Source organism: Chanodichthys erythropterus, chromosome 22, assembly GCF_024489055.1.
Source record: "Chanodichthys erythropterus isolate Z2021 chromosome 22, ASM2448905v1, whole genome shotgun sequence".
Taxonomy (NCBI): Eukaryota; Metazoa; Chordata; class Actinopteri; order Cypriniformes; family Xenocyprididae; genus Chanodichthys; species Chanodichthys erythropterus.
In genome coordinates this window covers 29,192,627-29,316,162 of record NC_090242.1, presented here as the reverse complement: position 1 = coordinate 29,316,162, position 123,536 = coordinate 29,192,627, and the positions used below count along the sequence as shown (strand labels likewise).

The 123,536-nt window shown below is 37.0% G+C and overlaps 9 protein-coding genes and 1 non-coding gene across 14 annotated transcripts in view; 4 read left to right on the top strand and 6 right to left on the bottom strand.

Annotated features, from left to right (window-relative positions):
* Positions 1-14,911: 14,911 nt before the first annotated feature.
* Positions 14,912-18,442, bottom strand: arxb (aristaless related homeobox b). Its single transcript, XM_067375415.1, has 5 exons — positions 18,310-18,442; positions 17,453-17,930; positions 16,954-16,999; positions 15,231-15,520; positions 14,912-15,152 (listed from the first exon to the last, which is right to left on the bottom strand). The coding sequence occupies exons 1-5, from the start codon at positions 18,440-18,442 to the stop codon at positions 14,912-14,914; spliced, it is 1,188 nt and encodes a 395-aa protein (XP_067231516.1).
* Positions 18,443-19,484: 1,042 nt separating this feature from the next.
* LOC137013301 (sperm-associated antigen 16 protein) lies at positions 19,485-21,335 on the top strand. Its single transcript, XM_067376988.1, has one exon. It carries the CDS (start codon positions 19,488-19,490, stop codon positions 21,333-21,335), a length of 1,848 nt encoding a protein of 615 aa, XP_067233089.1. The 5' UTR covers positions 19,485-19,487.
* Positions 21,336-24,585: 3,250 nt separating this feature from the next.
* Positions 24,586-32,585, top strand: ccdc82 (coiled-coil domain containing 82). The gene is made up of 7 exons (XM_067376352.1): positions 24,586-25,551; positions 26,804-27,059; positions 27,166-27,258; positions 28,977-29,101; positions 29,264-29,434; positions 29,518-29,727; positions 32,081-32,585. Exons 1-7 carry the CDS (start codon positions 24,991-24,993, stop codon positions 32,144-32,146), a joined length of 1,482 nt encoding a protein of 493 aa, XP_067232453.1. The 5' UTR covers positions 24,586-24,990; the 3' UTR covers positions 32,147-32,585.
* Positions 32,586-32,628: 43 nt separating this feature from the next.
* Positions 32,629-35,748, bottom strand: pomp (proteasome maturation protein). The gene is made up of 6 exons (XM_067376353.1): positions 35,688-35,748; positions 35,083-35,183; positions 34,933-34,993; positions 33,183-33,284; positions 32,986-33,079; positions 32,629-32,777 (listed from the first exon to the last, which is right to left on the bottom strand). The coding sequence occupies exons 1-6, from the start codon at positions 35,688-35,690 to the stop codon at positions 32,710-32,712; spliced, it is 429 nt and encodes a 142-aa protein (XP_067232454.1). The 5' UTR covers positions 35,691-35,748; the 3' UTR covers positions 32,629-32,709.
* Positions 35,749-35,952: 204 nt separating this feature from the next.
* On the top strand, positions 35,953-36,024 carry trnac-gca (transfer RNA cysteine (anticodon GCA)). The gene has a single exon. It is a non-coding gene; the product is annotated as a tRNA-Cys (tRNA).
* Positions 36,025-44,456: 8,432 nt separating this feature from the next.
* apbb3 (amyloid beta (A4) precursor protein-binding, family B, member 3) lies at positions 44,457-79,761 on the bottom strand. Its single transcript, XM_067375840.1, has 13 exons — positions 79,352-79,761; positions 66,428-66,615; positions 66,275-66,345; positions 59,964-60,015; positions 56,121-56,267; positions 55,634-55,761; positions 54,443-54,448; positions 50,911-51,025; positions 50,700-50,787; positions 50,506-50,589; positions 49,266-49,381; positions 46,421-46,600; positions 44,457-46,272 (listed from the first exon to the last, which is right to left on the bottom strand). The coding sequence occupies exons 1-13, from the start codon at positions 79,398-79,400 to the stop codon at positions 46,048-46,050; spliced, it is 1,449 nt and encodes a 482-aa protein (XP_067231941.1). The 5' UTR covers positions 79,401-79,761; the 3' UTR covers positions 44,457-46,047.
* Positions 79,762-83,710: 3,949 nt separating this feature from the next.
* LOC137012694 (uncharacterized protein LOC101885612 homolog) lies at positions 83,711-87,898 on the top strand. 2 transcript variants are annotated; one of them, XM_067376089.1, is made up of 3 exons: positions 83,711-83,766; positions 84,152-84,250; positions 86,816-87,898. In XM_067376089.1, the coding sequence occupies exons 1-3, from the start codon at positions 83,755-83,757 to the stop codon at positions 87,005-87,007; spliced, it is 303 nt and encodes a 100-aa protein (XP_067232190.1). In that variant the 5' UTR covers positions 83,711-83,754; the 3' UTR covers positions 87,008-87,898. The 2 variants fall into 2 exon arrangements, with proteins under 2 accessions (XP_067232190.1, XP_067232189.1); XM_067376088.1 differs by lacking the exon at positions 83,711-83,766 and having other exon boundaries at positions 84,122-84,250.
* Positions 87,899-95,295: 7,397 nt separating this feature from the next.
* Positions 95,296-99,243, bottom strand: cd74b (CD74 molecule, major histocompatibility complex, class II invariant chain b). The gene is made up of 6 exons (XM_067375668.1): positions 99,044-99,243; positions 97,607-97,767; positions 97,380-97,465; positions 96,293-96,320; positions 95,985-96,197; positions 95,296-95,742 (listed from the first exon to the last, which is right to left on the bottom strand). The coding sequence occupies exons 1-6, from the start codon at positions 99,121-99,123 to the stop codon at positions 95,696-95,698; spliced, it is 615 nt and encodes a 204-aa protein (XP_067231769.1). The 5' UTR covers positions 99,124-99,243; the 3' UTR covers positions 95,296-95,695.
* A 4,895-nt stretch (positions 99,244-104,138) lies between these two features.
* On the bottom strand, positions 104,139-108,985 carry rps14 (ribosomal protein S14). The gene is made up of 5 exons (XM_067375740.1): positions 108,922-108,985; positions 108,138-108,288; positions 104,566-104,727; positions 104,350-104,426; positions 104,139-104,244 (listed from the first exon to the last, which is right to left on the bottom strand). The coding sequence occupies exons 2-5, from the start codon at positions 108,284-108,286 to the stop codon at positions 104,177-104,179; spliced, it is 456 nt and encodes a 151-aa protein (XP_067231841.1). The 5' UTR covers positions 108,287-108,288; positions 108,922-108,985; the 3' UTR covers positions 104,139-104,176.
* A 6,285-nt stretch (positions 108,986-115,270) lies between these two features.
* ndst1b (N-deacetylase/N-sulfotransferase (heparan glucosaminyl) 1b) overlaps positions 115,271-123,536 on the bottom strand; it is a 101,596-nt gene continuing 93,330 nt past the window's right edge. For all 4 annotated transcript variants that reach the window (XM_067375095.1, XM_067375094.1, XM_067375096.1 and 1 more), the window contains 4 exons: positions 122,838-123,008; positions 122,639-122,748; positions 122,076-122,178; positions 115,271-117,987 (listed from right to left, as the gene is read on the bottom strand). In XM_067375095.1, the coding sequence (XP_067231196.1) occupies positions 117,868-117,987; positions 122,076-122,178; positions 122,639-122,748; positions 122,838-123,008 (504 nt within the window). In that variant the 3' untranslated portion in view covers positions 115,271-117,867. The remainder of the gene's footprint in view (positions 117,988-122,075; positions 122,179-122,638; positions 122,749-122,837; positions 123,009-123,536) is intronic.

Sequence of the window (123,536 nt, the reverse complement as noted above, 5' to 3'; positions counted from 1 at the left end):
AGTTCTCTGTTAGTAGGACTAAAGCAAATTTACATTAGAATGTGTACGTTCATGAGCCTTATGTATTGAACATCCATAAAGGTCTTGCACAATTGGAGACATATATTTACCTCTGGCCATAAGGAGGTTGCCATAGTGCTTAACAAATTACTGCAATTATGCTTACTGGGCAAATTGCCTGTGGGCACCAGCTGGGCAGCATTGGTTAGGAAAGGAGATATAATTCCATTTGAATGACTGAGAGCGAGGATGTTACAATGGACATATAGTCTGTCTCTAAAGGAAAAGTGTTTCAGTCACAGTGGTTAGACCAGTCTAGCTTGTCTATTGTCAACCATCAAAAGTCAGTGATACATAAATGTTACCTGCTAAGCTGATGGAGGAAGGGGGCATAATTGCATAAATGTGGATAATAGGCCTATATGTTGAAATAAAAGGATGTAGAAAGATGCTCAAACTGAAGATATAGGCTAGTAAAAAATAAGCAAACTATAAAATATGTATTATTAATTCAATACAGTTTGGTTTAGTGATTCAGAATGTAGTGCTGGACTAAGCAGGTGGTCTTGTTTTTGAGACCTTAATACGGTTACATTCACACAAAGTTAGGCTATATACAGGATTGACAACCTCATTCTATAACTGAACTCATGTCTGTAAATTTTCAGGATTCACAACACAACAACATTTTTGGCAAAGACCTGCTCTGTGAACGGACCGGACAACTAGTTACAATTGCCAAAAAATTGAACTTTTTTTGTTGTTATGCCAAAATGAGAAAAAGTAACACAAAAGTAGTGTAACACATTACTTTCCATAAAAAGTAACTAATACAACTAGTTACTTTGTTAGGGAGTCACGCAATATTGTAATGCATTACTTTTGAAAGTAACTTTCCCCAACACTGTTTGCTATGATAGGATACGCAAATGGGCTCGACTCCTGTTGCACATTAATGTTTCTACTTATTTCCTGTAACACACTGGCTGATGCATCATGATCTTGCACATGCTAAACTTATATAGAAATTGTTACAATTTAAAAGTAAATGCACATTGTTCTTAAGGGGGGCATCATCCCCCATCCTACTGTAGATATTTTGAAAAATGTGTGTTTTGTTTGCATATCAGTTGCATTCAGAGTTGTTTTGCACCCCATGGCAATGTATGGACAAAAACAGTCTTCAAAATATCTTCTTTTGTTTTTTTACATGTTTGTAAGACAGTAAATGTGATTTCACCAAGTACAACGTGTTCCTGGATCAAGTTTACAGTTTGTGTCAAGTTTAGGCTTACAACCAGGGTTAGGTGCTTGTACATCAGTGTTATTCACCTATCATTTTTCTTCTGATTTTAGGGATAAGTTATGGGAAGGGTTAGGTTTTGGGGTAGGGATAGAGTTAGAACTAAATTTTCAGACAATAATGTTGTTTCTGGATCAAAAAATGTTGTCTTACTTGGCAAAATCACGGTGACCTTGGAAGGTCATAAGTTGTTCCTGTCAGAAATAACATTACTAGATGAATTTAGTACTGTACTAATTACTGTACTAATTTCCAACGTAATAGATTTTTTTCTTAAATCAGTTCCCTCAGTTAGGTGCCAGTACCACAAAAGCCAGAATTTCTTCACGCAATCTAAAGAGAAATTTTATGCACCGCATGTAATCCAAATTTTACACACCAAAGATGATTGTCAACAACTGACCTATGAGGGAGTGTTTTAAAATCCTAAATGAGCAAGCCACGTTTTTTGTCAATTCTGCTGCTTTCACACTGACAGACAGAAAAGGCCTCAAAAGAGACATTAACTAACCCTGGCAGAGCAAAGCCTAACCATGTACACTTCACACTCTCAGTCAGGTAATCACACTAGAGTCGTTTTGAGTGCTGCAGCTGATTGACTTCCTATCACTGATTTTCAAAGGCTAGCAATCACTTTTACAATGACTTCATATAATGGAAACTGACACAGAACAGAGCACGATTGCAGAAGGAGAAGGTAAGAGAGCAAGGGAGGGAGAGGGCAAGAAAGAGGAGCAATTGCATAAAGGTGATGAGGTTCTGACCTGAGATATGGCCATCTGAAGCAAAACACAGAGTTAACGCTAAAACACTTTGTCTTTCAGCTTTAAGAACCTTAGAAATAGAGCAACAAAATTATTTTAGAGACCCCCGGGCATCAGCCCCATTGGCCTGATCCATAATCTGAATCTTGATTTGCGTTGGCTGATTACTGGTTGGTCCATCTGGACTGTTTACAAGTCAAATTATTTATTTCAGATGTAGCCATCTATACATAATAGCCTTACCATTACGGTGATGAAATACGATGAATTTGTTTCGCTCTGTTTGCTATGAACTGCCCAAAAGTTTTAACCCAGCAGGAGTCACATCAGAATTCAAATGACTAGAAATGCCGCTGAGAGAATGAGTAAATGACCGAATTGCAGAATGATGGAACTGAGAAAGCAGCTTCAAAGCAATCAGAATTTAAAACACAGCAATACAGAAAACCAATCATGTTTCTAACCAATCAAAAAGAGATGAATACTCATAAAAGACACAAACGGCAAAAGAAAAAGAAAAAGAAAAACTGAGAGATCATATAAGATATTTAAGAATCCAGAATGAAATAGTTTATAAAAACAAAATATAATTAGTGCTGTCAAATCGATTAATCGTGATTAATCACATCTAACATAAAATGTGTGTATATATATATATATATATATATATATATATATATATATATATATATATATATATTAGGCAATATCACATGAGTAGCCATGCGATATGGCTGTGGCAATGTAGGCAATCACAACCTGCTGATATACAGCCATATCGCATGGCTACTTATGTAATATTGCATTTATACAACAGTTCAATCAGTGTGTAAATAAATAAGAACAACAACGGAGTGTGAGGAAATTCTTCCTTTCGCCACAGACTCAAATCTCAAGTTGACTGTTTAACAGTTGAGCCCAAGCCTCCGTTACTAATTCTAAAATGTTACTTTAGATCTAGTAATGAAGGAATGTTGAGTCACTTCATTGAAACTCACTGTAATATGTAGAGTATTATGAGACAGAGATTGCCTGAGCCAGTGTATTACCTGCATCTAGCTAATATTCTTCAGGTCAATCTTATATTCATAATCACATAATCAGTTTGAATGTCCGCTGAGGAAAGCAATGTCTTTTAGTCTTTTAGCAATGTCTTTTAGTCTCTAGTCAATGCATTTGTCTGTTGCGTCTTGTAAGATTTTTAAAGTAAAAACGACAAGTCCTTGTTTCCTTGTTTCAGTCCATTTCAATATAAAAGTCTTTGCGACTGACTGACTCACTCATTAAAGACAGTCTTAGCCTCCATCTCATGGCGTATTAATCAGTGATTCGGAGCGCTAAAGTCATATGATTTCAGCAGTTTAGCCGTTTGATAGGAGATCCAAGTCACTGATTCGATTCGTAAAGCTCTGTGTTTTGAGTGTTTTGAATTCGGCCCATCACTATATTGTTGAAAAGTTGTTGTTTGTTTTGTTTTTTTGGCACACAAAAAGTATTCTCATCACTTTATAATATTAAGGTTGAACCACTGAACTCAGATGAACTGTTAAAATATGTTTTTAGTACCTTTATGGATCTTGAGATTTTCAGTGGCATTGCTGTCTATAGAGGCCTCACTGAGCTATCGGATTTAATAAAAAATATCTTAATTTGTGTTCCAAAGATGAGTAAAGGTCTTACAGGTGTAGAAGGACAGGAGGGTGAGTAATAAATTACATTATTTTCATTTTTGGGTGAACTAACCCTTTAAAGTTCCATCAGTTTATTTAACCGTGGGCATGGGGTACTTTTTATCCATGTGTGCACCAAACCCATCTGGTGGGTTTGCTGTCAAAAAGCAATTTTTTTAGTTTCATCTGACCATAGAAGCCGGTCCCGTTTGAAGTTTGTGTCTGACAACTGAATATGCTGGATATTGTTTCTGGATGAGAACAGAGGATTTTTCTTGAAACCCTCCCGAACAACTTGTGGGGATGTTGGTGCTGTTTGATATTTTTTTTAAGGCTCAACTAATCTCTGCAATTCTCCAGCTATGATCCTTGGCGTGTCTATGGCCACTCAAATTTTCCTCCTCACTGCACATTAAGACGATTTAGACACACATCCTCTTCCAGGAAGATTTGTAACATCTTTAGTTGATTGGAACTTCTTAATTTTTGCCCTGATAGTGAAAATGGGGATTTTCAATGATTTAGCTATTTTCTTACAGCCACTTTCTATTTTGTGAAGCTCAACAATCTTTTGCTGCACATCAGAACTATATTCTTTGGTTTTACTCATTGTGATGAATGATTAAGGGAATTTGGCCTTTGTGTTTCTAGATTTTTTGCTAATTTTATGAATTAAAGATCAAAGGGATAAACATTGCAGATTTATTTTTTACAGTCATCTTTGATCATATTTATCAAGTGTACCAACAATTTTGTCCACATCTGTATATACACACATATATATTATATATTTACAAACTTTTATGTTAGATGCAACAGTACTAAATATAATGTCAAATAAAAAAAAGAAAAATGTGTATATTATTATTTTTGGTACACTTAAAAAAGAATTTATTATCAACCCATAGCACTTTGATTCAGTTCACTCATTTAGATCTTCACACAGCAAATCATGTTATGTGTAATTTACTCAAATGCAGTCCAATCATGAATTCTACCATTTGTGACAGCCACAACCACAGCTGCACAGAGCAGGACATTCATAAAGAAAAAGCATGTTCTACAGAAATAGCTGTAATCTGAAGTGCTTAAAGAACAAATAATAAGAAAGGGTCCATCCTCTAATACTTAAGTAAAACTTACGCTATGAGTCAATTTATGTTAATCTTTACAAAGCAAACAGTGTGGGAAACAAAGACATTTAACTGAAGCACACATTGACATCACCACACTGCGTGGTAGATAATTTCACCCCTTTCAAAGCATAATAGCCTTCTATTTAGCGATATTCAGGCTCAATTTTCAACAATTAATTACACTGGATTGGCAGCGCAAAAAATGTCAGTAGCCATGAAAAGGATTTGATTTCAATTATCTTGGCTCAAAGGGGGTATGATTTCCGAATACACTTAAGCAAAATTATAACAGGACTTTGCTCCCCAGAAAATTGGGTGTGTTTAAAGAGTTATTATGTGGTGAATGGACGGGTGTTGAATGGGAGTGAATGCTCCAGGCTCCCTCTGAAAGGCACTCAATTATCCCTGATTGCTCCCCTTCACAGCGTAGCCAGTGGAGATACCTGCTATTGCTGTGATTGGGGAAAAATTTACATGCAGCACTTTCTGCTGAGGGAAACAGAAAAGGCTGTGGGGTTAAAGATTTTCAAAGGATTGCGGAGGGGTCAGTTCAGCAGATGTGGTAAAGCGGTAATCGAGGAGAAGTAGGCCTAACGGGTCATTAAGAGGTGGTGGCGAACCAGATGACTGTGAAATCAAAAGAGAAAGGAAATAAAAGAAACAGCAAAAGTGGTTAAGGAGGCATATATACATCTAAAGACTTGTTCCATGAGGCACTACTTCATGTACAATTTCAGAACATTTGAATGAAAAGTCTGTCCAGTCATGTTTTCAAACCTTCACGCTTTTTTCCATTTAAACATACAGTATCTTTGCTTTAAGACATATACAGTGGGGATCGAAAGTTTGGGAATCCCTTTCAGAATCTGTGAAAATGTGAACATTTTTAACAAAACAAGAGAGATCATACAAAATGCATGTTGTTTTTTATTTAGTACTGTCCCGAGTAAGATATTTTACATAAAAGATGTTTAAATTAGTTCACAAGACAAAAAATAGCTGAATTTATTAAAATAACCCCGTTCAAAAGTTTGGGAACCCTTGTGTGGTTACCTGATGATCCATGACTGTTTTTTTTTTTGTTTTGTGATGGTTGTTCATGAGTCTCTTGTTTGTCCTGAGCAGTTAAACTGAGCTCTGTTCTTCAGAAAAATCCTCCAGGTCCTGCAGATTCATCAGTTTTCAAGCATTTTTGCATATTTGAACCCTTTCTGGCAGTGACTGTATGATTTTGAGATCCATCTTTTCACACTGAGGACAACTGAGGGACTCAAACACAACTAATGAAAGAAGGTTCAAACATTCACTGATGCTCCAGAAGGAAATGCGATGCATTAAGTTTTTTAAGAATTTGAAGATCAAGGTAAATTGTACTTAATTTTTCTTCTGGGAAACATGCAAGTATCTTCTGTTGCTTCCGATGGGCAGTACTACATGAAAAAAAAAATTATATTTCAACAAAATGAGAAAAATGTGGACATCTTCATCCTGTTCAAAAGTTTTCACCCCCCAGATCTTATTGCATCGTGTTTCCTTCTGGAGCATCATTGAACGTTTAAACCTTTTTTAACAGCTGTGCTTGAGTCCATCAGTTGTCCTCAGCGTGAAAAGATGGATCTCAAAATCATACAGTAAATGCTGGCTATGGTTCAAATATGCAAAAGATGCTGGAAACTGGATTTTTCTGAAGAACAGAGTTCAGTTTAACTGCCCAGAACAAACAAGAGACTCATGAACAACCATCACAAAACAAAAAAAACAGTCATGGATCATCAGGTAACCACACAAGGGTTCCCAAACTTTTAAACGGGGTTATTTCAATAAATTCAGCTATTTTTTTTGTCTTGTGGACTATATGTAAACACTTTTATGTAAAATATCTTACTCAGGACAGTACTAAACAAAAAATAACATGCATTTTGTATGATCTCTTCACAGATTCTGAAAGGGGTTCCCAAACTTTCGATCCCCACTGTATGGTCTTATCTACCAAATTAGAAAGAGTTTGCTATAGCAGGGTAGGCACCCAGGTGAAAAAGTAGTATACTTTAGTGTATTTGAAATATGAATGAAGTACATGAATTATAAAACAAGTATACTTCTACTTGTTGTACTTTATTTAAAGAGTATTTGATTTGTACTTTTTAAAAGTATACTTCAAAAAAGATGTAATTAAGTTCAACTTAATAGTCCAAACAGTAAGTATACTAATTTATCAGTAATCAAATTATTTTCTAAATGTACTTTTTGAAAGTGTACTTTGTTGTTAATGTATTTTAAATTGTATTGAAGTTTATTTTTTTTAAGTGTATTAAATTTGACATACTTAGAGTGGCAATTCAGTGTACTTATGGGAAGTATATATTTTTTGGAAATTAATTGTTAGTATACTTTTTTTAAAGTGTACTATGTTCTCACTTCATTAGAAGTGTGACTTATACAGTACACTCTAAAATAAGTGTATTTTTAGTGGCATATCAGAGTACTCATAAAATATGTTAAAATACAAAAATGTATAGTGGTAATTTAGTGTACTTTTAGTAAGTACGCTTATTTGTAATACAAAGTATAATTTATTAAAGTGTACACTGATTTCACTTCATCTGCTCGGCTCGGTGTTCATCTTCAGTTCTCTCTTCACAGCAGTTCAGTCAGTGTACTGTTTGAGTACATGACTTACTCGGGGATATTGGTTTGTTTGAACTCAGAGGGAGTGTCAGCCACATTAAAAAAGTTAACAGCTTAAGTCATTTGTGGATTAATGTGTATTGGAGACGCGAACCGTTTAAAACGATTCAGTTCGATTTGGTGAACTGGTTCAAAAAGATCCGGTTACATCGAATGATTCGTTCGCGAACCGGATATCATCACAAACTGCTTTGTTTTGAACTCTCTCTCACAACAGATACGGAAAAGAAGACAATGCTGAATAAAGTCGTAGTTTTTGCTATTTTTGGACCAAAATGTATTTTCGATGCTTCAAAAAATCTAACTGACCCTCTGATGTCACATGGACTACTTTGATGATGTTTTTCTTACCTTTAGAGCTCTCGGACTAAATCTAAAATATCTTAAACTTTGTTCCAAAGATAAACAGAGGTCTTACGGGTTTGGAACAACATGAGGGTAAGTTATTAATGACATAATTTTGCTATTTGGGTGAACTAACCCTTTAATTTGAAGAACATGCATGTTCACGTTATGTCTTGGAATACAGACTTGACTTCCCAGATTACAAATTTGAAAATCCACTTAACTCTGCCATTTTTGCCGGGAACTTCTTGTTTGAATTTCACTGATTAAGCAATATGGTAAAAGTGACAGTGGGCTGGTACGGATTAAGGCTGGGATAAACGATAATTTTTTTTACGATTATTTTGGCGATTATTTTTCGATGCATCAATTAATCTAACGACTCTTTTTTTTCAGTCCGATTCTATTTCGGTTTGATTCGATTATCGATAATCTCCCCATTAATTGACTAATACCAATTTATGAAAAAGTCCAAAATAAAAGACTATCCAAGTGCAAAGTAATGCATTAGTCAGAGGTAGCGTTCGATAAACTAGCTTACTAAAAAAAAGTGCATCTTGTAATTCTTCTTTCAGATGAAAATAACAACAAATTGATGTCTAGCATTCAATAAATAAAAAAAAAGGTCGCCCAAAATACTTGTTTAGAGCAATTGAAAGAATACAGTAACCAATGTAAACTTGAGGGCTTTAAGCTAACACAGAGAGTGCTTTTCCAACAAAAAATTAACATTGACAGTGGGAGCCAGCAGCCTGTCATGGTGTCCCTTCCTGAACCAACAGAATTTAACATTTGTTGAAAACGCATATCTTACTGAAAAAAGTGCATCTTTTAATTCTTCATTCACATAAAAATAACATCAACGTATAGTAGTAATACACTCTGCCACTCACCTTTTTCTTAAAAAAAAAATACTAATGTAGGTAACTAGAATTTAATAAATGGAACATTATCGTAAAGTGTATCGATTTGTTATACACGGATTCAGATGTCTCATGAGTTCAGTGTTGGACAGATCAGTTGTTTTAACCATTCATTTAAGTGAATCAGTTCAACTGAGTCATTAGTTCGTGAATCAGACATGTCATTATTGGATGTGTAAGCGCTGTATGATTATCCCGGCAGTTTATTTTTTAGCACAACTTTTCAGCAAAAAAATTATCTCAGAATGCTCCATGTGAAACTTTGTTCATCCCAGCCCTGGTACGGAAATAACTACAAGGCCTCTGGCAAATTGGCGCAGGTACCAATACTGTGACCACAAGTGACATATTGCATTTATAGGCAACCCTCACAGGGAAAGGAAAAAAAGGCGAGCTGAAGGAGCAGCTTGAGCCAGAAAAAAACAACGCAATTTTAGGTACAGTAATGTCGTAGTTATGAATCCAAATCCATTGTCATGATTGATTGACAAATCCATTATAATCAATGATTGTATTTCAATGTTATACATTGTCTATCCTGTTTTCATTCATCCCCATGTCTCTTTCCTGTTTTCACAGATGCAGTGAGGAGCGATTCCCCAACACCGAGGTGGCAGAGATCCAGGCCCTTCTACGGAGGAAGTGCAACAATGAGAGCTACAAGGCCTCTAGTAACTCAAGTCAGAGCTACAGGTGCTGGTCATATAATTAGAATATCGTGAGAAAGTTACTTTTTTTTATTGTAAATTATTTTTAAAAATGAAACTTTCATATATTCTAGATTCCCTACATGTAAAGTAAAACATTTCAAAAGTTTTTTTTTTAATTTTTTAATTTTTTTTATTTTGATGATTAGAGTGTACAGCTCATGAAAGTCCAAAATCCAGTATCTCAAAATATTAGAATATTTTCTAAGATCAATCAAAAAATGGATTTTCAAAACGTTCAAGTTCTTGCTTTAGCATGTTCATTTGTGCACTCAATACTTGGTCGGCAGCACATATTACAGCAAATGACTTGCTCCTAGCACAAATTACAGCATCAGTGAAGTGTGGCATGGAAATGATCAGCCTGTGGCACTGCTGAGGCACTATTGAGCCTTCAGATCATCTGTATATTGTTGGATCGACTGTTTCTCATCTTTCTCTTGAAAATATCCCATAGATTCAGGTCAGGCATGTTGGCTGGCCAATAAAACACAGTAATATCATGGTCAGCAAACCACTTGGAAGTGTTTTTTGCACTGTGGGCAGGTGCTAAAGTCCTGCTGGAAAAGGAAATCAGCATCTCCATAAAGCTTGTCAGCAGATGGAAGCATAAAGTGCTCCAAAATCTCCTGGAAGATGGCTGCATTGACGTTGCACTTGATAAAACACAATGGACCAACACTAGCAGATGTCACGGCCCCCCAAATCATTACTGACTTCAGAAACTTCCCTCTAGACTTCAAGCAGCTTGGATTCTGTGCCTCTCCAGTCTTCCTTCAGACTCTGGGACCATGATGTCAACATGAAATGCAAAATTTACTTTTATCTGAAAAGAGGACTTTCGACCACTGTTCACTGTCCAGTTCTTTTTCTCCTTAGCCCAGGTAAGATGCTTCTGACGTTGTTTCTGTTTCAGAAGTGGCTTGGTAGTCCTTTTCCTGAAGATGTCTAAGTGTGGTGACTCTTGATGCTCTGACTCCGGCTTCATTTGACTCATTTTGAAGCTCTCCCAAGTGTTTGAATCGGCTTTACTTGACAGTATTCTCAAGCTTGTGGTCATGCCTGTTGCTTGTGCTCCTTTGCCTACCCAATTTCTTCCTTCTAGTCAACTTTGCATTTAATATGCTTTGATACATCACTCTGTAAACAGCCACCCCATTCAGTAATGACCTTCTGTGACTTACTCTCTTTGAGGAGGGTGTCAGTGATTGTCTCCTGGACCATTGCCAAGTCAGCAGTCTTCCCCATTAGTGTGGTTTCAAAGAACAAGAGATACCCGGAATTTATACTGTAGGGATGGTCGTTTAATGAAACTCAAATGTAAATATTCTAATATTTTGAGATACTGGATTTTGGACTTTCATTAGCTGTATGCTCTAATCAACAAATTAAAAAAAAAAAAAAAAAACAAAAAAAAAAACTTTTGAAATGTTTTACTTTACATGTAGGGAATCTAGTATAAATGAAAGTTTCATTTTTTTAAATAATTTACAATGAAAAAATGAACTTTTTCACGATATTCTAATTATATGACCAGCACCTGTAGATATGCATGTGTAGTAAGTTGTTTGCCATTGTTCTGTTCCCGGCATTTCAGAGAAAGTCGACTGTTCAAGGTTCCTCCTTTTGCCAATATCTGCTTTTGTGTGTTACTTTAGTGTTAATAATAAAGATCCTTTTCTGAAATGCAATTTGTAATCTGTTGATTTAATGTATTTGAACTGAATTGTAATGTAATACACTTGTAGTGTAATACCAACATTCATGCTTAAGTATAACAAAATGGGGATAAAATTACCAATGAAATGTACTTTCAATTTGTTTCTACCTTACACTATAACAACATTGCACTGAAAGTACGTGTCTATGATGTTTAGGTTGTAATTGAACTTCACTTCAAAAACATTATTATTGTCATAGTGGGACACTTTAAAAGCACTAAATATAGTTAGGAAGTGCATTTGTAGATCACTTGAAATGTTACAGAGGCATACTAAATTAACTGTTTATAGTAATTATAAGTATGATAGCAGTATGCACAAAATGTACTTAAACACAACTATAATTTGCACTGCAATGCCTTTTTAAGTGTATTTACATTAGAATAGCAATACAATGCAATTGTACTGTAAGTGTGCTTAATTGCTCATGAATCTTGATTTTCATTAGTGTATTTTAGTGCACTTGAAGTTTAAAAAAAGTTGTTCCATTTTAGTATACTATTTACACTAGAAGTGTAGTTAAATAGATGTTAAGTTGAAGTTAATACATAATTGAATACACTTAACTATACTTGGATTTGACGAAAATAGTACAAAATGTAGAAAATATACTTAGTACACTTTATTAAAGTATATTTTTAATATAATTCTTTTTCACCTGGGCACATTCACATTCTTTGCATTTGCAATTCTCTTAGACGTGCAGTTTTTTAGGTGTGGGGTTAACTTCACTCATTTCTCAGGGAATGTGGAAGGAGTTTTCATTTGATAAACAAGAGACAAAAGTAAACATTTTAGGATTGAGACATGTTGACTGTTGAAATCACATTGTAAAAAGTGGTTGTGCGCCTATTTCTACACTGATCTAACCCTTAAAAGTGATTTTTGTTGAATTGTGAATATATTATATTATTATAATTATAAATATAATTTAACGAGTTTGTTTGCCCATATAATCTTTAGGGTGTTAGGTTAGCTAATTTTGCTTGCTGTCCACTAAGGAGGGGCTTGATGAAGCATCTTCAACTCGAGCTCTGATACACCCCCCCCATTGAATTAATATAGGATATGATTACATAGGGCAAGGTACCTGAGATGAAGGTGGAGTTTGGGGAGGTGGAGGGATGCTGGAACAGCTGAGACTGAAGAGAGGTAAGCAGCTGCTTATATACACTGGCTGTTGATTGGAAGATTAGATGGGCTCGCTCCTCCCTAAATTACATTTAGGAACTTCACATAACGATTAATTGCGATCAAAATGATAATCGCGATTAATCACATCTAGCATAAAAGTTTGTAAATATTTACATGCGTGTGTATGTATGTTTGTGTGTGTGTGTGTGTGTACGTACACGTATATTTACAAACTTTCATACTAGATGACACTGATCTAACCCTTAAAAGTGATTTTTGTTGAATTGTGAATATAATATAATATAATATAATATAATTAATATAATATAATGATTATTTGTGATCAAAATGATAATCGTGATTAATCGCATCTAGCATAAAAGTTTGTAAATGTTTACATGCGTGTGTATGTATGTGTGTTTGTGTATATATGTACACGTTTATTTACAAACTTTCATGCTAGATGCGATTAATCGATTTGACAGCACTAAATATAATATAATATAATATACAGTAGTCAACATTTGAAGTGGATCAAAACTTTTCATCAAAGTTGTCCTAAAACCTTTTTCTTAGGACAACTTTGAACTTTTTTGATCCAATTCAAATGTTGACTACTATAATATAATATAATATAATATAATATAATATAATATAATATAATATAATATAATATAATATAATATAATATAATATAATATAATATAATATAATATAATATAATAATATATGTGTTTCCAAACTCTTTTGGTCTCTCACACAACTTTATCAGCTGGTGATTCAGTTTGTGATTGTAAAAAAGAGAGGAAAAAAGGCTTATAAAGACACCTGCACTTCCATAGTAATACTTGCTAATCCTCCTACTCCTCAAGTCACCATAACCATAGGTCTCACAATAGCAAACCCCGAAAAAATGTTCAGTTCCTTTCTTTATAGAACGTCTCTTAATCCGTGATTGGTAATCAGTGGTTTAAATTGACCATTCAAACATTTTAACATGTTAAGCCCTACGTCATTACGGACAGACTCCTGAATGGTGGTTTCTGAATAGCGTTTCAGATCTTAAGTAGGACATTATAGGCTATTCTATATTATTCATTGCTTTCAATGTTAGGTCAAAGATGCTACACCAGTCCCACGCTGGTACAACGACATGCTGTTTTTAACTGATCAGATGACAAATCACCGTATACACTAAACTAATTGGATGAAGCTTAGTTCGAAGGAGTAGCCTACTAGTTTTAAAAAGTGGTTTACGAATGGCATCGACTTAACAACTGCCTTTGACAAGAAAAAAAAAAAAGGAAAGCAGGAAGCTGAGACAAGCGTAAGCCTCTTAATTTGCGAGAATAGTGAAAACAAGTATTGGGCATTAATGCCCAGATTACATGGACACCTATGGAGGTGTTAAAGCTGTAAATTTCGCCTTTCTTCACAGCAATTCCCATGACTGCTGCAAACGAAACGACCACTTGTTTTTATAATGAGCTGGAAGGTAAAAGAAGATAGAATAAATTATAAAATGAATGTCTATTTTCTCGTATTATATAGCCTATATAAAGATCTTAACAAAAAGCTCTCAATCAGGGGTGCGTTTCCCAAAACATCGTTAGCCAATTATGGTCACAAGTTCCATGGAATTCTATTGGTAACGACAGAACTTGGTTGATGGTTGACTTTGGGAAACGCACCTCAGATCAGCAAACTGTTGCTATAGTTAAAGGCGATATAACAATAGTTAATCGCTATAATCTATATAGTTAATCGCTGTTTTTTAAAATGTCTATTGTCATGAAAAAAAAAAAAAAAAATTAAAATGCACATTACACTAATGGTTAGAAATTGAAGTCTTTATACATTTTGTAACCTGTTCCTCGTCCATTTATTGAAAGCATTAAATACAGAAGGAATTATAAGACAACACAAAGTATTTTTACTTCAGTTTATTTTACTTTCACATTATCTTAATATTTTCCCTGGCTAATTCATCAAGATAAGCATCCAGTATATGTTTTTTTTTTTTTTTTTTCCTTCCCTGAATGGTGGCTCATAAGTTTAATAAATATAAATAAAACTCATGGTAATACATGGCAACCATTTTAGTATTCTGTAAACAGTAACAGTATCCTAATACTGTATGTCTGGTGTAGAATAAATACTTGTAGAATAAAACATTAATTTTACTGTTACAAAACAAACCTTGAAAAAGTGTTGGATGTGTAACAGTAACACGTAAAAGCAGCTTGCCCTGTTAATTTGCTCAAATATGGCTGTTTTATGTTTGTTGAATCATTTACAATTATGAAAAAACAGGATGAATTTATCTAGAAGGATCATTCAACAACTCTCGAAAACAAAAACATACAGCACTCATCAACAAGCAGCAATAAACAAAGAAAGAATTATTAGAATGCTACAGTTCAACTTCCAGACGCTACGTGTGTCTATCTATTAACTCTCCAGATATTAGTGCTTCTGCTTGACTTTGGTCTTTTTCCATCTCTCAAGTGAGATTGAGTCTCAGCACTCCTCTTTTCCAGCCATTCCAGCCGCTGTGATGTGAGTCAGCTGAGCAGAATGTTCCTTTGCTTTGAGACGCAGCGCTGCTATGCTGGAAGCACGGAGGTCCACCGTTGGGGAGGACGGTAAGGGTGGTGAAGGGGGGAGAAGGTTGTTAGTGAGGTGGGAGTGTTGAATTGGACCCTCGATGGCAGGATGAGGTATCCTTTGCAGTGCCATTGGACCTAAGCTTGTAAACAGTCTGTTGAGAAATGTAGAAACAGAATATTATAGTGTCAAACGTAAAGAGTTTGTGCTTGAACATGCAGATGAGGCTCACCTTCCAAAAGTGGGACTGATGAAAGCAGGATGTCTAAACATGGCCGCCCCTAACAGAGCGCTGAAGCCGTGAGGGGAAGCAGAGTTTGGGGGTGGCTGAGCCAGTCTTTGGAGGGGGGCGGGCCAAGCTGAATCAATAGCTGGATGCGGGTTTGGGACAAAAGGATTCCCGCTCAGGTAATGGCATAAGGACTGTGGAGCAGTTCCAGGATAGTGTAGGCTCAGAGTGTGTGACTGGACCCCCGCCTTTTCCCTTTTCCTCCATTTTGCACGTCGGTTCTGGAACCAGACCTTGTGAGGAAAACAATGCTTTTGTCAGTTACAAGTAAGAAGTAAAAAGAACATTTTAAAGAAATCTTGTCACACCACCATGAAAGATCATCAAGCCTAGTAAAAAATAATCTTCCAATGTTGAACTTGTAGTATTTTTGCATCTCATAGTCTCAGTCATGACTGAGAATAACTGTACCCAAAAATGAAAATCCTGTCAAGTCTTTCTAACCCTACAGACTTTCAGCCTAATTCATACGAATTAGTAGTACGTTTTTTGCTAAATCGAATGTACTTACGAGTTGCCAAATTCGTATGAATTCGTACGAATGACCTACCCCGGTGATTGTGATTTCACCAAGTACCACGTGTTCCTGGATCAACATCTTTGTTGATCCTGGAACAACATTCCAATCAACCAATCAGATCTGAGGGACAAGTTTAGGCTTGCAACCAGGGTTAGGTGCTTCTACATCAGTGTTATTTACATTTCTTTCCCCTCTGATTTTAGGGATAAGTTATGGGTAAGATTAGGTTTAGGGGTAGGAATAGGGTTAATACTAAATTTTCCGACAGGAATGTTGTTCCAGGATCAACAAAATGTTGATCCAGGAACGGAACATGTCTTACTTGGCAAAATCACGGTGAAACCCTTACCCCGGCCCCCGCTCCTAAACCTACCCGTCACTGGGGTTTAGACAAATCGCATGAATTCGTACGAATTAGCCACCTCGTAAAATATGTACGAATTGGTCGCGAGATAGCGTAGCTAATTTTGGTCCTGTGCTGCTTTGGACTTTCCCTATATGGGCAAAAACAGCTGAAATATTCTAATTTCTTCTTTTGTATTATGGAGAAGAAATAAAGTTGTGAAACAACTATGAGTGTGAGTAAATGACAACAGAACTTTTTTATTTTGGGTTACGGAGGGTTGTTTACTGATGAAGGTAGCATATGCTAGCTGTCTAAAAGGCGGTCCATAGGCTAGGCCTAATAAGTACAAATATTAAGAGAAACTGGCAATAACGATTTAGCCATTTTTATGGATGTGTAAAGTTGGCTTTAGTTTAAATATATAAAAATGTAACTCTCCAAAAGAGTCAAATAAAAGAACGTCGAATGTTTCTATATTCTTGCGACATTTTTTTTCTTTGACGTAGGTTGGCTGTACTATGGTGCTTTTCATTCATTGTATCGATAAAAGTTTCGAATCATATCGATCAGTGAAGAATATGTATCTGTCCGTTTAATTAATGTGAATCTATTTCAGATAGTTTGTCGCGTGAATTGTTACCAATATTGTGTAGAATTTTAATTAAAAATTTCAGCAATATGTATATAGGCTATTAGACTGAACGGTGACCCGAATTAATAATTCATTGTATTGAATGTTGAAATAATATGTGTCTAATACTGAATGTGCATTAGGTGGGATGAATAAGATAGTGACTTACTTGCACCCGTGCTTCTGTAAGATCAAGTCTCATTGCTAATTCCTCCCTTAAATTAGAGAGAGAGAGAGAAACAAGTTGTAGGTCGAGTCTTTATCTCATTTTTTTTTTACTAACATTGATAATGAATTTTACTAAATTTTAAATATATATATATATATATATATATATATATATATTCGTTTAAATTCTTGTGAGCAAATATTCAATCCATTTATTTTAAACATTCCTGAAAACGAAAAATATAGGAATATAAATTATATTATAGGATTTTTTATTTAAGCCTAGCTCATACAATTTCCATATTTTAATACAGGCATGGCATATACATTATTATTTTAAAAGTGTTTTATATATATATATATAGCCTATACTGAAAATGACTTATATTTTATACGGATAATTCCATTTAAATCACTTTTTATTCTTATTTATTATTGCATAACGTTAAAGCACTAAGGTCTACCTGTTAGGCTGATTATTTGCCAGGTGTTGCCGTTACCTTGTGAAAACATCTGGGTAGTGAGTCTTTTGAAAAGCTCTTTCCAGCTCCTCGAGCTGATAGCTGGTAAATGTGGTCCGGTATCTCCTCTGTTTTCGTTTTAACATCCCATCTTCAGTGTCTGATAAAGTAGTTTCCTCACAATTCTTCAAATATGCGTCTCGTTCTTGCAGCCCCATTAGATTGGGAGACACATTCGTCTCTCTGTCGGCTTCGTCCTCCTCCGGTCTTGGCGTGGGACTGGACGAGTTTTTGCAGGACTGTAGAGTCGTATGTTCCTGATACGATCTAGCACGACTGATGCTTCCTAGCGAGGCCTCGGTCATTTTTATTCTTTCACAATCTGTTTGTGGCAGTCTTGCATCATTTTCGTTTGTGTGAATGTCTATGGAGGAGTCTGTCAGCGGGGTGAAGGGGCGCCGGAGCTTCGGCGGCAGGTGCATGTCTGCTTGAAGGGGCCACACACTGTTTGGTGTTGCTGTCAGTAAAAAATAATTTATTTAAATGATTTTCAAAAATTAAGTTACATATAAATAATTTTCTCCTGCTTTTAATGTCCATGCAGTGTAATTTCATTGCCTGCATGCTTTGTAAGTAATAATGAGCATTATTTAATATGTAATTACTCTGTACTTTTATCTGCAACTGTTATTGTAATTAATTAACCTATAATATCATGCAATAGGCCTAATTGTTACATGGACACTGTAATGAATTATTTAAAATCCACAGAAATAAATTCTAATTTAAACTCTTGAATACTTTATTGTTGAGTTTACAAATAATAATAGCTACAATTCAGTGCACATGCAAAAACAGCTAAAGGAGAAATGCGTCATTAAAGAAAAACGACTTACCTTTAACTTTTAAGGAACTTTTCCTTCCTAGAATACTGTCGATGCAGTACGAGGACAACAGAGGTGATTTACATTTGCAGTTTGTTTGGTCAGGATTATTTCCCCCTGCTTCGTTCATATCTCTGGCTTTCATGAAGGCTTCAGAAATCAAAGGTCCATTGAGCGCGCGCGTCCCGGTGCTCTCGCTGACTGATCGTTTCGAAAGCTCGCGCACGCCGACCTTTGTACTGATGCTTCAGCTTCCAAAACTAATCTACAGCATCTGATTGGTTCTCCGGTAAAAGGCTCTGCCACAGGCTGTGTGCTTCAGTTTAAAGACATTATCGCTTTATCTGGCAATTTATACATTTATCCGACACATTTCTGATTAAAATGGACTAGGTCAGAATGTCATTAATAATAACAATTTTAATAGCCTAATAATAATACTTATTAGTCTATTTTTATTATTGTTGTTGTTATTGTTGCTTTTCATTTAGGCTGCTGTTAGCTTACTAGGCCTATTAATATAGGCTAGCCTATATTAAAATATAATGAATTGTCTATTGCTTATATTGACTAATCAAATTCATTCAACATAATTAAAAAAACCTATTGTGATTTTGTTTTTTACCCCTGAAAGAAAGAAAGAAATACACAAACAAATAAACGAGAATACTATTCACATTTTTAATTAACATTAGCCTATTGTATACCTGTCATAGATTTATGTAATATGTTTTAAAAACAGGTTTAGTGTGGAATTGAAGCGAGGCACGCGCTCAGTGCTCGCCTTGAGCGCCATCTACTGGATGAAGCCAACACACCTTCTTAATTGAAGAAAAAATGGGGAAAAGGAGAAAATTAGTTTAAAAAATCACGAATTTGGAGTTAAAAATCACGAATAATTGCCAACTTATATGCAAGTCCAAAGTCTGAAGGTTTAGTTAAAAGTTGTAGCTTTATTATCTAAACACGAACTGATTGTGTCAGTTTTATGTAATTTAATCAATAAGTTTCTCATATCTTGAATATAACTAAAAATGTAAAAATTACATGCCATTATATTTACATAGGAGTTAGTGTTTACACGAGGACAGATCTGCACGAGGACCGTTCTCATGGTCACGCGCTCATAGTAAGTAACCATGGAAACAGTACACAAGTTGGTAAAGCACAACAGAGCGACTGATGTGAAAATGGCAGCCAGGTATGAGATAGCTGAAGAATCCGTCGACGGTCCATTTTACCTCGAGAAAGTTTTAATTCCAGAGGACTCCGAGGATGACTATATATACGACGAAGTTACTGTCGACGACGAACTCAGCATAACTGAGGGGGAAGAGGACTTGGAAACTGCCGTTAAAGCAGTTCGGGATCAAACAGAAGCCACCGAATGCACAACACAGTGGGTCAGTTCACCCAAACATCCAGTTCCTAAAATACCTGAAGTGGTGGACGACTTTATTCGCAATTATCTGGTAAAAATGGGCATGAAAAGAACATTAGACTGCTTCCAGACAGAGTGGTTTGAAATGATACACAAAGGCTTAATGAAAGCAGACCGAATGGAATTTGTACCTGATGCCTATACACACAACCAGATCCTGGACAATGAGCTAAAAAACATACAAAGAGAGCGGGAAAGCTATAAACAGGCTGCATTTGAAGCTGGAGAAACCATAGTAAAGCTACAAAGAGAGAGAGACTTCCATAGGATGCAACACAAGCGTGTTGTTCAAGAGAAGAATAGACTTATTGAGGACATAAAAAAGCTGAAGAAACACTATGCATCGTATGAGCCTGCTCTTAGACAGCTAAATGAAAAGTATCAGACAGCTGTGAGGCAGAAGATGCTGGTTAGTCTGGAGAGAGACAGAGCATTCAGCCAGGTTCAGAACCTAGACAGCTCTCTACGTACCGCACATTCTTCCCCAGCAACTCGACCGGCTCTAAAAGCTGCAAACCCTCCACAGGAAAGAGAAAAAATCCAGAAAAGTCCACAAAAAGGCGCACACCCGCCATGTGACAACATTGCATCATACGATGCTTTAAAAGACCCTAACAAGAACACGAAACATCCTAAAGATTCTGAATTCCCAGCCAGCACTCGCGTCAATCCCTACTTGCCTCAAATCAAAGCTTTCTCTTCCGTCAACACCAAATCAGCCAACTTCTCTCTCTCAAAGTCTTTTAAAGCACACACAATGGCTGTAAGCTTCCTCGCTCTCCATCCCCGTAAAATGATAGTAGCCTCCTCAAGTGATGACCAGCTTTGGAGATTATGGGGGATACCAGAGGGAGAGATGATCATGACTGGCGAGGGTCACACTGATTGGCTATCATCCTGTAGTTTCCATCCCAGTGGTGGATTCCTGGGTACCACAAGTGGGGACGCCACAGTTAAAATTTGGGACTTTGCTCAAGGTCGATGCGTACTCAGTTTGGAGGGACACATCCACGCCACCTGGGCGTGTTCCTTCCATTCCTGTGGTGATTTTGTGGCTTCTTGTTCTATGGATAACACTGCTAAAGTGTGGGACTTGAATAGCGAGCGTTGCCGCTGCACTCTCCGTGGACACGTTGACTCGGTGAACAGCATTTCCTTCCTGCCCTTCTCAAACATTCTACTAACCTGCTCGGCAGATAAGACCCTCTCTCTTTGGGATGCCCGTGCTGGATTGTGCGCTCAAACTTTCTACGGGCACAAGCATTCATGCAACTACGCAGTCTTCAATGCCACAGGTGACACAATTGCTTCATGTGACTCTTTTGGGGTGGTCAAATTATGGGATGTGAGGAGTGTGTCAGCTATGGTGTCCATAGACACTGGGCCTCATCCCAGCAATCAAGTGGCCTTCAGTCCAAATGGAAGAATGCTAGCAGTGGCGAGTAACGACGGCTCTGTGAAAATGGTAGAAGTGGCATCTTTACACTTGTCTAGTCTAATAGCTCATGATGAAACGGTTCAGAGTGTCATTTTTGACCATAAAGGGGAATACCTTCTCTCTGCAGGCTCTGATGGTGCAATTCACATCTGGTCATAACAATACATTTATTGGCTATTTACAATGGTTAAGAAATAGTTTTGAAATTTAAATACATTATGCCATCCTTTGTTATTAATAAGTAAACACATATTTGTTTAAAAATAAAACATGGTTTCCTGCACACAAGCTTCTAAATTCTGAAAGAACTTTATAATAAGCTTTAAATAACCAAATTAAACATTGAATATTTTCCAAAAATTTTTTTTTTTTTTTGTGCATTGGCATTTTACATTGACAAGCATAAGGGAATCTTTACTCGTGTAATAATCAAATGCAGACTTAATTTCATGTTCTTATTATTTAATATTTATGTCTACACATATTTTAACTTGCTTTCAGTCTGAAACGACACATATTTTCTTGAATATTTGCTCTTTTGTTATATTATTTCCAATGTTTGAACTCAATCAATTAATAAAATGTAAAACCTCTTATAGCAAATAAAAATCTGATACAACTATTCAACTTGGTAGCTTGGACTTTTTTCTTGTTCTGGAATAAGTTTAACATCATGACTGTAAATAAGTGTAAACGGGTCATTGACGAATAAGGTTTTTAAAAGTCTATAAAAAAAACATAAAGATAGTTTTATTAAGTGTTAACAATGAGATTATGTGGTTTTTATAATAAATTAACACTGCTTTTGTCATTTTTTATAAGATGGACATAATTTGTCACCAAAAAAGTCATTCGGTTTAACCAATATTTCGGTTTTAACGAATTACACTTTCGGTTATACCGAATGACGATATTTTCAAACAATGCCAACAGGCTGATATCTAGCTAGACAGATTACTAGCTAGTTAGCAAAAGGACAAACATTTTATATTTAGTACAAGTTTTTAAAATATTACAAAATATTATATTTTCCATGTTTTATAGCGGTTGTACCGAATGACCTGATGTTTCAGGACATGCGTATGAACAAGTGAAAACATGAATTTTTCAAATAGTTAAAAGAGAGTTACTTTGCGTCATGACCATGTGGTCCTTTGCAGGTGTCTGAATGATGTCACATCCTGTCACATGATATTGATCGCATGACTTGATCCAAAATAGTCTCTTTATATTGGTTACTCCGAATGACATCAATAAAATTCATTTTTCCGGACATTCTTTCTCATAACTAAGCAACGACTTCTACGCATAATTTTAATACCATTTTGCACTATGTTGATATAAGATGTTATAAAATCATGCCAGAATAAAAATATATATATATATACATTTATTACATTTTAAGATATTTCATCACAAATTAAGTGGCTGTATTGGCCTTTGGACAGTTAAACCGAATGACCTTTTGACACTTCAAAATCTTTAAAATGCCTTTATATGTAGCAAAATATAATTAAAACTTTTTGGATTCAATAAAAGAGATGTAGTTGTACTTCCTTACATACTTTGGATGTCATATCTTTGTTTTTTTAATATTATTAAGGCCTTTGGACAAAGAAATTACCCATCACGTCACTGACTAACTTTATTGGAACTTGAGTTGACACAACTTGAAATAAAGTTTTTTTTTTTAATGTTTTTTCATTTTCCATCTTTATTCCTAAATTATTGTAAAATATTATTTCATTTTTATATGCTGTCGAATGCGCTTTGTAAATATTGTGTGTGACGTGTTAAAATTCAAATGAGAAAACATAACCAAGTAAAAGCTTACAGCTTACGTATTGTGAACATGATGCTTATTGTAGTTCTAGACTAAATGTGAGCATTTACTCAACTCACACAAAAGCAGATTTTCAGTATTTCTCAAAATGAATAAAAATAGTGAAACACAATCTCAGGTTATTGCACAAATCTGCAACAATTAAATATATTAAATTAAACAAATATACTTTATGTATTTAATGTCACTTTATTAACCAATGTCTTTGCTGCTGACTTTCAATGATCCAATTCAACCATAATAATAAGCAAAAATGACTTTAGATAAACATCACATTTGTGATCAGCCTGAAGCTTATTCATTTCACTTTTGGTGTGAAAGGGCCTTAACATTTGCCAAAAATAGAACTTTTCATTGTTAAAAAAAAAAAACAACAACAAGCAAGCTCAGCCCAGGTGAGAAAAAGTAGCGCAAAAGTAACGCATTACTTTCCATAAACAGTAAATAAGTAACACAATTAGTTAACCAAGTTAGCCTACTTTACAATATTGTAATGCATTACTTTTAAAAGTAACTTTCCCCAACACTGCCTGTGTCAGCCTGCCAGATGCAAGACTGACCCTCTTCTCCATGACTTACAGAGGGACCTGAAACAATTAGAAATTGGACAAAAATATTTCATAAAGTATAAAAATCTGTGCAGTGTATGAGGATTTACTATATGACAGTTGCTGCAGGTATTTAATGGTAACATAAGGAAGTCAATTTATACCAATATTTGCCATTTGATGGTTAATTTTGGACCTGTCTGCAGCCAAATCACATCCTGACACTTTGGGCTTCAAATAGTAAATAGAGGGCCACATAATATTTTGAGATGTATTTTATTGTTCCCATTCATAATGGTAAATACAAACTAGTTAAACAAGAGGCTTAAACTCTCTATAAGATTTTATAGTGATATTTTATTTTTTGAGTACGGAATTCTTAAAAATCATCCTTATTTAGTTTTTTGAAGTTGAATTATTGCCCTTGTGACAACTTCACAACTAGACTCATAATTCAAATGTAATGTTTCTAACAATCTTCAGAAGCATGTGATCATATTTCATGTTTGAATTTCCCTATTCCTTATTCTTTCATTGAAAATCACTGTCCAGTGGCCATTAGGTCATTCATTCACCTGCAGAAGTGGCTGGAGTGAAGTGGTTGTGTTTCCTCTAACAGCCACATGAGGGCAGCAGACATTAAATGAAAATTAATATGCATCCCTCCTCCAGCCTACCTGTCGGAAATGTATAGGTTGGTTCTTTGGTTCAAAACATACTGGAAAATGTATATGAAATTTATTTTCTTCTAATATTAAAATAATATTACTAAATATGACAATATGAAATCTGGACACTGGGGGTCGTTAACTGCTCTTCCTTCTGACCATATGTGTTTATCACAGAAAAATCCTATTTAAATAAGAAAGGCATGCTATAGGCCTACTAATACTATTCTAAAACTAATTTTCTAAAAAAAAGTCATATTGTTATCAATGTTTAAATTCAATTTATTAAAAATATAAAACCACCTTTTGCGAATAAAAATCTGATGCAACTATTCTCCTAGTCTTTGGGTGGCGCGTTTGTCCGAGCTGATGCGAAGCTAACTGCGGAAGTGCGTATCTACAAAAACACAGACACGCCCCCTAATGTTATTGGCGCGTGTGGCGGACTGGAGAAGAATGATACATGCTGATAAGCATATTTATTTAAATCACTCGTAAAATATTGATTACAATAGTAGTCTGGGCTTTATCTTCATCTGCAAGCTCGGATCAATGATTTAATATGAGAAAAATAACTGAATGATCATTTACGAGACGGGAATGTAATTTGACAGCACGCGCACGCAGCATCCTGTTGCTCATCATGCGTCTGTAGATACATAACAACTGGCTAAAATAGATTAAGTTTTTAAAAAAATAAAAATAACAACAATTCTCTTGGTAGTTAAATCAAGTGTCACTTTTTCTCCGCAAAAATGATGAAAAGCGTAGGAAAGCTGTTTGGGTTAAGGCGAAAATGCGCGCCCCCAAAGTCTCGCATTGACAAGAAAAAGACGCGCGTGAATCCCATTGATAGTATGCTGGATGACAGCGACGAGGGCTCGTACGCCAGCACAACCAGCGTCAGTTCAGAGAGCGAGTACCAGAACTCCGAAGAGGAGCCCGGTTCCTCCGACAGCTCTTACAGAGCACGCGAGAGTGACGGGGACGACAGCAGCGAGACGGACGAGAAATGCACCGTGTTCCGTCAGAAGAGGAAAAGACCAGCCCCCGCTCCTGCTGCTCTAGATGACAGCTCCACTTCCAGCGATTCTAGCGATTCCTCCAGCGACGTCGGCGGAGAGCCGCTCAGGAGAGTACTGCAGAGAAAACGGCTCAGGCTGCCGGAGGACTCTGAGGACGAGGCTCTGCGGGAGAAGAAGAGAGAGGCAGAGGTAAAAGAAGCTGCTGCCAAGAGAAGAGAGAGAAAGAATAAACTCATGGAGCTGTCGAAGAGAAGAAAGTCGGGAACCCCGCGACGCAGGCGCAGGACGTTGGTAAGTTGACCAGGACAGAGCAAGAAACAGTATATAGTCATTTAATCGCTGGGTCAACCACCACAACCTCTTTAGTCCTTAGAAGAAGAAGAAGAAAAAACACTGCGTATTTCAAGTTAATTATTTACATTGCTATACTACTGCAGGCTATGCTTGCCTGCTCAGTTTGATAACCTTTGGGGGATAAACCTACAAGTAGTTTACCACAAAAACAATATTTAACTTTCCTTGTAGAAATAATTGGGGAGATTTCTAGAGCTGAGAAACTTGTGGATATGAAAAACTTGCTTCTTTGAAACATAGTTCAGGAAAAACTAATATGTACTATTTTTCTTATAGAGCATCACCAACTATCCGATTCATGTACATTTTAGTATCTATACAAATTAAAGGATTAGTTCACTTTCAAATAAAATTTTCCTGATAATTTACTCACCCCCATGTCATCCACGATGTCCATGTCTTTCTTTCTTCGGCTGAAAAGTAATTAAGGTTTTTGATGAAAACATTACAGGATTATTATCCTTATAGTGGACTTAAATGGACTCCAAATGGTTGAAGGTCAAAATTACAGTTTCAGTGCAGCTTCAAAGGGCTTTAAACGATACCAGACGAGGAATAAGTGTCTTATCTAGCGAAACGATCGGTCATTTTAAAAAAAAAATACAAATGCATATGCTTTATAAACACAAATGACCGCATTGCGTGTGCTTCCGCTTTTCGTATTCTTCAAAAAGCTTATGCTGTATGTCCTACGTCTTCCCTATTCTACATATGGAAAAACTGGCGGCGCGTTCATTATAAAGCATATACAGTTGTATTTTTTTCGAAAATGACAGATCTTTTCTCTAGATAAGACCCTTATCCCTCGTCTGGTTTCGTTTAAAGCCCTTTGAAGCTGCGCTGAAACTATAATTTTGACCTTCAACCGTTTGGAGTCCATTGAAGTCCATTATAAGGAGAAAAATCCTGGAATGTTTTCATCAAAAACCTTAATTTCTTTCCGACTGACGAAAGAAAGACATGAACATCTTGGATGACATGGGAGTGAGTAAATTATCAGGAAAATTTTAATTGAAAGTAAACTAATCCTTTAAAAATGTTTAAACCATTTACAATTTCCACTGTCGACACTTTACTAATGATATATAACATCGTGTTGTTACAAAAATAATAGTAATGGTGACAAAACACCAGCATTCCCTTGAAAAGTATTGGTTAACTGGATACCTTGTTGATTTGTTTTCTGCAGGGTTCAGAAGAAGAGGAAGAGGAGATCAAGGAGGACAAAGTTGAAGAGCAAAGTAAAGCAGACGATACTGGTGATGAATCTAGTGTGGAAGACAACGACAATCCTCTGAACAGCAGCGAGGAAGAAAAACTTGCTGATAGTAGTGACAGTCTGAAGGATTTTATTGTGGAGGAAGATGAACAGAAAAATGCTAAAGAGCAGGAGGAAGAGGGGGAGAACAAAGACAAGGCCTTTCTCTCTCACCTTCCACGCCAGTGTAAGACTATGTAGTTGTGGCCTTTTGTTTGCAGTTTGGAAAAGTGTAGATGTGTCTTTAACGTTTAAATTAATTAGAAGATCTCATGTTTCAATTCTCTTTACAGTTATCACAGGATCTCAGCTCACCCACTTCCAGGTGGTGGTCAAAGCCTTGCTGATCAATGTACTGGACTCAACTTTCCTCAGTTCACTTTACAGTACGTTCATCAAGTTATTTCTTCTCTTTTTAGCACTGAATATACAAGTGTGTGTGTGTATACAAAATATATACAGTACAGTCCAAAAGTTTGGAACCACTAAGATTTTTAATGTTTTTAAAAGAAGTTTCGTCTGCTCACCAAGGCTACATTTATTTAATTAAAAATACAGTAAAAAACAGTAATATTGTGAAATATTATTACAATTTAAAATAACTGTGTACTATTTAAATATATTTGACAAAGTAATTTATTCCTGTGACGCAAAGCTGAATTTTCAGCATCGTTACTCCAGTCTTCAGTGTCACATGATCCTTCAGAAATCATTCTAATATGCTGATCTGCTGCTCAATAAACATTTATGATTATTTTCAATGTTGAAAACAGTTGTGTAATTTTTTTTTTTCAGGATTCCTTGATGAATAGAAAGTTCAAAAGAACAGCATTTATCTGAAATACAAAGCTTCTGTAGCATTATACACTACCGTTCAAAAGTTTGGGGTCAGTGAGAATTTTTATTTTTATTTTTTTGAAAAGAAATTCAAGAAATTAATACTTTTATTCAGCAAGGATGCATTAAATCAATCAAAAGTGGCAGTAAAGACATTTATAATGTTACAAAAGATTAGATTTCAGATAAACACTGTTCTTTTTAACTTTCTATTCATCAAATAATCCTGAAAAAAAATATTGTACACAAATATTTTGTACAATTGTACACATTAAATGTTTCTTGAGCAGGAGATCAGCATATTAGAATGATTTCTGAAGGATCATGTGACACTGAAGACTGGAGTAATGATGCTGAAAATTCAGCTTTGCGTAACAGGAATAAATTACTTTGTCAAATATATTTAAATAGTACACAGTTATTTTAAATTGTAATAATATTTCACAATATTACTGTTTTTACTGTATTTTTAATTAAATAAATGTAGCCTTGGTGAGCAGACGAAACTTCTTTTAAAAACATAAAAAAATCGTAGTGGTTCCAAACCTTTGGACTGTACTGTATATATTAGGGCTGTTAATGCATGCAGTTTATTCAAAATCAGTGTTTTTGTTGACTAGGAAAATAAGATGACCTTACATGTCAGAAAAAGTTGTGCTGTGTCTTAGTTTTGGTAATGAAAGGAAATGACTGAAATTGTCCAATCTGATTGTTTAAAAAGCAAATGTTGACAAAATACTTTTAAGTACTTCTTACGATAAGTGTGCGCTTAATCGCGATTTATCTCTCAAAAAGGGAGTGATTAATTGCGATTAAAAATTGTATAATCTATTGACAGCCCTAATATGTTTGTGTATGTATACACACATTAAGATATACTTATATTCAGCAAGGACATTAAATTGATGATATTATGTTTAATTATTTCTTTTTGAAATAATTGATATATATTTTTTTTTATCTTTCCCTTCATCAAAGAATCCTGGGAAAAAATGTATCACAGTTTTTCAAAAAAAATATTAAGCAGCACAGCTGTTTTCAACATTGATAATAATAAGAAATGTTTCTTGAGGACCAAATCAACATATAATGTTTTCTGAAGGATCATGTGACACTGAAGACTGGAGTAATGACTGGCGTTTGGCATTATAAAATATATATATAAAAATGTATTTTAGATTAATGCTGTCTTGATTAAAAAATTGTACATCCCCCAAACTTTTGAATGGTAGTGTATATATTTTTCCATTTGTATCAATGACTAAAGGTGGCGAACGAACAAAGCGATACGCCCAGGAGATGAAATCGTCATTGCTTCATTTTGATGAGCGATTGGTTCTTCCCCGCCTGGAGAACCTGAAGCAAAGGAGCCGCTGGAAAGAGCGTTACAAAGTAAGATAAGATAAAAACCCTTTGTGTTTCTCTTTGTCTTTTTAATGAAAAGCTGTCACATTTCTAAGTATAATTGCTTACTTTACTATTTTGAAACAGTCATGGTGTGGTGTAGATTAATACATACTTTCATGTCAATTCATCATTTTTATTTGTGTAAAGGAAAGGGTAGAATGTTATCCCAAGTTGCGTGTTTTGATGGCAAGGACCCAGACGAAGGGATGCGAAGCCTGTGAGCTTCACAGAACGGGCCGCTTCACCGTGCGGCTCTCTGGCCAGTTGTACCACAACAACACCCTGCAGGAGGACCAGTTCATGCCTGATGATTACCAGGTTGTTTTCCGTGCAAATCACCATAATTTGTTTAAAGATATATTTCGAACGCTTCTTGATCGAATGTTTGTTAACAATTGCAGAGTTTCTATGTTGGCTCTGTCTGTGCCAGTCGTACTGAGGTCTACCATGCCCTGAAGCACTTTAAATACCATCTGTTTGAGAGGTGTCGTACAGCTTTAGAAGCTCAGAAGGAAATACAGGAAGAGGAAACAGGAGAAGACAACGAACCAGTTAAGGACACAGTCAACAAGGTGTTTACCAAACTGCAGGATGGAGGCTGGATCAGTGAGGTGGGAATATGGAACCTGCTCTTTCTGTGTCTTTGAAAGCTACTTGAAGGGATAGTACACCCAAGGGCCACTTTCTTGCAGAGTTCAGCTCCAATCCCAATTAAACACACCTGAACCAGCTGATCAGGGTCTTGTTAGGCATACTAGAAACTTCCAAGCAGATGTGTTTAGGCAACTCTGCAGGACAGTGGCCCTCCAGGACTGAGTTTGGACACCCTTGACATAGGAAATTTTTAGGAAAATAGTCCATCTCTGTGAGTCCATATAATGGCACTGAATCGTTGTCGATCTGTTGACACTTGAAAAACCACACACAGCAATCTTGACAGTAATCCGTACGACCCCAGTGGATGAATCTATGGGTCACAGGCCCTGTTTACACTAGTGCGTTTTCGTTTTAAAACGGCTTTTTAAAATGGAAAGATCCTCGTCTACAATGGCATTCCCACAGCATTAGAAACGATCTCCGTCAACACTACACGACCAAAAACGCATGTCACATGACCGTTCATGCACACTGGGCATGCGTGTACAAGTGTAAACAGTAGCTTCTTGCACATGTAGAAAATATTGCAGAGTTTAACTGCACAATAGCTGCTAAAAATGACAACAAAGCCAGCAAAGATTGCTTTTTAGTCTCCATGTTATTGTATCCATCAAGGATACGCAGAGCGAACGTGGGCAGCCACGCTATCGTTTTCAAAAGTCTCCATTTTTGAGGGTCAAAAACGCTGGAGTAGTGCAAACAACAGGCATAACCGGAGCAAAAGTTATGAGTTTTAAAAACGAAAACGCTCTAGTGTAAATAGAGCCTCATTCACTAATATTTGTGTGGATTATTTTGCATTTGTACCCACAGGCGAGCTTCCCGTGTCTCCATCTAATTCACAAGAAGTGCATACGCACATGAATTTGTTCATAATCTCATTCAGATGTTCGTGAATTTGTACTATTCTAAATGAGCGGTCACGTGCACAGGTTTAGTCGCATAAAACACGCCTAAACCATCTCCATATAAGGGCTTTCCACACAACCTTTCCTTTACAGCATTTCGTCACTCTTGTCAAACATATTATGCCAATCTCTGTAGACGCGTACTCGCCAGATCCTCGAGCGATGCCAACTGTGTCATTCTCGAAACCAGTTCAAACACAATAAACACCTTTTATACAGACAGATTACAGACCTCTGATTAGCCAGCTGTACATGCACGTAAATCTGCGTTATTCAGAGAAACCGCGCAGCTGAAGCCATTATGCAGCTTTTCTTACTCTTTCACTGTATATGAAATATTTAAAGGGTTAGTTCACCCAAAAATGACATTTCTGTCATTAATTACTCAGCCTCAAGTCGTTCTACACCCGTAAGACCTTCCGTTCATATTCAGAACAAAAATTAAGATGAAATGCAAGGTTATCTGATCCACACATAGGCATCAACGTCATTGCAACTTTTGACGTCCAGAAAGGTAGTTAAAAACATGGTTAAATTAGTCAACGTGACTGCAGTGGTTCAACCTTAATGTTATGAAGTGATGAGAAAACTTTTTGTGCACAAAAACAAATCCACTGTAGGCACGTTGACTATTTTAACCATGTTTTCAACTACCTTTCTGGATGTCAAAAGGTGCAATGATGTTGCTGCCTGTGTTGTGGATCAGATACCCATGGATTTCATCAAAAATATTTTAATTTGTGTTCTGAAGATGAACGAAGGTCTTACGGGTGTGGAACAACATGAGGGTGAGTAATTAATGACAGAATTTCCAGTTTTGGTAAGCTAACCCTTTAAGATGAAATTTAATGGCATTGTTTATTAATTTTATTATATAATTATAGAAGGCCACACAGAAAATACATTTTAATACTAAAGTTTTTGGTGAATCATGATTTTCATACACCGATTTCACTCACAAATTTGTGCGTACGCTTGCTTAGTGAATGAGACCCAATGTCGTCTTAAGTGAAATGACAGGTGTAAGAAAAATACTGATATTTTTTACTTTTTAACTATAAATCATGGCTTCCAGTCTACTGTCATGTGAGCGATCACGAAGGGGACATCTATCATTTCGCTTCAGAAGACATTGATTCATCCATGGGATTACTGTCATGATCACTGTGTGGTTAAGCAAGCGTCAACCGTGCGACACCCATTCAGTGCCATTATATGGACTCACAGAGATGGATTATTTTTGCTAAAAATCTTCTTTGTGCTTATCTGAAGAAAGAAAGTCATATACATCAGGGATGGCATGAGGGTGAGTAAATGATGAGAGAATTTATTTTTGGGTGAACTATCCCTTTAAATGTGTATGAGCACACTGATTCTTTTTTTCTTTCTATCCATTTAGCAATATGAGAAGTTTCAGGAACATCTCAATTCTGCCGATTACTTCCAGGAAGAAAAGCTGGACTGAAAAGAATAAACTTATCCTAATGGCATCGATCTACCCTCTTATTTTTGTAAATATTTCTATTTTTTTTTTGTTAAAGCATGGCTAACTTTCGGGTTTTTGAAAAGTATGTGCCCTGAAGTTTTAGCGTTTTCATTTTATAATCACACTGCTGTGTAAATTGCTTCTGCATGATTGTTACAAATTCAGTGCTGAGTATACAATACTCGATATATACAAACAATATTACAAGCTGCACCCCAAAATGTAACATTTGCCCAAATCCTGAGGATTTAAAAATCAGGAAAATACAGTATTTTACCCTGATTCATTGTGCTTTCAAAGATATGTATGATGTTTTTAAGCCTTCATTTGTAAGTAATCTCATATTAACACTTCTGCATAAATGCATCCAAGCGATTTTAGTGTTTCATTGTTCTTGTAATAAACAAGATTCATAACCAGGTTCTGCTAAACGTCATGTTTTGCACCACAAACGATTTCTGAATTCAAATTGTACATTTTATTAGAAACAGCAGTCAACCAATGCATATAACAATCTACAGACTCGTGCTGAAACGGCATCCTCACAGGACACCAAGCTTGTATTCGGTCATGATGTGAGGATCGCCCATCATTTCACTCTGGACAGGATCTGAGGGGGGAAAAAAAGTTATATATGAACCCTAGTATGCTGCACAAAAATCACTTGTCAAATTGTCCAAATAACATTTAATACAACCAGCAATCACTACTACCATATTCTTCTAAAGCAAACTCAAGCAAGAAACTAAACAGCTCATAACTTTGAGAACATGAAAGGTAACGTCTGTGTGTGTGTTATGACGGATGTATCTTCGTACCATTGAGGATGTCCTCAAAGCCAATGTAGTCATCACTACCTCTGAGGGTATCCAGGGCCAGATTTGAGCTTGGCAGGAAGGGCAAACGCTGAATCTGAAAGAAAGCAAGTGCAATGTTTAAATACAATGGTCATAATGAGCTTAGGGTGTACAGTTTATGGTATAATTTACATGTGAGCAAGAGTCATAAACAATACCTGTCTAGCCGCTCTGTACTCCATCTGTAGTTTGAGGGGTGCGTGGAGACCCTGGATGTTCCTTAGTGTGTTGAAATTCATCTTGTCCTGGTTAAGCTGGAACTGGTGTCACATAATAAAAGCTGGGGGTTACACTTTGTTTAAAGATGTCCTTGTTACAGTGTAATTACACACAAGTACAGAGTAAAAGTGAATAACATTTTTACTATAGGGTTAAGTGCTTGTAATTATTCATAATTTACTGTTACTATAGAAAGTATGTGTAACAGACACTAAAATTAAGCTGGTTATAAATCACAATCATGAATTTTGTGCTGATGAATATAATTCGGTTTTGCTCGTCACAGTGTAAACCTAATACGTTAAAACTTGGTATCATAAATAGAATTAAAAAAAAATAATAAAATAAGACATTATGATTTAATACTGTGACAGTATGTGATTGTATGGTTTTTTTTTTGTTTTTTTTTTGTTTTTTTGGCAGAATATGATTGAAATTATTGCGGTTATCCCAAATAATTGCAATCAGATTGAATAACCATGATTAGATGATAAATTAATTGTGACAGGCCAACATTTGACACCAAATTCCACTTAAAAGCTCAACACTAATAGGCATTGGTGGATTCAATACACACTTATTGAGCTAATGGCTATTTATTTTATATGTTTCTAAGGCTTATTATTTAAAGAATTAGTCCACTTTCAGTTACAATTTTCCTAATAATTTACTCACCCCCATGTCATTCAAGATGTCTTTCTTTCTTCAGTCAAAAAGAAATTAAAGGTTTTTGATAAAAACATTCCAGGATTATTCTCCATATAGTGGACTTCAATTGTCTCCAAACGGTTGAAGGTCAAAATTACAGTTTCAGTGCAGCTTCAAAGGGCTTTAAACAATACCAGACGAGAAATAAGTGTCTTATCTAGTGAAACGATCGGTCATTTTTGAAAAAAATGTAAATGTATATGCTTTATATAAACAAATGATCACCTTCGAAGTGGTTCCGCCAAAACCACACTTCTGTATTCTTCAAAAAGCTTACACTGTATGTCCTACACCTTCCCTATTCAACTTACAGAAAAAAATTTAACTGGCTCTGCATTCATTCAGTAAGTTAAATAGGGAAGGCGTAAGCTTTTTGAAGAATACAGAAAGAGGAAGAACGTGCAAGGCGAAGATTTGTTTACATAAAGCATATACATTTACATTTTTTTTTTTTCGAAAATGACCGATCGTTTTGCTAGATAAGACCCTTATTCCTCGTCTGGTATCATTTAAAGCCATTTGAAGCTGCACTGAAACTAATTTTGACCTTCAACCGTTTGGAGTCCATTGAAGTCCATTATAAGGAGAAAAATCCTGGAATGTTTTCATAAAAACCTTAATTTATTTTCGACTGAAGAGAGAAAGACATGAACATCTTGGATGACATGGGGGTGAGTAAATTATCAGAAAATTTTATTTGAAAGTGAACTAATCCTTTAATGGTAATGAACTGTTACCTATATGGCATATACAATAATCTGAGTTTTTTCTAATGTTTGAATATTAAATTATAAATCAGTGCTACTATGTTACTTAACAATTATGCAATATATTTTGAATGTGACTATTTAAAATGATGTATATCACTATACATTTCAGATCTTAGCAAGAGCATCATCCATCCTGCACATGTATTCATATACATTTAGATGTATTTTGTAGGACAATGCACTCAAGCAGCCATTCTACTTTTTTACTTACATTTTTCTCAGAGAGCTCCAATGGATGGCTCGGTAGAAGCTCATTTTTTACACTTGAGAACCTACGGTCACAGCAAAATGAAATTTTTAGAATATAAATAAGCATAAAGAAATGCTTATTTATAAGGTTTCTATGACCAGAAGAACTCACCCTCTTCGCAAAGAGTCTTGAACTCCATAAGGACCAGCCTGTGGACACAGACCTGTGACAGGAACACTGTCCTTCAGCTGAGAGCGCAGGCCACGAGTATTCTGCAGAAGACAGAGTATTATTGTTATAGAAATATAAAGAAAAGGAAACTAAAGTCAAAATTCACTGGTTAAAAAGGACTGAATGAGTGGTTGACAGCTTCCACGCTACATTAAGGTTTTCAGTCTTTACAGCTAAGACTAATACAAAGTGAAAGTAAGGCCATGACACATCACAATTCATTTAGAAGCTAACAACTAACTTAAGTGGCAAAATTAATTCTGAAAATTATTCATTTCTGCCGAGGCAAATAATAAAAGATCCATACTTTCATGTGGAAATTATGACTGATTAATCTGTCCTGGAATATAAATAAACACGAACTATTGTGCTATGCTAGCTAGCTAGCTAAACACCAGTATAGCACAAATAAGCACTTTATTAACCTCAAACGCACATACTTTCACACTATGAAATGGAGAGCAAGAAAATAACACACATCACGACCTTATGAAATGCAACAAAATAAATCAATAATGAAATAACAAACTGGAGCTCTACATTACCATCTTCAAGCGAATTGCGTCTTAACGATCAGCATAAATGCACTTCCTGTCAATCTCCGGAAACACTGTTATCATGTGACCGCGACGTATGAATATTTTTTGTCGCTGTTTGATACAAGATTATTGCTCTGTTATCGTTTTTAACAACGTATATTAGAGGGGTATGTATTTAAAATATATATTAAACATATATAAGCTGCGAAAATCCGTTGCACTGATCCTGCCGATGTTCAAGTACGTATCTGCGCACTACAGCATTGCGGATGGGGGTATAGCTCAGTGGTAGAGCATTTGACTGCAGATCAAGAGGTCCCCGGTTCAAATCCGGGTGCCCCCTCACGACAAACACTTTTTTGGCACAGTTAGTAAACATAATGTTTATAATACATTTGTCGACATGAAATTATGCAAACAAAGAAAGCCAGACGAGACTACACAGAATTGACCAGTGGTGTCTGCAGCTGAACGCACCGAGTGCATCACTGTGACTAATCCGAGATCAGGTTTTGAAGAAACATTTTCAGTTGCTGAATGTAAGCATGGGCGATTGAAAAGACTCGCTCAAGCTGTTTAATTTCCTAAGCATTTTCAAGACATTAGATTACAAGAATCAGAGACTGTTTCACTGCAAATTTGGCAGCTTACTTACAGGGAAAAAAAATGATTGTCCCAAATCATATAGTTCACGCAGTTAAAGTCCCCCTGAAATCATAATGCAAATTTTTTTTAATCTTTTAGTATATGTTATGAATGTTATGAATGATCTAGTGTTCCAAAATAATGACACAATTCACATTTAGGAGATATAAGCAGCATTAAAAACTGTGCACTTCAGCTTCTCATCAGATCTTCTGTCCGATCAAATGCGCTCTAGAATCGAAAGCATCCCGCCCCCTACATTTTTAATAGACGCTGAAGCTGCGGTCACTTGTTTACACATTTACTATTTTCTACATGATGAATGGCACTATATAAGGGATATAGGGAACGATTAAGAAACTATGATTATTTCCATTCAGGCAAATGAAGTCTGGTTATGTGAACCGCATGCGCACACAGTCTGCTCCGGTCCAGAGACAGGAGACCACAGATCATATCATGCATGTCGGGCGCGCCACAAAACATATAATCGGACCCATTTGAATTAAGCACAGAATGCTATCATTTTAATTCGTTGTGGAGGAGATTATGAGCAGAAATGGTTAGAGATGCAAAGGAAACTGAGGTTTTAACAAGCTTAAAGGCTCTGGCTGAGCTGTGAATAAACAAAACGTCTTCCTGTCTTCCTGTTTAAATGAAATTATGTCCACACATTGAATAATGCTGCGAGTTCAAGACACTTCGTGGGGCTTTAAAGTCCCCCTGTAGTCAATAATTTTATCCCTTAAAATCATCTTTGATCACTAAAATTACACATTTAAATGTTTTTTTCCTGTGAAAAAAAAAATTCTTCATGACTTAAAATAGCTTGAATGTAACTGTACAGCCTCATTTATTATACGCGGATATATGAATATGCAAATTCGCCCCGCCTCCACTCACTCGCACATGCTCAAGAGATCCACTCGTGAACCTTCTGAGGTAAAAGCTGCACAATTTGGTCAGACTTATGCCGCGTTCCAGGCAACCCGTAACCCGTGTTTTTCCAGCCTTCTACCCGTGAAAGTGCACTGGAACAGCAGTCAAAGCGGTGACTTCCCACCCGTGAACTCGTACTAGATCGATGTACTCCCAGTTACGAGTTCTGACGTCACATAGCCCGCGAAACTACAATGGCAGCCCCTATGGATGCAGTGTTTATGCAAGTGCATGGTAAAATAACGTAAAATAAAAGGTATAACAGCTTCTCTTGCCTTATGTGCCGTTTTCCACCTCTGTTTCCCTCATACAAGCAAGGAGTAAGCACCGTTGGCATAGAAATTATTGTTAATGAGCATAAGCCCCGTACGGTCCGCCATGTTGGTTTGTTTTGGCGTGACTTTCCTGGAACGCTATAGTCGTGAATCGTGATTTAAAGTTGTGACTAAGGGGCTCAAAAACCTACCTGGAACGCAGCATTATTTGTGTGCTCTTGCTCTTTGGCGAAGTTTTACACAGGTCCAAAATGTGAAAAGGGAATAGTTTAGTGTTTCTTAGAATCTTTTCACATATTTATTTTACCCCTCACTTGTATGCCTATGTAAATTTTACAGTCTATTAATTACAATGATCACTGCCCAATAGATACTGACTAGAGTCAAACATGAGGTAATAATTTACACTTCAAATGGTTTGCTATGAGTGAAAATGTAAGTGAACTCAGGTTTGAAATTTTAACTTCACAATTAAAAAGGATTTCATTGAAATGCTTTTGTGCAACAAGCCATCTGAAGACCTCTTGGCTATTTCCTTTCTTTGCAGATTAACGCCCCTCGCCCACACACTTTTAACAAGACACTCTGTTGTGCAAATCAAAATTCTGTCATATACATTCTTGAATGCATTTAGACCTTAATTTAATGCAAATTATAAAATAACATTTTTGATAACACCAGGAATAATGTCTCAGGATACCTCAGGTAAGACTGATTTCATTTGTACCCACAACTTGGTTCTGCATACATAAAATTGGTCTTATTCCCATCCAATATTTATATTGTATATTTAACACCTTTTTTTACACAAACAGATTAATACCAAAACAGAATAACATTGTAATATTCAGACCAACTTTAAATTTTATTTAATTTTTGCCCAATTGCCCCAGTGAATTTTTCTGTCAATGAAGAAAATGCATCTGTTGAGATGAAGTGCTCAGGAAAGGATCCTCTCATCAGTATTGCTGTAGCACTGTGGGTCGCTGTCATTGCATCTGTATTTTTTATCTATTTGTACTGGAGACACATTCATCTCAAACCAAGGTATAATTCATTGCTTCATTTGTTTTACATTATAATCAAGAATTCCACTCATATAAAGATGTTTCAGCATTTACATATCAACCCAATTTTCCAGTTTCCATGTTTCATGCCAAAATAATTCAGAGATGCAAGAAACCAATTTACATTCTGGAAAAACTATTGATCTTACAGTCGAAAAAGGCAAGTAATATTACATGAATGATGGTCATAAAAAGTCAAAGTATTAGAACTCTCAAAGTGTAATTATATGCTGCATGTTGTAAAACAGCTAGTTTGTTTTTAGTCTTTTTGTTATTTTTAATTTCATTTAAGTTATAAAATGTAATTCTTTTATGATATATTTAAAAAGATTAATGTTTTATGTGTCACAGAGCTTGAACAAAGAGAAACAGAGCAGTATGAATCTCTTAAAGGACGTACAAACCAAAATGAGGGTAAGCATACACAATCTTAGATAACTGACCTGATACAGTGACATGCAAAGACATGTGCTGTCTATCTGAGACCTTTAGAAGCAGTAAATTTGCATCTGCACTTTGGTATCAAATCTTTCTTGACATCAAAGACAAGATAAACCAGGTTCTCACACGTTTACCAGCAGTGTGTTTCCTGAGGAAGTGATGTTTTGTATAAGATTTCTGACAACTAAATGTCTTTTCTCCATTTTAAAGATGTTTATCACACTCTGGACACAAAACAACAGGAGTCAAGTTTAGAAAATGAGGAATCTATTCACGCCAAAGACTTTTAACTTGAAGGAATTCAATGAAATAATAATACACCGTACACGCTATGACATTGTTCTGGACACAACAAAAGGAAGGATTTGAAATGGTGAGGGAAACGTGGGTGTATAAGACACTGACGCACAAATAAATGAGAACAGAGCCAGAGACTGAAGCAGTTTAATGTCCTAACACACTCCACCAAATGGTGGATTCAGGTCGAAATGTCATTCTGATTAATAACAATAATAACAAACACAAAGAATAATACAAAACCATTTACATGACATCCTAGTTTTGTGCTGAAATACTGCAAATATATAGAGAGAGATTTCTTTACAGAGTATAAATAGGAAAAAAATAAGAAACACAAGGTGCTACATGACCATTAACTAAGACTATCAGTCAAACTCTTTCTCAAGGCTTCTTTTCTATGAGTTTACATGCTGAAGAGTCATTCGCTTTATACTTTCCCCCTTTGTTTTAGCATTAAGGAGACCTGAGTTAATTTGTGATATAATAAATGTTTTTTTTATGTAAGGGAAGGAGCAGTTGCATATATTAGATATAGCATCACATAACTTCCTTCAGTGGCATTCACGTGGGTGCTCAAGTGCCCATGGGCATCTCAGATCAACATGCGCTGAGATCGAGTTTGTAAGAGCTTTCAAAGAGCTTATTACATTCAAATGAATGCGAATAAAAGGGCTCAAGGGTTTGTTCCAGTGGATTCTACATCATGGGAGTAAATCGCATGTTCTGCAGGTGCGGTCGCATTAGTTGTTTGAAGCACAGTTCATAGAAGTCACTTTTAAACCAAGCAGCTTTATGGTGAAATTTGTGTGGGGAAAGCGTTTGTATGCAAAGTTTGTATGCACCTTTATTGCGTCTTTTAATTTTTTTTTCTGAATTATGAAAGTGGCTGTTTACACAACACCGAAAAACTTTTTATGAGTTTTGGCCGTTCATTTACACGACAGTGGTGTTTTGGTGACCTGAAAACGCAAACTTTTGAAAACTGGTTTCAAAGTGCAAGTTTCTGAAAACGATACCGTTGTCATCTCCGTGTAAACTGCAAAAACGCAAATCTGGAACGGTGAAAACGGTGGCGGCATGCACATGCATATTATGTGTTTAGTCTATCCACCATATTTTTCAACGCGAAGGTAAGGTTTTCTGTGAATGTGCTAAGGTGCAGTCAAACTGACTTCCATTGACTTCCATTCAAACGTTTCGCTGCGTTCCAAAGTTCAATTTTGGTGAACTCTGACCTGCAAATTCGCATCACCTGAAGATGTGCAACCAGTAGAAGATTGATTCGTCACGGCATGACCTCTTGGCTGAATAGAGTGCCCCAGGGATGACTCGTTTTTGTAGGCCAACCCGGAAGTTAGCGGCGCACGGGTTCCCTGGGTTGAAAGCCTATGCATTTTTCCCAGACTTTTGGAAAATTGCAGAAAATAAGCTGTGTTTAACAAAGGGTTATGACACTTACACGTTTTGTCTATCAAGATAATCTTTACAAGTTAACATTTATAGATTTTGAAGCCTAAATAAAGTGGTCAGATATAAAAGGCTAACAGTAGGCTATAAACGGACTACAGCACACCATGGTAGCGGATCAACGTCGTCACCACCAAGCTTCCTCAAACTATTTAAAAACATGCTCGCTGATTATGATCTGCGCTGTGTATGAATACTTATCCACTTTTTCATGAGAAATGCTGTCCAAATGTTCCGTTTTTAATGATGACGTCTAAATTCCCCGCCAAAGGAAGAAGTCCCTTTTAGCAATTTGTTAGCAACCGCCGATTTTAAGACACAGTAAAAGTTTAAAAAATCACAAGTGGGTTATAACTGGTGTGTTTTATGTCATAGATCAAAACGTGAAAGTATTTAGAAGCTTTGTTAACCACAGACCTTATTTCAGGCGATTTAGCAAAAACCCATTCAAAAAACCCTTAAGGTGCATCCCAATTCACGTACTTTTGCACTATTCTATGATGTTTTTAAGTATAAATAGTGCAAGTAGTGCGTTCACACTGAAAATTCCAAAAAGAAAAAGTGCACTTTAAATACCCGGATGATGCACTAAATTAACGTAAAAAAATTCAAAAGTGTGGAATGTTGGACACTTCGTGCACTCAACTGTCGTAGCTTTAATTACGTTGAGGAGGGGGAGGGGGTATCGGACTCCGTTGTTAAATGACAAAAAAAATTCACGCACTAAATGGAAGACTACATAGTGCATAAGTACATAGTGTATAAGTGCATAGTGCGTCGTTTGGGATGCAACTATAGACTTTACAGCGTTGGAACCGGAAGTCCTAAAATGCTAACTCGCTTCCGGGTTTTGCCTACAAAAATGTGTCATCCCTGAGGCACTCTATTAAAAGAATGATATTTTTTCAGTAAAGTCGAGTAGGTTCTGTATTTTTACATTTTGAATGTATTTAAGTTATATGTTGAATTCATGTTTATAAAAAAGATGCTGTAGTCTGTGACATCATATCATGACCGTTACAGCATCCGAAGAAATTTCGCACATTCAAAGTCTAGTGTGACCGCGGGTTTAGACTTATGATTTATTAGCCGCTATAGGGAAATAACGTGAAGAATATCCAATGCTATCTCATGGCCAATTCATACATTTTTTATGAGATGGCTAATTCGTACAAATTTGTACGACATCACTCACGACCAATTTGTACATTTTTTACAAGGTGCTTAATCCATACAAATTCATACGATTTGTCTAAACCCCATTGATGGGTAGGTTTAGGGGCAGGGTTAGGGGTAGGTCATTCGTACAAATTCGTATGAATTAGCCACCTCGTAAAATATGTACGAATTGCAGTGAGATCGGGTTGGAATATCGAAGTGCGGTAAACTAAAAATAAGGTGGATAGGCATGCGAGTTATATGGCGCTAGTGCTCTGTAAAACAATGCGTATGCACAGGCACATAGTCTTTCTAGTCTTTCAAAAAGTGACATCGCCAGCTACTTATCTGGCATGCATAATACAGCATTTTTAGTAAATTTTTCCAGATCCGTGTGAACGGGGATAGTTTTGATAACGTCATCTGTACAAAGAAATTTTTTTATGTTTTTAGTACATCGTTGTTGTGTAAACGTACCATTCGTTTTTAAAGCTCTGTGTTCGCATTTACCCAAGCAAAGCCTCAAATTTCCAAGCATGTGCAAAATCATGCAACGGTGGAACTAAACTGAGAGCTCCATAAATCAGTATTATAACAAACAACGTGTCTTTATTGGGGGTCACTGATATCTCCTCATCTGCTTTTCTGAACTCACAATAGAAACAGCGAAAGTTACAAAAGCAGGGTCTATCTAAAACACGACTCTAGCACTGATAGCACTACGTTAATTGAGGTCTTTCTGTTGTGTGTGAAGATTGCTCTGTTTGCTCAAGATGAAGTAACGACCTTGAATATTCTGAGCTTAAACTGATTTTAAAGGTGTATTAGAACAGCAAACAACATCCTTTTTGACAAACGGTTTACTGTTAATATACGGATAGTAGGTTTGAAGCTAAATTTACTTTTTGAACACAAATGAGACCTAAAGGGAACATCTCTACTGTCTACATATTAGTCATACAAGAATTAGATCACTGTACATCGATACTTGCTATCAAAATATATCACACATTGCGATTCAACTGCGATAACATTTTCTAATCTTATTACCATCTTGTTGCACAACATAAGTGTTGTGCAATAAGATGGTAATAAGATTAGAAAATGTTAAATGTTGATATGATTCATTGCTGAATCTGAGGTTGTATGGAGTCCAGGGTTATTAAATGTTACTCAGTCACACAGTTGTTAGATCCGAGTTATTGTTCCTTCCAAAATGGATCATATTTCAGCAATATCACACAAGCAATAGATCTGTTCTTTTGTGTGCGTGATACTGCTTTTATACAATAGTTCAATAAACAAGAAGATAATAGAGTAACTTACATTTCATACACAATATTGCTGGTTGCTCTGTCTTTTCTTGGTCCGCCAATGAAAAACAATGAAAGCGGAATCAACCATTGCATTTCTGAGCAACACACAGTTGAGTAAGTGATTCAATGACTTAGCCGCAAGTATAGTTCTGTTTTGCACATTCCGCTCCAGTTTGTGGACAGTCCAGATGAAGTCATTTTCGCCATTAGCTGTCTGCACACAGCCCGTTTTTTTTTTTTTTTTTTGTCTGTGTGGACTTGTGTTTGAAACGTAAAGGTTAAAGGTACAATATGTAATAATTTTGTCCGCTAGAGGTCGCTAAAAGCCTAGCGTAACTTGATGACGGCAAGTTTTAGAGCAGAATCTTGGGACGTGTAGTCTTCATCTCAACGGACAAAAGAAAAGGGATTGGAGTCGGGAGGAACTCATGTTCATGGATGAGATTATTAACATTACTGTAGTATGAAGAGGAACTAAACGAGGTCGCTGGAGCGATTGTGCAACACACGCCTCACGCAGCAGAACTTTTATTATGACACAGTCGCTGGCGCTGCTTCCACTTTTCCGGTCATAAATATGAGGTAACGCAACTCTGTTTATTATTAGATACATTTGAGAGTGTTGAAAATATTATAACGTTACTCTGTGCGTTCGCTCGGCGGCTGCTGTGAGACACTGTTGCACACTGCAGTAAGATAGATCGATTTTAGAATATCATATTAAATATTGGATGTCTTGTGTTGATAAATGGCATGCAATTAATTTTAAAACGTATTGTATGATGGAGGAAATTATGTATTACTGTTAATAAAAATAAAACTGCATCTGATTATGCTTTGTTAGCTATTTGACAAAATAGTGTTTTACTCTGAAGAATGGCAAAGCATGGTAAATCGAAAAAAAGACTAAACGTGTTGAGCTATATTACAACAATTTGTTTTCTGTCTATAAATATATCAAAACAGTTGTTCCCTTGTCTATTAAAACATGTAATATATTAAAGTGTCTTTGGTGTTTCCATGGTTTCTACAAAATAAAACCGGAAACTGAGGGTAACGCGGGTATGACGCCATTGACAGGCGACTCCTCACACGTCCCAGAGCCAATTTTCTCACGATTTACAAATAGTTGGAAACATTTGGGATATTGTAAGTACTCAAGTGAACAAAATATATAACACTGGCCTAGTGGTTTTTGGATATTTTACTGCAAAAATATAACATATTGCACATTTAAAGTAAAAATAAAAGACATTTTCTGTGTTCTGCTCCATTTTGCACAAAATTAATTGCGCAAGTCTTTAAAAAAATCATCCACACAGGTGTTGTTGATGGCACACAAGTCTGCACAGACTTGGTTGGAACACTGATGTTGTGTACAGGCATCAGAGGACGGTGCTGATAATGAAAATTACATCATACGACTGTCCTTGAAAGTGCACAGCAGAACTATAGGCCTACTTTTGGATTAAGATCCACCAGACTCAAAAAGAATGGTGTAATCTGCAGAAAAGTCACTGAAAAATCACCACCACTAACAAGCAGACTGACAGACTGTCTGGTACAAACAGACAAGCAAAGTGAAACAAAGTCCCAGAGCATTTATACGCTATAGTTTAATCTGTACTCACTATTTCTTGTGAATGTGCGAGATTTCCGATTCAATAGCCACTATAGGCAAATAACTAGAAGAATAACAAAGTGCAGTAAATGGTATTTGAGCTACAAACCATTGTGTTTATGATTATGATAATGAATTAAAATAATATGATAAACACCAGTTTGCAATATCAAGCAGCATAATGAACTCTGTTTGAACAGCTAAAATAACTGGAAGCAGTTGACACCGGAAACCTCTCACATTCAATTTACAAATGGCCCTGTCCATTCTTACATTAAAATAAGTTGAATAGACTAATCTGACAAACACCAACCAATGCCGACAATCACTAGTTTACAGTACGTCACTTCTCATACATTCCATGACCCGACAAATGCTGATTGAATATGTTTAAAACTAGCGCTGACCAACGGCAACAGACGCTGATGGGGTCACTGTAATTTTGCCAAGTAAGACATGTTCCTGGACAAACATATTTTATTGATCCTGGAACAACATTAATATCTGAAAATGTAGTCCCTAAACCTAACCCTACTCATAAGTTATCCCTAAAATCAGAGTGAAACGATAGGTGAATAACACTGATGTAGAAGCACCTAACCTTGTTTGAAAGCCTAAACTTGACAAACTGTAAACTTCCCTAAATCTGATTGGTTAATTGGAACGTTGTTCCAGGGTTAACAAAGATGCTGATCCAGGAACATGTTGTACTTGGTGAAACCATACAGGCATCTGTCAGTATGGAGTTAAGTAGTGTTATACCAATCAAATTCTAGGACAGAAACTAACTTTTGTATAACAGCATTTGAACTGCAGAGCATTTGGTGTTCTGTCAGTTTTTGGAATGTGAGAGCACAGCACCTCAATGTCATTTAAACACTGTTCTGCACACCTACATTCAGATATGTCAATCTTCAAAAACACTGTTATTAAGGGCAATTAGGTGGGTTGTTTTTTGTAAGGTCGTACTGGGGAGCTTAAGTTTAAATGTTTTTAAAAAATGCCAAAGGCAAAGGATACTTTAAAATCTTAAGCTGTCTAAGCTTCATGTTTATTCATTCCTTTTATCTTTCCATGTCCTAATATCCCCCTCCTCAAAGCCCATCAGGCCCCATCCCCCTCCCAGAGCCGCTGTTGTTAGGGTGTGGGTACCGCAGAATGTTTATTACGGAATGTCTCAAAAAATGCCAACATGCCCTTCTTCACGCTGGGAGAGGCCATTTTGGAAGGTGTGTGTCCTTGGTGTCGAGGTGGGAAGCTGGAGCCATCCATGGAGTTGGCTCGTCTAACTTTGGAGCCTGCCCGCCACATTTTGGACCTCACAGGAGGTGTCTGTGCAACCAAACACTTCTGGTATTGGACCTGAAGGGGGCACCAAACATTTAGAAATACTTAAAAAGATGTGATTTTGCATTGAATTCTGTATCCATGCTATGAAGCTATGACTAAAGTGTGGGATATTTTATCAATTATGTGGGGTGAAATTCAAATAAATTTAGTATTGCCTCACCATACATGCAGCCTGAACTGCCTCAGAGATGATCCCTGCATCGGGCTCACACCAGAACACATGACACTCAAAGCGCTGAGTTCCAGCATCCACTATGACTGCAAAAGTGTGCGTGTCATGACCTACACCTAGGAAAGTTAAGTAACGTACTTGGGATTCCCAAAATGGGTCGTCTCCATCCTGAAATAAAGCAAGAGTGGAAAGAAAGAGTGAAAAACAGAAAGGCTATGGTTCACATAGAGAAAAGCATAATACTCATACTATTACTGCAGTAAACAGTGTGTATAGTACGCAAAGTGTCCTTATGCAGAGCATACAGCACTGGCCATTGTAAGCGACCCAAAAAATGCAGTGCACTTGACTTGACTTTCCATTCCATCTACCAAATGTTTTCTCAAATTTGAATTAAAAACAAAAAATTACCTATAAAATGAAAATGAATTTATGAAACTGGACAGCACTTGGTGAATTAAACATGGGCCCTGTTTACATCTGGTATTAAGATGTAAGATGGTTTTGGTTGATTGGATCACAAGTACCTGTTTACATCTGGTGTTTTAACCCATCTCTTTTGTCCACTTTCAAACACTTTTGTCCTGTTTTTTGAGGAGAGGGTCTATGGGTGTTTAAATGTATGGGTTGTTTTCAGATCTTCCAATCCAATGGACAAAATAAGCTTGTGCAATTTACATATGAACGCGCCCGGAGACGATGGTAAACGTATGGAGATCAGCTTTTGTTTCTGCTCTGACAGCTGCAAGACCACGCCAAACACTGTGAGTGTGTTAGAAATCAGGAATGGTGAGAGAACATTGTGATGGGTACATTTTTCATCTTCAAACCAAACTAGATTCTACAGCCAACAGAGTTTAAGTCCCATCTCTAGAGCGCACTTTACTGTACATAATGTTTTATGAAGTAGGTCAGTAGGCTGAGAGTAGGAGGTTTTTTGTGGCTGTTTAAACACATTAGACAAATGCATTTTCGACTACTTCTGGAAGTGGTTGAAAGTGGACAATCTCAAAATATTTTAGACCTTGTTTTACTATTTAGCACTTGTGATCCGATCGACTAAAATGCATCTTAATACCAGGTGTAAACAGGGCCATGGTTAGGTGACAACAAAGTAGCATACTACTCTTTGAAACCCATTGTTGCATAACAAATATGCTGCATCCCAATTCGCATACTATCCATCCTAAATAGCATTCGAAATAAGAATTAGTATGTCCCAAATCGTAGTATGTTGAATACCCGGATGGTCTACTTTTTCCGATTAGAAATACAAATACGAATAAAAAGTGTTAAAAAACAACAAACATGGCGAATGTGCGAGACCGAAGGCTAAGCAGAACGGTTAAGATAAAGGGGCTTGAGTGATTAATAATCAGTATCTAACCTGACGAAAAGATATTTATAAATGTTATCCACATCATATTTCATCTGCAACAGCATTGTGGACTTTTATAACAATGCGTTTGGTCATTAACTTCTAAGTGCATCATTATGCAAAGATGAGGAGAGTTCTCTGCATGAAAGACCCATGACTGGCAGATAAATGTGCGACTACAATTCCGAAACGGTAGGAAATTAAATTTAATTGAATGTGGAGGATTTTAAAGGGATAGTTCACCCAAAAATGAAAATTTGATGTTTATCTGCTTACCCCCAGTGCATCCAAGATGTAGGTGACATTTTTTCTTCAGTCGATCACAAATGATGATTTTTAACTGCAACCGCTGCCCTCTGTCATTCAAATAATTGCAGTAGATGGGAACTTCATCAATAAGAGTGAATAAACCTTGCTTAGACAAATCCAAATTAAAACCTGTGGCTCGTGTCGGCACATAAATGTCATAAGACACGAAACGATCGGTTTGTGAGAGAAACCGAAAAGTATTTATATCATTTTTTACCTCTAATACACCACTATGTCCAACTCCGTTCAGCTTCCTGCTAGTGAGGTCAAAAAACGCGTTGTGATGACGGAAGTGATGTCTCGCCCATATACTTCAATGAGCGCGAGACATCACTTCCGTTGTCAGAGCGCGATCAGACCTCACTCACCGGAAGCTGAACGGAGTTGGACATAGTGGTGTATTAGAGGTAAAAAATGATATAAATACTGTTCGGTTTCTCACACAAACCGATCGTTTCGTGTTTTAGGACATTAATGTGTCGTCACGAGCCGCAGGGTTTCATTTGGATTTGTCTAAGCAAGGTTTATTCACTCTTATAGATGAAGTTCCCATCTACTGCAATTATTTGAATGACAGAGGGCAGCGGTTGCAGTTAAAAATCATCATTTGTGATCGACTGAAGAAAAAATGTCACCTACATCTTGGATGCACTGGGGGTAAGCAGATAAACATCAAATTTTCATTTTTGGGTGAACTATCCCTTTAACTGTGACAAGATGATTGACAGGGTAGTTTAAACAGTTACAGGTTGCATAACTAAGCGACAGAACGTCCATTAAAGACGCAATTATGACGAGGTAGTGTGTCCCAAGGCTTGCATACTCTTCTGCTACACACTCAAAAGTATGTACTGTTTTTGTAAAGAAAAAGTACATACTTTTAGGACGTAGTGTAAGTAGGCGAATTGGGACGCAGCAATACTGTTTCACATGCTATAGAAAAATACTAACAGAAGAAACCCACATATTCAAAAAATATGCAGTATATAGGGATGCAGCATCAAAAATACTAATATAAAACTTGTGTAGTGTTTTTTAAACATTAGGCAGTATACATTATAACCTGTACAGTATGAAGTACGCAAGTATTCTATCCCAAGCAGAGTACAGTAAAAATCCTCAATGTCAGTTAGTATATACTCTCACCTCTCCTCTCCATAAAGACAGAACTGTGTCAGACACATGGATGACTATCGGCTCCCACTCATCTCTGTCTCTGGAGTGCATGATACTCTCAATAGCTCTGTTCAACACTTCCATTCCTGTCAGCATATACATAAAAAAACACATTAACCACAAAACCATACAAAACGTCACTACCAGGGCCATACATGTTTAGGCTAGGGTTTCTAGGTCTCTAATCAAAGTAATAATTAAGCTGGTGTTAGATCTTAATCTTAATGGCCAAATCTTTTTAAACTTAAGCCTTTCATTGAGAAAATTTTTTTGATTCATGTCCAAATTGGATCCACAATATGTTGTACTCGAATTTGGCACTGGAAATTTTTTAAATGTGACATTTTAATTCAAGCTTGAGAGCAGGGATACTTGCATATGTCAAACATGAAGTGTTTGGTACTACATGGCCAGGTTTCACAGACAGGGCTTAGACTAAGCTAGGAGTAGGCCTTAGTTAAATTAAGACATTTAAGTAGCTTTTGTAAAAGTGCCTTGAAAACATTACTGGTGAAAACATAACGTAAGCCACGTTTCCACCGAAATTACCCGGAACAATTTGTCCCAGGAACATTTATCTGTTGCTGTCTGCATTTCCATTGCGGTCAAAAGTAACGTGAAGATTAGGCAAATTAGTCCGGTGACGTGTGACTGTGCATGACTTTCCAGTTCCCGTCCTCCACATATTAGCTTACCTCGTTGTCGCTCAATCTGATATATTTTTTAAACTCTAATGTTGATTTGAACAGCAAACAACTCTTACTTCATGCACCACAACAGACTTTTAAAAATGGTGGTCCAGCTGTGGAGTCAACCAATCAAAATGCATGCTGCGTGAACTCAACCAATCAGCATGTTCAGCATCTAGTTCCCACCCCCAAAAGTTCCTAAACTTTGAAAAAGTACTACCTCGCGAGCAGGGAGTTTCTGAGGGGGGAATTTTTACCCAGAACTTCATTTAGACTTTGTCCCTGTGGTCGAAACACACTGAGTACAACCCCAAGGTCCCTAGTTCCTGGGAAAAGTTCCTGTGGTGGAAAAGCGGCTATATTTTAAGATATATCACTGCAAGTTGCTTTTAGTGAAGACTGCTCAAATATGTATTTTAGTCTGGGACATGGGTTGTAATAGTATTACAGAGATTATCCTCTTTCATTCCAGTGTAAAAAGGGGGTTTATAAGATATCTGAATGGCCCGAATCACACTCACCCATTGCTCTGGATACAGGCAGGTTTCCAATGTACTCCACCTCAAACTTCTGCACCCTCTGCCTTACTGCTTCCAGGAAGTCAACTGGAAAGCACAAATTAAACAGTCTCATAAAAAGGATACCATTTGCGGTTTAGAAAACCAACCAATCTACTTTAAAAGATGCCACTTTCTCAAAGAGGCAGATGTTGTACCTTGGCGGGGCAAGTCCTCTGGGGAGATGCTCTCCATGGTGAGAGAACGGGCCATAGAGGGCTGCAGCGCCGCTTTCTCTGCCATGATCTGTGGAAACAGACCAATCACAAACAAACCACCATCATTGAAATATGGACATTTTTGATCATGAAACTGTTAATGCTATTGTTAATGATGACAATAGATCATGACATGATCATGTGATTTTACCTTGGAGCACATCTCATGCAAGGCAGATGCGATGGTCTTGGCTGGAGCACTGCAGCGGAACACATGGCACTTCAGCATGCAGGTGTCTTTATCACTGGCCACAAAGGCAAAGTCCCTATGGAGGACCAGAAGACTGGAGTAAATACTCACCACAGTGACTTTTATGAAGCACTAAACATGCACAAAAATTTTATATATTTAGTCAGTCACATGTATTTATTTATGGTCATGAAAACAATGGTTAAGGATCAAAAAGTTTAAATAATTACATTTTTAGGTTACTTTATTTTAATAATACACATATGTCATTCTACTAACTATAAGTAACTTTGCAACTACATGTCAACTAACTCTCAGAGTATTAGTAGACTTAAAGAATCAAGGGTTCGGGTTAGTAGAATAAGTTGACTTACTTGCAAAGTTAGTCAGTAGAACGTCAAAATTAAGTGTAAGCAGGTATTAAGTAGAAAGTTTACTAATACTTTGACTGGTAGTTGACATGTAGTTGCAAAATTACTTCTAGTTAATAGAATGTCAAAAGTGGACAGTCCATCACAGAGCTCACACACAGACACGTACACACATTCGCACTCTCATTCACGCCTATGGACAATTTAGAGTCTCCAGTTCACCTACGCTGCATGTTTTTGGATTGTGTGGGAAACCAGAGCACCTCCTGGCTCGAAAAAGAAATATTGTGAAATACACTGATCAGGCATAACATTATGACCACCTTCCTAATATTGTGTCGGTTCCCCTTTTGCTGCCAAAACAGCCCTGACCCATCAAGGCATGGACTCCTCTAGACCCCTGAAGGTGTGCTGTGGTATCTGGCACCAAGATGTTAGCAGCAGATCCTTTAAGTCCTGTAAGTTGTGAGGTGGAGCCTCCATGGATCTGACTTGTTTGTTCATCACATCCCACAGATGCTCGATTGGATTGAGATCAAGTCAACACCTCAAACTTGTTGTTGTGCTCCTCAAACCATTCCTGAACCATTTTTGCTTTGTGCGCACTGCATTATTCTGCTGAAAGAGGCCACAGCCACCAGGGAATACCAATTCCATGAAAGGGTGTACATGGTCTGCAACAATGCTTAGGTAGGTGGTACGTGTCAAAATAACATCCACATGGATGGCAGGACCCAAGGTTTCCCAGCAGAACATTGCCCAAGGCATCACACTGCCTCCACCGGCTTTCCTTCTTCCCATAGTGCATCCTGGTGCCATGTGTTCCCCAGGTAAGTGACGCACACGAACCCAGCCATCCACGTGATGTAAAAGAAAACGAGCGTCAAAATGGGCACCCTGAATGGTCTGCGTCTATGCAGCTCCATACGCAACAAACTGTGATGAACTGTGTATTCTGACACCTTTCTATCAGAACCAACATTAACTTCTTGAGCAATTTGAGCTTCAGTAGCTCGTCTGTTGGATCGGACCACACGGGCCAGCCTTTGCTCCCCACTTGCATCAATGAGCCTTGGCCGCCCATGACCCTGTTGCCGGTTCACCACTGTTTCTTCCTTGTACCACTTTTGATAGATACTGACCACTGCAGACCAGGAACACCCCACAAGAGCTGCAGTTTTGGAAATGCTCTGATCCAGTCGTCTAGCCATCATAATTTGGCCCTTGTCAAACTCGCTCAAATCCTTACGCTTGCCCATTTTTCCTGCTTCTAATACATCAACTTTGAGGACAAAATGTTCACTTGCTGCCTAATATATCCCACCCACTAACAGGTGCCGTGATGAAGAGATAATCAGTGTTATTCACTTCACCTGTCATTGCTCATAATGTTATGCCTGATCCGTGTATTATTACAATGTAAAATAACTGTTTTCTATTTTAAAATATTTTTAAAATGTAATTTATCCCTGTGATGGCAAAGCTGAATTTTCAGTATCATTACTCCTGTCTTCAGTTTCACATGATCCTTCAGAACTCCTTCAATTTTTTTGCTCAAGAGACATTTCTTATTATTATCATCAATATTGAACATTTCTGTGGAAAGTGTGAAACATTTTTTTTCAGGATTTATTTATTAACAGAAATTTCAAAAGGAAAAGCATTTATTTGAAATAGAAATATTTGGTAACTTTACTCTCACTTTTGATAAATTTAATGCATCCATACTGAATAAATGTATTAATTTCTTTAAAAAAAAAAAAGGTCATACAGACCCCGACTTTTGAACGGCGTATATATAAAACATATATATGTATATATAAAATGTTGACACCCAAAAAATATTATTTTATAAAATATTAATAATTAAATTAATAAGCTATAACTATAAACCAAAAAATATCAACATATGTTCACCTATATATATATATATATATATATAATATATATTTCCATACTGTGGCATCATGATGACTCAATTGCGTTTGACTTTGCCAATAGCATGCTGGAAGGCCACAGTAGTGAGCAGCCCCTCTAAGAATAGGCTAAAATAAAAATAGGACAAAACCCCCTGCAAGCAGGAAATGACATCGGCCAGCTGGGTGATGCAAAACCATCTCTAATTTCTCAACCTAACTTGTTATTCACTAAATCTCCTCACATTAACCTTAGAAAGTCTCTCTTAGCTTAGCTGTTTGTGGCAATATCAGATGTCAGTGTTCTATAAATACAGATCGATCGGCATTTCTGGGCAGTATGATTTTCAAATTCCATACGCAACGGTGCATTCCCCCTGATTCTTCAAGACCTAAAGCTGCATGCTGGCTCCATCAAAGAGAATGTTTTACTCATGAATATTACATTGGAGAAATGTAGAGCAGCGGTGCTTGATACAGCATATGGCTCAAGCTCACACAGCATACTGATGCTTGTGAAATCCAGCACTCGTTTACTCTCAACTACTAAGGGAGAACATGTAAGTCAAACAGAATAACAAATGAGTTTAGTAAACAGGCAGATGGAAACCTTCATTGTGTGAATACAGAGTCATTGTACCAGCCCGTTGCAGATCTCAGTTATGAAAGAGCTCAGGGTTCCACACTTACATTTAAGCTACCTAGACTGGAAGGGTCTATTTTTGGATTTGCAATCTAAACACATTCTCACAATATAAATAAGGTATGAAGACGATCTCATTGGCATATGCCAACATGCTCTAGTGATGGTCCCATTACAAGCTAATCGGTTCCACCTTTGTCCAAACAATTTTGACAAATCCAAAAAAAATCATGGCTACTGAGACTCTGATTGGTCCATAATGGCAGAATCATCTGCATTTATTGTTTGTTTGAACACAGGGGAGGGTATTTCTGAGACATGCAGAGCAAAGCAAACATTTAAATAAATGTATCATCATTGGTTATTAATCAAAAAACACTTGTACACTTGAAATTTTGTTATACTTTTTTGCATTTAGTACAATTTACACCTGAGATGCATGACAGTAAAGAAATGAAATGAAAGAAAACATGGCTAAAGAGGAGCGCTACTTCATGACCACGACATCACGAGACATGTTTTCTAGGTCTAATTGAAAAAAAGAAAAAAAGTGCAGTTATTACCTGTCTCTGTTTTCACAAGTGGTGGTTTAAAAAAGAAAAAGGAAACAAAGGTTAATAATAGTTAAAATAATGCAAAAGAAACAAGAATTTTTTTTTAACAAGCTAAAGACCCTTGTGAAAAATAAGTGCATTTTAGCATACTTTTAAGTACTTATTACAGAAATAATATGCTTTAAAAGAAAAGCATACTGAATCAAACAGAATCTGATGTTTTTGGACACTTAATTGCATGTAATTAAATGTAAATGAATTAAATGAATTTGCATGAAAACAATATATAGTTTAAATTTATATTACATGCAATTAGACTTCTGCTTATTTGACCCACTTAAGTAGGACTTAAGTATATGAAAATGTAATTTTTATAATACCTGTTGTCTTTGAAATATAGTACATTGTGTATGCGACCATGTATTTATGGTAAACTAAAATATACTTTAATGTAATTTCTAGTGAAGCTTGTATGCAATGTACTGTATTTTAATATATTTTTAATAACACATTTGTAATGATGAAGTTGCAATTTAGTACATTTAAAATACAATACCTTTAAATGCAATATCAAATAACACACTACAGTTATAATCAAGTACTTTCCATGTATCAAACATTGCCATGAAAGTGTACTCTCTTTAAGTGGCCTTTTATTTCATTAATATTATATTATCTGCAAGTTCAGTTTTATAATTTTACTTTTTATACTTTTTAAAAGAGTACTTTGAAGTACATTACAAGTGCACATTCAATACAATTAAGTGCACTTGTTTTTCACAATGGGAGCTACTCTACTCTCTAGTAAGCTTGAGCCAGTAATCGCTTTCAACACACACAAATCAAAAACAAATGCAACACATTTCATGCAAAACATTTCTTATTATAGCTTGCAAATATTCATCATCAGTGGCTCTGTGTTTTACAGGAAAACCGCAACTCGACTCAAAATAGCTACACTGTGCGTACATTTAAAAAGCTCTCTGTTTTTAAAGACCTGCCACTGCCTGTCACTGAATGAGGAAATATGATTGAACTGGAGGGATGTTGGCCATTTAGCAGGCTTATAAATTTTCTGTTAAACTGTAATGAATGGAGTCTCTGCAGAAATCCATTTTTATTCTATGTGTGATAGCATTGAAAAGTAGAACAACTTGAATTTTAAACCCACAAATAGAAAAAGGGTACAGGTCAGTCTACCTGCCATTGTTGCAGCCCACCCCCCATACACGGATGTTGATTATGGGCTGACAATGGATGAGGCTGCGATCCACAGGGTCCATTAGACTGAGAGTGTCCTTCTTGAGCACCATCATCATATCCTGACCCTGAACACACACACACACACTCACACATATATGCTTTGAGTAGTTACCATGGCCTTCTGTGAGAGCTAGGCTAACTGCACTAACCTGAACTGCACTGACCTTGATTTAATCAAACAGAACTGTAAAATAGTGTGTAAACCTTATGAAAATAGGTAATAGACATATATAATCAAAATATATACTGGTAAAACTCAGCAGTATGTAGCAGCAAAGTTTTGTGCTATTACAGGGTTAGTGTGCTACTACTGTTATTGCACTTATCTGAATGATTTCAACGGACCTCCAGGGACATTGGTGGGCCCCAGCTAAGCACCTCTCATTTATTCTAAGTCACATGTATGAGTCCAGGCTGTTCTCACCTCTCCCCAGGCGCCAACTGCGTCCCGGCCCTCTGCTTTACTGTGAGAAAGCTGCTGGATGCAGTTGTTTACTGCCAGACTACTCTTGCCAGGGGTCAGTTCCTCCTCAGGGATCTCAACCCAACCCAGCGAACGCACAGCAAAACACTGTAAGACAAATGGAGAAATTCTCATAAAAGTACTCATACTTTAGATAGACTATATATGTGGCAAAATATGTTGACACTTGTAGCTAAATTCATTGGCATTAATAGTGAGTTCTATCTCTCTAATACTTCTGAGAAGCCTTTCCACTCTATGTATCTCTCTTATATATATAGAGAGAGACAGAGAGAGAGATACAGTAGTAGTTAACAAAAGTGATGTTCGGTCTAGGAAAATTTACATCTTCAATCTATATTTAAATATTATTAAAAAATTGTTAAGGATTTTGTTTGCGTAGTGTTGCTTGGAGTCAGTTGTTTTGTTTTTGATAACTGATAACAATGGCACCATGAAACAAATTGTGCAGAATTTATTTTTGGCCAGGATTTCATATAAAGAAATTATGAACACATTCAAAAACGTCTCAGGTTTTGACTGTAACCCTAGTTTCCTGAGAACAGGGAATGAGACACTGCGTCCTGGGAAGCTATTGGGGAACACCACAGCGTGACTGATGTCTGAAGCTGATGTCTAATCACGGCAATTGTATTGGCCGGTGACAGCCTATGATGTCACTACTAGTGCAATCAGGAAGTATAAAAGGGGCACTTAGAGAACATGTCATCCACTTCTTCATCTGAAGGAACTATGCAGGCAGCCCGGAAGCATGGCAACGAGACGCAGTGTCTCATTCCCTTTTTTTCAGGAAACCAGGGTTATAGTCGTAAACCAAGATGTAAAGTGATGAAAGTGAACTTGCACTGCATCCTGAGCCGCTATTGGGGAATGAAATACTCACGCTGCCATGCTGAGGGGAGTGCATGCCGTAATGGTTGCACAAAAAATAATGGCAATTCAGAGAAAAGCCAGAATCAATCCCCAAAGGCTGTCAGTGACAGTACTCCCTATGGCCACTGCCCGAGCTATAAGCTCCATGAAAAAGTACCTTTCCAGAGCAAGCAAAAGGACTTGGTCAAAGGCTGCTCAAGGCTTGGAACCAAAATCCTCACTCTATTTTGGGAAGAGGTTCCTTTAAGGGAATACAGCCATGGGTAGAAAGGCCCTGGCCAGTCACTATTAGGGGGACATACATCAACCCCCAGAGCCACCAGGGAGGCTAGCTAGCCAACAACCTGTCTCTTTCATAAAACAGAGTCTCACAATTAGGAGAAGGGCATACTGAGGAGCACGACTCAGCACACCGACCCTTGCAACTGAGGGGAGTTACAATGCTCATCCTGAAGGGGTTTCCCAGGATCTACAGAGCGGCAAAGGCAAGGCCAGTTTATTTATATAGCACATTTCATACACATTCAAAGTGCTTTACATAGAAAAGGAATTAAAATAATCATAAAATAATCACAACATATGCATAAGAAATAAAAATATCATGCCTGACAACCTGATTCACTAAATTCAGGGCTCCCCTGTCTGAATGCAAAAGTCAGAGAGCTTCGGTTCAGAAGACACACTAGTAGCAACTCCCAGCTTCCTAGTGACCTTCTACCCTTCAATAGGGAGGAGTTTTTCTGAAGGCCAGAACACACCAAGCCGACACCGACGAATTAGTGGCGACGAAAACAAACTGTGGGGTTGGCTCACGTCGGCACCGTCAGTGTCCAAAGTTGCCCTGCCACACCAAACCGACGCTAAACAGCCGACGGCCAAGCAGCATGCCAGTTCTGCGCCTGCGTGAGATGAAATGCCTTTCCGAAACAGCAGGCGGCAGTAGCTGAGCAGCCAATCAGAATGATCAGATGGCCCGACGGGCCGACAAGCTCCAACGCCGATTCGATTTCGAATCGGCCGAAAAAAGGCCGACGAGGACAAACTTCAGCCGACGGTGCGGAACACACTGAGAAAACGTAGTCGGCCGACGAAGAAAACTGCCTGACGGCCGACCGTCGGCTTGGTGTGTTCCTGCCTTTACACATTCTGCCTCCGATGGCTTCCAGTGTCCCTCCGACCCCTCAATGGAGTGGAATTATCAAAGCACTGTGGAGGTTGGGTAATCTACATAAGACCCTAGAGAGGGGAGTATGATCTGTCTGGAGCTCCAAAAAGCAGTAGACTCAGCAGAACAACTATCTAGAAATGAGAGGAGGCCAGCTTACCCAGTATAGAGGGATTATCAAGGTGCCCTCATGAAGGCTAAACACTTGAGACTGTGATCTACCTGGAGCTCAGAGGAGCGGCAGCCTCAGCAGAATGACTCTCCAGATTGAGAGGAAGCCAGCCCACTCACTACAGGGTGAATTTTCTCTACTGTACTTACTACATTGGGAGAAAGAAGAGGAGAGGGTAGATGTAATGACCCTCAGAGGGAAGGAATCCTTCACTGACTCTGGGTATGTCTGTGCTGGATCACTTCCCTCAGATCCTCTTCTTCTTTCTAGCGTTGCACCTTCTTCGTGACCTGCTCCTTGGAAGAGGAGGAGAGCGCTGCCTCTCGCACCCCTCGTCTATGGGCTCACGCATTCCGTTACCCCCAGCAGCTCAGCATATGCGGGCCAGGGCGGCTGAGAGGGCACAGATGACTTATCTTCTTCATCCTCAGCAGCCATCTCCTGCTCTTACTGGCTTGAAGCCAACAGAGTACTGGCTGCTGGGATGTAAGGGATACTACATCCTCAAGGAGCACACTCTCATCAGCTGCTGAAGGGCGTGAGAGATTTACACCTCTCTCAAACTCATCATCGAAGGGTCCCTCTCGCGCTGATGCAGTGGGGGTCTCAGATGGAGCTCGCTGAAGAGTTTAAGAGAGGTGTAAATCTTTTGCACCCTTCAGCGGCTGATGAAAGTGAGCTCATATATATATATATATGACAAGTATAGGGTAAATATCCCCTCAGGACATCACTTTTGGCCGCTACTGTATGTAGTCACACAATTAAAAGAAATAAAGTTGCCATTACAAGACATAGTCACAACTGCAAGATGAAAAGTCACAACTAAATAGTCACAATCACAAGAAATAAAGTCATTCTGTGATATTTAAAGTCTAAACTGTGAAATATAAAGTACCAAGAAGGGGGTGCTGCATACATTTGGCATGAAGTTAATGTTGACACTCTGGGTAACATCCATTTACATTACAGTAATTACTGGTAGGGTATTTTATATTGTCATACCTCAGAGTTATTTACTAAGCAAGTAGTTATTTAGCAAATGATTTAATCAAATATGACTCACAGTACACACATATTACAGTGACAACCATGAAGTATCCTGGGTTTAGTTTTTTCTTTTTCTTTTTTTTTTCATTCACATTGATGATAGTTCATGACTCACTCCTGTAGGAAATCAAACCTGCAAGCTACCGTTTACCAACCTGGTGACTGATTGAAGTCAAAATGTTTTGTACAGAGCATATATCTATGACCCTGCCTAGGATCATTTTACACAGACTCAATAAAGCTGTCTTAACATTGCATCTCTTGTGCTTTTAGAGGTCACAGCCCTCCACCCCCACTTTCTATATACACTCCACCAATACACACGCATATCACACTACTGAATCACTAAACATGCCCTGATTAATGCTCCTTTCCAACTCTGACATTTAACCCTCACTGGTTACCTCAGCATGTGCTTTCTTTTAAGTGTGAAATTTGTGGGGCACAGTGACTAATAGCAGAGAAAACAGTAATAAATTGTACATGTTAAACAGTATTAGGGCAGCACACAGCAAGATTCTACCTTGGAGTCGGGATCCATGTTGGCACAGAAATACTCTTCCTGCCAGGAGGGCCTGAAGCAGAGCAAGAGAGCACATCATTATGATAATGACCCATAATTAAATACTGGGCTCATTTCACCAGAAAAAAATAAATAAATAGGAATACAAATTAAGTCTTGAGATGCTGAACACTTATTTTTCTATTTGGTGTTCTACTGAAAGCACTTTCATTTATGCTCTATAAAAGACTATTCAGACCGCTGGGGTATTTTGTCCTGTAAACAAGAAACAGCTCCTATAATTATCACTCTCAGCTTTGGCCATGATGCTTGTGAACAAGTCAGAGCATTCTGAGCATACTTCCTCCCAATAATAAACAGTCGTCCTGAAGAGGAAAATTATATATTATAGAGCTATAAAATAGAAAGTCCTATATTGGGGTCTTTGTCTCGGTAGAAACAAAATAAAAAATAAATCAGAATAATAATTAATTAGACTGAATAATACATTAAATTTACATTAAATCGAATATTACACTAAAAAGTTAAAAAATGCAATCTTTGGTATTTGAATTTTATATAGCGTAATTTTGTTCTCTGTCATGTAATGCCACCTCAAGTTGCTGACAATATATGTGAAAGTAATTGCATTCCCTGAAGCTGTCAACAATTCCCAAACAACTTAGCTGCAGCCAATCTCAGCTCTCTGAACAAAGTCATTGGAAAGGTCAGTCAATAACAAACATGGCGCTCAAAGGGTTAGTTCACCCAAAAATGAAAATTCTGTCATTAATTACTCACCCTCATGTTGTTCTACACCCGTAAGACCTTCGTTCATCTTCAGAACACAAATTAAGATATTTTTGATAAAATCCGATGGCTCAGTGAGGCCTCCATTGACAGCAAGATAATTAACACTTTCAGATGCTACTAAAGACATATTTAAAACAGCTCATGTAACTACAGTGGTTCAACCTTATGAAGCGACGAGACTACCTTTTGTGCAGCAAAAAAAATAAATAAATAACGACTTTATTCAACAATATCTAGTGCTGGGCTATTTCAAAACACTGCTTCATGAAGCTTCGAAGCTTTACGAATCTTTTGTTTCGAATCAGTGGTTCGGATCGTGTATCAAACTGACAAAGTCACATGAACCATTGAAATTTCGAAACACTTATGATGTAACGAAGCCTCGTTTACTGAAATCACGTGACTTTTGCAGTTTGATGCATGCTCCGAACCACTGATTCGAAACAAAAGGTTCGTAAAGCTTCGAAGCTTCATGAAGCAGTGTTTTGAAATTGCCCATCACTAGATATTGTTGAATAAAGTCGTAATTGTTTTTTTTTGGTGCACAAAACTTATTCTCGTCGTTTCATAACATTAAGGTTGAACCACTGTAGTCACATGAACTGTTTTAAATAAAGTAATAAGCCCCAAGAAGCCGTGGTTTACAGTGAATTTATAACAGCTAAGGGGTGTTGTTAAAAAAAAAAACTCCTTAGCTGTTATAAATTCACTGTAAACCACAGCTTCACAGGGCTTATTACTTTTAAAAAACGGTTACTACCCAATACAAATATTAATGCCAAAAAATATGTATCAATGCAACTTTAATGAAGTAAAATCATTAAAAGGCTTCCTTCCGCTGGAAAAAATAGTCCCTGACTGTGAACAGTAACAGAAGACATTTATTACACCATTAGATGGCGACAAAGATTGTCTTTATGAGCGAGTCACTCAGCTACAAAGACTTTTATATCGAAATGTGTTGTGAACACGGAACAAAACGCAAATGACAAATACTTTGACTAGCGCTGTCAGTGTCATCAGGGCACAGGAAATTTAAAAAAAAAAAATTAACATTAAATGTTAAAAAGTGAAGATTGCAGCGAACTTTCCAACAGAGTTTTTTTACAGGACTGACCTGAAGGAAAATGCTAAATTTGAGTGCAGGTAATACACTCGGTCACTCGACATCTCTCTCACAATAATCTTCTACATAATACAGTAAGCTTCAATTACAGTTTTTTACAGACGCTAGGACACATTTTTCAATACTTAGGTCACTTTTGCAAAACTCTTCACACAGTGAGCACAACAGAAGTCTATGTGGGCTAAACTGAGGATCATTTATCATTGCTTTGGCACAAAATGCATTCATTGACTACATCTCTCAAATTTCATGAATTCTTTTCTCACTCAGACACAACAACTGCCAAAACTCTGTGTACGTACAGGCCAATTTGCACACGCTTACATACTGTTTTCAAAACTGTTAAACTTGTGTTCAAAACAGTAACATAATACAAAACTGAATAAGACAGCAATTTGCTGCATTCCTACAGTAATATTTTAATGAAATATATTTTAAATCTTAAAATTAAATGCTATAAAAACAATTGAATTGTATCTGTATCAGTGGATGGTGTGTATACAAATTCTTGTATTTTGGAATTATAAAAAATTATAAAAATAAATAAACGACATAAAATATTGACGAATTCTGCATCACGTCTGATTCATTCCAGTAACATATATTGCAGTGAATTATAAACAGAGATGTGTCCTTGTTTTACACAAGAAAACATTGTATAATGCTACATGTTGTTAGTGTTTTTTAGGTCATTGTTTTGTGGGTGACAGAGTGTGTTTGTCGGCTGTCAACCTTTGCTAGTGTTCTGGAAGAATGAGTTGATTTGAGACCTGAATACAGTGTTTTGGTAGATTTAGTGCATTTTGAATGTGAAATGAACTGCTTTGCCAAGCTGAAAGTTGGTTAGGAGAACTGTGTGAAGAGTTTTGCAAAAGTGACCTAAGTATTGAGAAATGTGTCCTAGCGTCTGTAAAAAACTGTAACAAAATCAATAGAGAACAAACATATGTTTACTTTGCTAAGACAGAAGCAGCAACATACACATTCAGTGGTGCAGCGATACTTTTGTAATGAGGTCAGCTGTATGTTTTCGGGAATTTTACAACGGCTTCTAACGCAGCTCTACCAATCAGAATCAAGGGCCGGAACTATCCGTTTTATAATGTCTTTAGTAGCTTTCTGGGCATCTGAAAGTGTTAATTATCTTGCTGTCAATGGAGGCCTCACTGAGCAATCGGATTTTAACAAAAATATCTTAATTTGTGTTCCAAAGATGAACGAAGGTGTTGCGGTTGTGGAACACTTGAGAGTGAGTAATTGATGACAGAATTTTCATTTTTGGGTGAACTAACCCTTTAATAAAGGCACGTTCCAGCCTGTTAAATAAACGTGTCTACAGTATTTTGTCCTTCACTGGCAAGGACCATATTTAGCACTACAAAACTCTTCTCAGTGTTCTCAATTCCCCAGGTGAGTGCTTGCTTTTGTTCAAGCATTAGTGTGACTGGGGCCTTATGGCCTGATATTATAGTGTTTGGAGGTTAGCCAAAAATAAAAGTTTTACTCTCCGTCCCACAGTTGTACAGGCCACACCTGACTGGCTGTCTAAAGCAGAGCCTCTTTCGTCATTTCCACTAGCAGCCAGTGGAGAAGACATCTGTTCACAGGACTCCAGGTGGGTAATACCACCTTCAGCTATATGAATGTGTTTGTTCATTTAGATGTCTACAGGCTTCATTAGTGGGGTAAACAAATGGGGAAACAGAGAGAAAAGGTGCTTTTTCATTTCCAGAGCACCAGAAGGAGAATTTGGCTTAACTCTGTGTGTGTGTGTGTGTGTGTGTGTGTGTGTGTGTGTGTGTGTGTGTGTGTGTGTGTGTGTGTGTGTGTGTGTGTGTGTGTGTGTGTGTGTGTGTGTGTGTGTGTGTGTGTGTGTGTGTGTGTGTGTGTGTGTGTGTGTGTGTGTGTGTGTGTGTGTGTGTGTGTGTGTGTGTGTGTGTGTGTGTGTGTGTGTGTGTGTGTGTGTGTGTGTGTGTGTGTGTGTGTGTGTGTGTGTGTGTGTGTGTGTGTGTGTGTGTGTGTGTGTGTGTGTGTGTGTGTGTGTGTGTGTGTGTGTGTGTGTGTGTGTGTGTGTGTGTGTGTGTGTGTGTGTGTGTGTGTGTGTGTGTGTGTGTGTGTGTGTGTGTGTGTGTGTGTGTGTGTGTGTGTGTGTGTGTGTGTGTGTGTGTGTGTGTGTGTGTGTGTGTGTGTGTGTGTGTGTGTGTGTGTGTGTGTGTGTGTGTGTGTGTGTGTGTGTGTGTGTGTGTGTGTGTGTGTGTGTGTGTGTGTGTGTGTGTGTGTGTGTGTGTGTGTGTGTGTGTGTGTGTGTGTGTGTGTGTGTGTGTGTGTGTGTGTGTGTGTGTGTGTGTGTGTGTGTGTGTGTGTGTGTGTGTGTGTGTGTGTGTGTGTGTGTGTGTGTGTGTGTGTGTGTGTGTGTGTGTGTGTGTGTGTGTGTGTGTGTGTGTGTGTGTGTGTGTGTGTGTGTGTGTGTGTGTGTGTGTGTGTGTGTGTGTGTGTGTGTGTGTGTGTGTGTGTGTGTGTGTGTGTGTGTGTGTGTGTGTGTGTGTGTGTGTGTGTGTGTGTGTTTCTTGCTGCTAAGCTGTGCCAGATTTTAATTTGCATCAAGGATGCAAATTGACACAGTCCATGGGTAATGTGTTACTTCACCCAACACATTAAAACAATTGTGATAAATTAGTTGAAGACACATTTTTAACAAATTATTTTGTGGCTACGGACACATTTGAACAAATTATTCAGCAGTACTGTCAGGTTGGTTTAGGTTTTGTTGGTGTTCCTGTCTTTTATTTTGTAATTTCATAGTCATGTTTCACCTGCCCTCATGTGATGATGTCTTGTGCTCCCCTTTTGAATGTGTCACATTCTGACTGGTTTGGTTGTTCATTGCTTTTATGCGTCTTTTGTTAGGTCGTTAGTCTTTGTGTGTTGGTGAGTTTGCAACGTTCATGTTTTGTTCATGTAGTCAAGTCATTGTTTTGTTCACTTTGGATCATATTCAATAAAACTGCACATGGGTTCAAATCAACTTTCCTTCATTGGACTTTACTTACAAGTACAAAAGACTGCTCAAGTAGACCTGTCCCTATGACTTTTATCAAATGTATGCACATAAATGGAAACTGTTTATTACACTGCGCTCTGGAATACTTGATTCACAAACATGGCATGGTGTGGTTAAAAAAAAACGAATTGATGAACTGTATAACTTGACCAGAGGAAAATGATATAGCTTAGACGTTCATGCATCCATTTTTTTAATTTAAGTATCAACTTCGACTCAGACGATTCTCCTCAAATTTCTTAGGAGACATAAAAATGGACACGAATGAGACAGTTAACATATAATAACATTAATTACTGGGGTCTTTCTGAGAAGCAGGAGACATTTATAAAATCTCATTAGTGATTTTCTTTTACTACAGGTACATCAAAAAAGGTGACCAGGGATAAGACATAAAAAATAAAACTGTCAAGTTGCTGTGTAATAAGTGGAATATTGTCAGCCAGTTATTATCCTGGAACTACATTCCAGTCAAACAACCACTTGAATCGAACCTGAATAGTCCTAACCCTAAAATTATAGGGAAATGACAGATAGCAAGCCTATTATCCTAATCCTAATGAAATATCGTTATTTCAACAAGGATGTTCCAAGAACATCCAAGAGCATCTCCAACTTGGTTAAAGTGTTAGTTCACCTAAAATGAAAATTCTGTCTTCATTTACTCACCCTCATGTCGTTCCAAACCTGTAAGACCTTAGTTTATCTTCGGAACACACATTTTTGATGAAATCTGAGAGCTTTCTGGCCTCTGATAGACTGCAATATTATTACCACTGTCAAGGCCTAGAAAGGTAGTAAAGATCGTAAAAATAGTCCATGTGACTAGTGGTTCAACCGTAATGTTATGAAGTGTCGAGAATATGTTTGTGCTCAAAAAAAAAACAAACAGAAATAACGACTTTATTCAACAATTTCTTGTCTTCCATGTCATTCTCCTACGCTGTTCACGTTGTAAACACAGTGCGGTGCTTCCGGGTTCTACGTCAGAACGCCGGCTCATTATTTACTTCATAACATTAAGGTTGAACCACTGTAGTCACATGGACTATTTTATACCTTGAAAGTGGTAATAACATTGCAGTCTATCAGAGGCCAGAAAGCTCTCAGATTTCATCAAAAATATATTAATTTGTGTTCTGAAGATGAACAAAGGGTTTACATCAGGGTGAGTAATTAATGACATAATTTTCATGACATTTTTGTATGAACCCTTTAAATCATTTTGAGCGTCACACACTTTTGTTCACATGTTTTATTGTCTAGTTTCAGAGAAACATCTGTAGTCTGTCCTCAGCTGTACGGTCACCAGCGCAGGTGTTATTCCCTCACCTTTCGTTCAGAGAGGGTAGCGGGTTTTCAGTCAGTCTGCCTCTTGATTCCCGCCTGCCATCTACTGCAGTCTGAAGAAATCAAGAGTGGAGATGTGATGGCTGTCAGAAAAACACACACACACACACACACACACAGGTCAGAGTATCTCACCTTGATCTGGCTGGCAGTGATGCCATTAATGGTGTTTTGTTCCTCCTCTGCGCTGTAGGAGGGATGCTGCCACTGTGTGGTGCCCGTGGGCACGTGCCAGTAATATGTGCCAGTGCTGTCACGTATAGTTCGCCATCCTGGAGGCAGATCTGAGTCCAGTTCCAGACTCTGATCATTCCAGATGTTATCTGCACAGAGAATGGATTACTGGATTAATCCGTACCTGAAATAAAATGTTATAAACATTTCATATGCTAACTTCAGGGCAGCATGCAAAGATTCTTGTAAATGTGCCATGTTACAATTCCCACCTACTAGCACAGAGCCAGCAGCCCACACACACAGTCACACACACATGCTGAGATTCACTGAGGCAAACACACCCTGAAGTGAGGTCACTGGGCTCAGATCTACTCATGAGAGACAGACCAGGCCCTAATCTGCCCACATGACACAGCCTAAAATGAGGTCAAAACTAAAAGCAGAGCTGTCTTATTAAAAAAAAAAAAGGGCTGGACTAATGTTCATTTCCATTATCTCTTACTCTACCACCCTGTCCCCTCAAACATTTCATTTATATGTAACTACTGGACTATATTTGGACTTTATTATGACATGCTTTTTTATTTATATTTGATTATAATTTTATTTTTTGTTAATGTACGATAATATCATTAGGTTTACAAGGAAATTGTGCATGCAGAACTACAAAGGTGGGCACTTTTCTTGCCATTTTCCATTTTATTAAATAGTATTAAATTAAATATTACATAATTTTATTATGTTTACAGCTACTGTAACAATAGGTGTCTAATATCCATTTAACACGTTTAACATGTTTAAATTAATTCCACAAAATACCACTGATTAAACACTTATAACCAGAAAATACTTTTTTAAATACTTAATACTTTTTAACGATAACCTCGGTTTTTCTACATTATAAGACAGAAATGCAGAGAGAGCAAGGAAGTGTATGCTAATAATTAATGCTGCTGTCCAGATGTCACGTGTATGTTCTGTTTTGGTTTAGTTCCTGTACTGGTTTCCTTTGTTCCCATTTTCCCGCTGCTAGTTTGTTTCAGTGGTTACTCATTTGAGTTGCACACGTTTCCTATTCTGTTGATTATGTCCATGTGTATTTAAAGGTATGTTAATGCCATATCATAATTACCACAATTAAGTGATTACGTGAAAAAGCATAACAACCTCATAGAGCTCCGGCTGACCCAGAATCGAGGAGCACATTGACTGGAAGGCAGAGATCTGCAGCAGTAAGGTTTACAACAATAGTGAGTGGTTTCATCTTATTCAACGTAGGCATGAGGACATTCACCATGGGTCGCACTGGACGAGTGGGGCATTCAGAGATGAAACGCCCAGCATGGCCACAAGATGTAAGACGTGAATATTCAACTTGCATGGGTTCGCTGGCTGGTTCTGGATGGCTGACGGATTCTGGTTGGCAGAGGATGGATGGAAATAGCAGCTGGCCCTGGTGCTCTTCGAGACAGCTGCATACTAGTGGCGAATCTGATGGATAGCTGGATGAATTTCTCGAGCCCGAAGGAATCCTCGTATGCAGCAAGATGCAACCGCACACAGGCATCGAGACCTCGACGATAAGTGGTAATAAGGGCTTGTTCATTCCAACCACTTGCTGCAGCTAAGGTTCGAAACTGGAGGGCATAATCAGACACGGACCTTGTTTCACTTGGCATAATCACTGATTGATGAATCCCAGTCTGGTTTCCCGAACACTTCTTTGAAATGATTAGTGAAGCTTGACAACGACTTGACAACGGGATTTTTCTGTTGAGATTATGAAAGCCACCTTAGTGCTGTTGTCGGGATATAAGTGCGGTTGCATCTCCAGGACCAGCGAGCACTGCAGAAGGAATCCGTTGCAATTTCCGCCGAGCCAGTGAAGGGCACCGGTTTGGCTATGGGACTGGCGACCGCAACGGGTGAAGGAGATGCAGCGGTGAATGCGGAAGTGGTCACTGGAGGTGCCGGAGTGGAAGTGCTGGTTAGAGTGCGACGAAGTGGATCGAAATGGATCCGTATGGCTCATCTTGGTTGTTGACAGTGTGGTCCGGTCTTCTGTTACACACAGAAGGGGACGGAGACACAGGCAAGGTTAAGATCTTTGTTTACTAAACAACCAGAGGATGTGAGTGAAGGCAGGATTAGTTCGTGACTGTAGCTGTGACTGGATCTGATGTGGTTTCTTATCTTTCCCAGGGAACGTGGATGCAGGCGGACGTGGAGCAGACAGGACACGATGACACTCACAGGAGACATGGAAACACTAGGAGTCATGGAGAACACTGGAGACAGGTAAGCAGGCGTTAGAAGAGTCCTTGAGGTAAGCATAGCAGGTAGGTATGCATTAACGAGACCGGACAGTGACTGTGTGCTCTGGAGTGTCTTTTATGCTGCGATGGTGATGAGTGCTGATAAGTGTCAGGTGTTGCTTGTTAATACTCAGGAGAGGGAGTGCGTTGTGATTGGGTGAGTGAAGAGCCGGACGTGTCTGTGACAGCATCATATCCTTTTGTTTTTCACTCCAAATTATAAGGTGTACTAACCTTTTGTTAGTAAGGTTTTACTAACAAAAACATCAATTTAACAATATTTTACTGTAAAAGTAGTTTCTTGTTGAATATTACATAGATTTAAACTGTAAATTATATATTAGCTTATCAACCAATAATTTTACAGTACTGTACAGTATTTTAAAACATTTTTTTCACTGTATATGGAAGTGAAAGTGACATGTGGGCCAAGTATGGTGGTAACCCAAACTCAGAATTTGTCCTCTGCATTTATCCCATCCAGTTAGTACACAAACATTAGGAGTAGTGAGTAGTGAACACACACGCACACTGAAAACTGTGGACACGCACACCGGAGCAGTGGGCAGCCATATTTGCTGTGGCGCCGGGGAAAACAGTAAGGTAACTTACAACAAATTGGCAGGTTTTAACCGTAGCCTTTTTCATATTCTTTTCTTGGTAAAATGACAATTTTTACAGTGTTTATGTGTGTCAAAGTCATCCTGTCACGTCTCCTGATGATTTAGTGCCTCAGACAAAGGCATAGGGCTACTGGCAGAACAGCAAGCAGGAAAGAGCAGCTCTGTCTGCTGAATTATATTTGCCTGAATTTATCTCTAGCCTGAGAGAATCATTTAACACAATGCATCTGGAGAGCCCTGTCCACTCTCACAAATAACACAATGCAGGAGGCTGGAGGGGACGTTTGGGGAGAAAACAACACTGTAAAAGTGTGTGCGCAGGAGTAGAACTGGGTCAGTATAGCGACACGAGCTTGCCAGTGCATGGGTATAAGAGTTGCCTCTGACATTCAATGACACAGAGAGTCTCATAGTGACATTTCACAAAGGACATTTGCACATAAATTTAAATTGTTAATTTGTTAAGGAAGCCATTGTGATTAATGGTCAGAATAGATTTATACACACAAATCAGTATGAGGGCTTGGTTTGAGAATGATTTAAGCTGTGCTTTATACATTGCTACACTATTGACTATAGATATTGGAACTTTTTTGCCCTCACCTAACAGGTTTCAATTATTATGTTGGACAGCTGATCTATGAGCTCCCAGCATGCATTTCAACATGAATAAATTATGCAGATAGCGCTGCAAGCTTGTTGTTTGCTGACTTTATATACGAAGCTCTTGTTGTTTTTATCATCAGTTAGTTTTTTGTTTGTATTTGTGTATAGTTATATTAAGAGCTTTTTACACTGTACAGTTATGGTTTTGCCGTACATATATGTAAAAATAGTTACATTTTAGAACCTTAGAGGTCTAAACATTGATACTGTACACAAGAATGCCTTAATTTTTTATTCTTTCTGAAAAAAAGTATTAATTTGTTTAAAGTCCCCCTGTAGTCAATAACTGTATCCCTTAAGACTCATCTTTGATCACTAAAATTACACATTTAAATGTTTTTTTTTTTCTGTAAATTTTTTTAATGACTTAAAATAGTTTGAATGTAACACGACTCCCTTGCCTCATTTAATATACACGGATCTATGAATATGATAATTAGCCCCGCCTCCACTCCAGCATGAGCTCAGATGAAATCCATTCGGTCAAGTATTGAGGTAAACACTTGCGCAATGGTATCGTTTTTTTTTTACAACGTAGGACACATGGCGGTAATTAATATGATTAGTGTTTTGTAGGGGTGTGACGAGATCTCGTATCACGAGATCTCGCGAGACTAAAGTGTGACGAGATTTCTCGTCGAGGCGAAAAGTAGTCTCGTGATGTTGCCATGACAGAGTGTTAGGATGATTAGGAAAGAATATGCCACCGCTACGTTTACATTACGCCTCCACTGTCCTTTTGCTTTGTGTTTAAATAAAAAACATTTAATTAGTTATTAATCACTTTCACTATCGCTGAAAGTGAAAGTAAACGCGCGCGCACATTCAAACGTGATTTCAAAACCCCGCATTTTGAAAGCGGCTCCCTGATGAATGCAAGTATCTTCCAATATGAAAGATATTTTAGGCCGTAAGTTGTAACCATCTCTTAGCTCTGTATCAAAGAAAAAGTGGGTCTTATTTGCACTTTGAATATTGAGAGAGCGCGATTATGGTTGCACTTATTGTAAAGTGTTACCATAAAAATGAATAACAGTTTTCTCTTAATCTTATTAAGCACAAACAGTAAGGTTTCATTTGTTAACATTAGTTAATCCACTGTGAACTATCATGAACAATGAATGACTATTTTTATTAACTAACATAAACAAAGATTAATAAATACTGTAGCAAAGATATTGCTCATTAGTTGATTTTGGTTAATACATTAATGTTAATAAATGAGACCTTATTGTAAAGTGTTAACATTTTTATTTATACTGTTTTATTTCTATGATCAGTTTGTGGAAAGGAGTTCAGTTAGGAGGACAAAAGTTGTAGAAGCTCATAAATCATGTACAGTAAGGTCTGAAGAGACTGAAATCATACAGAAGAGAAGTCAGTCAGTTGAGTTTGTGGCAAAACCTTTTACAGTGCTCGAGTATTGTTGTCTTTTACTGCATATGATAATTCATACTCAGAAAGTAGAACTGAATGACATTCATTACAAGATGATTAGTTAAAACATTTCAAATACACCTGCAGAATATTTTTTCTAGTCATGTATTTTGCCACTGAGGATTTCTTAAAAATAGTGTGTAAAAATCTTGTCTCGTCCCGTCTCGTCTCGTGAACTCAGTCTCGAGTCTCGTCTCGTGAGATACCCGTCTCGTCACACCCCTAGTGATTTGCTTAACAATGTTATCAAAAAGCTGTGTTGCTAATGTTACACAAACCATGTTCACATTCATGAGTCATATCAACAGACAAATATACCGGGAAAACTTTCTTTTAAGACTCCCTTGCGTGGTCAGATAATAAAGCCCGCCGACACATTGACATGATTGGTTACAAGGTAGTTAGTGAGAAAAAACAGAGATTTCAAACCATGGGTTTGAGACTGTCTTTGGTTTACTGCATTTTTAAAGTCAAAATACTTAGCAATGGTGTTATAAATTTGCACAGGATTTGTCTTAAAGCATGTTAAAAACACCAGCTGGACATATAAACAACATTAAAAACTTAATTTTCACCACAGGGGGACTTACTTACAGCAAACAATTGAATTGTAGTGTATATTTTCTGAGAGTGTGCAATATGTAGTGTGGTACTGTATAAACAGGACTGACAGAGCGCTAAGTGGAGAGAAGAGGAGGTGGTATTACTTAGCTTTGCTTTCAACAGATTTGAAAGCATGGAGAGTCCTGTTAAAGCTACAATAATCTTGCAGCACAAAGGACTGTGGGTTTAACCTCTAAACCAACACCTCAAATCTGCTTCAGTCCAATTAAACTTGTCGCAGTCCTGAGGCATAATAGATGACCATTTTTAAACTTATAAGCTGATTTATTTAATGGCTCAGGCTGTTATCAGGGATCATATTTTACTAGTGAAATATAAGCACTCTTCCAGCACTTTCAAGCAGTGGCAGCAGTGCTTTTCAAGGCTGGGTACAATGATTGAAAGCTCAATGTTGAATAATCAGATATACATGATATGCAAAACAGCTGAGAAGTAAACTATAGGAGGACAAACTGCTAAATGGGAGAACATAGCAAATAAAAGTTTGTGTTTCCATTTGCTCCAACAGCATTAGTAAAAAAATCCATTTTGCATTTCCAATGACTATCAAAAGAGGGAAAAAAAGGTAATTAAAAAACTAATATATATATATATATATATATATATATATATATATATATATACTGTGTATATACACACACACACACACATATTAATTCATCATAGCGAAGGAGTATGGGTGTGAGCGTCTTTGTGAACGTTTGTGTGTCTCCGGCCCTCCCCAGAGATCATCAATCATGACCAGATCGAACTCCTGTCTTTTTCACAAGCTGCTTCTCGCCTTCGCTCCTGACAGGCCATAATAATCGCACTGTGTTGCCATGACATTTTTAGTGTTTTGGGCTGGCGAGCTGTGCTGTCAGCTGTCTGAAATAAAACACAGGCAGAAAAAGGAAGAAGAAAGGCTATTCTCAGTCTAATTCTGGTGCCCATTCAGAGTGCACCTGAAATGTCTGCTGACTGTCTGTGTTTGGAGCTGAAGGCAGTTTTAATAAAAGTGCAATGAGTGGATGCATGCTGAAACACAGTCATCTCATTGATAATCACTTGTTTCCAGGTCTTAGGGACCAGTAGATGAATATTGATGGATATTACAAGAAGAAAGAGATTGCTAATATACAACACATCTGTTTTACTGACAAAAATTTGCTTTAAATGACACCCATGCTACCTGCTACATAATGTATACACATTATATTACATAATACATCATGTAATACAGTATACTACAGACAGACAAATCTCAAATGCAAGTCTGTGGTTTCATAAAAACCTCTTAAGGTTATTAGGGAGCAGCTACAGTGAGATACGACCTCACTTCCTGTAATTGTGATACCACAGTTTTCGTACGTAGGAGGTGCCGCAGTTCCCATCACGCATCCCTTAACAACTTCAAGGCTATGTCATGAGGATGAAGCAATAACAACAGATTGAATGCTGAAAACAACATGGGGGAGTCGAGGGGTTGAGAAGAGGATGTTTGTGAATTATTGATGATCTCCTGAGAAAACCTGCACTGCACGATGAGTCCCTATAGAAACTGCTATATAAGGACTGTGGGACGATGTTGACAAAAAAGTCTGACATACGTTCATTACTTGGCACTCTGCATCTCAGAGTTTAATGTGTGAGTAGATTTCCAGAAGAGTTGTACTTGCCTGCACACAATGCTAGTTGTGGGTGGTTGCCATGCCATTGCTGTACAGTCTGAATGATTTCAAGCATATTGTTATCATGTTATGCAGTTGCTAGGGTGGTCTCGGTGATTGCTAGGCTGTTGCTAGGTGGCTGCTCACAAAAATGGTCTTATTTCCCCTATAGTATGCACAAAGTGTTAGAAAAGTAATAACACCTTTCCTCAACAAGACATATGAGTTGGTGTTAAATCTGTTTAAGCATTATTAACACTGACGCTTGCAATTCAAGCACCAAGAATTATTTAAATTATTCTGGAAAACTACTTGAATAGTAAACAGGACACATGACTCTACACCCAGTCACACTTGAGAGTGGCCACAAGCACCTAAAGAAAAACAATATGTCTGAATTGTGCCTTTTACCAGGGAGCTCTTATGTGTCCAATCAGAACTGACCACTCCTGACTCCCATGAGCCACTGAAACAACTGTAATAAAAGGTACCACTACTGCACTGATTGCAATCAATAGATTTTTCGCCTTCCAATTCAACCACTTCAAAGTAAAGGTGAAGTATGAGGTAAACACTGAGACGGATGTACGATAAAGAGAGAGAGAGTCAGCACAGAAATGTGTGGTTAAGGCTGCTGTCACCCTGAGTTATTACCCTTCTCCACTACAGGCTCAAGATGCCTGTCAAACCAATGTCATTTTCAAACCAAGCAGCTTTCTGTTGGTGAATGCGGTGAATTCTTGTGGACAACTTGTACCCATTACAAAATCTTTTGCCCTCATGCGAAATACCCAACTGCATGGATTCCTACTGAAATGACTAAATTTCACCCACGAAAAGCTGCATTAGCATTAGCACTCTATTAGCAGATGCACTGCTACACAAATACAGTTGTTTAATAAACTAGTTTTAAAAACTCAAAAGGCACTATTGGATAGGGCTAAACAATATATCATTCTAGCATCGATATCGTGATGTGCGCATTTGCGATAGTCACATCACTGGATGTGCCATGTCAAGTATAGGGATCATTAATCCGTATGGACCAGACACCACAGTCAATAATAACCAACTGCAGCAGTGTCAGACCGGTGTTGGGGTGGAGCTTATAGCATCATTAAAGTCCCCCTGTAGTCAGTAATTTTATTCCTTAAAACTCATGTTTGATCACCAAAATGACATATTTAAACATTTCTTCCTCAGAGATCCACTCGGTCAACTGAGGTAAACGCTGCACAATGGTATCTCTCTTTACAACGTTGGACACATCACTGTAGTTAATGTAATTAGCCTTTTTCTTGACTATGTTATTAAACAGCTAATAATGTGTTGCTAATGTTACACAAACCATGTTCCCCTTTGCCATCTCAGAGTCAGACAGCTGCCTTCTGAAAATCATTAACCTTAGAAATGCTTTGAACAACTCAGAACGTCAGTGGAGGAAGGCATATAGTTCATCATAACATTGTAATTGTCACAAACTTGGCCTCTGTGGCTCCCTCACCTTAGTACTAACTTTTCATGGACTGCATTTCCCATTACCCCATAGCTGGACTGATTAAACTCACACGTGATTTAAACCGACGCACACATTCACCCCTTGCAAAGTCTTGTTTTGCCCCGGCTGACACTACTGAGTGTTTTTCCCTGTTTACTGTTATTCTGTGTATGACCTTTGACTGTTTATTACCTTCATGTTTGCTTGCTTGCTGCCTGACCTGTGATTTCTCTGACTGTTTTCTGGATTACTCTGCCTTGCCTGCCCTGACCCTTTGCCTGTTCCTGTTTACGATAACTCTTTGCCTTGGAAACTGTTGTTGCTGGTATTTGATGCCTGCCTGTACGACTACGATTGTTTATAATAAAGCTGCATATGGATCCCATCGGGTCTGCCGCCTCGTTACAGTAATATGCATCATACACCCGCTTTATTGCTAAATTTACCCAATTTTTCATATCAACAGAAGAAATACCAGGATAACCTGGCTTCACGGCATTTTTAACCACTTTAACTATCATACAGTGAAAGTTTATCATTTGCATGTTGTATGTCCTGTCAGTTTAAACATTCAAATGATTTTAAACATTTTGAGCACAAGAAGACTTAGCAGCAAAGACAGCATACAAACATCGAATTCCCTTCTTTTTCGTGTCTATTTGTGCTTGAACGGACACATATATGCAAAAATACATCAAAATGCCAGTCTCTGCGAGTATCCTCTTAAACAACTGTGCTTATGGCTTAGGTGAAAGTAAACAATTGAGAGAGAAAACAGAATCTGTGCATTTGGTTTTAAAATGACAGCAGCCTAATATTCCTGCTGTTGTCTGCGTCATGAATGTTAATCAAAAAACAAAACACTATCAGTGTTATTTTACATTTGATTATTTGATTTCTGTACCTGAATACTGATAGACTTACCTAAAAAAACATAAAGCACTGCTTACTGCATTTGTTCTATTGTATTTACGCCTGTAAACCACAACACCATACGCTCACCCACAACATCACCCCAATCATTCTAGAATGATTCATTCTTTCCAAAAAAAAGCTATTCAAGTCATCTGTTGATTTTTTTTTCATATCACAATATATATATTGCAGAAAAATAAAATAACACAATGTCAGTTTTTTCCAATATCATGCAGCCCCTACTATTGAGAAAAAAAAAAAAGGTAAATATTTCAAAAAGCAGAGAAAAGGACAAAGCTCTAATATGTCCAGGTTTAAAATCTGTCAGGACAAAAGAGAGAATGTGAGAAGCAGAAAGAGATAATTGTAGCTACATCTGGGGAAAAAAAAAAATAATAATCCCAATGGCGTTATGTCAGTGGTCAGATAATCCCAATTCAGTTATGTCCGTGTGAGGTCAAAGCAGGAAGATTAAGACTAGAGGTGGATCTAAAAATCCATCTGGGACTTAATCCTTAGGCCTTCAATAAATCAAGAAGCAAGACACAGCATTTCATTTTAGATGCCCTTCTGAAGACATCCTCACATGGAGGCAGGCAGTATTTCAGTAACTGAAAGTACAACAAAATTCATTAAGCAAGGAAAAATTTGATTCAAATGCAATCGATTCCTGTACATCTACAGGAGTTCCTGCCATCAGCGTTCACTCAGCACCGTGTCTAAGTGCCTTAGTGTCCATGCCTTTGCTTTTGGAGAAGCTATTCCATCATTCACTATCTCTCGCACAAAGACAACAGACAAACACTTTCTTTCTCACACACACCTCCTCTCTGTGTGTTTAACAGAGGTTATTTTAAGAGTGATGACGTGGGGAGGATGCGGCGAGGACAGTTTCTGCCTTTGTACAGATACTGGGTAAAAGCGTGTCCTTGTTATTATAAATATCAAGCTTTTAAAGTACACATGAAATCAAAATTGACCTTATTTATTTTGTTAGCTCAAATTGCTAGTTTTGTGGTGAACAATTCATCCGTGCAAGTCAATCCAAACAAAAAAATTGTTTGGCTTCGTATATCCCCCCTGCAACAGTGCCCCTTCTCTAATGACATCAGTTTGACGGATTGGGTTGAAATCGCTTAAACCACTCCCCTCCGACCGTTAGTCTGCTATGAGCGAGAGATGGAGAGGAGGAGCACTAAAGTAAAACTCTGCCCTCTATTCAATATTCCGTTTCACTTGGAAATACGTCACAGCACTGGAGAAAAGTCTTTTGCAACTTCTGGTTCACACAGACTTTAAGTTAAAATTCATATGAATGTATAAGTGTATATTTTGAGTCTTTTAATATTTTAGTTGTATATTTCAGGCCCCTCATTTTAATAAACTTTTTTCCTTCAGTAGTTCATTTTAAATGGTTCTGTGGTGTGATTTTAATGTTTTTTTTGTTTTGTTTTTTGGTGTTGTTGTTTTGACAAATATTCCATGTATAGTCTCTGAATAAATAATTTTGGTAACAATTTAGTATAGGGAACAATTCTCACTTTTAAAGGGTTAGTTTATCCAAGAAATAAATTTCTATCATTAATTACTTACCCGCATGTCATTCCAAACCCGCAAGACCTTCGTTTATCTTCAGAACACAAATTAAGATATTTTTGACGAAATCCGAGAGGTTTTTTTTTTTATCCCCCTTAGAAAGCAATGTAATTACTGTCATTCAAGGTACAGAAAAGTAGTAAAGACATCATTAAAGTAGTCCATGTGGTTCAACCTTAATGTTATGAAGCGACGAGAATACTTTTTGTGCGCAAAAACAAAACAAAAATATCAATTATTCAACAAATTCATCTCTCCCCTGTCAGTCTCCTGCGCTGTTTACGATGTCTTTACTACTTTTCTGGACTTTGAATAAAGGTAATAATGTTGCTTTCAATGGGGGTAAAAAACCTCTTGTATTTCATCAAAAATATCTTAATTTGTGTTCCGAAGAAGGTCTTATAGGTTTGAAACATGAGGGAAGGTAATGAATGACAGAAATTTCAGTTTTGGGTGAACAACCATTTTACTTATAGTTGATTATCAGCTTGAATATTGACTGTTTATTAGTACTTATAAAGCACATATTAATGCCTTATTCTGCATGACCATATTCTACATCCCTAAAACCTACCCCATACTTAAACACTACAACAACTACCATACTAACTATTAATAAGCAGTAAATTAAAAGTTTATTGAGGCAAAAGTTGTATTTAATAGTGAATATGTGTTCCTCATACCAAAGTGTAACCATAATTTTTATATTGACATCATATATTGACAATTAAAAAATGTTTAAAAGAGGTTTTTTTTAATCCCCTATTCTGTGAGCAGAATATGAAAAATATATCATGTAACATGATGGTTTACTGGTCAACAACCATCTAAGATTCTGTTAATATTATCTTCTGAAAACAAAACTCAAGATATCAGCCCACTATCACTTCATTATCTGGGAAGTTTCATTTAAACACTTTGGGAAGCAACACACAGCATCACAGCTCTAGGTAAGTTGTTTTGATTATAGTTTCAGCACTAAATTTATCACCTTTGACACATCTCAGGTGGCTGCAACAATTATTAATAAACATGAAGTATTTTTGGTTGGCGCTCTTTATGTAAATCATTATAAATTGATTGCACTCCAAACAATATGAAGCTCTACCACATGAACTCATGAAGGGGAGGAGTTTACTGGTCTATCTGATGCTTCATGTTGTGTGGGCAAATGATCCACAATCTAATCCTCCAACAGATGCATAATCCCAACAAAACCGCACAGGTGACATTGTCCATGAACGCTTGTACGCCTGGCCCATATCAAGAAGCAAACCTATCGATTTCAACTTTTTTAGATTGTGTTGGTCTCGAGTGTGAAAATCAATCAATGTAAAAATCAAGTGCCCCTCACTAAATTTCTCAAAAACAGGTTCTTTCAACAGTCGGGTGGGTCTAGTATGACACAGCACCAGTAGTTAAAGTCCATAATTGAGCGTGTGAACGACAACTCTTCCGCTCACTTCGACACCTTAGTAGTAGAGAGTGCACTAAGTAGAGAGAGGCAAAAAAGAACAAAGACGAGGGGAAAGTGCATGCAGATGCATCAGTGTACCTACCATCATAGTTGACGATGATGATGGCGAGCATGTAATCCTTGCCCAGCATGGTGTCTTCCCGAAAGCCCCCTGAGGTTAGTTCAGATACATTCCAGTTCAAAGCGTCCCAACACCACCAACAAACTCTGCAGCACACACTCACACACAGGGTGAAGACCACTCTCTGGGATACACTCACATGCCAAAAGGATTAAAACCCACACTCCTCTTTTCCTCTCTCTGTCTATCCCCTCTTTTATTTCCCCTCAGGTAATTTCACTGCTGTTTAATCAACCTCATCTTTGTCTTTCTGCCTAATGCTTGTGAGATCTCGCTCTTCTGTTCCCTTCCCTACTCTCTTCACTGTCGTTCCGTCAAGCTGAGAGGGATGTTGTTTGTGAGATCGCTTCTCTCTCTCTCTCTCTCTGTCAGTGTGCGTGTGTCTCTCTGTGGATTCTGTAATTCAGTAATGCCTGCAGCTATTCCCCCTCCTTCGCCCCCCACCCCTCTCTCACTGGCACTCTTTGCCCCCCTAAGCTCATGGTGGCGCCTTAAGGATGGCTGAACACGCATCTGACGAAAGCAAACTGCTGGAGCAAACACAGCCGTCCGCTTCCTATACAATATTGCAGGTGTAAATATTTTAAATGGAGAATATACATACAGAAATATATACAGCAAAAAGGGTTTTAGTATTTTCATTAATCAAAGAGGGCACAAACTGTGACGTGTTCCTGAGAAGAATTAGTGTCTCCAATCTGTTCCACACAATGAGGCAGAGAATCACCATCTGTAATGTGAAGAGCAAAACAAATTATCAGTTTTGACACTGGGTAACTTTCTGTACATTTAAAAGCCCTTTATTGTATTGTTACAATATAATATGTATCAAAATATGCTATTAGAGTTATGTTATGTGAGGAATTAGGCTATTTATTCATTTGTAATATAACAGCTTCATTAGACTTCATAAAACGTTATTACTGAGATTAGCAAGCTAATGTTACTAAATACCGAGGCGTGTATTATGTAGCCTAAATACGATAATATAAACATTTGACTCATTCAGTCGCACATGAAATATTCTTTAGAAAATGTTTGTGGTCAGTAAAGAGCTGTGGGGTTGTAAAGGTTAGCGGTTTGCGTTGTGTTGGTCCACCTTAATTCCTCTCGTCATGAATTTAAGAGAAGTCCGTCATCGTCCAGCCTCCGTTTGCATCATCCCTCTGGTTGCCGTGGCAACGACTTCTCTGTCGCGAGCGTCTGTCTGCTTCTGCAGAGTCAAAAATGGAGATGGGCTCGAGCATTTATCAGTGTAAAAAGCTGCTGTAACGATAGCATAATGGCATAATTATATTTTATATACATTGTAGGCCTATGTCTAAGCCGCAGTTGATCCAGGCTATGAAATAGGTAACATCGTTGTTGAAATATGCCACATTCTGAAAATAAAGCATAAACAGTTTCAGTCTCTTGTGAATATGAAGTGCGCTAACTGTTGAGTGTGCACTTGTAGTGTACTTTAAATCTTAAACGTATATTTATTTTTTTTAAACTAGGCCTACTTGCAGACAATTGAAATAAATGTACTCACTTTTCATGATTGTTTTTAACACACTTTGTAATAATGTCAAATTAAAAGTCTTACTTTAAAGTATTTTTTACATTTTTAATTATCTTTTAATAGGCCTAATCTTTTGTCATGCTTTAAAGTACACTTGTTTTGAGTCTGTTGACATTGTAAAAAACGTGGAGCCTAAAGTATTTGATTATAAATGCTATTTGATAATATATTTAAAGTTATTATATTTTGAATGTACTAAATTGCAACTTCATTACAAATGTGTATTTAAATAATTTAAATAATGACATCGTTTCAGCAGAAATTAAATTTAAGTATGGGCCTATTTTATTTTACACTAAATGCTTGTAATGCATTAATATAATATAGATTTAATATACTAAAATGTCATTTTAACTTAATTGTGAATAACATTACTGTAAATGTCTGGAAACATTACATTCAGGTCACACATAAGTAGGCATATTTTAAAATAGGCCTATATTATTTATGTAATAAATAGGCTACTGTTTTTAAATGTATGCTAAAGTGTAGGTTTACTTATAGATGTATAGTTTCTAATTTTTTTCAATGTATTTTTATCTATATGTTTCTGTGAAGCGCTTTGAGATGCAACTTTTAAAGGCGCTATATAAAATAAAGTTTTATTATTATTATTATTAATATTATTATATTACTTCATTTTCACAATGCCAAATGCCAGACATTAATGACTTTTAAAAGGCCAATGGTTTAAAAAAAAAAAAAAAAAAAAACATCTGACCTTGACCTTCCAAAAAGAAAAAAGTGCACTTTTATCTTAAAGTTAAAATTTACTCTTATGATAAATCATGAGATTTTTTTTTTTTTAATTTTTAAATTATATTATATCATATTATTGTCAAGATCCCGGTCTGTCTTCCCCATCTTGTGTTGGACTCTTATTTTGAAATCTTATTTTCCTTTTGTTCCTATGTTCATTTTCTGTGTTAGGTTTTGTAGTCCTTTTTTTGATTGGTTCCCCATTCATTGGTCTTGATTGTTCCCAGGTGTGTCTTAAAGGTCCCGTTTTTCGTGTTTTTTTGAAGCTTTGATTGTGTTTATAGTGTGCAATATAACATGTGTTCATGTTTTGCGTGTAAAAAAACACAATATTTTTCACATAATTTACTTATCTGTATACCGCTGTTTCCACTGTCATAAAAACGTGCTGATGACTTCCTTGTTCTATGAAGTCCCTCCTTCAGAAATATGTAACGAGTTCTGATTGTGCCAGCGGTTCCTGTGTTGTGATTCGACAACAGCTTAGCGCTCCTTGCCCGCAAAGGTCACGCCTCTTACCATAACGTGTGCTGCACATAGTTTTACATGTGGATTATTGTGGTGTTGTGCCGAATGAAAACAAAAGACAAGAATTCCCGAGAGACTGAACTCTTTAATCTCCACAAGCAGCGACAGAAAATGTACAGCCAGAGCCATATTTAACGGCTCTGTGTACAACGTTAGCACTCACTCAGAAGAGTACCTCATACGGAAAACAGCCATATACATAAACATAGTCCCCTCTTGTGGCCATTCTGTGCACTGCAGTCCAACATTAACTGTTGCAGTAAGGATACCACAATTATAATTTTCGGGAACCGAGTTAAACATAAATTGTAACCATTGATCTCTAAGTACAGCGTCCCTGGGAAGGCCAAACAAAGGTGATTGGACTGCGAGATGAAAATAACACAGTTTCGACGACATGGCGACAACCACACTCTACAAACGCAACTTGCTCTTCTCCGTGGGAGCGCAACAAGACCACGCCCCCTTTTTTGTGTATTCCTGTGGGTGGCGGTTAGTCAAAAAACTGTTTTAGTGACGTCATTAAAGAAGGAAGTAGAGGGATGTAGTCCAAACTGGCCGTTCGATGTAGGCGACTTCTGTTAAATAAAATATCTCGCTTGGCATTGAACTTTGAGCTTTAAAATTTTACAGATTTTATTTATACTCTAACAACAACATTACACACTAACTAAAGTTTGAAACATGGGATCACGAAGAACGGGACCTTTAATATATTGTTAGCCTGGCGGCCATGACGGCTGGAGACTCTAGCGTGGCAGCCATGACGGCAGTGATGAAGGCTGAGAACAGTGATGGGCCATATATAGAGGTTTCCAGTTACTCTTTTATTATGTTTGTTTGAATAATGTTTTGCCGCAACTGGATCCTACTTTCGTTCCTCTGAAACGGACACGTTACAATTTTATTTTATTATATACATCATTCTGACTGATTTATTTACTAATCTCAGAGAACTTTATCAGTTAGACTAGCAAGACGGAGCATCATTAAGAAAAGTTTGAAGGAAAGGTGGCAAAAACAAGGGGAAGAAGACAGGAAAGGACAGTGGTTTTACAGAGATGAGATGTGCAGGAAGAAACAGGAGAGATGAGATCATAATATCAAGATTAAGATTTGGACACACAAAACTAAACAGTACACTTTATAAAATGGGGAAACATAATACAGGAAAGTGTGAATATTGTGGGCCAAATAAAGGGGGGACATGTTGTGCTCCACTGTCAGAAAGGATTCTGATATGAAATTTTGCAAAGATAAAAATGCAGTTTAAACTAGTAGATATTCTACAAAAATGAGAGTTATAGTTTTATTTTTCAACATCTTTAAATAAGACATTCTGGTCGACACAACACACCAGTCAGTGGCGGTAATACACCATTTCGTTGCTTGTCAACCTCAAAAGAAGAAGAATGAGACAGACTAATGTAATCAAACATAGAGCGCGATTTATCTATAGCAGATTTCAGGTTGCTCAATCGAGCTCAGAATCTCTGATCTCACGCAAGCAGTCATGGCGGACAAGGTTGGTGTGCAAGCGAACTTAACTAAACGTTTCAGTCACTTTAAGTTCTGTATATTTGATGCTGTTCTCGATTCCTGTTTAGCTACTCTGTCATGCCATTTAGTAGTCGCGAGACAACGGAAAGAAAACAAAATCTGCAGTTCTGTACAGTGTTTGAGTTCACTCTGTTAAATGTGTTTTCCCTGTCACGTATCTGTCTGTTATGATATAACCTGTACCTTATCCGTATTCCTAAATGTCTTGTAATTTTTTTATGAATCGTGTATGATAGATGGCGCCGAATTACAATCCCTTTTCTGTCGGCACACCCGCGATGACTCATACTGCTGACGGTCATCAACTATGATATGGGGTTTGTTTCTCAGTATTTATGTTTCTCGAACAGGATCCATTCCGGCAGCTGAAAGATCTGTCCCTGCTTAAAGACCAGCTCGAAGACATTCAGCGTCGGGTGGAGGATGAAGTTGGGGTTGGAATTCCACAGGCAGGACTTTATATTTTTGTCAAACTCAGGACCCATTTTACAGACCGTAATGACGCTTTGTCAACAATGAACATTGTAAATCTAGCGTGGTTGTATTTAATAAATTAATAATGGTAATGTACAATTCGCTACATAACTTATCCTGGCATTGAATTAGAAAAACTAGTGAAAACTACTGTGAAGGTGTTTCTAATAGAGTGCAACAGTGTCTGCCCCCTTTTTCAGCATCATTGGTTTCAGAAGTATTTATCCCATTAATGTTTCTTTTCTAAACTATAACAAAACAGAAGAAAATAGCTGACCGCACACTGAATCCAGTGAAGACTGAAGAGGTCTAGAAGTACAAAATTTATTTTATAAATTGCATGGTGCAATTTTTCAGTGTGTGGTCAGCTATTTTTTTCTGTTTTGCTCAGTATTTTCTTGGCTCAACTCGCCTGAAGGAAAACAAACTTTTTGTCAGTTGAGAGCAAAACAGTTTCCTCTTTTATAAACTATAACCGACTAACCAAAACAACCAGCTTATATATATATATATATATATATATATATATATATATATATATATATATATATATAATATGGGTAATTGACGAATAAGGTTTTTAAAAGTGTAAAAAGACAAAGGATATATAATTTAGAAGTTTTATTAAGTGTTAACAATGAGATTGTGGTTTTATAATCAATTAACACTAATTTTGTCATTTTTTTACAAAATTTTTCACTAAAAAATCATTTGGTTTAACCAAAATTTTGGTTTTATCGAATGACACTTGGTTATACTGAATGATATTTTCAAAAAATGCTAGTTAGCAAAAGGACAATCAAACATTTTACATTTACTACAAGTTTTTAAAATATTAAAACATTTTCCATGTTTTATAGCGGTTGTACCGAATGACCTGATGTTTCAGGACATGCGTATGAACAAGTGAAAACATGAATTTTCAAATAGTTAAAATAGACTTAATTACTTTGCTTCTTCACGGCCTTTGCAGGTGTCTGAATGATGTCACATGATATTGACCGCATGACTTAATCCAAAATAGTCTCTTTATATTGGTTACTCCGAATGACATCAATAAAATTCATTTTTACGGACATTCTTTCTCATAACAAAGCAACGACTTCTACGCATAATTTTAATACCATGTTGATATAAGATGTTATAAAATCATGCCAGAATAAAAATATATATATATATACATTTATTACATTTTAAGATATTTTAATCACAAATTAAATGGATGTATTGGCCTTTGGATAGTTAAACCGAATGACCTTTTGACACTTCAAAATCTTTAAAATGCCTTTATATGTAGCAAAATATAATTAAAAAATTTTGGATTCAATAAAAGAGATGTAGTTGTACTACCTTACATACTTTGGATGTCATATATTTTATTTTTATTATAATTAAGGCCTTTGGCAAAAAAAAAAAAAAAAAAAAAAGACTTGTCACATCATTGACCCATATGTATGTATGTATATATATTAATATTATATATATATATATATATATATATATATATATATTATATATATATATATATATAATGTGTGTGTGTGTGTATATATATATATATATATATATATATATATATATATATATATATATATATATATATATATATATATATATATATATATATATATATATATATATATATAAAATATATATATAATATACTTTAATACTTGTACATATATGCATATTTTGCAAAACTTGAAGTAATTTGATAGCATATGGAGATTCTATTACATAATTTGCTTCATGGGAGTGGGCAGACATAAACAGATGTTTTGGCATGATTTGCTTGTTTTGATTCCCTGATTGCCCAGAATTCTGCAAAGAAATCTCCAATGTAGTTTTTCACCTGGAATTCCGCTTTTAAAGGGATAGTTCACCCCAAAAAATGAAAATTCTGTCATCATTTATTCACCCTAAAGTTGTTCCAAACCTGTATGAATGTCTTTCTTCTGCTGAACACAAAAGAAGATATTTTGAATAATAAAGGTAACCAAAAAGTTGTTGACTTTCATAGTATGGGGAAAAAATTACTATGGGGTCCATCAACTGTTTGGTTACCGACATTCTTCAAAATATCTTTTATGTTGAGCAGAAGAAAGAAATTTATACAGGTTTGGAACAACTTGAGGGTGAGTAAATGATGGCAGAATATTTTTGGGTGAACTATCCCTTTAAACATGATTATTTAAAAAATAAGTTGAAATAATGCGACTGATAGCTTCAATAAAAGCATAAACCGTTGATTAACAACCATTTACAGTTAGTCCGTCGTTAAAGGTTTATTAGAGTTATTGCTAAAAAAATCAATTTCCTTATGAAGAAAATTAATGGCATTTTATACGTCTGGAACCTTGCATTCTATACAGCTGCTGTACTTTCTATATTTTTCTATATTTTTTGGAAAGTTGTGGAAATGCAGTAGTAAATGTAAATTAAACCCGTAAATGTGAAAAGGCTCTGTAAGATCATTTGCCGTAATGAAGTTCTTTGTTTTCTCCCTCACTCACAGTCTTTTGCCCTCTTCCTCAATTTAGGGTGGAAGTGTGCTCAGTTCTCCCTTCCTCAAAGGTTTTTTGGCTGGGTATGTGGTGGCAAAGCTCCGCTCCTCTGCGATCCTGGGAGTTCTTGTAGGGACCTGCACAGGCATCTATGCCGCTCAGAGCTATCAAGTGCCTAACATTGAGCAGACCATTAAAAACTACTTCAGCTCATTCAAGAAGAGGTAGAGAGAGCCATATCAAACAATCTCAGAAAAATGGTGCCTCATTCAAGAACTTCAACATGTACCTCCTCAACTGAAGGTGCCACTCATCAGACCACATAGAATAACTAGATGTATTTAAATGACACTTTGGTGTATAAAATAATTGAGCTTCTCATGTTAGCATTTTTAGGTAGTTTTCTATTTAAAGTTAGTGTGGGCTATGCTGTTCCAGCGGCTTGATTTTATATATACCAAAATTCCTCATGATGGTACAAATGGCCAAAACTTTTGTTATCAGTCTTTCATATACTTCTGGTGTTAATGGTGTTATGTTCTGTCTGTTACATAAATATTTTTTTCCAATAATCCTTTTTTTTTATTATTATTATTATAGACTTTACACTAAAACAGGTGAACAATCAGAGTCACAACACACTCTGTAAATAATGTCTGCCATTGAACAATTCCTGTACCTGTCAAATGTCAGAGGATGCTGGACTTGAGTAGCTGATGTATTTTATATAATTGTTGTATAAATATATGTTGCACTTTACCTTTCTCAACTCTACCACTTCTGCTTGTAATAAATAATGGAAGTCAGCCATTGGAAGTGAAATAGAAAACAAGAAGTAGTCCAATTAGAGAATGAAAACTAATCTACATGCAGCTGCTTTTCAGATGGAGTATTGAATTCAGTGGTATGATTTTAAAACTTAGTCCATATTGTAATGCGTCATGTTTCTACGTTAAGAATTTTCAAAATTATAGTTTTCAATAATGGGATTTATTTTCTTTGCTGGATGTTCTTTTGTTTTGGCTTTGGGTTTATTGCCATGACGTGATATATTTTTGGAGAGATTCTGTTTTAATGAATAAAATCTCAAATTGCAATCTATGGTAAAATGTATGCTAATTTTTTTTTTTCTTCTTCAGAAAAAGGGCCAACAAAGAGCTAAATCTTTAAACGTATATGGAATTTTGGGCCATGATACACAATCCACTCACCTTGTCCGAAATAGAGGTTAATCTAGGATATGTGTTTTGTTGTTTTTGTAGTTGTTAAAATTGTGAATTTTTTTTTTTTTTTTTTTTTTTTTTTTTTTTTTGACGTATTTCTGACAATTTTGATGTTCATGGGTTAATTTGACCTGCAATTTCTTGGTAAATCAGAGCTGCATAGATTTTTATATATATATATATATATATATATATATATATATATATATATAATTAATTTTTTTTAAACAAATGCTAAATAAAGTAATATATTTAAATTACATTTATAGTTAAAATATATTAACATATTTGGGTCATTTAAAGCTTCATAAATATAAACCCAGTGTCATTACACACTTTGACATAAAAAATAATGAATAATATGATTTAAAAATTATAAAGCATTTAGACGTCCAAACTGCATTTTTGCTCATGTCCCACACCTGTGGTTTCACTGCTGAGTTGCGTAAAATGAGCTAATTTGACATTATTTCAAATGAATCAGTTTCATATAAATATTACTTTACACCATCTTTTGTTTACTAATCATCTAATGATTTTTTCATCTAAATACATCTGTCTCACACTTTTGAGTCCTTACCGCAACACTGATAAAAGACTCCTAACATGACATGTTCAAAGCCAAACAAATCTAGTTTCTATAAGAACAGAAATGAGCATGTGAGCAAATGGCTGACAGATTGGGCCACCTCCATTAGGTCACTCACAAGATCCAAAAAATAAGATAAAGATCACCTTTTCTTCTTAAGTAAAAATTATATTACTGTTGAATACATGTATATGTGGTGCTGAAAGTCAAAACTGATGTATCAGAACTTGCTAGCTGCCAGTTATCAGCAATATTAGCAAAAATGTCATTTCCGCAACACGTCTTTACCGCAGCTTTTGAACGCGGTAGAGATGAGTTCAAGTTTTGTATTGTATATAACATTGATCAGCCACAACATTAAAACCACTGACGGGCGTGGTGAATATCATTACAATGGGAGCAAGTGAAGTCAGTTCTTGAATTTCATGAGTTGGAAGCAGTAAAATAAATAAATGAAAACCGTGTGACTTTGTCAAGGGCCAAATGGTGATGGATGGCAAGACAACTGCATCAGAGCATCTTCAAAACAGCAGGTCTTGTTGTGTGTTTATGGTATGTAGTGGTTAGTACATACCAAATGTGGTGCAAGGAAGGACAACTGGTGAACTGAAGTCAGGGCCATGGGTGCCCAATGCTCATTAATGCACTTGGGGAGCAAAGGTTCGCCTGTCTGGTTCAATCACTCAAAAGAGCTACTGTAGCTCAAAACAATTGCTGAAAAACTTAATGGTGCCCATGATAGAAAGGTGTCAGAACACCCAGTGAACATGGCACATGAATGTCAGTCAGAACTTGACCACTCGACCAAGAGATAGCAGCAGGATGCACTATGGGAAGAAGGCAGGCTGGCTGAGGGAGTGTGATGCTCAGGGCAATGTTCTGGGTCCTGGCATTCATGTGGATGTTACTTTGAAATGTACCACCTACCTGAAAATTGTTGGCAATGGTGTTCCCTGATGGCAGTGGCCTGTTTCAGCAGGTTAATGCACCTTGCCACACTATAAAAATTGTTCAAGAACGGTTTGAGGAACATGACAAAGAGTTCTAGTCATTGCCTCGATCTCAAAATTCCACATATCTCAATCCATTTGGCATCTATGGGATGTGCTTAATGAAAAAAGCTGATCCATGGAGGTCCCACCTCACAACCTGATTTCACAGGACACATTCAGTTGTCCTGTGGGGTCCTTGCCTTGACATATCAGAGCTGTTTTGGCAGCATGAGGAGGATCTATATGATATTAGGCAGGTGGTTTTAATAAAAATACCTTGCACTTACTGGTATACTTAAAGTCTGCTAAATTGGAACAACCAATTTTGTACTTAATGTACACAGAAGTAGTGCTGAGGTCCAAATAAAGATATACTTAAGTATAGATTGTGCTAAAGTGGAATTATTGCAAGCAGGTACACTTACATATCTTACAGTTAAAGACTGATATTATACCAAGTTCATACAATCCTTATTGACATTAAAACACATTTTAGGCTTAATATTAAGAAATGTGCATTGTGCACAGGTAGTACTCCAAATAAAGTTTAATTATAATTTTTATATCATTAAGTCTCAAGCTATATCAGTAAATGAGTGTTTCTGCAACTACAGGCACTTTTGACTCTCCCAATTTTAAATCAACCTCTATGAATTTCAATTTTAACCATCACAGTCTGTTATACATATAAAATGTACAAAAAATTTAATTTCAATGTTAAAATTTTAATCTGTAACGTTTATTTTTTATGGTTTTCGTCTCTTGTTCTTACAAAATGTCCTTACCGCAACGTTACAATAATGGAAATTTTATACTTTTCTTTTTTTCCATTTTTGTAAATACCAACATTCAAAAAATTGACGCTAACCTTAGATATCAATTGTTTTAAATCACACCAAAGATAAAATATTTTGCTTTTTATGACAAATATTGTCATTTTAATGTGTAAACCATCTCTACTGAAAGGTTAAAGTAATTTTTGCAAACAACTATGACATACAGTGAGTCCCAAACACCATTGTTTCCTCCTTCTTATATAAATCTCATTTGTTTAAAAGACCTCCGAAGAACAGGCGAATCTCAACATAACACCGACTGTTACGTAACAGTCGGGATCATTAATATGTTTGACCCCAATATTTGCATATGCCAGCCCATGTTCAAGGCATTAGACAAGGGCAGGACGTCTGGATGTGCACAGCTGAATCATCAGACTAGGTAAGTAGAGAGAATCATTGAAGCTACAAGAGGATCTGCATACTGTAAGTGTTTTGCTGTCGTTTCTAGTTGATTTTAGTGCTGTATAGTTGCTTTACTGCTTGTTTACTGAGGTCACGTGGCAAATCGCGTTTGGTTTCGTTTGCTCTGAGTCAGTAAGGCGTGGTCTGCTGAACTAACGTTGTAATAAGCTGGTATAAGTACACAGTGTACCGCGGCAGCGGACGCGGCAGCCCTCATGTGAAGCCCTCCTCGTGTGAAGACAGAAGAGTGTAAAGACCAGCGACTCTACCTGTGCGACTCCACCTGTGCGACTCCACCGAGCAACGACACCGACAAGGCACTTGAGTATTGCTCTTTTCTTTCTTTCCTCTTTATACCGTGTGTTCTTGTCTGTCTTTTGACTTGTTTTAGATATGTGCTTCCAAATTCCCACTATTACTAACCCTCGTAAATCGCATGCTACACGCTGTAACCAGCGCAACCATAACAACCTGCGTTCTTTACCCATGTCACCTAGTACATTGTTTTCTATTTCGATTGGGCTCTGGAATTGTCAGTCTGCTGTCAACAAAGCAGAGTTCATCACAGCTATTGCTACTTATTCAGATCTCCATCTCATGGCTCTGACTGAGACATGGATCAAACCAGAGGACACTGCCACACCAGCAGCCCTCTCCTCTAATTTCACTTTCTCTCACACCTCACGCCAGATTGGGAGGGGTGGTGGTACTGGTTTGCTTATGTCCAATGAATGGAAGTTCAATCCTTTACCATCTCTCTCTGAAAATGGCTCATTTGAATCACATGCAATTACCATCACCTACCCTACCAAAATTCATGTTGTAGTTGTCTATCGTCCCCCAGGTCAGCTAGGTAACTTCTTGGAGGAGTTGGATGTGTTACTCTCATCCTTCCCTGAGGATGGCACTCCTCTGCTAGTACTTGGTGACTTCAACATCCATCTAGACAAACCTCAGGCTGCTGACTTCCACACGCTGCTTGCCTCATTTGATCTCAAGCGAGTGGCTACCTCAGCTACCCACAAATCAGGTAACCAATTGGACCTCATCTACACACGCTGTGGCTCCACCGACAATACACTGGTTACTCCACTACACCTCAGACCACTTTCTCATTACTTTCACACTCAACCTGACCCCCAACTCATCACACACCCCACCACACGTCACTTTTCGCCGAAACCTACGCTCCCTCTCACCATCTCATCTATCCTCTTCGGTCTCATCCACACTTCCTCCCGCTAACCAATTCTCATCAATGGACACTAACACTGCTACTGACACTCTCTGCACCACTCTATCATCCTGCTTAGATGATTTCTGCCCCCTCTTAACCAGACCAGCCCGCGCCACCCCCTCTGCCCCCTGGCTCTCTGATGTTCTCCGTGAGCATCGGTCTAGACTCAGGGCTGCAGAGAGGAAGTGGCGCAAATCTAAAAATCCTACTGACCTTAGCTTATATCAGTCACTCCTTTCTTCTTTCTCTACTAATGTCACCAATGCTAAAACCTCCTACTATCACACTAAAATTAACAACTCAAATGACTCCCGAACACTTTTCAAAACCTTCTCTTCTCTTCTTTGCCCTCCTCCCCTCCCTCCCACATCAGTTCTTACAGCTGATGACTTTGCCACTTTCTTCACACATAAAATAACAACCATCAGCGGCCAATTCTCCACACCACACACTGACAAGAACATCTTAATTGAAAACACACAAATTCTCCCCTCCTTCTCCATGCTTTCTGAGGCAGATGTTTCCAAACTCATTCTTTCCAATCACCCTACTACCTGTCCGCTAGACCCTATCCCCACTCCTCTTCTTCAGGCCATCTCCTCCTCAATTCTACCTGCACTCACTCACATTATCAATTCCTCCCTTCACACTGGAACATTTCCCACAGCTTTTAAGCAGGCTAGGATTACCCCACTGCTTAAGAAACCCACTCTGAATCCAGCTCTTTTAGAAAACTACAGACCAGTATCCCTTCTTCCTTTCATTGCTAAGACACTTGAGAGAGTTGTATTCAACCAACTGTCTACTTATCTCTCACAGAACAACCTCCTTGACAACCACCAGTCTGGTTTCAAGAGTGGCCACTCTACTGAGACTGCCCTGCTCTCAGTCACTGAAGCCCTGAGACTGGCACGAGCATCTTCAAAATCATCAGTACTCATCTTGCTGGACCTGTCTGCTGCCTTTGACACAGTGAACCACCAGATCCTCCTGTCTACACTCATGTCGAAGGGCATCACGGGAACCGCGCTCCAGTGGTTCGAGTCTTACCTCTCAGGTAGGTCCTTCAGGGTATCTTGGAGAGGTGAGGTGTCCAAGTCACATCATCTTGCTACTGGGGTACCTCAGGGCTCTGTGCTTGGTCCACTTCTCTTCTCCATCTACACGTCATCACTAGGATCGGTCATTCAGGATCATGGTTTCTCCCATCACTGTTATGCTGATGACACACAACTCTACCTCTCATTCCAACCAGATGATCCGACGGTTGCTGGTCGCATCACAGCCTGCCTGACAGCCATTTCTGCCTGGATGAAGGACCACCACCTCCAACTCAACCTTGCAAAAACGGAACTGCTTGTGATCGGTGCAAACCCAACACTTCATCACAACCTTTCAGTTCAACTTGGGTCTTCAACCATCACTCCTTCCAGGACAGCCAGAAACCTTGGAGTGGTGATGGATGCTGGTCTAACCTTCACAGATCATGTTGCAGCAACGACCCGGTCCTGCAGATTTGCCTTGTACAACATCAGGAAGATTAGACCCTTCCTATCTGAACATTCCACACAAATTCTTGTCCAAGCTTTTGTTCTATCCAGACTGGACTACTGTAATGCTCTCTTGGCTGGCCTTCCAGCATGCACTATCAAGCCTCTACAACTGATCCAAAATGCTGCAGCAAGACTGGTCTTCAACGAACCGAAGAGAGCGCACGTCACTCCTCTCTTCATCAGTCTGCACTGGCTGCCAGTAGCTGCTCGCATCCAATTCAAGGCTCTGATGTTTGCTTACAGATCGACAGCTGGCTCTGCACCGCTATACCTTAACTCACTACTTCAGACTTACGCGCCCTCCAGAAACCTGCGTTCTGCAAGTGAACGGCGCCTTGTGGTGCCATCACATAGGGGCACAAAATCACTCTCACGGACCTTCTCCGGGACTGTTCCTGGCTGGTGGAATGACCTACCACGCTCTATCCGAGCAGCCGAGTCTCTAGCCATTTTCAAAAAAATGCTAAAGACGTATCTTTTTCGTCAGCACTTGACCCAGTAGTAGTAGCACTTACCTTGACTAATATTCTTCTCCTATCTGTGTATTTATTTATTTAAAAGAAAAAAAAAAAAAAAATTCGCTATGAGCACTTTACTGACATAACTGTGACTTCACTCAGCACTTATACACTGTTGTTCTCATGTTGATTTAATTGATTCTACTACTCTCATTTGTAAGTCGCTTTGGATAAAAGCGTCTGCTAAATGACTAAATGTAAATGTAATGTAATGTAAGTAAGCAAGGACAATAGCGAAAAATGGCAGATGGAGCAATAATAACTGACATGATCCATGATATCATGATATTTTTAGTGATATTTGTAAACTGTCTTTATAAATGTTTCGTTAGCATGTTGCTAGACAAGAGCCGTCGCTATTTTCATTTTTAAACACTTGCAGTCTGTATAATTCATAAACAACTTCATTCTTTATAAATCTCTCCAACAGTGTAGCATTAGCCGTCAGCCATGAAGCATAGCCTCAAACTCATTCAGAATCAAATATAAACATCCAAATAAATCCAATACTCACATAATCCGATGTATGCAAGCAGCATGCATGACGAACACTTTGTAAAGATCCATTTTGAGGGTTATATTAGCTGTGTGAACTTTAATTGCGCGAGCAATTAAAGGGGCCGCAGCCTGAATCGGCGCATTTCTAATTATGCCCTGAAATAGGCAGCTAAAAAAAGTAATTAAAAAAATCTATGGGGTATTTTGAGCTGAAACTCTACAGACACATTCATGGGACACCTTAAACTTATATTACCTCTTGTAAAAAAATGTTCGATGGCACCTTTAAAATAAGTAATGTGTGAGAAGTATTAATATTAAAAGTTTACATTTTTTATTTTTCAAATTTTTATTTTTCATAGTGTGATTTTTTTGTGAATTGTATTGAATCCATTAGGGTCAGTTTGACCTGCATCATAAAAATTGCACCCAGAATTCAAACATAAGTTGAAATCACATATGCATCCCTCATAATCTGACAGAACTCTCTCTCTCTCTCTCTCGCTGTGTGTGTGTGCGCGCTTTAGTATTAAATTATGCAGGCTAACGATCCTAAAATATTTGCCAAAGCATCTTTGGAGTCATGGAAATTCAATCATAGCCTTTGCCATACAACCTGAAAGTACAAGAAATTGTCTAACAAACAAACAAACAGAACACACAAATGGTTAGTAATTAATTTTATTGTCCATCTTTGTTAGCTATCCATCATCCATCTTCAGCTATCCTTCTAATATTAGTTATCTCTCATCATCCAGTCAACAAATGTTCAATAAAGGTTAGTTAATAAAAAACAACAACAACGAAAAAAAGTACAATTATTAAAGTGAAAGTTTTTTCTTTATAAAAGGTCTGCTGCAGTTGATCTACTAAAGTCTGTAATTCTTTCCAGTACAATATGAAACACAATGAATTTTAGTTTAGATTTTCACTATCGTGACAGCAAAATATCTGGCTATACCTCAAACCAAGCTATAAATCTAAAGTAAAAGTGAAAATTCAGCTGTTAAATTTTAAGACAAAGACACCAGAATATGATATTTATGAAGTCTTCACTGCTCCTCTTCACTGATGATCTGTCCCCACCAGAGGCTCCATCACCATTTTCTTATCTAAAATAAAGAACAGGAACGCGTGCTTTTTATTAGAGTTACGTATCATATGACACCACTGAGTACTTTTTAATGCTAAACAATATGCAAGTCAGCTGTCATTTAGGAGCATGCTAACCTTGCTGTAAGTGAAAAATGACCAAAATTACTATTTTTCTACTATTGATAATGTTATCATTAAAATAAGTAGGTCATCTCTGCCACAGTACATAAGCAGTAGAACACAAATATTCAGCTCATACCGGAATTGAGGGCCCAACACTGAGCAGGACCTTCGGTCAGAGAATCAGGAATCTCGACGCCGTTCTTGTCCACACACCAGCAATAGTCAGTCTTATCCCAGCACTGCTGGGCCAGGTAATTTCCGTTGTCATCACACCTGGGGCGGAAGGATGGCAGGAGGCTCTTGGCCTCCCCTGCAGCCTCCTTCTGGCACTGGGTGAGAACACTGGGCTCTGTGGGACAGAAATGAACAGAAAGTACATCTGTGTGAGAGCAAAGACATACAATTGCTGAGAACTACATTTGGTGTTTGACAAGATCTTCATACCTGGTTTGGGAGATGAGGAAGGGGAATCCTGAAATATAAGAAATGAGAGAACTGTATTTATATATTGTATGTTTTTATATTTTATTTGATCATTTCCTGTTTTTACACTACCGGTCAAAAGGATAATTAAGATTTTAAAATGTTTCTGATTTTTTCCAAAGCTGCATTTATTTATTTGATAAAAATATAGTAAAAACAGTCAAGTGAAATTTGGAAGAACTTTTCAATTTAAAAATAAATTATTTTAAAATGATTCATTACTCCAGTCTTCAGTGTCACATGATCCTTCAATCATTCTAATATGCTGATTTGCTGCTCATTTATTATCAATTATTATTGGTGCTCAGTTATTAAAAATGGTTCTTTTTGGTTATTAATAATGGTTTCTCTTTTTTCAGGATTATTTGATGAAAAGAAATTAAAAAACAATAGCGTTTATTTGAAATAAAAATAATTTGGAATATAAATAATGTCTCTTTTGCTCAATTCAATGTGTTGTTGTTGAATAAAAGTGTTAATTTCTTAATTTTTTACATTTTTTTTCTTAATTAATTTTATCTTGCTTAGGTTACCCAAAAATTTTGAATGATAGTGTATCACAGGTTCCACACACACACAAAATATTAAACAGCAAAAACTGTTGTGAACATTGATAATAACTATTATTAATAATTGAGTGACAATAAAAATTGATAATAACTGAGCAGCAAATCAGCATATTAAAATGATTTCTGAAGGGTCATGTGACACTGAAGACTGGAGTGATGATGCTGAAAATACATCTTTGCATCACAGGAATAAATTACATTTTAACATAGGCCTATATTAAGATTAAAAAAAAGTAATAATATTCCACTATAATACAATTATACTGTATTTTTGATTAAATAAATGCAGTATTAGTGAGAATAAGAGACTTTTTCAAAAACATTAAAAATGGTTAATTATTTCAAATTTTTGACCGATGGTGTTTATTCATAATTTCTAAAGCAAAACTATCTAAGAAACGCAGCTTTAACTTTCTGACTCAATCCTGACACCACGCGGCCGTCTGACTCATTACAACACGAGAGGAAGCGAGTTTTACCTTCTTCTCTTTGGGCTCTTCCTCAAGCGTCAGAGCAAGGGAGCTCATAGGAAGATGCATTTTCATGGGGGCGCCGGAGCGCATAGCTGCACAAAAAAGGGAAGAAAGCCAGAATTATTATGTTTCCAATAGAGGACATTTATGGTAATGGATTAAGGGTGATTTAAATAGTATTACGATGAAAACCCCATAAAATAAATAGATAGAAAATGATGCAGCTCTCTGACCAAACTTGCGACTGAGCTCATGCAGGCGGTCATTGCGTCTCTCTAGGGTGTTGAGCTGATCCTTTTGGCTGTATGCCATGTAGGCGGTGAAGGCCTGACCTGCGATCAGTATTCCAGCCAGCAGAGTGATTCCTGCCACCTTCAGGGCCTGATTGTTAGATCTGTTAGGAAACACAGACCCGTGTATTCAAGCACTTCATCTGGAAAGCATCTGCTGATTACAAACATCTGACAGACGTCTTTAAGATGTCAGTTTTACATACATTCCAAATCAAGACATTTTATGAACATCTAGGCTATTTGACATCTGACAGGAAAAGTCATATAGACGTACTGCAGATGAGCAAACGCAAAAAATACGTCTTCCAGATCAAACTGACGTCTTCGAGATGTATCTGTGCTGTCAGGGGAGTGACATGCTGTGGTGGTGGCATATAAAACAACAATGAAGACATCCTTTGTTCCGTGTCAAGGGAAGAGAAGTTTGGTGAACTTTGCTTTACATTAAAGCTGCTGTCCGCGATTGTTGGCCCTCTAGCGGTTAATAAACAGAAATGCACGCGTCTTGCGGAGGAACATTCTAGCCCAGGGGTAGGCAAGTTCGGTCCTAGAGAGCCGCGCTGTCCTGCTGAGTTTAGCTCCAACCTTAATCAAATACACCTGAACAAGCTAATCAAGCTCTTCAGGATTAGCTGAAGGTTTTCTTTTCAGGGTTGGAGCTAAACTCTGCAGGACAGCGGCTCTCTAGGACCGAACTTGCCTACCCCTGTTCTAGCCGAAGCTACTTTTCTCCGTGTATGTCTATCGGCGAGTCACGCAGTTACTGTGATACTCTGCGGCGGGTCCTACCAGTCGGTTCTGAAATAGTCCGAATATAAACACTTATTATAAGTGTACCATAATGATTCAGGATAAGACAAAAACATGGTTTGGAAAATGGATTCATGTTGTATATTCTCATTATATCATTTTTGTACATTTTTAACACCAAAAAAGTTGCGGACTGCAGTTTAAAAAAAAATTATTTTAAAAATAATAATAATGATAATAAACATTTTGAGCACTTAAAAGCTCTAGAAAACAGAATATGAGGGCTTTTTCGTTTAAGTTGTATTGAAATATGCAATGTGAGCAATGATGCGTGATACGCAGAAACAAACATTGCGATGACACAAAAACGTCTATATGTCTTACAGAACACTTTTTTCATGAAGCACTTCTAGTGAGGACTGTACATTTTATTTGCAATGTTTGATGTTTTTAAGCTGTCTAACACTATTTTTCTGCTAATTTATTAAATAAATCACTAAAAAAAAGCTCTCTGCACTCGAGATAAATTCAGTCACTTAGCAAATTTAGTTTAGCTACATTTAACATATATAACTGAGAAAACCAAGATTTGTTTATAAAGGAAATAAGAACAAAAGTTTTCCTCACCGTCCCTGAGGTCCCGCATTGATGGAGGATTGCTCACTTGGAGCTCTGATAAGAGGTCCATCGTTTCCTTCGGTCGACATTTCTGATCACTAGTCAGAAACTTTCCAAAATGTTGTCAATTTGCTAAAGGGATTTTTGTTCCAGCTCTCTATTATGAAAATGTGAGAACTGAGAGTCCAGCGGTGGCACTCGGATGAAAGTGTCTAGAACAGATTGAGGTTATTATTTCATTGGATTAGACGGGCTGCATCATCGGTTGTCAGACAAAAGTCAACTTGAATGTACTGTTCCGCATGTCTCACATACTAGGCTTTAGCATTCAGTTTGAGAATTATAGTGCGACTTTCAACATTTTAAAAGTAATTTTCAGTAATTAACCTTGTTTTTTTTTTTTTTTTGAAAGCTCTTATGGCACCCCTTACACCATTAAAAAAACAACAAAAAAAGCAAATCCATTTTTTTTGTAACATACTTTCCAAATATCAGTGAAGCCATAAACAATGACAGTACTTTTCTTATGTCTGATACAGATACTGATACACTATTAAACCAGATTTATAATTCTTTTTCTATTTTAAAGAAGTAAAAATACACATAAAGTGCAACTTTCACTTTCACTCATCTTGATTGTTCTCAGTGTTGGGTAAGTTACTCTAAAAAGTAATAACTAGCTACTAATTGCATCTTCAACAGTGTAGTTAGATTACTGTACTAATTAATTGCTCTCTAAAAAGTATGTAGGCTACTTATTACTTTTTAAATCCCATATGACATGGGCCATACCAACTTCAACCAGATGAACAATACAAGGATAGACTTGAAACGGCACTTTTCATTCTTTCAAATAAACAATATATAAATGCATAAACTATTCTTGAACTGACCAAAGTGTGTGAGGTTACATTAACATATTTTAACATTAGATATTACATTTTGATGTTAAATCCACTATTGTTTTATATAGAATTATTCTATAGTCTATGAAGTATTTAATGCATTACATCAGAAGTAACTGTAACTACAGAAAACTTAATCCCTTACTTTACTTTTTCAAAGGGAAAAAGTAATTAAATTACTTAGTAATTAATTATACCAACACTTCTTGTTCCCCAGCTTTGTACCATTTTGTGTAACATACTTTCCAAATATCAATGTGCAATAAAGCCATAAACAATGACAGTGCATCTTTTGTTAATGTCTGATATTAAACCAGATTTATAATACTTTTTCTACCATTTTTAAAGGATTAAAACACACATTACAGTGCAACTTTCACTTTCACTCATCTTGATTGTCCGCAGTGTTAGGTAAGTTACTCTAAAAAAGTAGCTACTAATTACACAGGGTTCCCACACCTTGCTAAACTTCAAATTCAAGGACATTTCAAGGACTTTCCAGGTCCAATACCTTCAAATTTAAGGACTTAATGTGGGGACACATTTCAAGTGAGAGCAAGGCTACATCGTGTTGCCTCGTAAGATACATTGTTACAGTTTTCATGTGTACAACAAAACTATGCAACTTCATTTTTGGCAATATGACAGAGATCTGATATTCTATTTGTCGCATTTCTGTTTTGTATAAAACTGAAGAATATAAAAGAGCTTAGGCTTATGCAACCAGAAGTTTTAAGATATATGAATATACTTTTAAGTTTTTCTTGCCTCATGGGTTTACATCTGTGAAACGTTGAGGAACGTGAACGTCATGGCAACGTACAACACAAAGTACCTCATGCAGGAAACACTTAAAGGGTTAGATCACCCAAAATTGAAAATTATCCCATGGTTTACTCACCCTCAAGCCATCCTATGTGACTTTCTTTTTTCAGACAAACACAATCAGAGATTTATTTAAACATATCCTTAGTCATCCAAGGTTTATAATGGTTGTGAATGGCAGCCCAAATTTTGAAGTTCACTTCTTGGGTGTACGTCGAATGCATTTGGCTGTCCTGACGGAAGCTTGTTATTTTACTTTATAAAGTTTTAATATTTTTTCTTAAACAAATGCATCGATTCGGAAGGCCTTTATTAACCCACTGGAGTTTTTATGGATGGATGCATTTTTTTGTCTTCAAAATTTGGGCTGCCATTCACAACCTTGGGAGGAAAGATATTTTTTTAAAATATATCTCTGATTGTGTTCGTCTGAAAGAAGATAGTCATATACACCTAGGATGGCTTGAGGGTGAGTAAATCAGGGAATAATTTTCATTTTTGGGTGAACTATCCCTGTAGCGTAACGCGTAAATGTGCATAACTAACGTAAATCAAGCTATGCATAGACCACGAAGTGTTGGTGAAATAACACAGCAGACCAGAGGGACTAATATGGATTTTTTTCCCAGAAAACTTCTTGCACAAAATAAATTCAAGCACTTTCAAGAACCTGTATCTACTGTATGTATGTTTTACAAAAACTTTCCAGGGCCTTGAAATTTTTTATTTATTTATTTTTTTTCAGATTCACAAACTTTCAAGGATTTCAAGGACCTGTGGGAAACAGTGTATTTAGATTACTGTACTAATTAGACTCTAAAAAGTATTGGATTATTACCTTCCAAATCCCATATCAACCTCCACCAGTTGAACAATACAAGGATAGACTTGAAACTGCTTTCAATTCTTTCAAATAAACAATATATAATTCCATAAATTAATCTTGAAGTGACCAAAGGGTGGTGATTACATTAAATACGTTTTAACATTAGATGTTGAATTTTGATGTTAAATCCATTATTGTTTCATACAGAATTATTCTATAATATACAGTATTTAATTACAATTACAATAGATGTAACAGTAACACTTTACAATAAGGTTCATTAGTTAAACATGAATGTATTAACTAACATGATCTAAACATGAGCAATACATCTGTTACTGTACTAATCTTCGTTAATGTTAGTTAATGAAAATACAGTTGTTCATTGTTTGTTCATAGTTCACAGTGCATTAACTAATGTTACCAAGATTTTAATAATGTATTAGTAAATGTTGAAATTAACATTAACAAAGATTAATAAATGCTGTTTATAAAACGGTTAGTTCCTGTCCCTGATTTTGATTGGTCAGCTGTGTTTTATTCACGATAAAACACGGCTATTTCTGCTTTACCCAACAGTTCTGTGTATCACTACACAACATCCTTAGCAACCACTCTTAGCAACACAAACTGTGTTCTTAAAGGATTAGTTCACCTCTGAATGAAAATTTCCTGATAATTTACTCACTCTCATGTCATCCAAGATGTTCATGTCCTTCTTTCTTCAGTTGAAAAGAAATTAAGGTTTTTGATGAAAACATTCCAGGATTATTCTCCTAGTGGACTTCAATGACATCCAAACGGTGAAAGGTCAAAATTATAGTTTCATTGCCGCTTCAAAGGACTTTAAATGATAGCAGACTAGGAATAAGGGTCTTATCTAGTGAAACGATCGGTCATTTTCTTAAAAAAAAAAAAAAAACGACTCTAGGCGTAGGACATACAGCATAAGATTTTTAAAGAATATGGAAGGTGGAATGGTGGAAGTGCTTGCAAGGCGATCATTTGTGTTTATAAAGCATATACATTTATATTTTTCTTAAGAAAATGGCCGATCTTTTCACTAGATAAGACCCTTATTCCTCGTCTGGTATCGTTTAAAGCCCTTTGAAGCTGCACTGAAACTTAATCTGGAGTCCATTGAAGTCCACTATATGGAGAATAATCCTGGAATGGTTCCATCAAAAACCTTAATTTCTTTTCGACTGAAGAAAGAAGGACATGGGCATCTTGGATGACATGGGGGTGAGTAAATTATCAGGAAAATTTTATTTGAAAGTGAACTAATCCTTTAATTGATATTGTTCATTGAAGCTTACTGTATTATGTAGAAGAGTATTGAGAGAAAGAGATCGAGTGAGCGAGTTTATCACCTGCATTTAGATGTAGCATTTTCATTCAGGTCAGTCCTAAATTCATAATAAAAAATCTGTTTAAATGTCTGATGTATTATCTTGTCCTTTTAACAGTTAAGGGGTTTTCCCGTGACTTACAGCGCTAGTCAAAGCATTTATCTATTGCGTCTTGTTCCGTGTTCACAACAATGCAGTCTTTTCAATGTAAAAGTCTTCGCTACTGACTGACGCTATCCATCTATACGCCATCTAATACCGTAATAAACTTCTGATTGCTGTTCACGGTCAGGGACTAGTTTTCCTGCAGAATGAAGGCTTTAGTTAAAGTTTACTTCATGAAAGTTGCATTGATATATTTTTGGCTTTAATATTTGTGTGGTAACAGTATTATAAAAGCAATAAGGTACTCGAGGCTAGTGCTGTACTATGAATAAATCGGGTTACATCGCTTCGCTTCGCGCCCAACACCCTTCAGCCGTGATCTATTCACGAAACAGCACTAGCCTCGAGTACCTTATTGCTTACATAAGTGCAGTGCATTTATTAGTTTATGCTAATGAACCTATTTGTAAAGGGTTACCAAAGCAACTAATAAATTACATGAAACTTAAGAGCTTTTCAAGGCAAACTTAAAGGCAGTAATTATATTACTTGGTAAATTAATTACACCCAACACTGTTCATCCCTCAACATTGTACAGATGTACCCAAGCACATTTAGAATGACTCAAAGTATAAAAATAATTGCCATTAGTGACAGAAAATTAAGTACTAACAAATATATGGAGTTTACACAACCATAAAAACAAAAGTAACCAGTCTCTACACAATACATGATTTATGCATAGTCATACTTTGCTGTGATTTTACTTTTAAGAATGCCTCAAATTTGAGTTTAAGAAAAACTAAAGTTTTCTTTCAAAAAACGTTTTGCAGTTGGAGTCTGAACTTCAGTCTCTGTGCAGGCTGAAAAACTTTCAGCAATGAGGAAATTAATTCTTCTGGCATCATTTGAATAGGGATGTTTTTTGGTATTCCCCGGGCATTCATTCATTTGGTTTCAAACTCACCAAAACATTATACAATAAACCGGTTAGACGTGTATAATGAGCTTAAAGGAAACTAAACACCCGAGTCACAGCAATCATAAAAACAAACATCAACTTATGCTTCAGTGAAGACAGGAGGCAAAAGTAATGTTTGACTTTTTATTCTGAAAAAAATCCAATAGTTTACAGACGACGTCCACGACGACCTCCCTTTCTGCGGGTGCTGTCTGATGGAATGGGGGTGACGTCCTCTGAAAGAGAAAACGAAAGTGAATTAGACTTCCTCATGGAAAACTATTCATAACCCACTGAACAGAGATCAGGCTTCATTAGAGGAAACTGTTAGATTCACGTACCGATACGGCCGATCTTCATGCCAGAACGAGCCAGAGCCCTGAGGGCAGACTGTGCCCCTGGTCCTGGTGTCTTGGTTCTAAAGGGTGGGAAAAAGGAACAAAAAAATCATTATGCAAGCACAAGTTCTTCCTTCCCATAAACCCAAACCCATGTGATCAACATGACATTTCTCATCAATCCCTGACCGTAAATGTCTTGTTCATTCAGGGTCTCACCTGTTTCCACCAGTGGCCCTCAGCTTGATGTGCAGGGCGGTAATTCCCAGCTCCTTGCATCTCTGAGCCACATCCTGAGCCGCCAACATAGCAGCATAAGGGGAGGACTCGTCTCTGTCGGCCTTCACCTTCATCCCACCAGTAACGCGGCAGATAGTTTCTCTGAAGATCAAGAGGAAGAAACTCATTCAGAAGATGATCACCACCACCCAAAAACAAAAAGACATCCTCAACTTGTATGACTTTTTCTTCTAAGAAAATCTTGGGCACTATTAACAATGAAATGGACAAAAAAAATGACTGTACAAGTTGGATGGTATGTACCATTTCATCAGAAGTCCTTTTATATAGAAATCATAGGTCTGTATGAGAGGAAGCCCAAAACTGAAGTCATTCAAGGACAGCTTTAAGATGCCAATGGTTCATGCACCTAATGGCCATATTTAATTTTGAGAACTAAAGGAAAAGGCAAAATTGTTAAGTGAAGAGTGCAACATTTGGTTCCGGAAGTAAAAATAATTCCATTTATTTTCTCCATAGGGAAATTGACTTTTTAGGATAAACCTTTAACTCTTTCTCCACCATTGACAATATTTCATCATTTATAACAATGCTTCCCTGCCATTTTCCAGCAATCCATGTGTTCACTGTTATGCAGTAGAGGGCGCTCTTTAGCATCCTTTGAAATAGAGAATCTCTGGATAAAAACAAAGAGCAGCAGAAACAAGCTTTATAAGCATTGCTTATGCATGTTGTAGTCTACGACTCCGCTTTTTGTAAAAAAAAAAAAAACAAAAAAAAAAACAAACAACAAAAAGAATGTACCCACATTCAAGTGTTGATGCAGTAAACTTGAATAAACCTTTTTTTGTTTGTTTTGTTTAAAAACAGGCTATGTTCTTTCTTTTGATATTTGATACACTGCATGTTCAGATATTCATACAACAAAATACCCAAATACCTTTTACATTGCAGCACTTCTACGTCAGAACACGGGCTCAGTATTGGCTGACACTGTTCATGTGATCAGCACGACGCATGCATGTGATGCGGACACAGGAGCTGACCAATATTGAGCCAGCGTTCTAAAGTAGAACCTGGGAGTGCTGCAACGTAAATAGTGTAGGAGAATGACGGGGGAGAGAAGAAATTGTTGAATGAAGTTGCTAGTTTTGTTTTGGAGCACAAAAGGTATTCTCGTTGCTTCATAACATTAAGGTTGAACCACTCTAATCACGTTGACTATTTTAACAATGTCTTTAAAGGTGCCATCGAATGTTTTTTTACAAGACGTAATATAAGTCTAAGGTGTCCCCTGAATTTGTCTGTGAAGTTTCAGCTCAAAATACCCCATAGATTTTTTTTATTAAATTTTTTTAACTGCCTATTTTGGGGCATCATTAACTATGCACCGATTCAGGCTGCGGCCCCTTTAATTCCTCACGCTCCCCACCCCCGAGCTTGCGCTTGCCTTAAACAGCATAAACAAAGTTCAAACAGCTAATATAACCCTCAAAATGGATCTTTACAAAGTGTTCGTCATGCAACATATCTAATCGCGTGAGTATTTATTTGGATGTTTACATTTGATTCTGAATGATTTTGAGGTTATGCTCCGTGGCTAAAGCTAACATTACACACTGTTGGAGAGATTTATAAAGAATGAAGTTGTGTTTATGAATTATACAGACTGCAAGTGTTTAAAAATGAAAATAGCAACGACTCTCGTCTCCGTGAATACAGTAAGAAACGATGGTAACTTTAACCACATTTAACAGTACATTAGCAACATGCTAACGAAACATTTAGAAAGACAATTTACAAATATCACTAAAAATATCATGATACCATGGATCAAGTCAGTTATTATTGCTCCATCTGCCATTTTTCGCTATTGTTCTTGCTTGCTTACCTAGCCTGATGATTCAGCTGTGCACATCCAGACATTAATACTGACTGCCCTTGTGTAATGCATTGAACATGGGCTGGCATATGCAAATATTGGGGGCGTACATATTAATGATCCTGACTGTTACATAACAGTCAATGTTATGTTGTGATTCGCCTGTTCTTCGGAGGTCTTTTAAACAAATGAGATTTACATGAAGAGGAAACAATGGTGTTTGAGACTCACTGCATGTCATTTACATGTAATGAACTCTTGTTATTCAACTATGCCGAGGTAAATCCAATTTTCCATTCGAAGGCACCTTTAATACTTTTCTGGACCTTGAAATGACTTATGTTGCTTTCTATGGGAGATTAAAAAAACCTCTCGGATTCCATTAAAAGTATCGAAAAACATGAACGAAGGTCTTATGTGTTTGGAACGACATGAGGGCGAGTAATTGACGAGAGAATTCTAATTTTCGGGTGAAATAACCCTTTGAAGAAAGCCCTACTGTAAGCTACGAGGTTAATATATTTGCTTCTGCAATCAGCCAGCATTATTTCAACTTTTCAAGAAATTTGAGGTGAAAAACTACATTACCCATGATGTACAGAAAATTCCACCAATCACAAAGTTCTCAATCAAAAAAAAAAAAAAGCTCTTTAGCTCCTCCCACTCTCATGAAGCACTGCAAATGTCATAATTGAGTTGGTCTCCCTACACTCAGAATACTTAAATATTTGTGTACATGTATATATGAATCCACCTTGGTCAAAAATGAAAACGTTATAGAGTGAATGCACTCCGCACATACTATACGTTCAAATTCCTTCACTACAAAACCCCCAAATTCCAGCCTCAGCCTAATCAAAAGTACCGTAACTTGGGTAGAGTTATACATAGGAGCCTGATAAAAAGGCTAATTTTAAAGAAAAACATCAGACTTAGAGGCTTTTGCATCTGAAGCCTCATTTACACACAAATACATATACACATATGCATATTTTGCAAAAAATGTTATATATAAATAAATCAACATTTTTAAATCAATAATTTTATATTAAGTTTTTAATTCAATTGTGCTGTTCGCAATGCTTCATGGGATTGTAGTTTACCTCAGTAAAAAAAAGTACAGTCTTGTTCAGTTGTATTTATGATTTTTGAATACTTTTTTGCTTCAAATTAAAGTTTGCAATGTCCTTCGTAGCTGATTGGCTTTGTTGATTTCTTATAACGCTTTAACAAAGACTTTTTAAAGTCCCTATTAGAGAAGTGAATGGAAAAAATATTTCTGGAACGAAGACCAGCTGAAAATGTGGACAGGCACAGTTGCTCTCTATAAAGATTTACATTTTGCTTTGCTCATCACACAAATCTAAATCACAGGTCTTATTAAACACAAGTATGAACTATTTTATGATGCCTTCTTTTGGAGTTTGACAGTCCCAGTCTACTTTCACTTATTATAAAAATAAATATATATCTGAGGTGAAAGTCATACAGCTTTGGAATAACAGGGTGGCCAAGATAAAACATGGTCAATGGTCAAAATAACTGATATTAACAATTTTCAAAGCACACTTCACTGTGTGCCAATAAAAACCTCACTTCAATTGTTTTGCTGGTATTTGTGCTTTTTATAAAGCATACAGATTCTACTCCACATTCTTGGGTTACGTACTTGCCGGAGAGATCAGTGACATGCACAAAGGTGTCGTTGAAGGATGCAAAGATGTGGCAGACCCCAAACACATTCTCGCCTTCAGCAACCTGAGGTCCCAAACTGATGACCTGCTCTTCCTTCTTTTCCTTACCCTTGCGAGGTGCCATTGCTGAAACACACCAACATTCAACAGTCAGGTCAAATTCAAATAAAAACATCCTGGTCTCATGAGAACTTAGATCCTGAGGTCTGAAACTTAAGTTAAACACGTTCACTTATTGACATGCTCTACTAATGCATTTGCAAAGTGTGCGACTGCGTGCTTAAACTAGCTAGTCACAGCGTTAACTGCAGACTAACCATTATCACGAAATACTGAGGAAAAACATCCAGGAAGGCCAAAGGATTCATCCACATCATGGCTTTAGACGCCTAAGCTCTGCTAACAAACCTACATTGTCCATAACACGTTCAGTATAAGGTTTAAGACACTTTAAACCAAGTCACTTATTGATTTGGACGAGAAACTAAACACATTTCCCACACAAACTGTGGAGCAGCGGAGTAAATATAGACAACTACAGCGGCTCATGGAGCTGCGCTGGACAGAGCAATATGGTGCAGGACCCGCTGAAGCGAAGCTGGTAATCCGGTTAAAATACTGCATTTATCACCATTTGTGGGAGTAATATCACGTTCTACTGGTGCGTGAAGTGTTAGGGAACATTACAGAAGTTCAATTTTATAATTCACACTTTTTATAAAGGTAGGATTTGAACGGATTGCAACTGTGTTATCTTACCTATGTGTGTCTCTAATCGAGGCCGAAACAGGAAAGGAAAGAAAAATCGCTGCCGGGTTGAAAGTTCAACTTCTACAAGCGGAAGTAATAATATATATAATAAAAGTCCCATCGACCGGCATATTTTCCCATGCTCGGGTATATGTACTCGTGCTTGTAAAAATGTGCTTTGTTATCAAAAAAAAAAAAAAAAAAAAGAAAAGAAAGAAACCTCTTTCTCACTAGTTATTTCGTATAAGTTATTTCTGTTATACAGACAGATAGATAGATAGATAGATAGATAGATAGATAGATAGATAGATAGATAGATAGATAGATAGATGCTGTCTGTACAACCCCATTTATGCCTCAGTTAATTATGACTTTTTGCATGCTTATGATTTATTTTGCTTATTTATTCAAAATATTTACTTAAGTCTAACTCTTGCTCTCTTTACTGCTTTGTTTTATCTGGTAAGAATAAATAATTTAGTTTTTTCTTTTTTCTCTTTTTTCCCTAGTGATGTTGCAAACAATTATGTACACGAATATATATATATATATATATATATATATATATATATATATATATATATATATATATATATATATATTCGAGTACATAATTTAGTTTTTTCCTTTTTTCTTAGCTTACGGTTCGGTATGTGCAATGTTCAGGTAAAAAATGACTACTATCAAATAAAAATAAACCAAATAAGAACAAATAATCAAACAGCACAAATAAATACTGTAAAGCAAAGATACAAATAAATAAAGCTTTTCAGGTTTTTCATGTATGCAGTTTTCAGGTACAGAAATTGAATAAAGTACCTATTAAAATGTAAAACAACATTGCATGTTATCTTCACTGTATAACTTAAATAAAGATCAATTATTATTAATTATTAAGTTACTATTCAGTCATGACCAGTGAGTGATTTCCTTGTCTTTTGTTGTTTGATTAACATTAAAACCACATTCAGACAGCAGGAATGCAAAGGCTGCTGTCTCTTGAAGACATAATACACGGATCAGTACACTGATACTGAACACATGCGTTCTTTCCGCTTAGTTTGCTTATGCCTTGGGCTGGCTCTGTGTATGCGTTGTCAGATATGAGATGAACCACAGTGCAAGTTGGTGCCGAACCGACTGTGCAGAAGGGTCTGATTTATTTTTTTTAACGTGAACCGTTACAGCCCTAATATATATATATATATATATACTATATTGCCAAAAGTATTGGGACACTCCTCCAAATCATTGAATTCAGGTGTTCCAATCACTTCCATGGCTACAGGTGTATTAAATCAAGCACCTAGGCATGCAGACTACAAACATTTGTGAAAGAATGGGTCGCTCTCAGGAGCTCAGTGAAATTTCCTCACTACTAAATATTCCATGGTCAACTGTTAGTGGTATCGTAACAAAGTGGAAGCAATTGGAAACAACAACAACTCATCCATGAAGTGGTAGGCCACGTAAAATCACAGAGCGGGGTCAACGCATGCTGAGGCGCACAGTGCGCAGAAGTCGCCACCTTTCTGCAGAGTCAATAGCTACAGACCTCCAGCTATTAGCCCAAGAACAGTGCGTAGAGAGCTTCATGGAATGGATTTCCAAGCCTTACATCACCAAGTGCAATGCAAAGCGTCGGATGCAGTGGTGTAAAGCACGCCGCCACTGGACTCTAGAGCAGTGGAGACGTGTTCTCTGGAGTGACGAATCACGCTTCTCTGTTTGGCAATCCAATGGATGAGTCTGGGTTTGGCGGTTGCCAGGAGAACAAGCGTAAAGTTTGGTGGAGGGGGGATTATGGTGTGGGCTTGTTTTTCAGGGGTTGGGCTTGGCCCCTTAGTTCCAGTGAAAGGAACTCTTAATGCTTCAGCCTACCAAGACATTTTGGACAATTTCATGCTCCCAACTTTGTTGTAACAGTTTGGGGATAGACTGCGAGCCAGGCCTACTCACCAACATCACTGCCTGACCTCACAAATGCGCTTCTAGAAGAATGGTCTAAAATTCCCATAAACACACTCCTAAACCTTGTGGAAAGCCTTCCCAGAAGAGTAGAGGTTGTTATAGCTGCAAAGGGTGGGCCTACTCCATATTAAACCCTACGGATTAAGAAGTGGATATCATTAAAGTTCATGTGCATGTAAAGGCAGGTGTCCCAAAACTTTTGGCAATATATGCTGTTCTTGAACATTTTCCCAACATTAAATCACATTTAAGAACAAAACACTTTAACCTTCCATAGGCTATACCTTTAAAAAAAAATCTGACACTTTTCTGTATGGCTTAATCCTCCAAAACGTAGAGACAGTAGAGACTTCATTAAAATGACAGATGTCTTCTAGGACAGTAGCCTACATGCATCTATATTGCATGTTTATGTACTTAAACAAATCACACAGGTCATATATACTGTGGCCATACTAAGTGTGTTCAGCCTTCCATATGTAAATGAACAGTCTGTGGTTAATGTAGCGGCTCATTGGCAGTGTCAGAATGATGGAGTGTACAGCTCTGGCCAATATGCACTCTGCTTTGAGGAGTGTGTGATGTGGATGCAAGCCATGCTCACAGATGCCCTGCTGCTGACAGATTGAGATGCAGCTGTAGTTTATGTTTGTTATAAATATCAAACCAACCAGTGGCACACCAATGTTTCATGGGACAAGGATCAGCTGTAAGTCTGCTAATCCGTATGTAAAGAGGCTTCTTTTGAGAATGTACATCAAACATTTCAGTGCCATAAAATTATATCCATATGAAGGTACAAAAGGGCATTCAAAGCCCTAGAATTTGTATATAAAAATTGTACAATTGTTCTGTTTTAAAGAGATAATTCAGGCTGTAATTGTTAATTATTCTTAACCTTCATCCTTTACATAACAGCTATTATTTTATGTAAAAAAAAAAATACTGTTTACAAATCAGTGATTAATGAAAAATATGTAATAATGTAAAATATATATTTAAAGGGTTATTTCAAACAAAAATAAAAATTCTTTCATTAATTACTCACCCTCATGTCATTCCAAACACATAAGACCTTCGTTCATCTTCGGAACAAATTAAGATATTTGTGCAATTCGAGAGCTCTCCAACTCCTCCATAGACAGCAATTTAACTACCAATTTAAAGGTCCAGAAAGGTACTAGACATAGTTAAAACAGTCCATGTGACTACAGTGGTTCAACCTTAATGTTATGAAGCGACGAGAATACTTTTTGTGTGCAAAAACAAAACAAAAATAACTTTATTCAACAATTTCTTTTTTTCCATATCAGTCTCCTGTGCAGTTGATGTAAACACAGTGCAGTGCTTCCGCGTTCTACGTCAGAACGCCGGCTCAGTATTGCTCTCTTCTCTTTCCTTACCTGCACTAGATAACATTTCACTTCCCAATCACTTCAATTTATATATATGATTTTATATTTTATATATATATATATATTAAAAAAATCAGTGGCGTGCAGTGGTGTTCTGAAATGAGGCACTTTTATGAATCAATGTAAATTAATGTGCATTACTCTTAAAGTTGACATCTTCCTTGTTAAATGAACATTACATCAAAAAGAAAAAAGAAACCAAATACAATTCTATTTTGTAATTTTACATTAACAATGTAATGTTCTATTTATCAAAACCAAGTCAATCTCATCAAGTTAGTGTTTTAAGCATTTCTACATTAATTCCAAAATAATAACTAAAGGCAATAATAATTTAAACAATATATTTTATTTGTGTATTACGGTTTTTCTTTTTAATTGTCAACCTAGGATATTTTGGATCATCAGTCATGCTCCGTAAACACCGTCTGTCACAGACACGAATTGTATTTTTAATTTCACCAAGCTGATTGCACTAAAAACCCTGCAGTCGTCATGTTTTCAGTCCATTTCAAGTTTGATTTTGACGTGACAAAGTGGTGATATCTAACTGGGTGATCTGTTTACTTACTTTTCAATTAGTCTTCCAATTGATATGGAAGCCCGTTTCCGCCACTAAAAAAAATAAAGATTAATTGCGATGAGAATTCTGACTGTTTAACTCGCAATTGAGTGTTTATATCTCACAATTGCGAGAAATAAAGTCAGAATTCTGAGATATAAAGTCGCAATTGCATCTTTTTATCTCAGAATTCTGACTTTTTCTCACGCAATTGCGACTTTTTATCTCAGAATTCTGACTTTATATCACACAATTGCAACTTTATATCTCAGAATTCTGACTTTATATCACGCAATTGCGACTTTATATCTCAGAATTCTGACTTTTTCTCACGCAATTGCATCTTTTTATCTCAGAATTCTGACTTTTTCTCACGCAATTGCATCTTTTTATCTCAGAATTCTGACTTTATTTCTCGCAATTGCGACTTTATATCTCAGAATTCTGACTTTATTTCTCGCAATTGCGACTTTATATCTCAGAATTCTGACTTTATTTCTCGCAATTGCGACTTTATATCTCAGAATTCTGACTTTATTTCTCGCAATTGCGACTTTATATCTCAGAATTCTGACTTTATATCACGCAATTGCGACTTTTTATCTCAGAATTCTGACTATTTCTCGCAATTGCGACTTTATAACTCAGAATTCTGACTTTTTCTCACGCAATTGCGACTTTTTATCTCAGAATTCTGACTTTATATCACACAATTGCAACTTTATATCTCAGAATTCTGACTTTATATCACGCAATTGCGACTTTATATCTCAGAATTCTGACTTTTTCTCACGCAATTGCATCTTTTTATCTCAGAATTCTGACTTTTTCTCACGCAATTGCATCTTTTTATCTCAGAATTCTGACTTTATTTCTCGCAATTGCGACTTTATATCTCAGAATTCTGACTTTATTTCTCGCAATTGCGACTTTATATCTCAGAATTCTGACTTTATTTCTCGCAATTACATCTTTTTATCTCAGAATTCTGACTTTATTTCTCGCAATTGCGACTTTATATCTCAGAATTCTGACTTTATTTCTCGCAATTGCGACTTTATATCTCAGAATTCTGACTTTATTTCTCGCAATTGCGACTTTATATCTCAGAATTCTGACTTTATATCACGCAATTGCGACTTTTTATCTCAGAATTCTGACTATTTCTCGCAATTGCGACTTTATAACTCAGAATTCTGACTTTTTCTCATGCAATTGCAACTTTATATCTCAGAATTCTGACTTTATATCACGCAATTACATCTTTTTATCTCAGAATTCTGACTTTATTTCTTGAAATTGCGACTTTATATCTCAGAATTCTGACTTTATTTCTCGCAATTGCGACTTTTTATCTCAGAATTCTGACTTTTTCTCACGCAATTGCGACTTTTTATCTCAGAATTCTGACTTTATTTCTCGCAATTGCGACTTTTTATCTCAGAATTCTGACTTTATTTCTCGCAATTGCGACTTTATATCTCAGAATTCTGACTTTTTCTCATGCAATTGCGACTTTATAACTCAGAATTCTGACTTTTTCTCACGCAATTGCATCTTTATATCTCAGAATTCTGACTTTTTCTCATGCAATTGCGACTTTATAACTCAGAATTCTGACTTTTTCTCACGCAATTGCATCTTTTTATCTCAGAATTCTGACTTTATATCACGCAATTGCGACTTTATAACTCAGAATTCTGACTTATCTCAGAATTCTGACTTTATAACTCACAAATGTGAGGTTTTTTTTTTTATTGGCTTTTTTTTTTTTTTTTTTTAGTGGCGGAAACGAGAGGCGGAATTTATCGCACAAACCAATCATATCAAATTATAACCAATTACATCCAAAGCTAGCATGATGAACACATTGCCTCCTTTCACGTGACTTTCCCCCATTCATTCTCAATTACCCCCCACAAAACCCACCGCATGCCAGGGGTCTGATGATTTTATATGGTTGTCTATGAGAGGAAAGGGAGGCATGACTCCATAGACTGTAAAGCATAACTTTACCTGTGGGTGTTGCTGTTGGGCAGTGTTCCTTTAGAAATACGCGTGACTTGCGCTCTTTTTAATGTCATAATTTGTAATATTTGTGTTGTTTTATATGTAATATGGATTATTTTCTCACCCTATTTTTTTTTGAGGAGGCACTGCCTCCCTTGCCTACTCTGAGGAAACGCTGATATACATATATGCTGGTCTTCAATGATAATGTCAAGTTATTTTAATGTATTTGCACTAAAAAAAAAAGGATTTATGCTGATATCGTCCAAAACCACACTTTGCCAGGGGTGTTTCCAGAGGGCAGTGTGTGTGTGTATATATATTATATTTGTATGTGTGAAACGTATTGTATATTTATACTTAAAAGAAAAAAGACGACAGAATTAAAAAGACAGTGGTTTCTTTATTTGCAAATTAATCACAAAAATATTGGCTACCAACAATAAAAAATATTAACAACAGTAGGTTTGATTGTACAGTCCAGATGATTATTTCCTTTCAGTTATTTTATTCTACCTATTGATACCCTACATTATGATACAGAAAGCACAATATTGGCAGTGTGAAAGTCACTGGGACCCTCTGCACATCTGTGAGTGTGGTCGACGTGTATAAAAAAAAAAAAAAAAAAAATCATACCTAGTTCATTCATATTTTATAATTTCTCTGTTCCATTCACTCAAAATAAACGGGTTCTGTACACTGCGAAATAAATTTTATTTAAACAATTTGTGCTTGGTGCAAAACTTCCCATTTTACCAGGAATCACGATATTGCATTATTAGATGTCAGTTATCGGCTTGGGAGCAGAAATACTAAATGATATAGAGAAAATGAACTTTACGTGTATGATTATGAAGAATCCAAGAGCAGCATGTAAGGTGCATGATTCTGTACCGCAGACAGTTGTAAACTACTTTAACTATTTTAACCAAGACCCAGTAAAACTATCTTTAAAAGGTACTGGTAATACAAAAACACACTGTGGACCCAAAAGTCTTCCTGTGGCCTGTTGTAAAACCTTTGTGTGAAATGATATCCTGGCATTGTACGCTTTTCCACTCCTTGGTCAACAACACAAATATTGTGCTTCTCAAGCATCATACTTTGAGGTCAATGAAGAAAATTAAGGGTTGTACAGTTTTTACAAATAGGATCTATATTATAGAAAATAAACGCTCTGAGATACTGTCACTCCTCCAACTGTAATATTGCCTGACCCCTTCCACCCTAAAGCAGGGAACATCAGGGGTGATTAATCATCAAACATAGTTCAATTTGTACTTTTTGGTGCCTTTTCATCATGACGTGCTTGACCAAAGGATGCACTTGAATCGAAACGCCAAATGTCTATATAGGCACGCAGCTGTTAGAGGAGACTGATATATGCATTGTGAAGTGTGATGTAATTGTGCATGGAAGTATGGAAGAAAGTGCACAAAAACCTTTCAAAGACGAATGAAAAACAGAAGGGAACAAAATTAAATCCAATTAATTTTATGTTATACATAAAATGAGATTTGGGTTCGTTTCATGACTTCTCATTTCAGCAGCAAGAGAAATGAAATCCATTAGCGCAGTGGTTTAATTCAGCCCCAGCGACTGGGTTAAGGGGCTTTGTGGAGCTTTCCATGGTTCGCCCTGCCTGCCACCGAAAAGGCATTGTGTCTATTATATAGCATCCTGATTACTTGCTTACATTCATGGGTGTAATTCATATGGTTCAGTAGCAGTCAACAGTTCCTACAGAACACAAGTCATATAAAATGGCCTTTTAAAATAGTCTCTTGGCAGAGGCAATACATTCCTGGACACATTCTGATGAAAAACCTGAATGAAAAGTGATTAGATGTTGTGATATGCTAAACAATCACATAAAAACAGAAAAAAGGGTAAAACATTCATTAAAAAAAAAAAAAAAGGTGATAAAAGATTATTGGCGGGCAGGTTTTATGAATCACTATTAAAATGGCAATCCCCTTTCTTAATGCTCCAGTGAGATTTGTGATATGCCAAAATAACACATGGGTCCAGTTCTCATGGGGACATTCATCATTCGAATTAAAATCAGCCCCTGGAGGCCTGTCAAAACACATAAGCTTGTATACTTTAGTGAATTTAACCGTAATTGGCTTGATAAAGTTGCATTAAGGCAGTTACTGCACATATAACGGGCCAACAACATACCCAGATTTTTTTTACAGTTTCATATTTACAGTCACATTGATTATGGATGTAGCTTATCTGTGTTTTAGTACCACAATTTATCACGCATTATTAAGCTGTCCTGTGGATTCGCAACTAATAGCCATAAATACGTTGTAATGAAATTTCACCTTTAAATGTCACATTTTAAGCCCGGAGGGTGCAGCTGTAATGAATGGGCTCAATATCCTATGAGATAAAAAACATTTAAAACAGAAGAATGAAACTACAAGGCCAAGAGCCTCGTGCTGAGCAACACAACACATGAAATGAGTGTTAAAATAAGATTTAACCGAGAAAACAAAGAAAGTCTGACTTTAAGGTACCACGCTGGCACTTATTTATCTGTCGCGGACTTGTGTATGTCCTACAGTTCTGTCAAAAGAGATACGTGCCTCGTCTCCCATATTGCATGTCCATTTGTTCTGACACTACGTCTCCCTGGTACTTCAACACACCAGAGTGGCAGAATGTCTTTTGGAAGCCTCCCGCTGTGATCCCATGTTCGAGCCAAGATTTGTGGCAGGTGTACCCCAAGGCTATATCCTGGGCACATCACTGTTCTCCAAAACGGAACAGAGCCACTAGCGCATCTAAGCCCATCTTTCTCAACCTCTCCGTCTTGTCCTCTAGAAGCTCACTTCTCTGAACTGAAGGTCCTCAAAGCCGCTGGAGAAGACTTGGCCGACCGTGGCCGGCGGCTGACAGGGGTGGACAAGAGGGCGAGTCCCCTCAAGAGCAGAAGGAGGGGTGTCCGAGTCTGACCAGTGTGTCCCCACCCCCCTCCTCAGGTTACCTGCTGTGGAGTAGCTCCTCCCTGAGCCAGCTAGGCAACGGCTGACCCATTTTGTACAGCAGCTTGGAGAGCTCAATGTTGTGCTCATGGTAATACTCTCTCAGGAAGGTCCGGGACTGTGGAGGAAGAGGATGGGGTCAGTTTCTCTTGCCAACATGTCATGCTAAAGCCATTATCATTTCTGCAATTTTTACATTTAGATTAGCTTTACCATCATTTGACGCTCTTTCAAAACACTAATAATTTAATAACATTTTTAAAAGCAATTTTTGGCAAATATCAAAATAAGTATCTATTTTTAATACTGTACATTATAATGTTGTGATTTCCGTGATTTCCAAGTGTTTTATTTTAAATTTATTTAGCCAAAACAGTATAGATTATTAATATCAGCCATTTATCAGCAATCATATGAAAATCATTGCTGGATTTTGATATCGGACAAAAATCATTTACTTACCATCAAAAATCATTTACTTACCAACTGAATACCTACTTGAACTGAATGATTAATAAAGCGCACTTTATTTTATTTTTTTATTTTGTCACTTATTGACAGGAACAATACAGATTGGAGAGGAAATGATGATGTAAATGTGAAACGAGCAGGAACTGATATAGGCTGAAATTGTGCTGCCTGCATGAGCACCATGGGTCGGCGTGTGGGCCACTTATTTTCATTAAATTTTCATTAAATTCAATTCACGTTTCAAAGCAGCTATACAGAGAATACATGTCAACATTACAATTTAAAGAATGCAGCTAGCAAATAATGTAATAATTTAGGCAATTAATTTACAATCACTGTTAGCAGTTTAACTGAAGGTAGAAGCAATGAGCTCCTGGAAAAATTCATTCATCATCATTTACTTTTTAAGGGTTAGTTCACCCAAAAATGAAAATTCTTTCATTAAATACTCACCTTCTTGTCATTCCAAACCCGTAAGACCTTCGTTCATCTTCAGAACACAAATGAATCCAACATAGGCAGCAATGTCACTGAACAGTTTGATGTCCAGAAAGGTAGTTGAAAACATGGTTAAAATAGTCAACATGACTACAGTGGTTCAACCTTAATGTTATGAAGTGACGTGAATACTTTTTGTGCTCAAAAAATCGCCAAAATAATGACTTTATTCAACAATTTGAACCGTTGTCATACGTAGTGAACTCAGTGCAGGCTTCCTTGTTTACGTCCGAATGCCAACTCGGAAAAAGTTGCTATTTTTGTTTTTGTGCAAAAAAGGTATTCTCGTCGCTTCATAACACTAAGGTTGAACCACTGTAGTCATGTTGACAATTTTTTCATGTTTTTAACTACCTTTCTGGACGTCAAAAGGTGTAATGACGTTGCTGCCTATGTGTGGATCAAATACCCTCGGATTTCATCAAAAATATCTTAATTTCTGTTCCGAAGGTCTTTGCGGGTGTGGAACGACAAGAGAGTGAGTACTTAATGACGGAAATTTCATTTTTGGGTGAACTAACCCTTTAAAATGGCTTATATCCTCATGCTTAACAGCTAAATATTTTTGACTGGATATTAGACCAAACACCTCCGGTCTAGAAAAGGTCATGAACCTTTAGCCATGCTGTGTGTGTGTTTTAAATGACAGTGTTCCGCTCTGTGTACAGCTCTTTTTTTTTCCCAGGAGTTTTGCTACTGCGACTGCGTCTGCAAAGCCACGACACATCAGCCTGTTCTTTCACCCCTCATTAACTTTGATGTGTCTGCCAAGAAGCCTCAAGGTAACATCAAGGTCCTCGGCATTCGACTGAGCCTCTCTTTATCATACTCTGTTAAAAGATACTGACTGAAGCTGCGCCCTTCTAGAAAATACACCAGTCTGAATGACCCTGAAGTAACGAGAAAGGAATGCAGTGGCTGCAAACAGTCTTACTGAAAGGTAAAAATATGTATTGAAACATCATTCACAACTAATTTAATTTCTGTAATGTGACATTTCTGAAAAAAAAAAAAAAAAACACTGAATATTCAACAGGAAATACTGTAAGGCAAGATTTGATCTATCTGGATTTAACTGGATTGTAGATGTTAATCTATATGAATTTATTGGTTATTATTCTTTCTGTTTTTATTTTAAAATCTGATATGACCATTTAGAGTACCAGGTTGACATTTTTTTTTTTTTAAGAAACACTTTTATTCAGCAAGGACACAAAAAATGGATCTTAAGTGACAGTTAAGTATGGAACCCCTAAAGGGACACTGTGGTGCAAAAAATTTGGGATGTGGGAAAAAAATTATTTTGCAAGACATCTGAGAAACACTTCCTGTTTAATTCCCCACTGGCAGTAGTTCAGATAGTTCACATACACAATGGAGCAGTTCGTTCTATTTTGAACTTGGACTCAAATATAAAAAAATGCTTTTTTAAATAGAGATCATTTTCTCCCACAATTCTGAAAACAAAACATTAGACAACAATACAAAATAACATGGTTTACTTGAGGTTCTGTCAGAATGTTAATTAATGTGTATTTTTAAAAATATCTAAAATGTTATAAATGAGTCTTATTTAAAAATTTAAATGAATTTGTTATGTTAAAGAAATTAATTGTTGAAATGAATGAATCAAACATTTTAACAGTCTCTGGTCCTCACCTACTGGTGTAATAATGTAATAGATCCAATCTTTATTTGAAGTGTAACAGTTTCAAAGATCATTTACTCGTTTTGTTCACGGCTGCTGTAACATCAGTGTTTATATCCAAACTATAAACTTTAATCCCAATACTTTCATTACCATTTCATTTTTGCAACACAGAAATAACACTGTGAGGTTGAAAAATGATTTTGAAGCGGTTTCAAACATAGCACACACTGCTCTCTGGATCAGAGGTAGCGCAAAAGTTTAAAGAGGCCTATTATTTTTGATTATAATTTTAGGTAAGACAAAGCAGTCATTTAGGAATAAGATCGCATATGAGTTTGAATCGAGATCTCTCTTTTTTTTTTTTTTTTAGATTTATTTTTGCCGTTTTTGCCTTTATTATGATAGGACAGTGTTTAGAGAGGAAGCGGAATGGGAGAGAGAGAACGAACAACCACGAGCCGGGACTCGAACTCGGGTTGTCCGAAGCGCATTGGTGCTACATGTCAAATAATATATATATATTTCAAAATGAGTACACAAAACATACGGACTACATAATCTAAGAAATAAATAAATACTTTGTTGAAAGAGCAAATAGGCTACTGTACAAATGTTAGTGTGACGCACAATGCAGAAGTCTCTCCAGAAAACACACAGGCCTATTTAGTGACAGAAAATAAAACATAACAGGATTTTTTTGTGAGAGAACGCATATCTTTGCAAGACAAAAAGTTTTGCAAGGGAACGCAAATATCTTTGCGAGATAACGCAAAAGTTTTGCGAGAGAACACGAAAGTTTTGTGAGAAAATGCAAAGTTTCTTGGGAAATGCAAAAGTTTTTTGCGAGAGAACGCAAAAATCTTTGAAAAATATTTTTTCCTCCCATTCCAAATTTTTTCCACCACCATGTTTCTTTAGGGGCTCCATAGTTACGGAATTTATTACATTACAAAAGATTTCTATTTCAAATAAATGCTAATTTTTAAACCTTTTATTCATCAAAGAAACCTGAAAAAGTTATCACAGTTTCCATAAAAATATTAAGCGGCACAACTGTTTTTTTAACATTGATAATTATAAGAAATGTTTCTTGAGCACCAAATCAGCATATTAGGATGATTTCTGATGGATCATGTGACACTGAAGACTAGAGTAATGATACTGAAAATTCAGCTTTGCCATCACAGGAACAGATATATTCAAATAGACAACAGTTATTTTAAATTGCAATAATATTTCACTATATTACCGTTTTCACTGTATTTTTGATCAAATAAATGCAGCCTTGGTGAACATAAGAGACTTCTTTCAAAAAATTAAAAGATCTAACTGACCCCAAACTTTTGAACGGTAAAATATTTTTAAAAATTATATTTCATGCAGTTTTTGCTGTTGAGATACTAAACAACTAAAGAGATTTGAGTCAAATATGCCAAAACACGTTTGTCACCTGTATGAACAAGCTTCTTTCTTTTTTTGTCTCTAGGAACACTAGAGTCAATCAAACCCAAAAGGACTGGAGTGTTTTTTTTTTTTGTTTTTTTTTTTAACCGAAACAAGAATATGAACTAGAATCATAATCTCACATCAACATCCATGTCAGGATATCTCCTGCCTTTACTCTTCCCCAGGCATTTGGTCTTCCCTCCATCTAGCAGCTGGCACCAGAAGCCCTTCTTCGGATCGAACCTGCAGCAGAAAGGAAGGGACAGAATGGAGAATGGGCAGCAAAAACAGGGCGATGTTTCAACATCAGTCTAATCAGAAGGGAACATAACAAACAGATGGTACACAGTAAGGCCTCTTGAGAGGCTGCCACAGGACAAACCATATTCATTGTCCAGTGGGAGATGTAGCTGACAGATGTTACTGCTTACGAGATTATGAGATAGAGCATGAGAGGACAGATAGTTAGAGAAAGAGAGACAAGTGGTAGGGGTTGACTGAAAAGAAAGAGTACATGAGGTGGTAGAAAATTAACAAGCACTCTTGTGATCCTGTCAGACTAATGGGATCCATCAGGAGACTACTGTGAAACACTTCAAAGCAGCTCCAAGCCAAACACTTCAGGTGCTCAATAATGTACAGCATATTAATGACTCTTAATTGTCAATCATAAAAGAGAAGCAAGAAACTTGGAGCTTCTTACGCAAGGATCTTGTGGTAGTTGAGCGTGTTTGTCAGGCCAAGAAACTTCTGGATTTTGTCCATCACTGAAGCTGGTTCTGTCCTCAGCATCTGTCCATCCAACACCAGGATCTGAGAATAAACAATCAGGTTAATATAAGTCATAGAAACATTCTCAAAAGCACAGTGCACTGATGGACATACATGCATTAGCAAGATACCTGACTGGGGTGATAGTGTGTGAGCCAACGCTGAAGGTGTGTGGCGTAAAGTCCGGGCACCAGACATCGGCTCTGCAGGACCCTCAGTTTGATGGGCGCATCCCGGCCAGCAGTGATGACGTCATGGAATGTATATTTCTGAGCCACAGGATCATCATGAGCCCTCTGGTGCTGGAAAACATCAAAAACAACAATGAATATATAAATTCATAATACGAATACAGTGCTGTGAAAAAGTACATTTAAAAGTGTATTTAAATTTCATCAGAAATGTTCAAATCAAGGCAACAACAGATTATTGTGCCAAATACTAGTTAAATCTTGATACTGAATGGGTTAATGTTCTTAGTCTTTTTTCCTGTGATGGGCCAGAGACTGATAAGAAGAGTTTATGTTGAATTAAATGCCTGATTCAGCTTACTGCGTAACCAATATACCAACAATACCCTGTAAAAGATTTTATGCATAAATTTAATTGGGAATTTAATTATAAACAATCCAGAAATTCATCTTTACTTTTATTTTGAAATGTTAATGCTTTACTACTTCCAGACGCACAGAGATAAAAAAAAAACAAAAAAACAAAAACATTCCTTTCGCTTCAGAAGGCCTTTATTAACCTCCTAGAGCCATATGGATTACTTTTATGATGGATGGATGTGCCTTTTTGGGCTTCAAAATGTGCCCTCCCTCTTCACA

Bases quoted from the DNA above. Each gene is read 5' to 3' on its own strand.
- ccdc82 (XM_067376352.1), top strand. From the start codon at position 24,991: ATGATGAAAAGCGTAGGAAAGCTGTTTGGGTTAAGGCGAAAATGCGCG. The intron at 25,552-26,803 runs GTAAGTTGACCA...TGTTTTCTGCAG, and splicing joins GACGCAGGCGCAGGACGTTG to GGTTCAGAAGAAGAGGAAGA. The intron at 29,728-32,080 runs GTGGGAATATGG...CTATCCATTTAG, and splicing joins ATGGAGGCTGGATCAGTGAG to CAATATGAGAAGTTTCAGGA.
- arxb (XM_067375415.1), bottom strand. From the start codon at position 18,442: ATGAAAGCCAGAGATATGAACGAAGCAGGGGGAAATAATCCTGACCAA. The intron at 17,931-18,309 runs GTAAGTCGTTTT...TTTTACTGACAG, and splicing joins AAGTTCCTTAAAAGTTAAAG to CAACACCAAACAGTGTGTGG. The intron at 15,153-15,230 runs GTGAGCCTCATC...ATTTCTCAACAG, and splicing joins ATCAGTCCCACTTTTGGAAG to ACTGTTTACAAGCTTAGGTC.
- cd74b (XM_067375668.1), bottom strand. From the start codon at position 99,123: ATGTCGACCGAAGGAAACGATGGACCTCTTATCAGAGCTCCAAGTGAG. The intron at 97,768-99,043 runs GTGAGGAAAACT...GTTTCCTAACAG, and splicing joins AATGCGGGACCTCAGGGACG to ATCTAACAATCAGGCCCTGA. The intron at 96,198-96,292 runs GTATGAAGATCT...TCTGTCCCACAG, and splicing joins TTCCTCATCTCCCAAACCAG to AGCCCAGTGTTCTCACCCAG.
- pomp (XM_067376353.1), bottom strand. The intron at 33,080-33,182 runs GTATTGTTTATG...GCTTTCTTTCAG, and splicing joins AGTACAGAGCGGCTAGACAG to ATTCAGCGTTTGCCCTTCCT. The intron at 32,778-32,985 runs GTACGAAGATAC...TTCCCCCCTCAG, and splicing joins CTTTGAGGACATCCTCAATG to ATCCTGTCCAGAGTGAAATG.
- rps14 (XM_067375740.1), bottom strand. From the start codon at position 108,286: ATGGCACCTCGCAAGGGTAAGGAAAAGAAGGAAGAGCAGGTCATCAGT. The intron at 104,728-108,137 runs GTACGTAACCCA...CTTGATCTTCAG, and splicing joins GTCACTGATCTCTCCGGCAA to AGAAACTATCTGCCGCGTTA. The intron at 104,427-104,565 runs GTGAGACCCTGA...CCCACCCTTTAG, and splicing joins AGGGCCACTGGTGGAAACAG to AACCAAGACACCAGGACCAG.
- apbb3 (XM_067375840.1), bottom strand. From the start codon at position 79,400: ATGCTGGGCAAGGATTACATGCTCGCCATCATCATCGTCAACTATGAT. The intron at 46,601-49,265 runs GTGAGAGTATAT...GCTTTATTTCAG, and splicing joins TGTCTTTATGGAGAGGAGAG to GATGGAGACGACCCATTTTG. The intron at 46,273-46,420 runs GTGAGGCAATAC...TGCCCCCTTCAG, and splicing joins CAGTTCAGGCTGCATGTATG to GTCCAATACCAGAAGTGTTT.
- LOC137013301 (XM_067376988.1), top strand. From the start codon at position 19,488: ATGGCAGCCAGGTATGAGATAGCTGAAGAATCCGTCGACGGTCCATTT.
- LOC137012694 (XM_067376088.1), top strand. From the start codon at position 84,137: ATGTTTCTCGAACAGGATCCATTCCGGCAGCTGAAAGATCTGTCCCTG. The intron at 84,251-86,815 runs GCAGGACTTTAT...TCCTCAATTTAG, and splicing joins TTGGGGTTGGAATTCCACAG to GGTGGAAGTGTGCTCAGTTC.